General features: G+C 39.3%; 5 protein-coding genes and 2 long non-coding RNA genes across 17 annotated transcripts; 2 read left to right on the top strand and 5 right to left on the bottom strand.

The window, feature by feature from the left end:
- Positions 1-3,231: 3,231 nt before the first annotated feature.
- On the bottom strand, positions 3,232-32,836 carry LOC120717007 (sialic acid synthase-like). Of its 3 annotated transcripts, none has more exons than XM_040004792.1 (7): positions 32,401-32,836; positions 10,614-10,713; positions 10,322-10,537; positions 9,665-9,764; positions 9,092-9,246; positions 4,383-4,649; positions 3,232-3,465 (listed from the first exon to the last, which is right to left on the bottom strand). In XM_040004792.1, the coding sequence occupies exons 2-7, from the start codon at positions 10,710-10,712 to the stop codon at positions 3,280-3,282; spliced, it is 1,023 nt and encodes a 340-aa protein (XP_039860726.1). In that variant the 5' UTR covers position 10,713; positions 32,401-32,836; the 3' UTR covers positions 3,232-3,279. The 3 variants fall into 3 exon arrangements, with proteins under 3 accessions (XP_039860726.1, XP_039860724.1, XP_039860725.1); XM_040004790.1 differs by lacking the exon at positions 32,401-32,836 and adding an exon at positions 15,319-15,426 and having other exon boundaries at positions 10,614-10,746; XM_040004791.1 differs by lacking the exon at positions 32,401-32,836 and adding an exon at positions 15,319-15,426.
- Positions 10,740-14,226, top strand: LOC120717008. The gene is made up of 2 exons (XR_005692073.1): positions 10,740-10,863; positions 13,870-14,226. It is a non-coding gene; the product is annotated as an uncharacterized LOC120717008 (long non-coding RNA).
- A 10,879-nt stretch (positions 32,837-43,715) lies between the features above and the next one.
- LOC120716944 (sialic acid synthase-like) lies at positions 43,716-50,992 on the bottom strand. Its single transcript, XM_040004677.1, has 6 exons — positions 50,748-50,992; positions 50,419-50,634; positions 49,878-49,977; positions 45,967-46,121; positions 44,656-44,922; positions 43,716-44,462 (listed from the first exon to the last, which is right to left on the bottom strand). The coding sequence occupies exons 1-6, from the start codon at positions 50,877-50,879 to the stop codon at positions 44,277-44,279; spliced, it is 1,056 nt and encodes a 351-aa protein (XP_039860611.1). The 5' UTR covers positions 50,880-50,992; the 3' UTR covers positions 43,716-44,276.
- A 28,578-nt stretch (positions 50,993-79,570) lies between these two features.
- On the bottom strand, positions 79,571-84,012 carry LOC120716943 (sialic acid synthase-like). The gene is made up of 6 exons (XM_040004676.1): positions 83,762-84,012; positions 83,439-83,654; positions 83,025-83,124; positions 81,903-82,057; positions 80,597-80,863; positions 79,571-80,403 (listed from the first exon to the last, which is right to left on the bottom strand). Exons 1-6 carry the CDS (start codon positions 83,891-83,893, stop codon positions 80,218-80,220), a joined length of 1,056 nt encoding a protein of 351 aa, XP_039860610.1. The 5' UTR covers positions 83,894-84,012; the 3' UTR covers positions 79,571-80,217.
- A 12,029-nt stretch (positions 84,013-96,041) lies between these two features.
- On the bottom strand, positions 96,042-108,567 carry clta (clathrin, light chain A). Of its 3 annotated transcripts, XM_040004448.1 has the most exons (7): positions 108,268-108,567; positions 107,583-107,611; positions 106,414-106,531; positions 105,743-105,854; positions 101,307-101,360; positions 98,658-98,693; positions 96,042-97,229 (listed from the first exon to the last, which is right to left on the bottom strand). In XM_040004448.1, exons 1-7 carry the CDS (start codon positions 108,443-108,445, stop codon positions 97,058-97,060), a joined length of 699 nt encoding a protein of 232 aa, XP_039860382.1. In that variant the 5' UTR covers positions 108,446-108,567; the 3' UTR covers positions 96,042-97,057. The 3 variants fall into 3 exon arrangements, with proteins under 3 accessions (XP_039860382.1, XP_039860383.1, XP_039860384.1); XM_040004449.1 differs by lacking the exon at positions 98,658-98,693 and having other exon boundaries at positions 108,268-108,566; XM_040004450.1 differs by lacking the exons at positions 98,658-98,693; positions 101,307-101,360 and having other exon boundaries at positions 108,268-108,562.
- Positions 108,568-112,394: 3,827 nt separating this feature from the next.
- gne (glucosamine (UDP-N-acetyl)-2-epimerase/N-acetylmannosamine kinase) lies at positions 112,395-138,366 on the bottom strand. 7 transcript variants are annotated; one of them, XM_040004440.1, is made up of 15 exons: positions 131,097-131,219; positions 127,127-127,150; positions 126,949-127,020; positions 126,577-126,725; positions 125,652-125,898; positions 124,944-125,151; positions 124,705-124,857; positions 124,386-124,598; positions 123,755-123,842; positions 122,817-123,027; positions 122,579-122,708; positions 122,271-122,492; positions 121,041-121,223; positions 117,394-117,510; positions 112,395-114,368 (listed from the first exon to the last, which is right to left on the bottom strand). In XM_040004440.1, the coding sequence occupies exons 1-15, from the start codon at positions 131,133-131,135 to the stop codon at positions 114,133-114,135; spliced, it is 2,292 nt and encodes a 763-aa protein (XP_039860374.1). In that variant the 5' UTR covers positions 131,136-131,219; the 3' UTR covers positions 112,395-114,132. The 7 variants fall into 7 exon arrangements, with proteins under 7 accessions (XP_039860374.1, XP_039860381.1, XP_039860380.1 ...); XM_040004447.1 differs by lacking the exons at positions 127,127-127,150; positions 131,097-131,219 and adding exons at positions 132,062-132,130; positions 138,184-138,366 and having other exon boundaries at positions 114,133-114,368; XM_040004446.1 differs by lacking the exons at positions 127,127-127,150; positions 131,097-131,219 and adding exons at positions 132,062-132,130; positions 138,194-138,366 and having other exon boundaries at positions 114,133-114,368.
- On the top strand, positions 125,814-139,746 carry LOC120716816. The gene is made up of 5 exons (XR_005692046.1): positions 125,814-125,919; positions 126,462-127,046; positions 129,391-129,444; positions 131,206-131,347; positions 139,068-139,746. It is a non-coding gene; the product is annotated as an uncharacterized LOC120716816 (long non-coding RNA).
- Positions 139,747-141,383: the final 1,637 nt, after the last annotated feature.

Here is a 141,383-nt window from a genome sequence, read left to right as displayed (position 1 = left end):
ACAGTTTATATTTTAAATTTACTATTATTATCACTTAAACACAATTTTAATAGTCTCCATTGTCTTACTTTACATGGGCTGCCTCACTGTCTGACATGTTAGGGGATTTAGATATCAAAATCTGAAAGAATTTTATGAATGCACTGAAAAATTATTCAAACTAAAAATGTTTTATAGGTTAAACCCCTAGAATGTTTTGCTTGAAGTAAATTAAAAATATTTATACAATTATGCATTTAATGTCAGTGACCACCATGCCTAGCACTATGTATTCACCCTGTATTTCTGGAAAACAATAGGGTGGACATTTTAAGTAAGGCACCTATTAGTAAGCTGAGAGAATGTATCTCCCAGATCATGTACTAGCACACAATATAGCTGAATTGTTTCTCTGTAAGAGTGTCACACACATATCTGTTCCCAGGATAACGTTAGAAAAGACGTTTATAAAAAGGCTCAGGAAGATTGCCCTGATACGCACTTACATAGACGTTCACTGTGTATGCTATTGCTCCCTTGCAAGTAAAGGAAGTTTATAATGCATATAACTTTAAGTCAGCAATTACTGTTCGTCATGCTCAACTAGCACAGAAAGACTACAAAAATGATTTTTAACATGTTTAAAAGGCATATATTTAAAATTACATGAAATATCAGGTTATGCTGTAAATAACGGTGACAAGGTTGAAATGTTATGCTTTAACACCAGTCTAAAACCTGCCACAATTAAAACCATGCCACATGCAATAGTAGCAAACTGGTGTGGCTTTATATTTGCCATTAAACCAAACAATAAGATAAGCTTATCTTGTCAAGATTTTTTATGTGGACCTATAACTCTTGAAATTAGTTTCAGGAAAGAAAGACTATTCGTGTAAAGGACTAATGCAACATATACGAATCTGTGGCGGGGCTTGGTCTGCGGTGCTGCTGGGGGAAAGATCGGAACAGCGCCACCATCACTAACATCAACGCTAACATCAATGTTAGATCTCAATTAGAATTTTAGGTTACCCTAACGTTGCATTAATGACTCCTGAAAAGAATTTGGAAGTGTTGCTGAAGGATGAAAAGAAAGAAAATTGGAGAAACAAATGACACAGGATAAAGGTACTATTTATTGATTCTGTGTGAATTAATTTGACAGTTGGATTTTTTACATCAAAGTTGTATTTGAAAATACTTAATAGTCAATAGCCACAGTTAATGCTAACCTGACCTGCTATTTAGAGGATAATGACTGCGAAACATTGTTTTTTTTTCTTAGAAGCACCTTGAAACATTTGGTATTATGATTTGGCACTACATAAATAAAATTGAATTGAGAAAATGCAGTTTTTTGTCAGTTTGTTAGTCAACCCCATAGGAATTGTAAACAGAAACAATAACCAAATATCCTCTTTGATTCTATGACTAGCTAGCTTTTTTGTTTGTTTTTGTCTTGTAGTTGGGTTTAAATTGAAACAAATTGAAGCTGCAGTAATTTTTACCTGGCAAGCAGCAGTTAGAAAGTAAGAATTTTATTATTCATTTTAGCTCATGTCTTTTTCATTAGAGTAAACTTCACGTGCTATTTGCTTGCCTACTTAATTAGAAATGTAACACTATTTATTATTTATAATAGTTAGCTTTTTTTGTTACCTACAACCCGATGTTTTACAACATTAAAGTGGTGTTTGAGTTTACTATTTAAAGCAAAACCTATGAAATGTCCAAATTGCCCCAAATTCCTCCATGCTAACAATGAACTTTAAGCTATGCTGTGGGACGAGCTGCCCCTCAGCTTCTGTGCTGCTGTGGAAAATGAGTCCACAGAAGCATAACCTAATTAACGCTGAATTTTAACTGCAGGAGGTTCAGTATATTCAAGCTGAGAGTAGCCTGTGCCTTAAGTTGCTCAATGCTTCTCTCCTAAACCCCTCCCAATCCTTCACACTCTCATCCTACATACATTGCAGTATTCTGTAAAGCTGAAGCGGGTTAAGGTTGACTCTTGCAATAAAGATTTGTATGCTGTTTATCACTTTGTCCTTTGCCTGTTTCCATTTTTTTCTTTTCTCTTTTGTCATGTCAAAAATAGCCGAGACTTTTGTGGTACTGCTGGCCTTCCACTAACAAATGCTTAAGCGATAGATGATCTTCACTTTTGATGAGGTCACCCATTGTATTTCACTAACAACTATTAGCTCCCTGAATTAGCCATGGATTGCAATAAATGTTTATAAAACCTGACAAAATTTGTTTTAGTTATAAATGTACATTTAACTATTTTGCATATAAATACTTTGACCATTTTTGTGATGGCATGAACAATTAATAGAGACAAGTGTTTAAATGTTGATTCCACTGTTTCCAAGGTTAAAAAATGTCATTATTATATTTAAACTTATAAACTGCTTTTGTAAACTGTGTTTGTAAATTACACACTAATGTGTACCTAACACCTAATTATACTCAGTACTGCATACTTATATCTAATGTTACCAGCTTGGGTTTATTAATCTGTGTCTAATTGGTGTGAAGCCTCTGTATTGACACATTTTGCTATATTTAAATGTTTGGATGGGAAGGGATGAATCACTCCAGAATAAAGATGATGCAAACTAGATGTTTTCAGAACTTTTTTATTTAAAGGATAATTATTAAAAAATCCAGGACCATAATCATTTCTCCAAATGTAAAGCCTGCAAAAATGGCAGAGGTGGTAAAGGTGTGTTTGATTGGTGTGGAACCTATATAACCATATATCACCATAATCACTCAATAATGTGTGCTGGGAAAACAGAAGCAGGAAAAAAATCACTCACAAAATAGTGAAGGTGTTTGTATATTCTTATAAAGTGCATGTGTCAGTTTTGACAAATCTCATACACAGTTGTTTCCTTATTTTGGGGGAAATGTTTGCATATCAGATATATTTGCATCTGATGCTATAAATGTAAACATTCATTCCTAACATGAGAATATGCAGATATTTTTGCCTTTACATGCAAACAGTGCATGGAAGCATACAGATAGAGCACCTTAAGCTGCATTCTAATTCTGAAGTACAGACATGTTCACATTTAATTTGCTTTATTTGTGCAAATTATGCAGAGGAATGACAATTCCGCTCTTCCCATTAATTTGACCAGATACACACCTTATCTTCATTTAAGCCCATATTTTCTTCCCTTATTTGTTGTTTCTCGATCTGTTCACATCACCTGTCCAATTTCTTTCTACATTTTCTAACCCTCTCTTTCTGCCTGCCTCTATTCCAACAGTTTTGAAGGTTATTCATTCTATCATGTCTGCCAAGATGCTGTCATCTTCCTTCACATCCACTTTGATCTTCTTGCCCACTAGGTTCTGCATGTTCTCTGGAGGGATGCCCTTTGGCTCACCAACCTTCACGGCAAACATGTCGGGGCTGAGCACTGTACCTTTGGAAATGGCCACCTTAGCTATCACTGACTTGCCCAGCTGTGCAGAAAACAAAGAATACAGAAATCACAGATAGATTAACAACATATAAATACTAAACATTTATCATTTTTATGGGAACAACTTGATCTATCTCACATATAAGGTATTGCCACATTGCCAAATGTTGCCAAGGTTTAGTCTTTGTTTCTCTAAATAAAATTTATACCATAAGTATGTATTTTATGGTAATTATAAGCTGCTATTACACAACGTGGCACTGAAATTGTTAGCACTATTAATGTATGAATCTATTTGTGTTTGCAAGTTCCCACAGTGAGTTTTCTTCCAAAGTGCAAGGACTTCTTAGGTTAATGATTGATTTTAAATTGATCATGGATGTGACATTGTATTGTTGTCTCTCTGTTTGTCCAGGCTGTAACTTGTCTCATGCCCAGTGATGGTAGGGAGAGGCCCAAGCCCCCTTTGGCAGAAAATTCAAAAGGTACTTTAAAATAAACGTGATGGATAGACCCTACATGAAATGAGACTTACTATAAACCTTATATTATGTAACAGCAACCAAGTGTCTAATTTCTGGCACATATGCACTTAAAGTAAAAAGATAGACATATTTGGAACAGAATAACAGAAATATCTTGCACAAAGACATGTGAAATGTGTGTGGTTGTACAAAAGGGACCCCAGTAATTTTTTTGTGCACCTTAATTCAGCTATGGAGGATTATGTGATTATTGGAGTTTTCTCTGTATTATTGTAGCGTAATTTATCTTATAATATAATGTGCCTTGATGCAACTGTTGTTGTGATTTGGTGATATATAAATAAAACTGAATTGAATTAAATTAATGAAGTGGCACTTGTGAGAAATAATAAAAAATCAAGCTTGAAATGCAGACTTCCAGTCTCAACATTTAGCTTTTTGCTAAAGTTCATCCTAAATGAATCAAACTAACCTTATCATGGCAGGTCTTCTCACATGGCAACATTTGTTTGACTGGTGATCCCATTGCCGTCTCCACCAGTCGGATTGCTCGGACCAGCTCTGCCAGCTCGGAGGGCTCCAGGGATGCCTCATGGTCATTTCCCTTCCAGGTCTTATCTAGGGTCACATGGCGCTCCACAACTTTTGCTCCCATTGCAACAGCAGCCACAGTGATGTAGATGCCTTGTTCATGTCCAGAATATCCAACTGGAACATCTGGAAATTCTTCCTGGAATGTCTTCCAGAAAAAATGGAAAAATCAGTGTAAAAAACTTTTGCATTTTGTTTGCTGCCTGTTTGTGTACCCACCACTTTCATACAATACAGTGGTCACACATACACAATTTAATTTAACATCTAAGCAAAGTGTGTAAACAAACACTGGTTTCTCAAGTCTTTCATTGGCAGGTTCCTTCTCTCTAGAAAACAGTACCTACAAAACTTTGTGATAGTGTAAGACGACACTGTAATATCATATAACATTTAAAGAATGGATTTGAAGTTAAGTAACTGTTGAGCTAAATGTTGTGTTAGCTTGTACGTCTTGTTCTCTTGTTGACAACAAGATGTTTACAGTTGACAAGAAGGACTTTCGAAATTATTACTACAATGACCTGCTCTACTAATGTGGTTAATGAGTCTTCATCTCTGGCAATGTGCCATGTATGAAGAGATGGAAAGTTGCGAATTAAAGCTGTCCTCAAGCAGAAGAGGAGGGCCTTCAAATCCAAAGACAAAGAGGAGTTGAAAAGGGTGCAGAGAGAGTTGATTGGACTGATAAGGAATAGGAAGGACAGCTACAGGCAAAAGATGGAGAACCAGCTTCAGCAAAACAACGTTTGTGAAGTCTGGAGAGGCCTCAGAACCATCTCAGGCCACAAACATCAGAACTCTCTGCCTGGAAGGGATGTGAGGTGGGCAAATGAACTGAATCATTTCTTCAACAGATTTCATTCAGCCATGAGACAGTCTCCAACATCGGCTGCAGACTCACCCACCCCCACTGCTGCTGTTCCACCTCTGACACCTCAGACACTTCACACCTCCTCTATTCACCCTGCTCACTCCTCCCCACCCCCAACAACAGCATCCAATACGCACTCAACACAAGGCTCCAGCCTGTCTCTCTCAACCACCCAGGTTAGGAGGGAACTGAGGAGGATTAATGGCAAGAAGGCAGCCGGCCCAGATGGCATCAGCTCGAGGGTCGTCAGGTCCTGCACGGACCAACTGTGTGGGGTGATGGAGCACCTCTTCAACCTGAGCCTGAGGCTGGGAAGAGTCCCACAGCTCTGGAAAACCTCCTGTGTTGTACCGGTGCCAAAGACTACACACCCCAAGGACCTCAACAGCTACAGGCCGGTGGCTCTGACATCCCACCTGATGAAGACCCTGGAGCGGTTGGTCCTGGCTCAGCTTCGGCGCTTAACAAGCTCATCACTGGACCCACTTCAGTTTGCCTACCAGCCTGGCATTGGAGTGGATGATGCCGCCATTCACCTCCTACATCGTTCCCTCGCTCACCTGGAGACCGCTGGAAGCACTGTGAGAATCATGTTCTTTGATTTCTCCAGTGCCTTCAACACTATTCTTCCCTCGGTTCTGAAGGACAAGCTGGAGAACTCTGGAGTGGACCATCACCTCACTACCTGGATTTTGGACTACCTCACCGACCGACCACAGTATGTGAGGACTCAGGGCTGTGTGTCGGACAGGGTCGTCTGCAGTACGGGGGCCCCACAGGGAACGGTTCTGGCTCCGTTCCTCTTCACCATCTACACTGCAGACTTCTCCCACAACTCCACCCAGTGCTTCCTGCAGAAGTTCTCTGATGACTCTGCAGTAGTCAGCCTCATCACTGATGGGGACAACAAGGAGTACAGAGGACTGACTCAAGACTTTGTGGACTGGTGCCAGCTGAACTACCTCCAGATCAACGCCAGTAAAACCAAGGAGCTGGTGGTAGACTTCCGCAGGCACAAGCATTCTCCACTGCAACCACTGAACATCCAAGGTATGGACATTGAGGCTGTGGACAGCTACAGGTACCTTGGTGTTCATCTGAACAACAGACTGGACTGGACTCATAACTCAGACGCCCTCTACAGGAAAGGGCAGAGCAGGCTGTACCTGCTGCGGAGACTCAGGTCGTTTGGAGTGGAGGGCCCACTCCTGAAGACCTTCTATGACTCTGTGGTAGCTTCTGCTATCTTTTATGGTGTGGTCTGCTGGGGTGGCAGCATCTCTGCCAGGGACAGGAAGAGACTGAACAGGCTGATCCGAAGGGCCAGCTCTGTTCTAGGATGCCCTCTGGACCCAGTGGAGGTGGTGAGTGACAGGAGTATGGTGGCTAAGCTGTCATCACTGTTGGACAACATCTCCCACCCCATGCAGCAGACTGTGACAGCACTGAGCAGCTCCTTCAGTGGGAGACTGCGGCACCCACGGTGTGGGACAGAGAGATTTCGCAGGTCTTTCCTCCCCACTGCTGTCAGACTCCACAACAAAGACTTCAACTGATTAAACCCACACATCCACACATGTGCAATAACATTAAGTGCAATAATCTTTTCTGGCATCGTTGTATTTTTACTCAGTTGTATGCAGCATTTGTATTCTATTATTATCTTATTGTATATTTTATTCTATTTTATTCTACTGTATATAGTATTTTATTTTATTCTATTCTGTACAGTTGTGTACTGTATTTATTCTTATTGTATTCTAATTTTTGCTTCATAACTTTTGCACTGTCCACTTCCTGCTGTGACAAAACAAATTTCCCACGTGTGGGACTAATAAAGGTTAGCTTATCTTATCTTATCTTATCTTATCTTATCTTAAAAACAATCCCACACCCTGCCTCTCCAGTGCACTCCATTTCATATGACTTTTAGTTTCCTTTGGGACTGTTCACCATATTCCAGAGAGAATTTTCTTTATTGTTTAGACAGTTTAAAACCTTCTCAGCAACCACAGTGATGTGATTACTTGAATGGACACAACACCGGTCACTAACTGGTCCAGCTGGAAACTGCCAAGGCTCCATAGACCCTTGATCTGCTATTTTCAATGATTTCCTCTTTCAGCAAACCAAGGTACATTTACTTTTTGTAAGAGCATTTAATGATCTGAATGACCATTTAAAGCATGGTATAGACAGTGGGATATATAATGTGGGATCTGTTTGGTATTAGTAACTTTAAGAAGGCATGTTTCAGAAGGCATGCTAATACAGCCGATCCTTATAACAGGCTAAGCTAGCATACATTTGGGCAGTCTTTTCCTTAATTGCACAAAGCTGCAAAATCTGTATCGTTAATGATAGGAGCAATTAATTGTATAATTGCAGAAAATAATAAATCTTTAAAAAGGCACTAGAGATTAAACTTTTTGCAAAGAGTCAAGTGCAAAAGGCTAAACGGCTCAGTACCAACCAGAGTAGAACAACATCGAAGTTTATGAAAATGTATAAAATAGGGCAGAGTAAAGAAAATACTGTATTTATTTTATAAACTGTTGATAAGAATTTAACAATTCCAATTCCATTATTGACGTCACTTATTGATTCTCACTGCGTTCTCAGTGGCTCTGATTTGAGAGTGACCACCAGTACTAAGCAACATATCTAAGACATTACATTCACGCAAATTAATTGTGTGCTGTGGGTCACATGTTCGTGGATGTTGGAGACATTCCCATCTTTGTTGTGATCAGTGTTGAGGTCGTTACTAAAAAAAATAAAAAATAATTAAACATATTGTACAGAAAACTTTTCCATGCCCATATCCACACTGTAGACCGTGCTGCTATTTTCCTCCTCCAGCACTCAAACTGAAATCAGCTGATTCCAGTGCAACTGAACCCATAAGCACAAACTACAAATAATTACTTTTACTAAATGTCTTTATTATTAATCTCACATTTATTTTGTTTGATCTGTTAAAAGCATTTCCAGTATTGTGATTGCTGATAGATGTTAAATATAATTAGTGGTGCGAAGAGTGATTCAAGAAGATTCCTGAGGAAGTGATAACACAAGAGTTAGAACTGTGAGTCCTCCTTGCACTGTGGGAGCAGATCACCAGAGAGTAGCTATGAGTGAGGTCAAATGGCTTCTTAGAAGTGTCAGTTGCTGCCACATTTAAAAAAAAAAAAAAAAAAGAAAAGAAAAGAAAAGAAAAAAAAGAATAAATAAGATAAGTGAAAAATTGAAAATATATTATAAAATAGAATTGTCTGACAGAATTTTTTAAATTAACATAATTGGCAATGGGAAATCTTCCTATGCTTAAGAAACTAACTAAAACCAAACTTCATGTGTGCAGCAACAGCTAGAGCAAAAAGAAAAGGAGAGAAAAAACAAAACAAAACAAAAAAAACCCGCCATGAGTAGCTGCCACTGAGGACAAGATTAATCCGAATGGGGAAACTGAAGGTTCAGGTAGTGTCCTAAGAATTGTCATTTTTACTAAAAGGGTTGGGGAATGTTGCTTGAAGGGATTACCTTTTTTGGAACATGAACTTTCCCTTGTTTGCTGCTATGGATTGCAATAAAAGCACATAATCAGAGAACATGATGACTGAGTATGGCAAGGCAAGGCAAGTTTATTGGTATAGCACAATTCAACAACAAGGTGATTCAAAGTGCTTTATGAGGAAATTATTCACCAATATTACCTTGATCACACTGAGGTTGACCTCTTTAGGATCCAAAGGGTAGGCGCTGGTGCATTGCAGGAGGGTGAAGTTCTGCTTGTGCTCCTTTACGGTCTTGTAGACACGCCGTATGGTTTCCATAGACTGCATCCCAGTGGATATCACCATGGGTCGCCCTGACAATGACATATGTATTATGTAATCCAATATACTGTTTAGATGGGCATAAATGCAAGATCGGTAGTTAAATTTAATAATGAAAATTAGCTAATCATGACAGAGCAGACAAACAAAACTGACAGATTCAGAATAAAAGAGAAAATTCAGGTGATATTTATAAATAAAATATCAGTGTAGCAGTATTTTGTAATTTTTTGTTGTCATGTTGTTGTACGTTTTAATGGTGCCCACTATTTCAGCGCTCAAATGAGGTCTCTATCAGGGAGCTGGGGTTTTTTTTTTTTGTTTTTTTTTACTAAGGCCTACACCCACAAGGTGGGATCAGCTATAAAATGCACTGTACATTGCAGATTTGCTGTTTCCCACGACAGTTTAGGTAAGAGTGATTTGAAGTACTCGCAAAATGCCTTGTACCTTTTTTGGCAGTTTTCTCAAGATATGGAAAGTTGTTCGCATCACACGAGGCAACTTTGAAGAAGGGCACATCCAGCTCATGAAGGAACTCCACAGCCATCTATGGATGTCAGATACATATATGCACTGAAAAATTCAAACATATAACCAAAGAAAGCTAAGATGGAGTACATCAGGCCTAATGGCTTTATTGTGTCTCGGCACTGAGTGTGTAAATCTCCCGAGATCTACAGGAAGGACGGAACATTATCCTGCAAAAGATTTTGCCTTTGGCCATTATCTCTCATAGGTGTTCAGACAGGTTACGGTGTCTCAATAGGTCATAGCATACTATTCACATCATTTTCTCAAATTATTGAGGGATTCCTTGTGCTGTGTGGAGTGGAGTATTTTTTTTTATCTTGGAAGAGACCACAATGACAAGGACAGAGGATAAAGGTAATTATTGACATCAACTTAATATTGATTTGCAATAAACCTTGATTTTGTGTCCACTTAACCCTTGATGGGGTTTTACAAAATTTAAATTTCCCCCCACAACACAACAGAACATGTTCTTGCATCAATACTCAGCACATTGTTGAGTACCACACTGTCCCTGTTGATTGAAGTGAAATTCACTGCACACTCTTATTAATCATAATTTTTATCCTATACCTCATCCATGCCAGAGGCGGTGAGAAAGATGCCGATGTCTTCTGCATACTTTTTTAGTTCCCTGTATTGATCATGACTGAACTCCAAGTGACGCTTGTGGTCACCGTACGTTTTCCCCCAGGAGTGCTTTGAATTGTAGGGGCGCTCCAAGGCTCGCTTGCTGAATTTGTACTCTAATTCACTTTTCTGGAATTTTGCACAATCGGCACCACAGTCCTGAGAAGAGAAGAGAAGTATTTTTTAAATAATATTCTTGAAAAGCTCTTTAAGGACAAAATTTCATTTAATTTACCTTTGCCATCTTGATCATTTTTTTAGCAATCTGAATGTCTCCCTGGTGGTTTTGTCCAATTTCAGCAATGATGAAACACGGATGGGAGCCACCGATCATTCTGCCGGGACATAGTGCAAACTGAAGAGGCATGCTGCTAACAGAGAAATTGAACAGATGATTCAAATTCAGATTGCAAACGACCAAAGCATCCAAGTTGCGAGAGGACAGGAAGTGGTTACTGCTGCATGTTGTACTTTATACACCCGAGGTACCGCCTCCACAAACTTTTTTTTTTGGACACATAGGCAAGAATTCATATTTACTTATCCCTACCTTTACCTAAACCAGATTTTTAACATTTTTCATAACACCAAGTTTGAACACTTAATTATATTTTGGTTCAAATCTCAAACAACCCTTTAAAGTCCAATTGAATCCAAATGTTTTCATTTTATTTGAACAAAATATTAAAAAAGAAATTCAAAAATGAATTTTGCACAACTGATTTTCCATCATTATCAGAGTTTTTTGAGCCACAATATCTACTGTGTTAATTGCTGTCTGCAATATGCACTTTAAATGGGAAAACAAAAATGAATTTTGTTGATGTTTTCATAAGCCGTGAATGTTATTATAAAACGTCCTCTATAAGTCCTCTTCAGTTAAACATTTTCATCAGACACACTTTTCACCACCTTAGGTGTACTATAACATAAAATTCAAGAATTACAAATAAGAAAAGAAATTTAGTAATTCAACAAAATACTGATAATGTTTGACAGATACATTTCATGGTTTATTAGAAAATATGAAACTGAATAAGGTTACCAATAAATGTTGCAGTACTGCATTACTAAATGCTTTTGATTATGCCATATCTAGGGGGGGTTTGCATCATGAATGTTCAACAATTTTGCGATGCTAGTATTTAGTGATAACAAAAATGTGCAATGTTTCCAACACTTTTGGAACCTACAGATCACTAGAAGCAATTACATCAGAGTACCGACTGCTTTAATAGTCTTTTAGATATTCATCCTCAAACATTTATGAGTGTTTAATGTGTGAAAGAAAGGCCAGTGGGTCAACTGACCATTTTTCATAAAAGTATATCTTAAAGTATTAGCTATATGAAGCTAAAATTTCACAGCACTCATACATGTTAAAAATTGATACCATTATTTTTTATGCAAATTTGAGACCGTTGAGCAGATGGCATGTGCTGCGATGGAACGCCTTTTTTGAAAAGAAAACAAAACTTTTTTTTTACAGCGTATTCACCTCAAACAGACTGTTAAGTGGACAGCTGTATTAGCTTTTGGGTGTAGTAAACATATACCTTAGATGAAGAAAAGAGTTTATGATATGCAAATATTTTCCCAGTTTTATAATGGTTGTACCACTTGACATGCAATGCAACTGTCTATAATCTGAATTAAGCTATTTAGATCTATATTTAAGAGAGAGGTCCAAAATTCAACCAGTAATAAAGACCCCCCTGGATAGTAAAATATACTTTGCATTATTGTTATCTTTTTACTTCGAATTAAAAGTCTCATATGGCAACATCAATTTCATGACAAAATGCTTGCTTATTTTAATTATATCAACAGCGTTAAAACTGTTTTTTTACATTAATATAAATTATATACATTTATTTAAAAATGAAATATTATATATAAAGCATAATATAATAAGAAAAATAAAGTAAACAGTTTATATTTTAAATTTACTATTATTATCACTTAAACACAATTTTAATAGTCTCCATTGTCTTACTTTACATGGGCTGCCTCACTGTCTGACATGTTAGGGGATTTAGATATCAAAATCTGAAAGAATTTTATGAATGCACTGAAAGATTATTCAAACTAAAAATGTTTTATAGGTTAAACCCCTAGAATGTTTTGCTTGAAGTAAATTAAAAATATTTATACAATTATGCATTTAATGTCAGTGACCACCATGCCTAGCACCGTGTAATCACCCTGCATTTCTGGAAAACAATAGGGTGGACATTTTAAGTAAGGCACCTATTAGTAAGCTGAGAGAATGTATCTCCCAGATCATGTACTAACACACAATATAGCTGAATTGTTTCTCTGTAAGAGTGTCACACACATATCTGTTCCCAGGATAACGTTAGAAAAGACGTTTACAAAAAGGCTCAGGAAGATTGCCCTGATACGCACTTACATAGACGTTCACTGTGTATGCTATTGCTCCCTTGCAAGTAAAGGGAGTTTATAATGCATATAACTTTAAGTCAGCCATTACTGTTCGTCATGCTCAACTAGCACAGAAAGACTACAAAAAATGATTTTTAACATGTTTAAAAGGCATATATTTAAAATTACATGAAATATCAGGTTATGCTGTAAATAACAGTGACAAGGTTTATTCTGTCCCTCCTGTTATTTCTAAGGTATGTTTTTTATAAGTTTGTTATATGGCGGGTCATAATCATTCGTTCTGTAATTAACTGTTGCAACATGTCAGAAAATATGTTTATTCCTGATCTTGTCTGGGCAAAGCCATTCCATCTAGTGGGTTGACAGGGTAGCACCATGTTAGAGCGCAAGCAGTGGTTTTCTCCCAGCGCTCGACAGGGAAGGTCCATTTGGCTGTGTCTCTGTAAATTCCTGCATCTGACGCCCTTGAAAAGGCATAATCTGTAAGTGTGGCAAAACGGTTTATTGTTCCCACTTATTAGTACCTTGTTCAGCAAAGTAATGAGCTTCTTGTGTGTTTAGCGAGTTTGTTACATTACTAGCACAAGCTAGCTGTTAGCCCTTTGTTTAGCCTGCTAACATGAAGCATACCAGCATGTGGTGTTAGCTGTATCTCTTACCATCTCTGTATCTCTTGATTGTGTAGTGACTGTTTACATAAGTCAACAATAGTTAATGTAATCTTTGTGTATTTGTATGGAGAGTGAATACACTGTATTCTGTTTCTGTTATTACAGTTTTACAAAAAAAAAGGAAAATAAGGATCAGTAAAGCTCTGAAGAATGCCACGCGGTCTCCTGAGTGTTTACTGAAGCCATTTAATGTTTAGCTCACTGCATAAGCTGGATAGAGACGTTCAGCTGAGGGCAGAAGAAGGTTGAAATGTTATGCTTTAACACCAGTCTAAAACCTGCCACAATTGAAACCATGCCACATGCAATAGTAGCAAACTGGTGTGGCTTTATATTTGCCATTAAACCAAACAATAAGATAAGCTTATCTTGTCAAGATTTTTTATGTGGACCTATAACTCTTGAAATTAGTTTCAGGAAAGAAAGACTATTCGTGTAAAGGACCCCAGAAGCGGGGCACGGCAGACCCAGGACCGGGGCAGCCTGGGAAGGAGCTAGCCCGAATGGTGACCGAGCTGGCGGCTGCACAGAGGGAGCAGGAGGCAGTGTCGTGCTGCCAGCATGAAGAACTCCAGGAGTGTATTGAGCGCCAGATGCAGAGGATTGAGAATCTGGCGGCTCGGCTCGCGGCCACGATTGCTTCGCCACCGGCGCAGCATACATCACCAACATATTTCAAATTCGTGCCACTTCTGTTATTATAGTACATGTGCAGTATGTCAATGTCCAAACTGAAAGGCAGGATGGGAAAGAAAAAGGAACAGGGGAGAAAAAAGGAAGAATGCATAATAAAAGCATAAAGCAAAAATAGAAAAGTGTGGGCTTTTTTTTTTTTTTTTTGTCTTTTTACAGGGATTTAAATGCACATGTTGCATTCAGCCCTTTCCAGGAATAACCTTCCCTTCCTCGAACTAATTTCAAAAGTTGCAGGCACACACAAAAATGTTGCAGAGATAAGCTTATCTCAAGGTTCAAGAAGTTCATTGTCATGTACACAGCCCAACACAAATGGTTACACAGAGCAATGAAAGTCTAACTAAAAGCAAAGTAATAAATAGGGTAAAACAAGTGCTTTGTAGCACTTGTAGATAATGTGTGGGTGTAATAAGAATTTAAAGTGCAAGTAGTTGCAACACTGTCACAGTGATAATATATACAGAGTATGCAATATTAAGATGTTTATGTAAAGATATATACAGAATTGCAAATTTACAGTTATGGATAATTAGTGAGGTTGCTATTCACCTCACTGATGCTGTTAGGAATCTTGGAGTTTTTATGGATAGTTCCTTCAAACTGGATAAACAGGTGTCTATTGTGGTAAAAAGTAGCTTCCATCAACTATGCCAAAAATCTAAGGCTTAACCCTATATACCATGGTATATAGGGTTAAGCCTTGGATTTTTTGGCAGGGTCAGCAACCTTTAACACCCAAAGAGCCATTTGGACCCGGTTTCCACGCAAAAGAAAACACCGGGAGCCGCAAATACTTTTTGACATCTAAAATGAAGATAACACTGTAAATGTTTTTTTTGGGGTTTTTTTTTACTTTTATGCTTTGTGTGAACAACTAAGGTGTGTTGCTTATGAAATCCTTGAAGTGCTATAGAGAAAATTACATTTTATTTATGTAATTAAACACATTTTGAACTATTAAAGAAATATAACAAAAGGAAAGACACCCAGCTGAACTAAAATGATCGATGTAGAACAAAACCTGTTGTGAGCCGCCACCCTTATATCGCTTTTGGGCTTTTGGAGCCTTGGCCTGGCTTTTAAAAAAATAATTGGAAAAAAGCACTATGCTGCTAAAAACGAAAAATAGATATTTGCAGAATTCTGCCTAAATGTGTATTTTACCTTGTTAATGTGTGCGGCGGGGCGTCGTCTGCAGCGCTGCTGCAGGGGAGGAGGACGCACCTGAGCGGCACCCGCAGTCACGCCTCGCCACCTTAACGTCTGTGCTATCTATTCTGTTGTGTTGGTATGTGTCGGGCTGTGACACTTAATTTACTTAAGTAGATTTTAATTTCAAGCTATTTATGTAAAATATATATAAAATGTTTATTAAATTTCAGCAAAAAACAAAAGTAGATAAAATTCTTTTGTAAATATGTGTTGAATTTAGGGATAAAATCCCAAATTGAAGGTTAAAATTGCCTAATTGTAACAAAAAATTTACTCATTTGAAATTAATCTCTGAGAAAAATTATTTTGAATTTACTAACAATCTGGCAGAGGTTTAGTTAAAAATGACTAAAATATCCATTACAAAGAAATGAAATGTTTTTGTTTTCATGTAAAACTCAAATTGGATTCAATAATGTTCTAATTAAACTTTATAAATAATGACTGACTGATAAGAGAAAATCAAATTAATTTAACTTCTTTTCTGAGTAAAATGAATCAATTTCACAAAGAGAACATTCAAGCAGTAATTGTTTTTATTGTGGAATATAAAATGTATAAAAAATTTATAATACAACATTTTTCTGCTTAATTTACATTGTATGCACTGAAATCTTTCACTAGTGCTTGCCCCAAAATAATAGGAAGAATGGGCCATAATTGAAAATACAGTTTCAGCCAACTTCTTGACAATGTCAGTCTTTATTTTGGAGGTGGGCAGAAAATTTCCATTCTTTTTATATACTTAGTGGCTCTTTCCAGTTACATTTCAGTTTCGTATGCAGACTGTGGAATGGGGAACAGCTTTGTGTGAGCCCTGGCCTGGTTGACGGTTGATCAGAGCGGCTGCTGAAACTGGCAGGATGACCAGGGTGATGCCAACAACCTTCACAGCGTCTTTGTCTTTTATCTGGTCACTTCTGCGAATAGTGAAGTAGTCCTGAAATTCTGGGTCAAAATACTGAAGACTGAAGTCGTTTGAAATCCCAAAGGTATCATTCACAACACTTTGCAGCTCCTCTACTTTTGGTGCGATCCCTGCTGGAAGAACCAATTTCTCGATTTGGTGATCAGTAATTACATGGAGCTTTATCTTGCTCAACCTAGAATAAAATGTAAATGGGCAGAGTTAAGTTAGATTAAGAATGGTCAACTTGGTCATTTTCTGCTGCTTCAATTTCAAAACTAGTAGTTTAATACAATCATCCATCACCACCTATTTAAAATTTATAGTCTACATCAGTGTTGGTCAAGTTACTTGAAAAAAGTAATCAGTAACTAATTACTGATTACTTCCCCAAAAAAGTAATCCCGTTACTTTACTGATTACTTATTTTCAGAAGTAATTAATTACTTAGTTACTTAGTTACTTTTTAAAAACACGATTTACAACCTGAATAGATGATAAAGCAATAGATCTCTCAGCCCAATTCTACTTTTTCTACATAATCCATCATACAAAATGTAATCAAATGGAAAAGTCCCTTTTTAAAACTTGTTTTATTAGTTTTAATCTTTTAACTTTATGCATCAAGCAAAAATGTAATTATATGCAACATTCACTGACTGGAAGAAATTTGTTTAATATTTAAACCTATTTTCTGCACATTCCAGCACATAATTTTTTTGTGTGTGTGTGTTTACACTCAGTCTTTCAAATAGATGCAAGTAAAACACAGCAGAAAACAAATAAAGTCAAAGACTAGCGGTCCTTTTGCTCTATTTTCACCTGTAAAGCAGGAGCAGGGTAGGCGGAGGTTTACCCAGGTGCAGGTGTGCCGCAGCGGTCAGTGGAAGGATATGGCAGTTTCTCTGTGAATTTCCCATTACGTGGTAGCGCACTCGGTGCTTGCTTGGAAATTTAGGGGTTTTTTTCGCTGTAAAAAGAAGTTTTCTTCCCACACACAACGGACGCTAATGTTTTTGTCACTTTTTATGGAATCAAACTTAAAGTAAGGTCAGTACTTCCACGCTTTAAACGCTGCACGCTCATACTCTCTCCCACACTCGATATATGATCCACTGTTGATCTACACACAGCTGTTGTCACAAACGTCGTACTTGCTTACGTCACTGTCATGAGACATTCTCGCAAAAAAAAATCACGGTTTTAGTAACGCAGTAACGCAGCGTTCCTACGGGAAAGTAACAGTAATCTAATTACCGTTTTTGCAATAGTAATCCCTTACTTTACTCGTTACTCGAAAAAAGTAATCGGAAGTAACGCGTTACTGCCCATCTCTGGTCTACATACTGATCAGCTGAATTTAAGTTGAGGGATCTTCCAACAACTGAAAAGAACACAACATTAATAACAATCGCACTCTCCGAAGTAAAAATTTTACACACACAAATTGTTAAAGACAACTTTGAATTAATACTAAAATGTTTAACGGTGAGGTTCACATATAAAACAATTAAACTCTTTATTAGATTAAAAAGGGGATAGACCCTATTTTCTGTACCAATTTGGTGACAGATCATGACATGAAATAACACTATTTTTGTATTTATATACTGTATATATCTTCCCATATTTGAAAAGAGGCAAGTTGCGGAGGTAAGTGACAGAAGTGACGGACAAGGTAAGCGACTCATGTTGTAACTGACGTCAGACGCCGGAGATTTTGGCGGAAAATTAAAGCAAAAAATGGGAGCTTAGATTTGAACAAATTCCTTTAAGCTTCAGTATTACCAAATACACTTATCAATTGTCTTATAACTAACAACATTTGTCTAAATCATCTCCAACACCCTGGAGAACAACGGGGAGAGTTTAGAGGCTCTCCAAGCAGAGGTGGAGGCAGACATTTGATACACCCGGGGCTTAGCCCTAAAGTTAGAAATGACTGAAAGATTAATAGGCTCTGTTTTGAGTTTTGTTCAAAAAAGAATGACTTCATATAGGGAAAATATATATCACATATGCAGGACACCTTAAACTAGCTTTTTAATTAGGCAGCAAGGCAGAACAAAACCAGACCCAGAACTGATCCGGAATTAAAACAGGACTACAACAGTTCAAAATCAGGACTACTTAGGACTTAACAAGACAGAATCAGAACTAGATGATAGTAGCACTAAAAATCATCATAGACCTGCACTACACTTATTTTTTAATTCTACCAAAGTCCACTATTTAGATTGAGAAAAGTTTATATAATTATTTAGCCTTGTTGTGCAAACAAGCCTGCATAACTTAATAAATGTAGAATTTGAAAAATAACAAACCTAAAAAGAAACACTAGGTACGAGATACATGAGTCCCTATGATACTTTTGGTAAACAACCATTTGACTAACACGTCTGTCTCACCTGCTCTTGTTCCCTCTCTGTTCCTCTCTCTCCCTCTCTGTGCTGACAATCAAGCCAAACACCAACATCATCAAATATACAGTTGAAACCAGATATTTACATACTCTTCAGATAAAAACAGATATACCTTTCTAATTGTAACATCAAATCAGGATAAATGTTTATTTTTTTTTAGATTGATAAATATAAAAAACATATTTGTTAACTTTAAGAGTAAAGAGAGAAACTATCTGTATTTCTTAATTGTAAATGGCACCAAATTGTTGTTTTGGTTGACATCTCTTGATTTTCCCATGTCAAAGAAACAGGCTCTGTGTTTTGCCTTATATGCATCCACAGGTGTGCCACCAATTTACTCACATGGACTCTACTAACCTATCAGAAGCTTCTTCAGATCAGAATGGAATTGTCTGGAGTGTTCTTATTAATTAACAATAAACTTAGTGTATATGTACTCCTAAATTTGATGAAAGTGATAAAAATAGACAGCTCTGTCTCTCTTTATTCTGACATTTAACTAATTCAAAAGATATTTCAATGTTTATTTATCCAAAACAAAACAAGTTTACTCTAAATTGAGTCGCTGAGCTCGGATTATACCAATATTAGGGGGGATTTACGCACAGTCGTAAATTCCCACAGTGTGCACTATGTGCTTCAAATATTGTGTGTAGTTTTTCTTTTATACAGTTGTCAGCCAGGCATCTAACTACGAAAAAATTACACTCCAAAAGAGGGCTTCTGAAAAAAACAACCCGGGCTTAAGCCCAATAAGCCGCCGCCCCCCCCGCTCCGCCACTGTCTCCAAGATTACATTGATCAGTGCTTCCAGGATCTCCTGATGAAGGCCCAGAGTGCAGCTTCCCCAGCCAAATCTGAGACGCTGTCGTTGAAAAGACTTCGCCCGGCAGATTCCCCCGGCACAACATCGCCAGCCGGCAAAGATATTGTCGACATACCAACGATTCTCCAGTTTTGATGCAAGGCTGTCCTTGGTGGAGATTCTTCACTGAGAATTTAAATCCTTGCGAGAATCCCTGGAGTTCAGCCAGCAGCAGGTAGAAACGCTCTCTGCTGAAAATGCCACGCTAAGGGAGTCAGTGAAATGTCTCACAGACAATGTTACTCAGCTAAATAGAGAAAATCAAAAAATAAAAGAAACAGTTATTAATCTACAAGCTCATAGCATGCCTGATAATCTGGTATTTTTTGGTATTCCAGAAGCCGCTGGAGAGGACGCGGAGACTACAGTAAAAAGCTTCATCAAAACCCACCTGAAGCTGTCGGAGGACAGAACTTTGTCTTCGATAGGGTACATCGCCTCGGGCCCATGCGGGCTGCGGCCGGGAGACCAGTCCTATTGTGGCCAAATTCGGCCACTTCAAATAAAAGGAACATGTGAAAAGCCGCGGCAGGGAATTAAAAGGAACGGACTTCAGCGTGAACGACCAGTTCCCCAAAGAGATCCTGGAACGACGCAGGGTCCTTTTCCCAATCCGACGCGGCTTCATCCAGAAGGGCTCCCGCGCTGTCATCGCTGTGGACCGGGACAGCTCCACCGCGACCCCGACATCACTCCGTGGCTGTATTAACTTCACACCAGATAAGAATCCGCTACACCCTATACACTCACACTAACTTGCATTAACATCTGTTTAACTTACCGGTATCAAATCGCATCTTAAGTGTGATATGATAGGAGAATTAACACCGTCACTCTCCGTCAATGGTTTGATTGGAATGTTTCCGGTTTGTTTTTTTTTCCTTCTCCTTTTTTTTCTCTCTCTTTTTCCCCCTCTTGTTTTTATGCTGCTCACCCCTGTCCTTGGTTTCTTTCTTTATTTCTTTCACTGCTTCGATCACCTGCTTCCACACTCATCCACAAACAACATCCTTTATTTCGACACATACGCACTGCACGATCACACACAGTCATGCGCTCAACGGCAGCACATTTACATCAGTCAGACAGCGCACACAGTCGTATAGGATATGAGTAGCCAAGCCTACTCATATTAGTAAATATGCACACACATAGTCAGACTCAGGGAGCATCTCGCCACACATTTTTTCTCTCTTTCCTCTTTATTTATGAACAAGTGATGTATTCTCTCTACCTGTCTAAGCGACACACACAGCATACACCCCTAGTTATACACAGACATCTATGGGTGCACTAAGGTTCGTTACATGGAATATAAATGGAGCTGGCTCCAGAGAAAAGAGGTTAAAAATATTTAACCAACTCAAAAAACTACAGGCAGATGTTGTCCTTTTACAAGAGACCCACAGACCTCTTAGAGGTTCGAATGACCTTAAAACACCTGAGTTTCCTAATGTGTTCTCAGCTTGTTATAATTCTAGACAAAGGGGAGTAGCAATTCTAATACATAAAAATATTATTTTCACAGTACTCGATACAGTTATAGATCCAGAGGGCAGATTCTCTATACTTGATAAAAAGCTTTGTATTTTAAGTGTATATGGTCCAAATGTTGATGATCCCTCATTCTTTCACGTTTTTTTCAGTGCACTCTCTGAACACTAGTGATGGGATTTCCGGCTCTTTTTAGAGAACCGGCTCTTCAGGTTGTTTTGTTGCTTTAATTAATTTATTATTAACAATAATATAAAATTATGCACAAAAGGAATTACTAATGTGTAAAAAAAAAAAAAAAAAAAGTGGTTTTAGTTATATGTTTATATATAAATATATGCGATGGCCCCTAGAGACAAAGCACGTACAAACCCCAAAGCACGTACAAATTCCAAAACACATTCCTAGAGTTAACTGAATTTCCTTAACAGAGCTTCCTAAATCACTTAAATTACACAATTGAAAGCATATGTGTATGGTTTGTGTATTTATACACAAGCACTCATATATATTCAAATAATTTAAAAAAAAAAAAAAAAGTTCATTTACCTGCTACTACCACACACCAAATCCAGTCGTTGGTACTTGCTGGCTTGTGTAGCCACTAGGTAACAAAAGCTCAACACTGCTCCTAGCATCCTGGAGCACTCCTGTTGTGTTTTGTACGTGTTTTGGAGTTTTTACGTCCTTTGTCTGTAGGGGCCACTGTAAATATACTTTTATTTATTCACTCCACATAAAATGTAATAAATAAATCATATAATACAAAAAACAACTAGTCACAGTTCAACTTTTAACTATTTAAATTTTCAGCTTTTTCCTTTTAAACAAATTTAACATGAAACACAAAAAGTCCCTGGCTCTCTTTCTCTCTCTTTCCCTCCGGCTCTGTTCCTGTGCTACTGCGAGTGTAACTACCGCCTTTCCCCCCTCTGCTCAGCGAAAACACAATGCGTCGTGAAGCACTAAAAAGTGAGAGAGAGAGGGTGAGAGAAAAAAAAAAAAAAAAAAAACACGGCTCCCAATAAGGAGCTGGCGCCCTTTGTTCACTTCAAAGACCTGAGCAGTTTTGTTCGCGACCGACACTAATCACTAATTGTGACGCACTGGGAACATGTCCAGGCTGTACCCTGTCTCTTGCCCAGTGATGGCTGGAAGAGACACAAGAAAATTGGGACAGAAAATTCAAAAGGTACTTTAAAAATTGATGGATGGACCTGACAAAAATCTATCACTATTGTTTTTTGCATGGAATGCCTGTATGACCGTTGTATGATTGTAACGGTCACACATTGTCACACAATTTAACATCTAAACATAAAATCTGAGTGTAGATACTGCTCAACAAAAACACTGGTTTTGTTTAGTCTTTCATTGTCAGGTTCCTTCTGTCCAAACAATAGTACCTTACAAAGCTTTGTGATAGTGTAATGTCATATAAAATTTAAGGAATGGATTTAACTAACTGTTGAGCTAACTGTTCTGTCTGATTTACTGAGAGCAAGACCTAGACTCTTAATGTTTAAAAAAAAAAAAAAAAAAAAAGGACATTTAAAATGGTATCTTGATATTTTTCATTTTAACTGCAATGACCTGCCCGACTAATGTGGTTAATGTGTCTTCATCTCTGGCACTGTGCCATGTAAGAATAAGAAATGGGGGGGGGGGGGGGGGGAAAAACAACAAAAAACAACCAGCTGTCTGCCTCTGCAGCACATTCTATTTTGTGGATCAAATGATAGTACAGAACAGTCATTGGTACAGACAGTAGGATATATAATGTGGCAACAATTTGGTATTAGTAACTTTAAAAGGAACCCCAGCTATTAAGACATGTTTGCACTAAAATATGTACTGTGCTTTCAATAATATATATGTACGGAGCCCCACAGGGGACATGGGAGAAAAAAAAATTAAGACGGACTTTTCCAAAATTTTTACGAGATCCCGAGTTTGTTTTGCGAGATCTCGCAAAAGTCCGTCTTAATTTATTTTTCTCCCATGTCCCCTGCGGGGCTCTGTATAAAATACGCTAAATGTTTTCCTTTTACGCACATTTTATATGAAACTGATTTACCAGTAGGCCGCCATTGTTATTTACTTCTAGTGATGGGTCGGTTGCGAACGAAATGGCTCTTAGAGCCGGATCTTTGAAGTGAACAATGCGAGCCGTGGGTTTTGTTTTTTTTTTTCCCCTCTTTCTCCTGCCCTCTCTTTCACTTTTTTTTCGCTTCATGCTGCAAGTCACCCTTGTGTTTGCACTGAGGAGAGATGGCAAACAGAGCCTTGCGTTTGCACCCCTCTGCTCAACGCTGAGCTGAGGGGGTGGGGCGGTAGTTACACTCGCAACAGCGGTAGCACACAACAAGAGCAGGAGGGAGAGGGAAAGAAAGAGAGCCGGGAGCAACAACAAGAGACAACACCGTCACATTGGAAAGGTACAGTAAAGAAAAAGAGTGACACCAAGAAAAGAAGCAAAGTCTGGAACCATTTCAATCTTATTGACAAAACAAAGGCAGAGTGTAGAGTCTACAAGAAAAGGATATCATATAGAGCCGGCTCCACAAACAACACGCACAGGCATCTAAGAACTGTCCACCCATCAGTGCAATGGGAAGATAAAACGCAGTCAGTTGAGTGTGATATTAATATTTCTAAATGCCAACCTTTGCCTTAATTAAAGATCTGGGCGTTCTTTTTTTCCCCTGTTTTTCAATATTTTAATTTAGATTTTATTGTGTTGTGGTTTGCAGTGTTTTGTGTTGTTTCACTTTAAATTTGTTTAAAAGGAAAAAGCTGAAAATTTAAGTAGTTAAAAGTTGAAATGTATGAAACGTGAATAGTTGGCTTGTGTATTTTATAATTTATTTATTACATTTTATGTGGAGTGAATAAATCAAAGTATATTTACAGTGGCCCCTAGAGACAAAGCACGTACAAACTCCGGAGCATGTACAAACTCAAAAAGACAACAGGAGTGCTCCAGGATGCTAGGGGCCATGTTGAGCTTTTGTTACCTAGTGGCTACACAAGCCAGGAAGTACCAACAATCGGATTGGGTGTGTGGTAGTAACAGGTAAATGAAGTTTTCTTTTTTGAAATTATGTGAATATATACACATATACATATATACACACACATACATATACATATATATATATATATATATATATTTTAGGGGTGCAACGATATTCGTATCGATATTGAACCGTTCGATACAATGCTTTCGGTTCGGTGCGCATATGTATCGAACAATACAAAATTTTTAATTTATTTTATCAACTTTCCTTCTGACGATGCTGTCTGTGTTGAGCGCTCAGTGGATCTGCACTCGACAGTGCAGCCTAGGCGGAGCAGTCGAGTGCAGATTCACTGAGCGCAGGGCAAGCTGCACTCGACAGTGCAGCCTAGGCGGAGTAGTCGAGTGCAGATTCACTGAGTGCAGGGCAAGCTAGCGAGACAGAAGTTAAGCTCTCCTTGCAACATGGCAAATTGAACCTCCCCCATCCTCATTCAGATCTGGCGTTTGGAACTATTTTGGTTTTCATGTGACGTATGACCCTGAAGGTAAGCGCGTCATGGACTAAAGTAAAACAGTATTTTGGATGTGCCACGCAATGCTCAATTACATGGGTGGGAGCTACTGTGTTAGCGCAGTTAGCTCGTTAACGTGTTGGCCGTCCAGCCCCACGCTCAGGGCGATCCGCGGTAGCTCGTTAACGGAGATTTGCCGTGTTGTGGCGTTAACATCATTTCAACGAGATTTACGCTGACAGCACTAGTGGGAACACAACGAATATGACTGCACATTTACTCCGACATCATCCTAGTGCAAAGACAAGTGGAAGCCGACAAAAACAACAAGCACGCATGCTACAAACTTTACCCGAGTCATTTAGACAGCCGTTAGCACATGATTCTCCTTATGGGGACCTGATATGTTTAATATGCTGCTGAGAATATAGCTCAGAAGAAGCGTATAATATAGCTTTTATTTTGGAAAGAGCCATTTCTCTGTAATAAACTCTCTTTTCCAAAGATGAGTGATTCCTCAATCAGATACAGGGCTCGCAAATTTTTTCCAGTCAGGGCTACCAAAATCTAACTCAGCCCTGCCCGTCGGGCTATCGCAGGAAGGAAAAATATATGTCAATGCTTTTGCATTCTTTCGGAAATATAGCTGGGTAATTATGTCATTGGCATCGGTGAGCCACTGTCAATATGTGACATATTTAAATCGCGTTTGAATTTGCGCTTGTTTTTTGCTTTCACTTTGCAATCGCGCGAACTGTGTATAGAGAGCGACAGCACTGATTGGTGAGTGACGATCATTTGCGCACCAATTCCTCTGACATCGTCTTATCAATCGTTAGCTTACTATGCAAACATGACAAGTGAAATCTCCCGCAGCAAGCTTAAACATGTGAGAGGTTGATCACGCAGAGGATCGCTGAGCATTATGTGAGTGCGTGTGTAAAAGCAGCAGGATATATATTTTAGTTCTGCTGAGCCAAATAAGACAGGTCAGGGTGAAGAAGTGACAGCCAAAGAAAAGCTTACCACAAAACGGAGAAGTTATGACAAATCAGACTATAAGGCAAAAAAGAAAGTGCAGCTTTATGGTTTCATGGACAAAAGAATTTCTGTGGCTGCAATATGACGAGCTAAATAACCAGGGCTGCACATAAGTGGTCCACAGGTGCGCATTCGCTGTCAAAATAAAAAATGAGAAAAAGATAAGAAGTTGCAACGCGTGTTTACGTACATAAGATTTTCAGGAGGACAGACATTTGTTTAGAACTCTTAAAGATGTCGAAGAAGCTCCTTGAAGCAATTACTTTGGTGTTCCTCCACCTCCAAAGAAATGTCAGAAGGAGTCCGAACCACAAAAGAAGCGCGTATTCTCGGAAAAGTAGTTGCAGGAGGTGAGCTGGCTTCAAACAAATGATGAACGCACAGAGATGTGGTGCGGAATGTGCCGTGAAAATTTAATAAATGACAAATTAAAAAGGCATGAACATTTTTTTTTGTATCGAAAAAATATCGAACCGTGACACCAAAGTATCAAACCGTGAATTTTGTGTATCGTTGCACCCCATATACATACATATATATATATATATATACATACATACACACACGAGTGTTTATGTATTAATACAAAAACAATAGACAATTGTGTAATTTCAGTTATCTAGGTAGCTCTGTTTTGGAAGTTCAGTTAACGCTAGAAATGTGTTTTGGAGTTTGTACATGTTTCGTCTCTAGGGGCCCCCATAAATATTTATATATAAACATACATAAAGAAAACCACGTTTGTTTACATTACTAATTCCTTTTGTGCATAATTTTATATTGTTGTTGATAATTAATTAATTAAAGCAACAAAACAACCTGAAGAGCCGGTTGGGAGCCGAAAGAGCCGGCTCTTTTTAGTGAGCCGAGCCGAAAGAGCCGGTTCTCTAAAAAGAGCCAGAAATCCCATCACTAATTACTTCTCAATGCACTCTGGGTAGTGACGTCATACGGCTGCACCGCATCGAGTTCACAGTTAGCAGCGCACTGGAAATGGCTTCTGTTCAATCTTTCCAGTTTGAACCAGAGCAAACCGAGAGAGAGGATGAAAATAGTCAACCAGTACTTCGATTAGATCAGTGGTTCCCAAACTTTTTTTGCTAGGCCCCCCTTTGTTTTACAAGAAAAATGTTGGCGCCCCCCATTACATGAGATGAATTGCAGAATGGCAGATAGCGACAAAATACTGTCAATCTGACAGGTTTTACACGCTTACATACACACGCGCAATTACTGTCCCTCTATTTTGAAAGGCAGAGGCGTCACGGTGTAATTATTTTACATGTAGTTGTTTTTTTCCTGTGTAATAATATTCAACATTGCTATCAATACATTTTCAAAAAAAATGCCTCTCTGTGCAAAATGGGTTTAAAAACATAAACAACAATAGGATTCTGTTTGTCCGTAATTTAGACAGGAGGAACAAATCGTGGCAGGATCAGTCTGATATTATTTGTATCCCACTGTAATATAAAGAGCTAACATCTCCAAAATGTCAGGAGTATTTAGTCATTACAACAAGTGTTTGTGAACTAAAAATCAAGAATGTGGGATACTGTTTGTCCGTGATTTGAAGAGCCCAACGCGTGCTCCCGACGAACTGAAACCCAATTATGCAGGGGAGACCTACCTTGGCACTTGTGCAGCCCTTGTTAACCTCCCGGTATAGTGCTGGTCTACCAAGTTGTAACCAGGTCACTAATAGGCAAGTTAATTAATACCGCTACACTATAAAAAAAAAAAAAAACAGGTTAGCTGAACGAAAGCGCTTATACTGCCGACAACCAATACATGTCATCATCCCAGAATCCATTGTGTGCGAAAAAACATGGCCGCTCCCACGGCTCCAAAATAGTTTTAAACAACAAAGATTTAATGAATAACAAAACAATTGTAGTTATTCTCAAGTATGTTTTTATGTAGTGGAGATAATTTGTAACATATTTAGAGTAACTTGTCATAATTGTCACGGACCCGGCTCTGGAGGACTCGGGGGTCCGTGACCAGTTTTGACTGTTGTTATTGTTGTTAGTATTATTATTATTTGGTGATGTGTGTTTTCTCCACAATGCTGTGTTAGTCTGTGTCCCACTCGTATGTATAGGCAGGGTGTGGGTGTATACGTGTGTATGTCTGCGGGTGTGGCTGGAGGATGGAGCACAGCCACCTGCAGGCCTGATGGGTGTGGCCCTGCGAAGGACTGGCCACACCTGAAGTTCCTGCCACACCTGTTGGTGATCAGGGCTCGTCGGGGGAGCTACTTAGGAGAGTGTTGGAGCTCCCACCGGCGCGGGATCATTGAGTTATCGTACCAAGTTAGTGTGTCAGCATATGTCTGTGTTGTTCGTATATGCCCGCCGAGGGTTGGTGTTGACGGCTGCCTCTATGGTTTCCCTGCAGGAGGAAGAGTGGTCCAGAAAGGCAGCACGCACGGGGTGTGCGGAAACACAACAGCGGGGAGCACGAGCACAGACGTCGGAGGGAAGCACGCACACGGGGTTCAAGGGAGCAACGGGGAGTTATTGTGTTTACAGCTTTTCACTGTGAATAAAGAGCACTGTTGCATCGCAGAGTCTGCGTTTTGGGTCCTCCTTTCCCCACATCCCCACGGTCTGCCAGCCAGACCGTGACAATAATAGTCGGGGTTTCTTTTAAGAAGGCATGCTAAGCCAATTGACCTTTATAACAGGCAAGGGTAGCACTCGTTTTGGCTCTCTTTTTTTCCCCATGCAGAAAACTGAAACATTTTTATTTTTAATAATACAACCTATTAATGGTATAACCGTAGAGGAAAATAAATCTTTAAAAAAAAAAAAAAGCACCAGAGACTAAACTATTTGTGAAGAGTCAAGTACAAAGAGCCCAAACTGCACAGTACTAGAGCAGAACAATGTCAAAATTTATAGAAATGTATAAATTAGGGCACAGTAAAGAAAACATGAGATTTGTTTTATACATTGTGGATCTGTAGCTGACAGTTGATACCTAATGACCTTAGGCTAAGGTCTTGCAATGTTCACATTGTGACAGTTTGTGAACAGTTTGCTTTGTCTTTCATTATCTAAGAAAGCACCATGAGTAGATGTCACCAAGGACAGTGTTAATCTGGGTGGTGAAACTAAAGGCCATGAAATATTTGAGGAAATTCCTAACACCTGCCCTAACCCAACATCAATAAAACTTTCATATGCAACTGTCGGTTTTCTGCCTCAACAGGGAGAGTGAACCTTCATGTAACCGCAACATTCCCTTTTTTACTACTACTACTATTACATACTACAATAAAAGCACATAATCTGTCATTGTGATGACTAAGCGCACACCTTGATCACACTGAGATTGACCACTTTAGGGTCCAAAGGGTAGGCACTGGTGTACCGCAGGAAGGTGGTGTTCTGCTTGTGCTCCTTGGAGACAGTGTTTGGTTTCCATGGACTGCATCCCAGTGGATATCACCATAGGTCAAAGATAAGCAACCTTTAACACCCAAAGAGCCATTTGGACCATGTTTCTATGGAAAAGAAAACACCGGGAGCCGCAAATACTTGTTGACATCTAAAATAAAAATAACTGTATATATTGGGGGGGGGGGGGCGCCTGCCATAGGTCGTCCTGATATTATAAGATGTATTATGTGATCCAGATGAACATGGGTGTGTACTTAAAATAATAAAAATTAGCCCATCATAACAGAGCAGACAAGAGAAGATTTGGGTGGTATTTTAAAAGAAATAAAAAATTCAGTTTTGCAGTATTTGTAATTTAGCTGTACATCTTACTGTTGTACTTTTTAATGCTGCCCACTTTTTCAGCTTTCACATGCAGTCTACATCAAAGATAAGAGGTTTTTGTTTTTTTAAACCAAGAACTACTCTCACAAGGTGGGATCAGCTATAAAATGCGCTTCAAACTGCAGATTTGTTGTTTCCCCACGTCAGTTCAGATAAGATTTGAGGTTTTCAATGAAAAGCCTTGTACCTTTTTTGGCTGTTTTCTCCAGATCTCTCTCACATACAGCTCATGAATGAACTCCACAGCTATCTATAGATATCAGATACATGTATACACACACACTGAAAAACTCACACATAACAAAAAAAAAAAAAAAAAAAGCTATGATGGAGTATATCTGGTATAATGGCTTTGTGTCTCGGCACTGAGTGTTTAAATCTCTGCTAGTTGTACTTCTAGTTCTACTGGAAGGCCTGAACAGTATTCTGCAAAAGATATTGCCAATATCTTTCATAGTTGTTTAGATAGATTATGATTTGTTGACTGCATAGATCATTGCATATGATTTACATCATTCTCAATAAATTGTGTGATTCATTGTGCTGTATGGATTGGGATTGTTATCTTGGAAGTCACCACAACGACCAGTACAGAGGTGCCTCAACGTAGGATAAAAGTAATTATTATCTTACTCAGTTGAATATAGCATTTCTATTCTATTGTACATAGTATTTTATTCTACTCCATTCCAGTGTTTTCTAATTTCTGCTACATAACTTTGCACTTTTGCTAACGAAACAAATTTCCCACCTGTGGGACTAAAAGGTCATCTTATTCATTCATTGAATTGCATTAAACCTTCTTGTCCAGGAGGATAATCAACACAAACCATATATTTAAAATTCCACCCACAACACAGCAGAACCTCTTGACTGCAATGGCTTAAGTCTAAAGGTTTTTCCTGTAGTTTGGATCTCTGTATTTAAAACATCTTTTCTTTCATTGCAGCTTTAAGGAATATGGCAGTGCATCAATACTCAGTACCATACTGTCCTCTGTGGGTTGAAGTGAAATTTGCTGCACACAGGATTCATTTTTTCTTGTACCTCATCCATGCCAGAGGCTGTGAGAAAGATGCCTGTGCTGGTTTGTACACATACATGAGATACACAAGAGTTCTTCTTTACAGATGTTTACTGTACTCCTTTTAATATACACAGGTATAACGTAGAACTGGTGAACATAAATGTACAATAAAATTATATTTCAACACTAAAACATCTTACAATATACATTTCACAAAAATAAAACAAACACGACACTTTGGCCTGCAAGTGGACAAACCGGCGTATTTGGAAACTAAGTACTTATTTCTTTCTTGGCTTGATATTCAAAGGCTAGACCATCACTATAGCTGTGTCTCAATTCAGGGGCTGCATCCTTCAGAGGACCTGGCCTTCGCGGTCTACGTGGGCCAGGACCTCTGAAGACCGAGAAGGCTGGAAGTGTGAGGCTGTGAAATGGGACGGTCTAGCCTTCAGATTTGCGTCACTGCTGTAATAAACTCAGCCGTCGGCTCCTTGCTATATAAAATATAACAGGACATTGGAGTAAATTCTCTACCATCGCACACTTCTGTTTAATCTGTTTTCTGTTTGACATTTATTCAGCTGTGTGAAAACTAACTTTAATCTCAGCCAAACCGATTTACTCAAGAATAAATAAAACACTGAAAAAAGCCAAACAATAACATTTTTAAGTTATTTAAGTGATTTATATATCATGTTTAACTTTAGTAGCAAAAGACGCCGTGGGGTCTGAAAACATTACTGATGAGGCACTCATCAGTAATGTTTGTATAGTGTGCCTAAAATGTTGCATAATTTTACTGAAAGATCTTTTACTTTGTGGTAATCTTAGATGAGTAGTTTTATGGACAAAACCCACCAGGTCATTCAGTGTTCCCTTAGTGCTAATCAGTGTTGGTCAAGTTACTTGAAAAACGTAATCAGTAACTAATTACTTTCCCCCAAAAAAGTAATCCCGTTACTTTACTGATTACGTATTTTCAAAAGTAATTAATTACTTAGTTACTTTAAAAAAAAAAAAAAAAAACACATGATTTACAACCTGAACAGGTGATAAAGCGATAGATCTCTCAGCCCAATTCTACTTTTTCTGCATAATCCATCATACAAAATGTAATCAAATGGAAAAGTCTTTTTAAAACTCGTTTTATTAGTTTTAATCTTTTAACTTTATGCATCAAGCAAACATTAAATTATATGCAACATTCACTCACTGGAAGAAATTTGTTTAACATTTGAACCTATTTTCTGCACATTCCAGCACATAAAATAAAATATTTTTTGTGTTTACACTCAGTCTTTCAAATAAATGCAAGTGAAACAGCAGAAAATAAATAACATCAAAGACTCAGGGGTCCTGTTGCTCTATTTTCACCTGTAAAGCAGGAGTAGGGTAGGCAGAGGTTTGCACCATCTCTGATAAGGGATGTTGGTGTACTCTAACTGAAGTAATGATGTTAAGTCCTTAAAGTCATATTCTTTTGTTGTCATGACTGTATTTGAAGCTATTTTTATTTTTGTATGATACCTGATTTATCTGGAATATGGCTGATGTAAACTAAAGTCTAAAATACTTAGTCATTTCTTTAATAGTAATTTAACATTATATAATTCACATATAAAACTATGAATTGTCATTTTAAAAAAAGCATGTAGAATAGCATATGTAGGCAAGTATATTTCTCCTGTTTTTAAAAAAAAAAAATAAAAAAAAAATCAAGAAGCAAAGACAAAAAGGAAAATAAATAAATAAAAGAAACAGGGCAGGGTTCGGTGGTTGAATCATCCGTCCCCACCAATGCCAAAACCAAATCTACGCCCTTGGTTTAGATACCTTCGACAAAACAATAGGGCAATACACAGCTGTTTTTACAACTTTGGTCTCCCCAAAAGAAAGGGTCCACACTAACTTGTCACCTCTTACAGTGGTTGATTTCCTTTACTTACATTGTGAAGCCGGTGGCGTCCTCCCAACACCCGCTCTACATCACTCCTCTCCAGCACCCACCCACAAAGGGCAGCGCTCCAAACTCTGCCCACCTCTGCCTTAGGCTCAAGCGTGTACCAGGGCTCTCGTTTCCTTGTCCTCGGGTCTAGCCGCTGGCAAAATATCCTCTGGTTCTGCTCGTCTCTGTCTCAGCCCAGGACGCCGGGCCTTCCACAACCTGCCACCGCCACCAGTCGCACTCCACTCTCTCAGAATGTCCTCTGTCCTCTCACCTCCCAGGCTGCCTCTTCTGGCTTCTGTGCTGCTCCCCACGACAACTACCTGCCACCAGCTACCACTCCATTTCTCGCCTTCTCTCTGCTCTGCCAGGCCCTTTTATTCACCTCTGTGCCTTCCCAGGTATGTCCAATTAGTGATTAGAAGTGGGCGGAGTCTCAACAGTGCACATCAACAAATATACGCAGTTAGAACATGCAATCACTGCAAGGATAACAACACTGAAAAAGAAAGAAAAAACGCAGAGCACTGCAACACATGCATAACAACATATGCAAAGTTAATACGGGTCAATTGCGCCCCGGGGCGCAACTTCCTTTTTTTTAAAATCCAAAACAATTTGGATACTTTTCATTGGTCCCCTCCCCAGTCTTACAAGGCGTAACATGTTGCTGGCTGAGTGGCATCCAAAAATAAATGTGGGTTTTATAGATAATTGGATAACTTTCTGGGGAAAACCTTCTCTTGTTAAGTGAGACGGAATCCATCCCACTTTGGATAGAGCAGCTCGTTTTCTAAAAACCTGTTGAAATTTATTCTGTGGCACCAAAGAGTAAAACAGTTAAATGTGGACTATTAAACATGGGGTCTCTCTCTTTTAAGTCCCTGTTGGTATATGATTTAATAATTGATCAACATATTGATGTACTCTGCTTTACAGAAACCCAGTTACGGCACCATAATTATATTTGCTTAAATGATTCCAGACAAAGTTTCAATTAATTTGAAAGCCGAATTCTTAACCTTGTCCACCCTAACAAGATGTATTATGTAGCATAGCATAGCATAGCATAGCATAGCATCTTTATTTATAACGCACTTTACATCCAACAATGTTGACCAAAGTGCTACAAATATAAAACAGAGAGGAAACAGTTTAAATTACATATAAAATATCTTAAAATTAAAAATAATATAATTAATAAGAAACGTATTAAGAGACATCAACAAGTCCTGCTGTGCTAAAAGCCAAGGTAAATAAATATGTTTTAAGACGTGATTTAAAAACAGATAAGGAAGGTGCCTGTCTAACATGTAAAGGCAACTCATTCCACAATTTTGGTGCTGCCACAGCAAACGCCCGATCCCCTCTGAGCTTACGATTAGTCCTGGGCATGCTCAGGAGGAGCTGGTCTGCCGACCTGAGGGACCAGGAAGGTATGTATGGATGAAGAAGCTCAGAGAGGTACACAGGGGCAGCATTGGACAAACATTTAAAAACAAATAAAAGCAGCTTAAAATGGATCCTAAAATGCACGGGCAGCCAATGAAGTGAATATAAAACTGGGGTGATATGCTCGTATCTACGAGTGCCAGTTAAAAGGCGTGCAGCAGCATTCTGGACTAACTGCAGTCGAAAAACAGAAGATCGACTCACCCCAAAATAAAGAGAATTACAGTAATCCAGCCGAACGGTTACAAAAGCGTGGATTACTGTTTCAAATTGCTGTCTCGTAAGAAAGTGCTTAATTTTGGCCAGTTGTCTCAGATGAAAGAAACTAGACCTTACAACCAACCCGATCTGGCTTTCAAGCTTAAGCTCAGGATCCATTTTAAAACCCAGATTAACAATCTCTGGTTTACAGAATGATTTCAGGGATTGCAAATCAACACACGGAACAGCAGTGGAGGCAGGTCTGAACACCATTACTTCAGTTTTAGAATCATTAAAACAAAGAAAGTTTAGCGCCAACCACGACTTGACGTCCTCCAGACATGTTTGTAAACGATTTACAGACGACCCATCTTTCTTTTTAAGAGGAACATAAATCTGGCAGTCATCTGCATAACAGTGAAACGAGAGTCTGTGTTTTCTAAAAATTGAGCCCAATGGAAGTAAATAAAGTGAAAACAGGATAGGGCCCAGAATGGAACCCTGTGGTACTCCATGAGACAACGGAGCACGGGAGGACTCAGTTTCCTAAGCGAACTGAAAAGGTTTGGTTTGTTAAGTAAGACCTGAACCATTTCAGAGCCACACCTGTTATACCGACACACTGCTCCAAACGTGAGATTAAAATTTCATGGTCTACAGTGTCAAATGCAGCAGTTAAATCGAGTAAAATAAGAATGACACTTTCACCAGAATCACATGATAAAAATATATCATTAAAAATTCTTAAAAGTGCTGATTCAGTGCTATGCATTGCTTTAAAACCAGATTGAAAAATCTCCTGAACATTTTGTGCATTCAAGTATGAGATCAATTGGTCATATACAATTTTTTCCAAGACTTTAGATAAAAAGGGCAGCTTAGATATTGGTCTAAAGTTCTCAACAGCGTTTGTATCTAGCCCAGGTTTCTTAAGTGGTTGCACAATTGCATCTTTGAAATTCTTTGGAACCACACCTGAAGTAAGGCTGCTATTTAAAATGGTTAAAATAGTTGGATCTATGGTAGAAAAAACTTCTTTCAGAAAAAGGGGAGGGATAAGATCATAAGGTGAGCCTACAGGCTTTAAATGATCCACCACCTCCTGTAGCTGAGCAAGAGTAACCGACTCAAACTGTTGAAAGACAGCTGAGCAAATTGGAAGATCAGAGGGGTCAGATGTGGGCAAAATAATCTGCGCCCTAGCCGAGGCTACCTTGTTTATAAAGAAGTGCAGAAACCTTTCACACATTTACAGCGCTAATGCTTTAACGTGCTAACACGTTGACATTGTGCAGCCCCACGCACAGGGTGATCCGCACTAACTCGCTAACGGAGATTTGCAGCGTTATGCAGTTATGGCATTAACGTCATTTTAACGAGAGTAACGCTGACAGCACTAATATTAAGTAATTCATAGTATTCAGAATACGTTACTCTCATTAAGTAACTTAACGGAATACGTTGCAAAATACATTTTGGGCCAAGTATTCTGTAATCTGTAGTGAAATACATTTTAAAAGTAACCTTCCCAACACTGGTTGTAAGGTAAGTGAGGTTCTTGTGATCTGTCACTATAGTAGGCTACTCGGCTCCCTACAGCTAGTGATGCCATTTCTCCAGCGCCAACTTCACTGTGAGCAGCTTCCGATGAGTCATGTCATAATTATGTTCTGTATGGGCATCTTATGTTTTGTGTTAATTCATATTTTGTATTAGTTCTTAGGGTTTGGTTTTTGTGTTTAGTGTTTTATCAGCCCTACCTGTGTCTGTCCTCTGTGCTCTGTTCGTATCCCTGAGTTTGTGTTGTAAAACGGTCTGTGTGTTTCCTGTTTTACTTTGAAGGTTTGTGTCTTGTCTTGTGAATTAGGTTCAGCTGTGCTCCCCTCCTGTGTGTCATTCCCTTATTACCATGTGTGTATTTATAGTGTGTATTTGGCTGTGTTCCTTGTCGCATCGTCTGCATTACTCTGTGTTACTCAGTGTTTCTCTGCCCCTCTCTGCCCCTCTCTGCCCTGCTTTCTCCGCGCTGCTTTCTCCATGTCTTTTCTGTGTACCTTCATGAGTTATGGTTTTGTTATTATTAGCTTTTCCCAGTTTAGGTTTATGTTCAGTTCTGCCCTTGCCATGGTTATTTTTCACTGTAAATAAACTCACTTGCACCTCTGCCGCTGTCTCCTATTTGGATCCTCCTTCTCACCTCCACACGACTGCTGCCCCAGCTGTGCCACCACCTGGGCATGACACAGAGTGTCTCTCTGATTTCTCAGACTTTTTATCTGATAGTGCTCAGCTCAGATAAAATAATTATTGTTGGCGATTATAACATCCATGCAGATGCTAAAAATGATAGCCTCAACACAGCATTTAATCTGTTATTAGACTAAATTGGCTTTTATCAAAATGTAAAAGAACCCACACACCACCTGATAACATTTACATTTACAATAATTGATTACAAACCAGTGGAGAGTAGATTTCTTCACAGACGATGTCTTTCTGAAAGTGTTGTAACTGAGTTTAAGAAAATAATTTGCATGCTGTTATCATTGTCAATACCCTGTACCAACACAGAGCAGAGCAGCTACCTGAACACTAAAACAGAGGTTGATTATGTTGTTAATGATTTTGCCTCCTCACTACGTATGATACTGGATACTGTAGCTGCTGTCAAGAATGAGCCTCAAATCAGAAGTACCGTATTTTCACGACCATAAGGCGCACTGTGCTAAAAGGCGCAGTCTCAGTTATGTGTGCCCTTACTGTATTTAACACACACATAAGGCGCACTGGACCATAGGGCGCATACAAGTACCGTATGCGTATTTAAAAATAAAGCGGGAGCAAACCTGAATTCGGTACCTTACTCACATTTCTATTGCCGGTAATCGTCATCATCAACAACACACAAGCATACAAGTGTGCATATTTAAAAATAAAGCAGGAGCAAAACTGAGTTTGGTACTCACATTTTTATTACCAATAATCGTCATCATCAACAACACACAAGCATACAAGTGTGCGTATTTAAAAATAAAGCAGGAGCAAAACAAAGTTTGGTACTCACATTTTTATCATCAATCAAACCCATCGAAGTCCTCATCCTCTGTGTCTGAATTGAACAGCTGCGCTAGATCTCCATCAAACATGCCAGGTTCACTGTCTTCACCGTCAGAGTCACTTTCCGTGCCGTGCGGCTCCTCGGAAACGATGCCGGCTTTTGCGAAAGCTCGAACAACAGTGCCAGCAGACATGTTAGCCCAAGCATCTACAATCCATTGGCAAATTGTGGCGTAACTCGCCCGGCGCTGCCTTCCACTCTTAGTGAGACTGTGGTCTCCACCGGTCATCCATCGCTCCCAGGCCGCTCGCAGCCTTACTTTGAACGGGCGGTTCACACCGATGTCCAGCGGTTGGAGTTCCTTTGTCAGGCCTCCCGGAATGACAGCAAGCTCACAGTTCATTTGCTTCACAAGTTTTTTCACATCGGCTGTGAGATGGGCACGCATAGAGTCACAGATCAACAGCGATGGTGATGCGTGGAAAAAACCACCTGGTCTCCTTACATACACCTCCCTCAGCCAGTCTTTCATCATTTCCTCATCCATCCAGCCCTTTTCATTTGCCTTAATGATGATTTCTGCTGGAAACTTCTCTTTAGGCAAAGTCTTTCGCTTAAAAATCACCATAGGCGGCAGTTTCTGTCCATTAGCATGGCAGCCAAGCACAACAGTAAAAGAAGACTTTTCATACCCCGTTGTGCGTATCGCTACCATGCTGGTCCCCTTCTTCTCCACAGTGTGACTCACCGGGATGTCAAAAGTGAGCGGGACCTCGTCCATGTTTGTGATGTGGCTGGGCTGGATGTTTTTGTCGCCGATGTGTTTGCTGCAGTAGGAGCGGAAGATGGCCAGCTTCTCCTTATAATCCGCTGGAAGTTGCTGCGCTACCGTAGTCCGGATGGAAAAATGGCACCGTTTCATAAAACGAAAGCACCAAGACGGACCTCCTTGGAAATGTTCAATGTTCATCTCTTCAGCTAGTGAAACTGCTTTTAGCCGAATGGTGACCGTCGAAACGCTTCTCCCGCTCGCTCTTTGCTCCATGATCCACCGCTCGAGTCTTTCCTCCAACTCGAGCCACCTCGCCTTATGTCCGCGGAAACTCAGCTGCGTTTTCTTGACCTGCCGGAGCTTGTTTTCCAGCTTCCTCCATTTGCGAACCATCGATTCGTTAATCTTAAATTCTCTCGCCGCTGATCGATTTCCATGTTCCTCCGCGTAGCTGATGGCCTTCAGTTTAAACTGTGCTTCGTAAGCGTGTCTCTTTGCCATTTTCAGGGTTGTTAAAACAACGATGTCCTGCATAATGCACATACCTGTTCTTTTATACAGGGTATGTGCGATTGTCCCGGTATATACGATCAACGCCCACACTTCACCCTTTAACGTTCTCATGGTGTTCTCTACTACGTCCTCCTTACAACACATAGGGCGCACCGCGCTATAGGGCGCGCCGCACTTTTTGAAGAAAATCTAAGACTTTTAAGTGCGCCTTATGGTCGTGAAAATACGGTACTTGACTCCCTGGTATAATTTTCAAAAATGTAGCCTAAAGCAGATAACTAGTAAGCTGGAGAGTAAATGGCGCGTCACAAATTTAGAAGATCATCATTTAGCCTGCTTGTTGTTTTATAAGAAAGTCCTAGAACATCTTACTATTCGTCACTGATTGAAGAAAATAAGGTTTATCTTATCAACCCTAGGTTTATCTTTAGCACTGCAGCCAGGCTGAATAAAAGTCATAGCACTGTTGAGCCAACCATCCCTTTAAATTTAACTAATAATGACTTGTCTGTCAAGGTTCTCAGTCATCCAGGTCATGAAGTTGCTTGAAGACGTTTCACCTCTCATCCGAGAAGGTGATAGGGTGGGGTGGGGCCTCACATATGATAGGGTGGGGCTAGGTTTCACAATGAGCTCACCCAAAACCTTGGCTGATTGTGATCTACACCCATTTTCACACCTTGGCTCAGAAATGACTCCTATCCATCTCACAGATGTAACATTATCTACAGCTACTCTTTCTCCAATTGATCTTCCTGAGTTAACTTCAGTAATTACTTCCTCCAAACCATTAACGTGTCTTTTAGCCGCCATTCCTACAAAACTGCTCAAAGAAGTTCTGCCATTAATTAATGCTTCAATCTTAAATAGGATCAACCAATCTCTAATAATCAGCTACAGTGGGGCAAAAAAGTATTTAGTCAGCCACCATTTGTGCAAGTTCCCCCACCTAATGATGACAGGGTCAATGCACAGAGGTACACTCAACTTGAAGACAGAATAAAAAAAATCCATGATCACAGTAGGATTGTAAAGAATTATTGTAAATCAGGGTGGAAAATAAGTATTTGGTCAATAACAAAAATACAACTCAATACTTTGTAACATAACCTTTGTTGGCAATAACAGAGGTCAAACGTTTACTATAGGTCTTTACCAGCTTTGCACACACAGTAGCTGGTATTTTGGCCCATTCCTCCATGCAGATCTTCTCGAGAGCAGTGATGTTTTGGGGCTGTCGCCGAGCAACACGGACTTTCAACTCCCGCCACAGATTTTCTATGGGGTTGAGGTCTGGAGACTGGCTAGGCCACTCCAGGACTTTCAAATGCTTCTTACGGAGCCACTCCTTTGTTGCCCGGGCGGTGTGTTTTGGATCATTGTCATGTTGGAAGACCCAGCCTCGTTTCATCTTCAAAGTTCTCACTGATGGAAGGAGGTTTTGGCTCAAAATCTCACGATACATGGCCCCATTCATTCTTCCTTAACACGGATCAGTCGTCCTGTCCCCTTGGCAGAAAAACAGCCCCATAGCATGATGTTTCCACCCCCATGCTTCACAGTAGGTATGGTGTTCTTGGGATGCAACTCAGTATTCTTCTTCCTCCAAACACGACGAGTTGAGTTTATACCAAAAAGTTCTACTTTGGTTTCATCTGACCACATGACATTCTCCCAATCCTCTGCTGTATCATCCATGTGCTCTCTGGCAAACTTCAGACGGGCCTGGACATGCACTGGCTTCAGCAGCGGAACACGTCTGGCACTGCGGGATTTGATTCCCTGCCATTGTAGTGTGTTACTGATGGTGACCTTTGTTACTTTGGTCCCAGCTCTCTGCAGGTCATTCACCAGGTCCCCCCGTGTGGTTCTGGGATCTTTGCTCACCGTTCTCATGATCATTTTGACCCCACGGGATGAGATCTTGCGTGGAGCCCCAGATCGAGGGAGATTATCAGTGGTCTTGTATGTCTTCCATTTTCTGATGATTGCTCCCACAGTTGATTTTTTCACACCAAGCTGCTTGCCTATTGTAGATTCACTCTTCCCAGTCTGGTGCAGGTCTACAATACTTTTCCTGGTGTCCTTCGAAAGCTCTTTGGTCTTGGCCATGGCGGAGTTTGGAGTCTGACTGTTTGAGGCTGTGGACAGGTGTCTTTTATACAGATGATGAGTTCAAACAGGTGCCATTCATACAGGTAACGAGTGGGGGACAGAAAAGCTTCTTACAGAAGACGTTACAGGTCTGTGAGAGCCAGAGATTTTCCTTGTTTGAGGTGACCAAATACTTATTTTCCACCCTAATTTACGAATAAATTCTTTACAAATCCTACCATGTGAATTCATGGATTTTTTTTTCACATTCTGTCTCTCACAGTTGAAGTGTACCTCTGGTGCAAATTACTGACCTCTGTCATCATTTTAAGTGGGGGAACTTGCACAATCGGTGGCTGACTAAATACTTTTTTGCCCCACTGTATGTACCACAGCCTTCAAGGTGGCAGCAGTAAAACCACTGCCTAAAAAGCCATGTTTTGACCCAGTGGTCATAGCTAATTATAGGCCAATCTCCAACTTTCCTTTCATGTCAAAAATTCGGAATCTGATTATTTTTTCAAGTAACGAGTAAAGTAAGGGATTACTATTGAAAAAAAGTAATTAGATACTGTTAATTTCCCATAAGCACGCTGCAATGATGCGTTACTAAACTGTGATTTTGTTTCTGAGAATGTCTCATGATAATGAAGTACGAGCGTGCGACATCCGTGGTAGCAACAGACATGTGTGTAGATCAACAATGCATAATAGGGAGTGTGGGGGAGAGTACGACCATGCAGCGTTTAAAGCTTTAGAGTACCAAAAAGTGATAAAAAAAACATTGGTGTCCGCTGTACACTCTGCGTGGGAAGAAAACTTCTTTCTACAGCAAAAAATTTCCAACACATCATAGAAAAAATACAGACTAAAAGTGGTGTCAAGCTGCCCCAGAGAAAGTGATTTGTAAGATACCTTGAGAGAGAATACGATATAATAAACTCTAATTTGAAGGCTACACTCTGAGAGGTAGACTTTGTTTCCACCACTGCTAACATCTTGACAGTAAATAATAAAAGTTTTATGGGTGTAACATTTTACTGGATTCATTCCACTTAACACTGCAACAAGGTCACCCTAGCATGCAAGAGAATCAGAGGCAGCCATACCTATGATGTAAATGGAGCAGAGATTCCCATCATATGGACTTCAAGGTTGCCACTGTAACTGTCAATGCATCCAATTTTGCCAAAGCATTTAGAGTATGTCAGCCCTGGATTTGGAGTCTGAATCTGAAAATGAAGAAGGTGATGACGATGAACCAACTTTTACTGATGTCATAGAAGCTCTTTCAACCTCATCTGGTTATTCACAGTTTAGCCGCCCTCCACAGTACAGATGTTCATCGCACACAATAAATCTGATTTCAACAAGTTGACAAACATCTAAATTCCCGTGCAGACAAAAAGGCTGTATATAGGAGTAGCATTGCAAAATGCTCTGCTCTGTGGCCTAAAGCATGTCAATCAACATTAGCCTCTGAACAGGTGGAGGAAGTCAGCTGCAGGAAGCTAATGGTACCCACATCCAAAAGGTGGAATTCCCTTTTGGGGCCATTGCCAGAATCATCACAATTCCCTTGAATTAACTTAATCCCCTGTGTCTAAAAATGAGAATTAAGTGCCTTAACGAAAGGAAGTACAAATTCTTGAAAGAGTACTGCACTGTGATGAAGTCCCTGACAGTAGCTCTGGACATCTTACAAGTGGATGAGTGACCTATGGAGCTTTACTACCAATACTCACAAGCATGATGTCAAAGACACTTGCCCTGAAAGATGACCTCTCTAGAATAACCAGATGTCATTGTAAAGGTAAGATTGCTTTGAGTGGATTTGTTGAATTTATTAGACCATTCATGGTGGGCGGATGTTACACTTTGTTTTAAGCTGTGTGTGCAATTATAAGACAGAATAAACTAAATATCCACCCCTTGTTAAATATCAGGGATATTGATCATCATTAATCATGAATATTAATCATAATATCAACAGAAGCCTCAACAAAATTGAAATCTCATACAGTATTGAGAGCACAAAAGATGGTTTAGGGCAGTAAAACCTACAAAATAATTACAACAGCTAATTATATAGTAAATTATTGTTATTCTTAGTTGCATCATATTGTATGTTAAAGGGAATCGAGACTTGTTTTGATGCTGTTCTGGATAGCTAAGAAGGACTTCTCGCAGCCGCCACTTGTCCCAAGTTTAAACTTCCTTGACTGAGAGATGAGTGTTGGAGAGAGCATGTGAAGGAAGAAGGAAAGATGAAGGAACTTCTCACAGCAGAGTGTCATAAAGTTGCTCCTGCAACTGACAATGTTTATGTGTCCCAACGGCCAGCCAGCCCAGCCGAAATTGACTTGTTTGAATTTGAGAACCAGCCCTCAGTGTATGAGCTTGAGATTCTGAATCTGTTCCCAAATCTCATAAAGATGTACATGCAATACAACACTCCAACTCCATCCAGTGCACCAGTGAAATGGCTGTTGAGTTTAGGTGGATTGGTGCTTTTCTTTGAGAGGTACAGACTATCTGATAGAAGGTTTGAGAAGCTTCTGCAGATGCGATATAATCACTGTGATATAATCACCATAAGAAAACAATAAAGCATAGGTAATTTTCTGGGTAGCCACAAAATGAGACTGTATCAACAGCCTGAATGTAGCATGCAATAGCATTTTCTGTTTTGTTAATTTGGTAAAGTTTGGGGGCAGCACGGTGGTTAGCACTGTTGCTGCCCAGCAAGAAGGTCCTGAGTTCAATTCTTTCTGTGTGGAGTTTGCATGTTCTCCCCGTGTTTGCATGGGTTCTCCTCAGGTACTCAGGCTTCCTCCCACCGTCCAAAGACATGCAGTTTGTGGGGATAGGTTAATTGATTAATCTAAATTGCCCATAGGTGTGAATGGTTGTCTGTCTCTGTATGTTAGCCCTGCAACGGACTGGAGACTTGTCCAAGGTGTACCCCGCCTCTCGCCCTATGACGGCTGGGATAGGCTCCAGCGCCCCCCGCGACCCTGAAAAGGATAAGCGGAAGCGGATGGATGGCTAATTATTACTCCTCCACACTGTACCAACTGTTAAAAGGTATTATTGTTGTATTTTATTGCTGTATTTTACTTGCATCTATTTGAAAGAGTGAGTGTAAACAAAAAAAGTTCATTTAGTTAAAGGAAATATTTCAGTGTTATTTGTAAACTGTTAATGAACAATCAAGAATACAGAGCTCTTTAAAGCCTTGTTTATTTGAAGTATTAAAATTACAGAAACATTTGATTACAGTTATAGCCCCACATGTGACACCTGGATGATTAAGAGAAATTGTATATGAAGTCCCCCAGATAATTTCACAATATTTTTCCTGACACATGCACTCCATGCATATAGGTGTTTTGTATAATTGGGAGAAATTGTGTCAAATTGGATTAGTATGACAAATGTGTGAATCTTATCACTGGTTGAGAAACTCTGATGTCTCAATTTGGACAAGGCTGGTAGTGTGAGTATTTCCTCATGAAAGGCCTGTGGCCTTCAGAAAATAGTGTTTACATTTATTCAAATTACATAAAGGTCATATAACTGCCATGTAACTTCACCCAGACATATGTTTCAAGTTCAATAATATTCACATTTGTCTTATCCCTCATTAAATGCACCATATCCCTTTCTGTTCACAAATGACATCATTATCTGTCCATTTTCGAGCTACCTGCCTATGTAACTCTATTTTATTTTCTATCCTTCTCTATTTGCCTGCCTCTCTGTCCCAATAGTTTGGGAAGATCCTTTATTCTATCATGTCTGCCAAGATGCTGTCATCTTCTGCAACGTCCACTTTGATCTTCTTGCCCACGAGCTGCTGCATATGTTCTGGAGGGATACCCTTTGGCTCACCAACCTTCACTGCAAACATGTTCAGGCTCAGCACTGTTCCTTTAGGGATTTTCACCTTAGCAATGACTGACTTGCCCAACTGGAGTAGAAAAAGAATAGAAATACATAAAAGATGTATTTTAATCCAGCTCATGTACGTTTTGCAAATTTGTACAGTTATGGATGTTCAGTGAACTGAAGAGGGTGGAAGTAAACACAGTTAACAATGACTGGTTTGATAGTGTTATGACATGATAGAATTTCAAAACTCAAGTCAAATGACTCAAACTGACCTTATCATGGCAGGTCTTCTCGCATGGTAACATTTGCTTGATTGGTGACCCCATTGCTGTTTCCACCAGTCGTATTGCTCGGACAAGCTCCACCAGCTCGGAGGGCTCCAGGGATGCCTCATGGTCATTTCCCTTCCAGGTCTTATCCAGGGTCACATGGCGTTCCACAACTTTTGCTCCCATCGCCACGGCAGCCACAGTGATGTAGATCCCTTTCTCGTGACCAGAATATCCAATTGGAACATCTGGAAATTCCTCCTGGTATTTCTTTAAAAAAAAAGAAAAAAAGGAAAAAGAAAAATAAACCTATAGTATTACACAGACTAAGTCTGAGCATATTAAAGTCAAATGTCTTGTATTGCCCAACACAATCGCTGGTTTTCATTGACAGGTGTCTTTGCTCCAGAATCAGCACCTACTTTGTGATTGTGTTATATGATACTGTAAAATCATATATCATTTAGGGGCTGGATTTGAAAGTAATTGTTCAGCTAGCTGTTGTGTACTATAAAACTGCTATGGTTTATAATAATGTGCCATGAAATGCCCGGTGCACTGGCCATTTGTATCCTCGGTATACTACGGCAATGAAGCTTTCATTCATTATATATGTTAATAATTATGTTCTAAGCATCTGTGAAAAACAATGTAGTTTGTCAACATCGTCTGTCAACAGTGTTGGGGAGTAATGGAATATATGTACCGGTGTTACGTATTTAAAATACAAAATACGAGTAACTGTATTCAGTTACAGTTGCTATTTAAAAAGGTGATATTCAGAATACAGTTACTTTGTTGAAATAAATTGATTACACAGTGGTCTTATACAATCATATGGGAGAAACAATATGATTGTATGTGAGAAACAATGCAAAAATATTTTCAATTACATTTCATATTGTTTCTGCCTCTTTTGGGAACGTCCATCATGATCCTGAAAGGATGTTTTTCACTGTCTACCAGTCTAACTAAAAAATAAAGTTGAACAATTATGTACCTGTAAGTGTTAACACTGGTTACTAATTGGATCTGTGTGATGTTCTACAAGGGAGTCATGTCTGATACATCCCAGTAATTATAAAATCTGAAGTGGAAAATCAATCCTAAAATGGCAGTGGAAACTAAAGAGTCAAGTTCATAGGGTGGGTATCTTTTTAACATGTAAACTAAATTAGACAAAACAAAGGCAGAACACACAGTCAGAATGAATTACTGTATTAAAAAAATGTAAAAAAGTGGGGAATAGGGGCATATTGATTATTTCACCACAGTTGACCCAGAGGAGATGATTATGATGTTCATTCGTCTTACCCTGATCACACTGAGGTTGACATCTTTAGGATCCAGAGGGTAGGCGCTGGTGCACTGCAGGAGAGTAAATTTCTGGTTGTGCTCCTTTACTGTCTTGTAGACACGGCGTATGGTTTCCATGGACTGCATCCCAGTGGATACCACCATTGGTCGCCCTGAAATTGATAGATTTGATATATACGTAACCCAACAGACTGAAAAAATGGGATAATAATAATAATAATAATAATGGATTGCATTTATATAGTGCTTTTCGGGACCCTCAAAGCACTTTACAATTCCACTACTTATTCACTCTCACATTCACACAATGGTGAAGGCAAGCTACAGTTGTAGCCACAGCTGCCCTGGGGCAGACTGACAGAAGCAAGGCTGCCACATCGTGCCATCGGCCCCTCTGGCCAACACCAGTAGGCGGTAGGTGAAGTGTCTTGCCCAAGGATACAACGACCGAGACTATCCAAGTCGGGGCTCGAACCGGCAACCTTCCGATTACAAGACGAACTGCCAACTCTTGAGCCACGGGATGTCAGGGATCACAAGCCATCAAAGTAAAGCTGGGCTTACACTGTGCGATTTTTGGCCCATTTGGGCCGATTTTTGAGTCGTGCGACCGTTTTGGTGATCGGCCCGATTTTGGCCTTCATCATGCGTTGTGCATCGTGTAGTATACGTGGGGTAATGAGAAGCAATTAACACCTCAAGACCAGCTACCGATCATCAATCACTTCCTCACGACCGCCGTGAGGGTGTTACTAGTGATGTGTCGGTCGCGAACGAAACGGCTCTTAGAGCCGGATCTTTGAAGTGAACAACGCGAGCCGACTCCTTATCGCGAGCCGTGGGGTTTTTTTTGTCTCACCCTCTCTCTCGCACTTTTTTCTGCTTCACTCCGAAGCACATTAGACACATTAGAAAGGTATAGTAATCATCCACAACTAGTTTCAGTTGCAGATGATAAAGGATTCAGAAAGTTTATTAATGCAGGCCCATGTGACAGAGAATATGCATCCTCTTTCTGTTTTCATATTTTAATTTACATTTAATTGTGTTGTGGTTTGCAGTGTTTTGTGTTGTTTCATTATAAATTTGTTTAAAAGGAAAAAGCTGAAAATTTAAATAGTTAAAAGTTGAAATGTGAATAGTTGGTTTTTGTATTATATGATTTATTTGTTACATTTTATGTGAAGTGAATAAATAAAGGTATATTTACGGTGGCCCCCAGAGACAAAGCACGTACAAACTTCAAAACACTTAAAAACTCCAAAACAAGTACAAAAGAAAACAGAAGTGTTCCCGAATACTAGGCGCAGTTTTGAGCTTTTGTTACCTATGGCTACACAAGCTAGGAAATACCAATGACCGGATTTGGTGTGTGGTAATATCAGGTAAATGAACGTTTTTTTTTTTTAATTATTTGAATATATATGAGTGTTTGAGTATAAATACACAAACAATACACATATGCTTTCAATTGTGTAATTTAAGTGATCTAGGTAGCTCTGTTAAGGAAGTTCAGTTAACGCTAGAAATGTGTTTTGGAGTTTGTACATGCTTTGTCTCTAGGGGCCACCGCATATATTTATATCTAAACATATATAAATAAAACCACTTTTTTTTACATTAGTAATTCCTTTTGTGCATAATTTTATATTATTGTTAAAAAAAACACACACAACATATTAAGGATTGTACATTGACATAAAACTGTTGTCGGAACCATACTGAATTTCACCAGAGAAACACACACATACATGAAGACAGAGAGTATGCATAGTATGCAAACAGCTACCAAACAGCCATCATAATTCGTCATACAATGAGAACAGGACAAATCAACAATTGACAATGACTAATTAATATTAAAATCTGTAACATAATGTATTGTTTGGAGTTTAGTCTGTTACTGTTACTATTTTTACAATTTCTTCTTAGACCAACTGTAACCCACATAATTTCCTTGGGGATTAATAAAGGATTCTGATTCTGATTGTTTCAGGATACATGACCTGCCATTATCCAATGACACATCTGCTTATCTGTATCTTTTGCTCGTTTCTCCTCCTCTTCTTTTCTCTTTTTTCTAAACTGAGCGCCTGATGGCTTTGAACTTTTCTTGTCCATCTTGGTTTTAATTTTGCACTCCAGTATAAACACAAATCCCCCAACCCGAGGATCACCACAACATAACCTAATAGACCTACACCTTAGTTCACAGATTCACTTTGTCTAGGGTTTATTTCTGGGATTTCACACAACCCAGGATTTAAATCAAGAATCCATAATAGGCTTGGATTTACAACATTATGAATAAAATGTGTTCTATTTGGAAGCAGCCGGCCCCTCCCCTTTCGACGGGTTGTGTGTGTTTAGAAAAAAGAGAAAAGAAGAGGAGGAGAAACGCGCAAAAGATACAGATAAGCAGATGTGTCATTGGATAATGGCAGGTCATGTATCCTGAAACAATCAGAATCAGAATACTTTATTAATCCCCAAGGAAATTATGTAGATTACAGTTGCTCCAAGTAGAAATTGTAAAAATAGTAACAGTAACAGACTAAACTCCAAACAATACATTATGTTACAGATTTTAATATTAATTAGTCATTGTCAATTGTTGATTTGTCCTGTTCTCATTGTATGACGAATTATGATGGCTGTTTGGTAGCTGTTTGCATACTATGCATACTCTCTCTCTTTTCATATGTGTGTGTGTTTCTCTGGTGAAATTCAGTATGGTTCCGACAACAGTTTTAGGTTAATGTACAATCCTCTGTCTGTGTGTGTGTGTGTGTGTGTGTGTGTGTGTGTGTGTGTGTGTGTGTGTGTGTGTGTGTGTGTGTGTGTGCCCAGGGCGCCACGCCCCGGGCAACCGCCCGTGTCGCACGTATCAAAAACCGGTATTGGTGGTGTGCGTGTCTGTGTGAGTGAAAGACAGACAGGGAGAGAGGGGGAGAGCGAGCGACAGATTTTCTGTTATAACCTTCATTTTATGGACGCAGAGTGTGAGCACTCAGGTCGCATCAGAGCATCGGGCCGTATATTGTGAGACCCTGCATCGTGACCTACGAACTTATAACCCCTGCGAGTCAATCGTGCAGTTTGAGCAGAAGCTGAATAACGCGACTGAAAAAAATCGGACAGTGTATGCCCAGCTTTAGAGTCAGTTTCTGCTTTGATTGTTGTTTGTGTTGTAGAGTGTTTCGTGATGCAATGTCAATAATCTGAGGAGGGTTAAACTAATGATATAATTTATATTCTACATTTAATTTATTATTAAATGTTGTCAATATTTTAAGCAATAAATAAATTATAGCAAACAAACTTCTGGTAAGAACAGAGACTGTGTGTGTGTGTGTGTGTGTGTGTGTGTGTGTGTGTGTGTGTGTGTGTGTGTGTGTGCGGGTGTGTGTGTGTGTGTGCGTGCGTGCGCGCGTTTGTGTTTGTGTTTGTGCGCATGCATATGGATGTATGTGGGGCGCCGTGGGCCGGGGTACACACACACAAACACTCAAATTAGCATCTATGGCCAGGCCTTTTTTTTCCCTTCAGCTTGTAGAGACACATTCTCATGCATGACATCAGCTCACTGATTTAACACTGATGAACTGAATTAATAATTGAATAAAAAATAGCCACAAATAGCTTAAAAACTAGAGAACCGGTGAAGGAGACCATTGCTATTGTTTGAAATTTATCGCCGTCGTTACACTTTTAATCCTGCCCACTTTTATACCTGTCCAATGCAGTTTCTCATTTTTCGTTTCGTTCTTTTTTTTTTTTTTTTTTTTTTTTTTTTACTAAGGACCACACCCACTCTGTTACACAGTGTTTAATTCGCTGCACACCGTCAGTTTCATGTTTCCTTAACATTGAGTGCTGTTGAGGTGTAATACAACAAAGGCCTGTACCTTTTCTGGCTGTCTTTTCCAGATATGGGAAGTTGTTTGCATCGCAGGACGCAACTTTGAAGAACGGCACATCCAGCTCATGAAGAAACTCCACAGCCATCTATGAATATCAAGGTAATTGAGGCACAGAGTATTATCAGTGATCTGTGATATATGTACTGTTCTATGTGTTAGTTATTCAGCTACATTCATGTAAAAAAAAAAAAAAGTAAACATTCTATTAATTCTGAATTTTCAGGAAAGAATGAAAAAAAATCACTTGGTACTTGGCAGGTCTTAAAATTAGGTAAATACAACCTGATATTTAAGGAACAAAATATGATGTGGTAACTGCGAAGGTCATCTAATTCACTTCAATTTGATCAAAACTCTCATTAATCGCTGATAGTCTATGCATGGTGACATTATCATCATATAAGACAACACTACACTACACTGTACATTTTGTTCTAAGTTTTGTTTATCAGGTTAAGAAAAACAGAAATGTATCAGAAGTAATAAAACTTTCCTGAAAATCATGGTTATTTGCAGCAGCTCATACCTCATCCATACCAGAGGCGGTGAGAAAGATGCCGATGTCCTCTGCATACTTTTTTAGTTCCCTGTATTGATCATGACTGAACTCTAAGTGACGCTTGTGGTCACCGTAAGTTTTCCCCCAGGAATGCTTTGAATTGTAGGGGCGCTCCAAGGCTCGCCTGCTGAATTTGTACTCTAATTCACTTTTCTGGAATTTGGCACAATCAGCACCACAGTCCTGTTGAGAGAAGAGATGAGAAGAGATAGCAAGGCAAGATTAGGCAAGACGTTTTACAGCCTAAATATTTTTTCATCATCATTCATACTCAGACTACCACTGCCTGAATTTACCTTTGCCATCTTGATCATTTTCTTGGCAATCCCAATGTCTCCCTGGTGGTTTTGTCCAATTTCAGCAATAATGAAACATGGATGGGAGCCCCCGATCATTCTGCCAGGACACAGTTCAAACTGCAGAGACATAGTGGCGACAGAAAGTTAACAGGCTAAAATTCTGAGTGGAGTCAAATTCACAGTTGAATCTCAAATGACGAACGCTTCCAGGTTGAAAGTAAGAGGAAGATGCTCTTGGATGCACTGTCTTTTATAGCCCTATGATGACCCGCCTCTGCAACATCTGCAACATGCTTTTCAGGTTTGACTTCATGTTTTTTGTTTGATTAATCCATGAGAACTAGCATTGAATTTAATTCCTTGCTTCAACCACTTGTCATGTTTATCTAAGTCAGATTTTGATCCTGAAGTCAGATCAAAATGCAAATCTCTTCATTCCATGTCTCAACACCTAAAAGTATCGACTAAAATAATAAACTGAAAATGTTACGTCCAGATCAAAATGATCACCTTAGGTTTGCAGAGCTGATTTTCTTTTTGCAGTAGTGTTTTTTTTTTTAAAGATGGATACTCTAATTTCTTTCTAATTCTTTTCATCTTTACATCACCTGATGTGCAAGTTGCTTGAACTGTAAAGGCACATCACCAAAAGTGCAGCCAACACATGTATAAATACTAACAGTGGAGACTTGTCTAGGTTTTTGTGTAACTTCTACATAAAATCCCATAAGAAGTATAAAATATATGTTAATCCCAGATATTATTATATATCACTGACATACAATTTTCTAGTTTCTTGGAGTACTTTGAAAATGATCGCTACTACTTTCTAATTTTGCTACTTTTACTTTCAGTATTTTTTATAACATTTTAAAGTATGCTAGGTTTATACTTAATTACAAATATTTACAGATAGTGTGCTCTGTGGTTTTGGTTTGGCTCTTGACTTGAATTCCAGAGTAGGGTGTAGAAGTGTCACAAAAAGAAAATACCTCCTGGAGTTGTTTACAGGTTTAGCAAGACACAAATTGTAGGTCTCTTTGTGATTCTTGCAAAGGAGAAACACTTGGTAATGACAGAATCTCAGCTAGGATCTGAAGCGCATTGTGTTGAGTTCCAAAACTCTGACAGTAACATCAACACAAAAGCTGTGTGCCAGGACATTCATGGCATGGGTTTCCAGGGTCAAGCAGCTATTATAGGTGTAATGTGTAGCTGGCAAAGTACTTTTGTAGTGTAGTTACTGGCAATTGACTAACAAGCAGCCTCATGCCCAATAGAAACCTGTTCTCTTGCTTTTCCATAACAACATATATAAGTAGCACTGAATTTGTGTTTGGCTGCGATTCACTGGAACTCTTGATTTGCATTTTACAAATGTCAATTTAAATCAGGGGTAGGGAACATTAGTCCTCGAGAGTAGTGATGGGATTTCCGGCTCTTTTTAGAGAACCGCCTCTTTCGGCTCGGCTCACTAAAAAGAGCCGGCTCTTTAAATTTTCAGCTTTTTCCTTATAAACAAATTTAAAGTGAAACAACACAAAACACTGCAAACCACAACACAATTAAATATAAATTGAAATATGAAAACAAAAAGAAGATGCACATTCTCTGTCATATGGGCCTGCATCAATAAACTTTCTGAATCCTTTATCATTCTCAACTGAAAATAGTTGTGGACGATTACTATAGGGCTTTGGAGCGTGATGTCACGGGGGTGGGCGTGGAAAGGATTTTGGCCCGATCTGCCATTTGGGGGGTCTAGCGCAAGTGAAAAGGGAGCGAAGGCACACACAACAGCCATGGTTCGTATTTGGTGTGTGGTCGGCTGCAATGTTCGATCACACGACCGGCAAGAGAATAAGCTTGAAAATGGTTTATCTTTTCATTCTTTCCCAACCTGGAAGCAACATGAGGCAGCTCGTGTATCGATGTTACCAAACGAAGGCGTCTAGCCTGGAGAGCAGCTGTGAGGCGAGCTGACATGCAGTTCTCTTCCATCTCCAAATATCTGTTGGTGCTCCAGACATTTTCATTCCGGTAAGTTCTAAATATGTTCATATCACTCTTTATAACCTATTAGTTTTATTTTCTATGCGCTCTGAGGTCATAGCAAATTAGAACAAACATCCTACTGAGTGATTTTGCAGAACTACCTTCTATTTATAGAGTTGCTAATTATTTGGCATTATTGCAGCAAACCAGCCTATGAAATGTATGAAACATCATGACTGGGTTCCAGCGCTACACAAGGGACCTGCTTCAAACATACCACCATGCCAATCAGATTACTTCTTCCATGTGAGGATGAAGAGGTGACCCTCCTGGATAAGATGGTGAAGGTTTGCTGCGTTTGGTGAACAGTGTGATAATAAAACCAGGGGAGAATGAAACTTGCTCCTGTTAAATATTCTTAAGTCTTGTGTTGTTAAAATTGCTGTATTTTTTCAAAAGATACAGTAAATAAAGTAATGTTAGTAGTGGGTGATATCATGTAAACACACATGATTTTGTGTAAACATTTTGTCATTTGTAAACTATAAATGACATGGATTCTACATTGTAACTGATGTGATGTTCTATAAGGTGGTTTTAATAAAAAAAAAAAAAAGAGGCAAAAATTAGTTTGTTTCTTTATTCAACTTTTGAACAGTGGGACTCAGTCAGTACATATTCAGTAAATGCAAATTATTTACACGGCAGTGCACTACAGGCATAAATCTAGACCCCTAGATAAAACATTATGGGTCATTCCCACAACCCACAGCTTTACTGTGTTCCAGCAAAGTATCCAATAGCGGTGACAACTCCTCCGCAGTAGCAGGTGGAATTTTCCTTTTTTGAGGACAGCTCCTTTTACCTTTCAATACGGATGGTCTGTTTACATTTTGATCAAGAGCCTTTTTTTGGGCAGCTGAAGAGGAGAAGTTCATCTTATGGCCAACCTCTGGCTGTATCTTGGTCATATTACCCAGCAAAACCCAGTATGTAGGTGCATCTGTAACAGTCCTTGTGCCACGGATCAACACTGTTGCTTCGAAATTAAACAGAAGAGCAGCAACATGGCTGCAGGTCTCTGCGACTCCGGCCATACAGGTGCAGTGGGCGGCTTCAACCTTCCCTGTGATGCTCACAGTGACCCATGGCTGCAATGCTGGTTCATTCAGTCTTTGAGAGTGCAGTACCTGAAACACACACAGACAAAGTTCATTTAAAGACCAGAACTAATGAGCCAAGGCCGACACAAATGTGTTTTATCTACTTTATCATAAATGTAACAAAGTGTTTAGAAAGTTAGCACATACATGCAATTTTTCATTTCTTTATGTGTCCATCTGTAGAACGCTGCATGTTATAGTGTAAATCTGCCTGTTCTCTGTCAGAAACCTGCCTGCAGAAAATGAACCTAAAGTATGTAATGCAAGGATGTCATCACTTTAGAGATGGAGAAAGCATAAAGTGACAATTATGAATCACTTAATATGATAAGGAGATTCTGCAGGTCATTAATCAATGTATAAAACTAAAATAAAATGTATTTTTAGTGACACAGGATACAAACATGGAAGCAAGATGTATAATTAGGATTATTTATAATAAATATGAATAAATTAGTGCAATTTCTTTAACCATAAAGAATAACTAAATCCTTCAGGACAATGTCACATCAATGCACTGAACTCACTATGTTATCCCTCTAACAGCCTCCACATGTTCTCACTGTAATTTCCCCTCATGAATGAATTTATGCTGCACTAATCTGAATGTTTGCAGGGAAATCAAACGCATTTCACACGCAGTACTCGAGCTGACTTACCTTTGTTTGAATGACGACTTGTACGCGCTGACTCCACAGACAAGGTACGAAAATATGTCAGGCTACGGTCTTCAGGGTTTCTACTCCACAGCCGTATTTCATACGGGTCCACATTTCCAATGCACGCTATTTTCTGCAAGTACCACTGCTTCACCTCTGGACGCAATCGGACTCTATACAGTTCACTCTCTTTTGAGCTGCTTTTAAGCATCTTTCTTGTAGTCGTTCCAACACAGTGTGTTTGTTTTGATTCGTAGACCCCGAAAATGGCGCTGCGCTCCCACAATGCATTGCGGCGTGACGTCAACTCCAAAGCCCTATACCTTTCTAATGTGACGTTGTTGTCCCTGGCTTTCTTTTTCTCTCTCTCTCCCGCTCTGTTCCTGTGCTACTGCGAGTGTAACTACCGCCCCTCCCCCGTCATCCCAGGGCAAAGCACAAGGCTCGTGTGCGGAGTGAAGCGGAAAAAAAGTGCGAGAGAGAGGGTGAGAGAAAGGAAAAGAAAACCCAACGGCTCGCGATAAGGCTCGCATCGTTAACGTCAAAGATCCGGCTCAAAGAGCCATTTCGTTCACGACCGACACATCACTACTCGAGAGCCATGGTCCTGCAGGGTTTAGATCTCATCCTGGGTCACCACACCTGAATCAAATAAATTCAAATTCAAATTCAAATTCAAATTTTATTTGTCACGTACACAGTCATACACAGTACGATATGTAGTGAAATGCTTGGACAACTGCTCGTGACCTAAAGAAAACAAAAAAGGAAAAGGCTATGAATAAGATAGGAAATAAATATGAAAAATTAAAAAGGGTAAATTTAACTAGGAAGGAATAAAATATAAATTAAGGTTAAAAATGAAATAATTTCTACCAGGCCTCTATTCTTACTCTGGATGACATTATCTTGGCCTCCAGTATCACTGTGAGAGCATTTCACTTACAGACTACAGGCTTACTTGTGGTTCCTAGAGTGTTTTAAAGTGAAATGGGAGGGAAAGCCTTCAGCTTACAGGCCCCTCTTCTGTGGAACCAGCTCCCAATTTGGAAGAGAGATACCCTCTCTACTATTAAGATTAGGGTTAAAACTTTCCTTTTGACAAAGCCTATAGTTGGGACTGGAGCAATTGACCCAGAATTCTCACTTAGTTACAATGCAATAGGTGTAGGCTTTTGGGGGCTTCCCATGATGAATTGAGAGCTTCTTCTTCAGTTGTTGTTGTGATTTGGAATTGTACACATAAAATGTAATAATAATAGTAATAATAATAACAATATAGAACAGACTGTCTGGCTAGTCACCTTGAAAAGTACTGGAAAGAAGAAAAAACATTTTCTTTGTGTGACAAGAATGACAAGAATCACATTGGGTGGTGACTACAAATACTTTTTGTATTTCTAACCTATGACATTTTACTAACTATGTCATTAAACTGTCATGCCTTGGCTTCTTGTCACAATCATTTGAGCCAGTGTCAGAGAAAGAAAACATTTAAAGCCTAAGTGTAGTTTGCAAACTATACTTTTAATCCTCTAAAATGTTTTAGTCTTGTTAAAGAAAAAAGTTTGTTCTGTTTTGTTCTCTGAAACCAGTGCTGAGTATGTTGTGATGAGTGATTGGAGGTGATCATACCACACATAATCTATTAAAGCTTGTTTCTGTTTGCCAGTGTCAGTTGGATATTTCCATGTCTTGATCAGAATTTTCTGTCCTGAAGCAAACTTGTTAGTCTAGTTAGGCTGCATATCCATTCTTTAAGTGATCACGCGATGAACCGTGCTTCTGGGCCCAAACTACCCTGCGTTTATTAAGGTCTTTGTGTTTTTAAAATGTTTTAATGCTTTGTATCTTTTCCTATTTAATCTCAACAAGCCCTAAAACCAGTAAGCAATCACTGTTGGCCTCTGTCAGTTTTTATTACCTCTATTCTTTTTACAGCTCAGTTTTTAAAACCTTACGATGTAACTACAGCCCAGCCCATGCAGCAGTGAATTAATGACTAACCTGGTAATGTAGATGGATTATCTCAGTTGTTCTCCTGACTGAAGTTTCGTCCATTTACAGCGTCCTGTCATGCGATTGCATTTGTCCCTAACCATCAGGAACCCCACGTTAACGTTTATCGAGTGGAAAAATGTTACCATCCTCCAGCTTCACACAAGGGAGTCTAAGACAAAATATACTGACGGCATCGATGGTTTGACTCATCCACTGGAGCACAAATTGGGTGTCATCAGGAGTAGAAATGGAAATTGATAAGAATTTAGTAATTCTCATTTCATTATCAATATCACTTATCAATTCTCATTATTACTGGTTTTGCTTTGAGTCACCACCCTCTCTAAGCAGCTTATCAAAGATATCAAAGATATAGCAAGAAAGATATTCTTGCAAATGAACTTCTTTCACACGTTTGTGAATGTTGGAAGTATTACCATTCTTTTTTGTGCTCAGTGTTAGGGTCATTACTCAACAAAAGTTATTATTACACATATTACACAGAATACCTTTCCAAAAGCAATGGCGTACATCTTTCTCTAAAAATGACCTTAAATTAATTATCTCATAATTACCAGTTAACAGTATAAATGTAAATACAGTGCCGTATGCCAACAGAAATCCATATCCTGATGAGTAGATACAAATGATTTTTCTCTTAGTATTATTAAATCTGTTCTTTTATTCTTTTACTGGACAGAGAGAAGACGACTCAGTTAGTCAAAGTATTTATAATTATTTTATTCAGTCATCTTCCGGAAGAGAGACGTGCACAGCCCAAAGCCATTTACAGATCTCTGGCCTTAGAAGCCAAAATGTGTATATATAATTAGTCATATGCAGTGTTGGGTAAGTTACTTTAAAAAAGTAATTAATTACGAATTACTTAGTCAATATTGTATTTAAAATACTTATCTAATTACTGTGTCAGAAAAGTAAGTTAATTGCTAAATAAGTAATTTAACTAAATACTTCTTAAATTCCCTATAAACCTTTAGTGGACAAACTTTTTTAATTAAAATTAAACTTTTTAAATAATAAATATTTTTTTTAAAAGACGGAGACTCTACAGTACGCAGCGGTAGCATGTCTTCCACAATGTAGCCTGCAATCATTTTTTAAGCTCACCTACAGACGCTTTCTGTGCTGCTGAAGTAAAATCAAGTTTTGCCTGCTTAGCAGGAGTTGCTGCGGTGTTACCCATGGATGATGAACAAGGATCACTCAGAAGTGTTCGTCTATGCTTTCGTGTCAGGCGCTTCAGTAGATTACTCGTGCTATTAACAACAGCCGATAGTCTTTTCTCCCCAGGACATAGCTTACATATTACTGTAATGTTATTGTCTGCTTGTTTTAGAAAAGTGAAGAGATGTCCATTTCATAAAACAGCCACTAGCTTCAGCCGAGTCCGACATCTTCCGCTTTAGAATACGACTATGCAGCAAACTGGCGCGAAATGACGTGCATGATGTTAAAGCAGCAGAGTTTACTTCTACGTTTAGAAGATAAATTATTGAAATTAAATAATGATATTCAGCGAGTTTAATTATTTTACAGTGTAACGCAAGTACATTGTAAGTAACTGTAATTAAAATACCTAAAAATGAACAGTAATATTAGTTACTCTACTTTTTCAGTGGAAAAGTAATTTAATTACAGTAACGCATTACACCCAACACTGGTCATATGTCACACAGTTTCAAACAAAACAACTTCTTCTGGCCTAACTTGGTGTGTGTGTGTGTGGGGGGGGGGCTGGGGGCTTAGTTCCACTTTTTTTCTGTCTGCATGTTCCTGTTCTTATTAATATTCCTTATTAATATGCCTCTGCAGCTCTGCACAAGACTTCCTGTTTTTCAGTCTGGCTGAGCACTTGGTTTGTGAGTCAAAGCTGGCCTTGCTTTATACAGGCCTTTATTATTAAAATACATAAAACAATATAATCAGAAAATAAGTACTAAGAATATATATTTATTCTTTAACAGTATTTAGATATGAAGATAAAGTCAACAGCACAAAGCAAAACCAACAAGCACAGAGACTTTAAAGCGATCGGCACAGTGATTCTACTTTAGAAACATGAGCAGGTAGAGATGGAGGCTGCAGCCTGAATGCTCATCAGTTTGTTACCAGTTCAGGGTCTGGCCCATGGGCTGTGGTCGGCCTTCACTCAGCTTTAACACCACTCTGGCTTTTTGACTAGCTTAGTGTTAGCATTCTTTATGTGCAAATGCTTGTGTTATGTCCCCTGGCTAGTTTAGGGGGTTTGGAGGGACGAACATGAAGGTGGATAGTGAAGGAGGAGCCAAGATTATATTTTTAAAAAGATTTAATTTAATGCTAGTGATGAAATTTGGGTTCCGACTGAGGTATAACTTCAGGGAGAGCCAAGGCCAACATAACAAACAAAACATCCCTGATGTGAAAATAAAATAAACTTACCTACAGTGGGGCAAAAAAGTATTTAGTCAGCCACCGATTATGCAAGTTCCCCCACCTAAAATGATGACAGAGGTCAGTAATTTGCACCAGAGGTACACTTCAACTGTGAGAGACAGAATGTGAAAAAAAAATCCATGAATCCACATGGTAGGATTTGTAAAGAATTTATTCAAAATATACAACCTATAACCATAACCTACCTAACAACGCATAAACAGGATTAAACAGGGTGTCAAAACAAAAGGCAGCTCTCCCCTACAAGCAGTCTGAACATGAAAACGAAAATGCACATACAAGTCACAAAGGCATGCAAGCCCGTACAGGTATGGCAACCAAAATGGCCAGAGGGCCCAGAAACATAGCTCCACAGGCCTTAAGTAGTGCTCTCTGATTATCTGAAATTTGTTTTGTCACAGCAGGTAGTGGACAGTGCAAAAGTTATATAGCAAAAATTAGAATACAATAAGAATAAAATGCTGTAGACAACTGTACAGAATAGAATAAAATAAAATACTATATACAGTACAATAAAATAGAATAAAATATACAATAGGCTAAAAATAGAATACAAATTCTATATACAACTTAGTAAAAATACAACTTTGTAAGAAAAGAGTATTGCACTTGGTCTTATTGCACATGTGTGGGTTTGTGTGGGTTTAATCAGTTGAAGTCTTTTGTTAAAGTTTTGGTTCGGTTTGGGTCAGAGAAGAAAGCAAGTCTCAGTCCGAGGTGGTGTCAAAAAATAGTGATCTTTATTACACACCTTTGCGCAGTCAGTGTGGGAAGACAATTTGCAATACAATCCTTCGTCGAATGGAGCGTCCCGTCTCCTTATATTACCATTATGACATCACAGTTAGATCTTTACTGGAAATGATAACAATGGCCCTCCTCTTTAAAACATTGTCCTAATATAGACATCAACTGCTACTCTTAAAGAAAAACAAGTGTGTATTACATTGTGCATTTTGTGAAAGTGTATCTATCAGAAAAACTGTCCTCAGACGACCCTCCTATTATTACTAAATGTGTATGTGAACGTGCGTGTCTTATACAAGTACGTGCATGTGGTTACAGGCCGGCGTACGTGCAGAACTGAACGCAGACAGGCCCGAATCCAACAGGACTGGTGTGATTGCAATGTGGTGCAACAACTTAAACAGATACCAAGAATAATACAGAACCTCAATAGACTAATTAAAGTGCTGATAATCTGTGTGCATTAATATTTGCTCAGAGTAACATAGATGTGATTCAAAGATTATTCTGTCAACTGATTCAACAATGGTAAATGATTAATCAAGGATAACTGATTATAAGAATACAAAATAAAATATCTCCTGGTCACACTTTGTTGTGGAGTCTGACAGCAGTGGGGAGGAAAGACCTGCGAAATCTCTCCGTCCCACACCGTGGGTGCCGCAGCCACTGAAGGAGCTGCTCAGTGTTGTTAGAGTTTCCTGCATGGGGTGGGAGATGTTGTCCAACAGGAATGACAGCTTAGCCATCATACTCCTGTCACTCACCACCTCCACTGGGTCCAGAGGGTATCCTAGAACAGAGCTGGCCCTGCAGATCAGCCTTCAGTCTCGTCCTATCCCCGGAAGAGACTGAGCCACCCCAGCAGACCACACCATAAAAGATGGCTGAGGCCACCACAGAGTCATAGAAGGTCTTCAGGAGTGGGCCCTCCACTTCAAAAGACCTGAGTCTCCACAGCAGGTACAGCCTGCTCTGACCCTTCCTGTAGTGTCAAACTGGACTGAATTATGAGTCCAGTCCAGTTTGTTGTTCAGATGAACACCAAGGTACCTGTAGCTGTCCACAGCCTCGATGTCCATACCTTGGATGTTCAGTGGTTGCAGTGGAGGATGTTTGTGCCTGCTGAAGTCTACCACCAGCTTTTTGGTTTTACTGGTGTTGATCTGGAGGTAGTTCAGCTGGCACCAGTCCACAAAATCTTGGGTCAGTCCTCTGTACTTCTTGTCGTCCCCATCAGTGATGAGGCCAACTATTGCAGAGTCATCAGAGAACTGGAGGAGTTGTGGGAGAAGGGGCGGGACCAAGCGATTCAGCAATATACCTAGAAAAACTAAAAGAGAAAACATGGCAGACATAAACACTCCTTTCCATTGCCCAAAAACAGATGTGATCCAATCTCCCAGCCTCGAGTTCACACCTGAGTGCTCATGCATGGTTCTAGATAACGATTTCAAATTCTCCAGCGCCCGCGTGACCGTTCCGTCCGGAGCAGTATTGTTGGGAATAAAGGTGCAACATAAGTCTCCAAACATCGCGCATACACCTCCCTTCTCAGCCAATAACATGTCCAGAGCCATGCGATTTTGAATTCCCATTAACGACGTCGGACCTAATTGTTCTGCAAGACCTTCCACCGCGTCCCTAGTGAGATTAGAGAGTCTCAACACATTATAATGAACATAGTTAATGCGATCAACATTTTTATTTGGAGTTATCCATAAAAACACACTTTCAAAGCCGGCCGCTATCTGATCAACTAACTTATACTCATCTGGAACTCCTCTGGGAACTCCTATTGAGTCAATCCAGGTTGGCGAGTCCCGTCTTGGATCATACCTGTGGATACCCCCTGTGGCTCTCCTTCGTCTGGCTGTTGACACATCCGCGCCTCGCTGTGGAGCTGTCTCTAGCCTACTTCCTATGAGCATCAAAGGTGCACCTAAGCGCACCAGAGCACATGTTCCCACACTCCCCAAGGGAACCTGCACCAAAAGGGTGTACTCCCCACAATAATAATATAGCCCACCTCTCGCCCAGGTGCCTATAATTGTACTTGGGTCAGTTACATCATTGGTAGTCCTACCTGTGATCGTCCTCTGACACCAGCTTGGATCAATCCTCCCTAACCTAAATCTCACTCTGTCTGTAGAGAACTCAAAACATGTATAATTATCTCGTTTTGGTGTGAATGTACCTGGTTGTGTATGTTTATCAATTGGCGGATATAAACCTGACAAAGTAGTGCAGTTACCTGTGTCCACCGCCTCTCTAGTTAATCTCAGCATGCAATTATAACCCCACTCATCCTCTGGATACAGAGGAGCGGGTTCAGTAAACAAATGAGGTCGAGCGGTAGCACAAGCAACACAATCAACCACTTGCTGCTCTTTAGCATTTTGAGCCACCCAATCTAACCAAAGATTCCTATCTCCGAAACCTGTGGCACGCTCTATTAACTCTTGAGGTTTTAATCTAGTGTAATCTGCGGCAACAAGCCATTTCTCTGGTGAGTCCTTGTAGGTGACTATCTCTAGAGGATCTGTTTGCTCTGTGAGATTCACTGTAGCGTCATTCCCTATCAGTTTAGATCTAGGATTGAATAAATTCACCCGAATTACCCCACTTGGATCTGTCCCTGCTTTATCTACCCCTATAACGAGATAAAACGCGCCCCCGTCATACCCTGCTTCCGGGAGTTTGCTCCATGGACCTAGGGAAAGAGTGACAGGGTTATTTGTTACAGAGTAATCTCTTTGAATGGCTATCCCTTCAAGGGCCGGTGGCACTGTTGGCTGCCATCCTACTCCTGTCCACGCAACCACATCCTGCCAAGAACACCACTGATCCGTTATATAAGTATAAATTTCTCCGTTCATTGATGGACCCCATACCGACTTGGGATAACAAACCATAGGGTGATAACAAACCCACACATTATATGTTCTCCAGCTACTACCGTCACCCGAGCATTTAATTACCTCACACAAGTCGAATGTGAACGCCGTCGTGGACCCATTTACATACCCAAACTCGACTCCGCCACTGGCTTTGAGACACTCATCACTCCCACCTGAACCAACCGCGCGCTTGACTTTTTTCGACGACTTGATCGGTTCGGGCTCTGGAGCGGATAGACCTCTGCGTCTGGGCAATTCACCTGTCTGCCAAAAAACAAACAAACACGTTATAACACTTATTAACCCCAACATCCCCGTTATTTTCCAATTTTCCCACAGTTTCATGATGCTCCCAGGCTCGTTTTACTTTTACTTTAAACTACGTAATAAGAATATAAAGTTATGAGTATAAAAGTATGTGATTAACATACAAAACTATTAAGATTCCTTTAAACTATCAATTACTTCAGACTAGAGCCCTAGCCTATTTAGGAGCCTCAAATGAATTGATACTTGGCGTGTGACGCTCCTCTTCTTTTCTTCGCCTCAACTCAGGTTAGACTACTGAGGAGGACCGTGGCCAGGGGGAGAGGATTATTCTGCCTCTATGTTCCCCCCTGGGTTAGTGGTGGAGCTTAGCTCCAGCAAGCTCTCGTCCGCGACTGCACACTGAGACCAATGGAACCAGGTCTCCCCTTTCCCCTTCAGACGGACAGCACTGGTGGTTCGGGCAGTTACTTCGAAGGGTCCGGTCCACCTCGGGTCTCTCCACTTTCGCTTAATGACCTTCAGCCACACCGCCTTGGCATCGGGGATGGACCTGTCCTCCGCTTTCACCCCTTCTCCAACCTGTTGTGTGAAACTAGACACAAGAGCTTTTAATTCTTTCCAACATTCAATATGTTTTCTGTTACTTTTTATACTTTCTTCCGCCGGAACTGTTGTCCAAGGACCTGGAAACTGTCGTCCTGTCAACAGCTCATATGGTGTGAAACCTGTGGATTGATTAACACAACATCTTATTATCATCAATGCAATTGGCAGGGCTGCTACCCAATTTAGCCCCGTGTGAGCAGAAATTTTAGCAATTTTATTCTTCAGGTTTAGATTCATTCTTTCTACCTTTCCCTGCGACTGGGGGTGATATACAGTGCCAAATCTATGTTGCAACCCCAGCTTCTGTTCTACCTCTGCCAAATCTTTGTTTTTGAAATGAGTCCCATTGTCGGACCTAATCCGCTTAGGGAAACCATGGCGGGGGATGTAATGATTGATTAAACATTTAATCACACTTTTTGCATCCTCCCTCTTGGTTGGCCATGCCTCAGGCCAGCCCGTCAAAGCATCTACACTTACCAGTAGATATCGAACTCCTCCTGGGCCTGGATCAATCATGTCAGTGAAGTCAATTACAATCTCTTCACCTGGTCTTTCTGGAATGGGGAACTTACCTGCCTCTGGTTTAATCACTGGCTTCGGATTGTGCCTCCCACAGATCAGACACGTCCTGGCCTTCTCCTTGATCATATCCTTCAAAAAGGGATGCCACCAATGGCACAGATGTCTCCCCATATGGGCGACACCTACATGTCCAAGGCCGTGCGCTTCGGCAATCTTCTGTTTTGCCAAGTTGGCTGTCAACACTGGTCGACCGTCAGGTCCCCGCCAGAGACCTCCTTCTTCCCAGGCTCCTCGATTCTTCCAGACCCCCTTTTCCTCTGGGGCCGCCTCCTCTTGGGCCTTCCTGGCTTCCTCTAGCATGTTGACCCCTAGTTCTTCCTCCACCGTTATTTGTACCATCTGTCGTGATGCTTTATAACCCGCTGCCTCTTTTGCAGCTCGATCGGCTTCCTGATTTCCTCTGGCCATCAGGCCGGTCCCTGAGGAGTGGCCTTTGCATTTTATGATGCTCACCTCCTCTGGATCTCCCAAGGCCTGCTCAAGTTCCTCCATTTCCTTTTTGTGGCAGATTGGTGCATTATCTGCTGTCCTGAATCCTGCTCTTCTCCATTGGGCCAGCTCCACATGAGCTGCTCCAAAGGCATAAGCTGAGTCCATGTAAATGTTGACTCTTTTTCCTTTTGCAAGTCTCAAAGCTCGACTTAGAGCAATTACTTCTGCTCTTTGGGCTGACTGCTGCCCTTCAAGTCTTCCAGCCTCCTTTACTTCAAATTCAGCTCCGCTTCTGCAAACTACCTATACTTTAGACTGATTTAAAAGCATCTATAGCCCAGGGCCGCGCCTTGCTGATCAATTACACGCGTCGGGAACGCCCTCGCCGGCCGCGGTCTAATTTCTAAATACTAATTAATTTATAACCGTTTCCCGCAGCTGGGAAGGAGCTCCACCTCTGGCGCTAGTATCAAACCCACGCCTTCAGCTTTACTTAAAGCTCACAGGCCAACGACGTTGAGTGGTCCCGGCCGGGTCCGCGACCCTGTCGATCAATTTAGCGCAGTAAGAAAGTGATCTCCGTCGATCACTTTGGTCTGTTTGGGATGCTCGAACTTCCCCGGCAACCAACCGAGCAAATAGCCTAACCACGCGTCCGCGATCAGGAGTCGCCGCCACGGCGCTGAGCAGCTGCGCTCTTAGGGGACCGCCTCCCCTGTCCTAAAAACCTTTAATTGTTTTAAAAGCCTCACTGTGGGCACTCTGCCCCCCCAGTTTAGTTATCTGAGGCCCAAAACCGCGTTTTTGCTACTCAATTAAAACCAAATTCCCTACACTACCGAGCGACTGGCTGGCATCCAGTCAACCCACCTCTTCTTTAAACACTTTAAACCGTAATGTCTTAAACACATATAACCTCTTAGCTCAAAATTCACCCCCAAAATAAACAACAATGAATTTAGTGAGACCAATATGCCCTATTTTAAAACTAATTACTCAAGATCACTATGGACCAACGCCAGAAGCCTATACTGAGTGAATATTATTTAATTAAATTTAGTTTTAACTTCCAATATAGCGCCTTTGGATAAACATCAACAGGTGGCACTACTCACCTTTCTTATTCCGCCTGGCGTCACTCAGATAAGCTGCTGGCCTTCGCCCCTTTGTCACCTCCACGACGAGCTGCTGACGCCACTCCTCCCCAACCGGGTTTCCGGCACCAAGATTGTTAAAGTTTTGGTTCGTTTTGGGTCAGAGAAGAAAGCAAGTCTCAGTCCGAGGTAGGTGTCAAAAAATAGTGATCTTTATTACACACCTTTGCGCAGTCAGTGTGGGAAGACAATTTGCAATACAATCCTTCGTCGAATGGAGCGTCCCGTCTCCTTATATTACCATTATGACATCACAGTTAGATCTTTACTGGAAATGATAACAATGGCCCTCCTCTTCAAAACATTGTCCTAATATAGACATCAACTGCTACTCTTAAAGAAAAACAAGTGTGTATTACATTGTGCATTTTGTGAAAGTGTATCTATCAGAAAAACTGTCCTCAGACGACCCTCCTATTATTACTAAATGTGTATGTGAACGTGCGTGTCTTATACAAGTACGTGCATGTGGTTACAGGCCGGCGTACGTGCAGAACTGAACGCAGACAGGCCCGAATCCAACAGGACTGGTGTGATTGCAATGTGGTGCAACAACTTAAACAGATACCAAGAATAATACAGAACCTCAATAGACTAATTAAAGTGCTGATAATCTGTGTGCATTAATATTTGCTCAGAGTAACATAGATGTGATTCAAAGATTATTCTGTCAACTGATTCAACAATGGTAAATGATTAATCAAGGATAACTGATTATAAGAATACAAAATAAAATATCTCCTGGTCACACTTTGTTGTGGAGTCTGACAGCAGTGGGGAGGAAAGACCTGCGAAATCTCTCCGTCCCACACCGTGGGTGCCGCAGCCACTGAAGGAGCTGCTCAGTGTTGTTAGAGTTTCCTGCATGGGGTGGGAGATGTTGTCCAACAGGAATGACAGCTTAGCCATCATACTCCTGTCACTCACCACCTCCACTGGGTCCAGAGGGTATCCTAGAACAGAGCTGGCCCTGCAGATCAGCCTTCAGTCTCGTCCTATCCCCGGAAGAGACTGAGCCACCCCAGCAGACCACACCATAAAAGATGGCTGAGGCCACCACAGAGTCATAGAAGGTCTTCAGGAGTGGGCCCTCCACTTCAAAAGACCTGAGTCTCCACAGCAGGTACAGCCTGCTCTGACCCTTCCTGTAGTGTCAAACTGGACTGAATTATGAGTCCAGTCCAGTTTGTTGTTCAGATGAACACCAAGGTACCTGTAGCTGTCCACAGCCTCGATGTCCATACCTTGGATGTTCAGTGGTTGCAGTGGAGGATGTTTGTGCCTGCTGAAGTCTACCACCAGCTTTTTGGTTTTACTGGTGTTGATCTGGAGGTAGTTCAGCTGGCACCAGTCCACAAAATCTTGGGTCAGTCCTCTGTACTTCTTGTCGTCCCCATCAGTGATGAGGCCAACTATTGCAGAGTCATCAGAGAACTGGAGGAGTTGTGGGAGAAGGGGCGGGACCAAGCGATTCTGATGCTGACACTGCATGTGTGGATGAGGACGCTGACGCTGAAGCTGCTGCTGCAGGCAAGGATGAAGCAGCAGACGACGGCGTGGGAGCCACAGGTGGTGGCGCTGTAGGCAACGGTGATGGTGGGACGGGCTCTTCGGACCCCTCAGCAAAAACAGTCACAGAACCAGCAGGCACAGGGGCCTTTGGCACACACAGAGCAGAACCAGCAGGTTTGGAGACCCCTGGCAGACACAGAACGGAACCAGCAGGTGCACAGGCCTCTGGCGGGGACAAAACAGAACCAGCAGGTTTGGAGACCCCTGGCAGACACAGAATGGAACCAGCAGGTGCACAGGCCTCTGGCGGGGACAAAACAGAACCAGCAGGTTTGGAGACCCCTGGCAGACACAGAATGGAACCAGCAGGTGCACAGGCCTCTGGCGGGGACAAAACAGAACCAGCAGGTTTGGAGACCCCTGGCAGACACAGAACGGAACCAGCAGATGCACAGGCCTCTGGCAGGGGCAAAACAGAACAAGAAGGTGCGCTTGCCTCTGGCAGGCACAAAACAGAACCAGCAGGTGCAGGGACCTCTGGCAAGGTTGACGCTGGACTGGAGCCGAGCAGCACATAGGTTTGATTCAGGCACCGACAGCAGGGTGCAGTCCTCTGCTGGCTGAAAGAGTTCGCAGAAACTCCCAACAGAGGGCGGAGGTGGCTGAGTTAACTCTCCCAGGCTCTCAGCAGAGAATTATTGCTGAGAGGGTTTTGAGTTCTCAGGTAACACGGGTTGTGCTAGCTTCTTGGTCTCCAGGGGTCCAGAGTCAGCTGAGGGTTGAAGCTCAGCCTCTGGGAAGGCCCTGGGGAGAGTTACAGTCTCTAGAGAAACCAGCTTTTGAGGGAACAAGACAGTCTTAATGAGTGCATCTCTTTGTTTAGCATGAGTGAGTGAAGAGGGCGGCTCAGCAGGAGACTGGGCTGTTGAAGGCTAAAGTGCTGGTTGAGGTGAGAATGAAACTGGTGGAGGAGCAGATGATTGAGCTAAGGGGTAGCGGGTACACTGGAGACTGAGCTACAGGTCGGGCGGCTAAGTGGGCTAACGGCTTTGCTGAAAGCAGTAATGATGGCTGTAAAGCAGGTGGTGGAGTGGAAAACTGAGCTGGCGGCTGCTGGGCAGCTAACTGAGGTAAAGACAGCTGAGCCTGAACCTGAGCTGATGATCAGAGTGACGGTTGTGTAATAGTAATATTCCCCGGCTCAGGAGGAGCAGAATACACACCGTCTCTTAACTCCAACGCAGCCTCAGGAAAAACAGTTTTTGACTTCCCCGGCGAAAAAAAAAGTTTCTGGAATGATAGTTTTTATATTCCCAGCCCCCAAAAGAGCACAAACAGAAGAGTCTTTAACGTCCAAAGAATGGGAATAAACAGCATCTGAACTATCAGTGTCATGTCAGCTGAGACAGTCTTAAAACCTCTAAGTTCAGTTTTGCGACAGCCTGAAAAGTCAGATATGGGGTTGTCAGCCAGAGGAGAAACTAACTCAGGGTAAACAAAGTCCGTTGAAGAAAGCTCCGTGTTCTGCCGCTGCTGTGTCGCAGGAAGCTCATGCAGCTTCACAGCGAGCTCCTTCCACTGCTGCTGTGGTTGCTGCGACTTCGGCATGGAGTACTGGGAGCGAGCAAAGGTTGCTAGCTCCCGAGCTTGAAAAACCTCGTGGGCTTCGTGCAGCTCATCCAACATGCTCTCGAGGATTGCTTCGATAGCATTTATCCCTATTGCAATTGCCTTAGTACCCTCGATGTAGGAAATCAGCTTCACCAAGCTCATGATGCAGGCGAGATCGCTCTCCCAGGAGGAGCCCGCTGGGTCCAGGTTCTGGTTGCATCTTTCTGTCATGGCTGTGTGCTACGCAGGCAGGCAGGATTGGACCCAAACGCAGGACTCACGGAGGCAGAGGTGACCTTAAGAAACTTGGTTTATTACAGTAAAATACTACAGAAAACTAACTGAACTGGGAAAACAAATAAACTAACAGGTAGGCAAGCGAGCAAACGGAACACACAGAGAGAATGAGGGTGAGCAGACGTTAACGACGCGACAGAGAACAAAGGAAACACAGGGGAGTAATCAGGGAATGGAAAACAGGAGGGAGACACAGCTGGGAGGGATTGGGCTAACAAGACAGGAGGCAGGTAAAACTGAACACCCTGACACCAGACACGAACTTTCAAAGTAAAACAGGAAACAAGAAACAAGAAACAAGGATGCAGACTGACAGTTTCTACAGTTTCCAAGAATGGTTTTTACAAAGGCATATATGAAATCCATAATTTTTTTGCAATTTCACATTGAAAAATATTATTCTTTAAAACAATTTACCGAAATAAAATAATAAGGCCATCACAGGTACAGCCTATTCTTATCAACTGTTTAAATAACTTACACATTTGAGAATAGGGTTGTCAAACATCTAGGAACAGGCAGGACTCAAATGCAATTTTAGCCTTCAGTTTGCTTATTTACAGTAAAGTTTCAACAACAATATGGCAAATGGACCGGTTCTTATATGGCTCCTTTCAGCTCTTCCTGACGACTCAACGTGCTTTATACAGCTTGAGCTTATTCACCCATTCACACACACAGGACATCACAGATCCTAGAGCTTATCCTTTTCAATTGTTGAAATGACTTGCACATTTGGGAACAGGGTTGTCATTTGAATGTATCTACTGTAGAGAAAATGTTATGCGAAATATGAAATATTTCAAATGTGAATCTCACACACCCACAAACACACAAATGTTGGAGAGATACATTTATTTTAGTATTGGATTACTGGCAAATATGAACCTGAACAATTCTGGGAGTTTTGATTTGCTAGGTTTAGTAAACACAAGAAAACCACTCCTCTTTTTACAATACTTTTTAAGTTGTTCTCTGTGACCTTTTAGATTTTGCTCTTGAATTTTGATTTTTTAAAACCATGAGGTTTCGGAGTAGCTCGGGTGACCAAGTTTAATTATGTGAATTTTTTTGTGCTAATGTTTTCTTGAGCAAGCTGTAGAGTTTTTCCCACAATAATATCAATGTGGATATTTAACATTTAGTAGCAACTCAAAAGTAACTAAACTGCCAAACAGTTCTGTTTACAGAGCTGTGTTCTAGTCCCTGCACCACCTGATTCAAGCACACCGCTGAAGGGTCATGGTTTTCTAGCAAAAAGTGAAAATAAGTCACTGTTTTCTAATGTTGTAGCACCATGACATGGGATCTTTTCCTTTTTGCAAAAAAAATCAGAAGCTCTTGGGGGACAATGAACTAGAGTTTGTTATCTGGGTGCACGAGGACTGGTGCTTAAATGAAGAGTTCCTTTAATTTGGAGAAGGCTGCTGTGGCTTCTGGGCACCAAACAAAGGGCACCTCTCCAAAAGTTGTTGGAGTTGTATATCATTTATATCGCCCACCCCTACGGTATGCTATGTTGATAAATGTAAAATTCACAATAAAGAATCATACACCTGTTCATGGTAACTCATGTAAAAACAACAAACATTCCATTAACCTGATTACAGTTTTGCATTGTTAAATACAGTGAAACTGTGAAAAATAAATATTAAAAAGGTCAATATTATGGTAAAATACTGGCAGCTGTGGTTGCCAGAATTTCACCGTGGAAAATATAGTGATAATGCAGAATACATAACGGTATAATTTGTTGAGAAATGTAAAATTCACAGTGAACTTTGGTTTTTGCACAATAATTATATTGAAATAAAAAACGAATATAATGTAAACCTGTTAAAATCCAATTTTAATAAGCTTGATTACCGTCTCCTATTGACAAAGCACAGAAGAGCTGTATAATACAAAACATGTTTTTTTATTCAAAAGTTCATATTTACAGTAAATTATTGGCAGCTGTTTTAGCCAGAATGTCGTCTGAAAAATTTAGCTCCAACAAATGAGGCAATAAATATAATAGGGCTGATTGGCATAAAATTTACATTCTATGACTTTTTGTTATAATTTGTTAGAAACATTAATGAAAAACCAGTAGAGACAATGATTAAATTAAACAGTTAATATTAAATAATCAAATTAATGACTAAAAAGGCACTGATCTAATTAATATCAAACTTAATACAACCAAAAACAAATAAGTACATAATAAACAGTCAAATAAAATTTAAAAAGCTTGATACTTGCAGTGGTTGACAAAGTTTCTTTTTATCCAGACTTGATAGTAGAGGGCTTTCAAAACAGTCTCTGATGGTGTCTGAGGGATTGGAACAGGTTTTGGATCCAATGTGTTTGAGGAGTTGCATGTTGTTCTTCTGATGCTCGGTGTAGATTAGCATTCTTTCCTTGCAGTCTGAAAGCAAATACAAAACACAATAAAGCAAACTGCCCATTTCAAAAACATATAGACATGTATCAAGCATAAATACAATCTTACATTTAATAGAGCTGACCAATCGTATAATGATTTACAATTGTGATGCATTGCAATGCGGACAAAAAGCATTTTTAATCCATTCAGAAGAAACTAATCCATTATTAAATACGGTCCTGATCAAAAAATTTAAGACCACTTGAAAAATGGCAAAAAATCATCTTTTGCATGGTTGGATCTTAACAGGGTTCCAACAACATGCAACAAGCAGAAATGGGAGGTAGACAACATTTAACTTACATTTAACAAACTTAAACTGAGACAGGCTGTTTTACAGCTGATCAAATGTTTAGGACCACATGCCTTTAAAAGGCCTAATCTGTGCAAATATGTGGATTCATTGTCATTTTCTGTCAGGTAGTCACACTGTCATGATGTTCTGATGGCAAAAGCAAAAAAACGTTCCTTTTTGAACATGGTCGAACTGCATAAGCACAGTCTCTCACAGCGTGCCATCGCTGCTGAGGTGGGACGCAGTAAGACAGTCATTTGGAATTTCTTAAATGATCCTGGGGGTCATTGGAACAAAAACGTCAAGTGGAAGACCCAAAAAAATCCTCAACCCAAATTAAGGCCATTAGTGGTGCCAACTGCAGCAAACGGCATCTGAGACTGAAGGGCTTCAAAAACAAATTCTCTGATGAGAAAAAAATGTAAACTTGATGGTCCTGATGGTTTCCAACATTTCTGGCGTGACAAGCAGATCCCACCTGAGATGTTGTCTACGCGCCACAGTGGAGGGGGCGCCATAATGGTCTGGGGTGCTTTTTCCTTCAGTGGAACAATGGAGCTTCAGGAGTTGCAGGGGCGTCAAACGGTTGCTGGTTATGTCCAGATGATGCAGAGAGCATCCCTCATGACTGAGGGCCCTCGTCTGTGTGGTAACGACTGGGTTTTTCAACAGGACAATGCTACAGTGCACAATGCCCGTAGGACAAGGGACTTCTTCCAGGAGAATAACATCACTCTTATGGACCATCCTGCGTCTTTCCCTGATCTAAATCCAACTGAGAATGGACAACAGTTCCAGACAGTAGACGCCCTTCGTGTGGCCATCTTCACCACTTGGAGAAGATGCATTGGGATATTGAATTGTATCGTTGACATGAAAATTGCAATTGAATTGAAATGCGAGTAGGGCTGGGTACCGAAACATGATAGCTTTTTAGTACTGACTAAAAACATTGAGTAGGTATTGATACAGAAAAAAATTATATTTTTGGCGCAAAATTTCTTTACTTTTCTAATTAAATCTCTGTTATTGAGCCTCACAGGTCCTTTACTTCTGCTGCTGCACATCACATGCCAGCAGTGGCTTCGCACATGTGCGATTCATTTGCAGTCTGGATGCAGTGGAGCAAAAATCATCTGTTCCATCTTCCACTTTGTCACCAATTATGAGAGACAAAAGCCTTAAAAATTTCCAGTTTTGTATTAACTGTCCTGAGAGTTTGTTTGAGGACTGACCTCACACGGCTTTAAAGAGGTATCAGAGTCAGAGTATTTAAACTGTTTAATGTTCCGATTCAGAATGGAATGGGTGAACCACTCTTTTTTTTTTCACAAAAAAATGAAGAAACAGCGCAGCTTCATATGACAAAATGCCCTAAAAATGTTGTGTCCTAAATAGGGCTGCCACAAACGATTATTTTGATAGTCGACTAGTCACCGATTATTTATGCGATTAGTCGACTAATCAGATCATCATCCACTGGACGTAAAACTACAGCTTATTGCACCAGCAGCATCTGCTCTTATATAACTATCATTAGCTTACAGCTTTAAGCTTTTAAGGTGCTAACTAAAAATAAAGACAAGATGATAGTTTATTCAATTTTAATGAAATTTGCAGATTGTTTCGGTAAAGTTTAATAAACTCCTTGCTATCTAAAATATAACAGGACACCGGAGTATATTCTCCAGCATCTCACACTTCTGATAATCAGCTGTCTGCTTTACGTTTATTCAGCTGTGTAAAAACTATAACTTTAATCTCAGCCAAACCGATTTACTCAGGAACAAATAAAATACTAAAAAAAAAAAAAAAAAAAAAAGCCAAACAACAACATTTTTAATTTATCTAAGTGACTCATATATATTTAACCTGAGTCGCGAAAGACGGCGGTGGGTTTGAAAACAATTTGCCGGGAGTCCGGTGTTCTCACGGCGCTAGTGACCTAGCCCCCGGCTAGCTATCGAGCTAGTGGGTAACAGACGTCTCCGAAAACGTCGGAGCGCTTTTGAAAATATGTGGTGTCCTGATAAACTGAGCCGATATTTGAGGTTTACACAGCTACATTCTCGCCTGAAAATATGTTAAACGTTTATTTTGTGACCCAGAAAGAATAATAAGAGTAATATTAAAACTAACTAGCTACCGCCATTGTTGGAAACTAAGCTGGGCCGCGCTATGAATTCTGGGACACAGCTGCTTCTTCTTCTTCGGGGTTTAACGGCAGCTGCCATCCTTGTACGTGCAGTGCTGCCATCTTCTGTTTCAGTCCGTTATTACACTCTTAAATCCTGCTACTTCTGCGTCTTTTGCGATCTTACAATGCTTCAAACGACACGTCGACTATTAAATCAGTCGTCGACGATTTTGATAGTCGACGTAATCGTGACTAGTCGACAAATCGTGGCAGCCCTAGTCCTAAACAAAATGGCAAACCTGGCTGACAGATAAAAATATTTTAAACAGTTGAAAACTAACTCAAACTTTACTCCTTCTTTATCTGGTGTACCTTCAGTCTTGAGGTGTTCAACAGGAGAGTTGTACATCTCTATTGTGCATTCTGCTCCACACTGATTTGGATCACCACCCTGAAAAACAGATTGTGTCATTAAACAGTATCTACAGAAATGATGTGTACGACTAAAGCAGAGGCCACCAGTGCAATGTGAGCCCAAATTATCTCCAGCATGCAAAACAAGGTTCCTTTAACTACAGTTTTATCTATTTATTTCCATAACCTAAAGGATTAAAAACTTCAAAGGCATCTTGGTATAACAGTAGTTTGAAACATAATGGATTTTGTTTAAAAAAAAAGTACTACTTTTGAACATCTTACCATCACTAATGTCACACAGTACATCGATGAAGACTGAGCTGAATGCTCACCTGTTACACATCTCTGCCACAAATCAGAGTCTAACAAATATTTCAAAGTCTCTCTAAGAGGTACATAGTATACAAACTGATCTTTTCCATTCTCACTTTGTCCAAAAATTTTTTTTCTTGAGCTCCACATAGTTCAACATGTGTATGAAGGACTGTGTTCTGGAGTATGTTGTAATCAATGGCCCTTTATGACATGCAGAAAACAGCCTGGATATCTTGACCGCCTTACAAAGCTTGGTAATACCTTCATCAGATAATGTTGTTTCAGTTTTTAGGAGTGTAGTGAGCTTATTCAGTGAATATGACTGACCCAACTCATGTCATTTTTTAAAATTTCCTCTACAATAGTCAGGATTGCAGAAGCAGGTCACAATGAAATACATAACCCTAAATAAATCAAAAAGGTACATTGTCTTACCTGCTCCTGGTAAATTAAACAGGTGTTTGTTTTACAGTAGAGCTAGCTAAAATCTTAAACCTGCTGCATTAGCATGAACTTTCCAGAAAACTAACAGGACTGAAGGCAAAGCCTGTGACAGAGGAACACTTTCAACGCAACAAGAAAACTGACCAAGCGAACTATAGTTACAGTTTATATTTCATGTCTAATGTTATACTTGCATTGAAATAGAAGGTTGTTGGCAGTGGCGGTCCTAGCCTGTTTGGCGCCCTAGGCGAACACTCCCTCTGCCCCCCCCCCCGTTACTATGCAAATGCAAACGGAGGGCGCCCTTACTCCCAGCAAATGGGCGATAGAAACCCAATCGGTGCCTACGACATTCCCGATATGCACTGGCATGATATCGGGGCAGCATGAGTACGAGTAATTTATTTTTTTGGCCGATGCCCATGATGCCGCCCCGGGTAACCACCCGTGTCGCCCGTATCAAAAACCGCTACTGGTTGTTGGTTCAGTGCAGGGTGCTGCTGGTACTCCCTTGCTGAGCTGAGTCAGTCTGGACCGTTAGAAGTGGCACTGTCTTGGTTTGGCGGACTACACGCCACCAAGGAGTATTGGTGCCCTCTGCTGTTGCAGTACCTCACAGTCAGACAGCTATCTCTCTGTGACAATAATAGTACCCTCCTCGTCTAAGCTTCTTTTTTTTTTTTATGTAAAGGTAATGGTTTAGACATGTGATGCAATTTCTCCAAAACGTGCATATAAATGAGACTTTTTAAAGAAACTGATTGTTACAGCTTTAATAATATACTCTTTGACTGCTCTTGACCTTGCAAGCTACACCAGTTATTTTATTAACATTATTTCATTATTTTTTTGGACATTTCATTTTTATCAATTAATTTTAATTTCAGCAGGTGGTACCACACTCAAACAGATTGAACAGTGGTAAATTCATGATTTAAATCTCCTGTTCCACCACATCCCAAAGGTGCCCTTGGTTTGGGATCTGGTGAATGTGGAGGTTGATGGAGTTCAGTGAAGTCATTGTGATGTTTAAGAACCCAGTTTAACATGATCACAGTTTCGTGATATGGTGCATCATCCTTTTGGGAGTAGTCATCAGAAGATGGGTACACAGTGGTCATAAACGGATAGACATGAATGGTGGAAGTTCGAGGAGAGGAGTAAGCAATTAACTAATAAGAAAAATTATGTTTAATGATCAAATCAAGTTAACTGATGAATCCCCGAGATTCTAAATTTGAATGTATTTTTTTTTTTGGAAGGATAAGGAAGATTAAAAAACAATCACTTGTGACTCATGATGTGCATTAAAGGGTTAAAAAACACTGTAGGCGAAGAAAGATACCCAACGGATTTACTTTACCAAATGGACCATCCCAGCCTTGCTGTATTGGTCTATTTGATTCACCTTTTATTGTTTTGTTTTGTTTTGTTTTGTTTTTATTTTCACTTGCTAAATACGGGACAGACTTGACTGGGGAAAAGAAAGGGGAGAAAGAAAGAGGGAAAGAAAAACAGCGGGGTAGAGGAACAGAGATAAAGGGCACAAAAAAACAAAAAACTAAATAAGCAGACAAAAAATACATCTATCAATCACCTGGATCACCTGTTGAGAAGGAAAACAGAGAAAACAAGCGGAGAAAAAAAAGAGCAACATAATAAACAATATCATTGCGATGATCTATGTGAATATAACAGTAAATACTAAATATTAAACATCATTGTGCAGCACGTAAGATCGACAGCGCACAGTGTGCTTTTGAGGTAGGAGCCAAAAAGGGTGTAGTTTGTGTGTGTGAGCACCCGTGTGTACACCTCTGAGCATGTGCGCGCTTGTATTTAAAACGTTCCTTCATGTAATGATCTGCTAGAGGGTGTGGGGGGGGCCATAGCCCTGTCCTCCAGGGCATGAAGCAGGTATGGAGGAGATCAAAACTCCAGACATCCAGAGGCCCTCAGAACACAAGAGACCAAGGAAGACCAACAGAGGGGCAACCGCACCACTAAAAATTAATATATTTTCAACATAATAGCAGTGTAAAACTAAAAACAAATCACAGTTTGTCAATATACAGAAATTTAATATAGATATTACAATCATTTAATCATTTTTGATTTAATGGTAATTTACCGTTGCCATTTTACAGTTATTTGGGGTAATTGTTACGTACATTTCTTACAGTTTACATTTGCATAATGACTGAAACCAGCCCACTGAAGCAACAATGGGCTGGGAGGTCAAACAAAGGGCACTTTGGCTGAAAGGAGAAGTGCAGCTACCTGACTGAAATTGATGATGAAGGAACTATAAAAATTCCATGTTCCATGTTCTTAGTCTTAGTTTTGCCCACTTTAGTTTTCCTAAAGACACATGTTCACTAAACCAAACTGAGATCTTTGGAATTTTGTGTCTTGGTACATGTAATATGGTATGTTATCCATCCCATCAGAAAATGAGCACACTGTGGTCATAAAGGGATGGACTTAATCAGCTACAATACCCAGGCTGTGGTGGATAAATAATGCTCACAAAGATCTCAAGGTGTGCAAAGAAGTACCACCTACACTATTTTATCATCAGTAGCTAGTGATGTGCGGATCGATCCTGAAATATCGATTCCTCCGATACCAGTCATTTATGTTCTAGAATCGATTCTCACATTAAAATATCGATATTTTTAGTAATTTAGGGTTAATTTGTAGTTTATCATTAACAGCAACACAGTGGAAAGAAACTATAACATTCGGATTGTCTACATTCAAAGGAACTACTTCCTCTTCCGCCTTTCATAGTCATGTGCGAAATACGGCTGTATAAATGGCTCGCAGCCCCTTGGCGGCGCACTCACAACAATGGCTGAGCCTAATTGTGCGGACGTATTTTACCTCCACAAACAGCTGAGACATGGTTTGCGATACATGTGGCAAAAAAGTGCTCCAAGAGTGAGGTGTTGTGGCTATACTTTCCCAACCTTGAGATCTCAGAATTAGGGAGAGAATCAAAAGGGCACATTTTACAGGGTTTATTTATCGGATAAAATACGTTAAATGTCACCGAAACAGCGGGGATGTCCAAATTCAGAGGCTGCTTCCACCTGAGGACCCGCCCTTCGCGGTCTAAAGAAAGCCGGGTAGTACGTCATGAGTTCCCTCGGTGGAGTGAAACTCAGCCGTCTGCTCCTTGCTATCTAAAATATAACCGGGCGCTGGCGTAAACTCTCGACCGTCTCACACTTTCTTTAATTAGTTTTCTGTTTGATGTTTATTCAGCTGTGTGAAAACCCCGGAGGAACCCTCCCGAGGGATTAATAAAGTTAAATTTAATTTAATCTAATCTAATAACTTTAATCTCAGCCAAACCGATTTACTCACGAACAAACAAAACACTGAAAAAGCCAAACAATAACATTTTTAAGTTATCAAAGTGACTTATATATCATGTTTAACCCGAGTAGTGAAAGCCTGCGGGGGTTTGAAGACGATGTGTCGATCGGCTCAGATAATTGAAGTTTACACAGCTACAATCTCACCTGAAAACATGTTAAAAGTTGGGGGTTTTTTGCGACCCAGAAAGAGAAATAAGAGTAATATTAAAACTAAGTAGCTGCCGCCATTGTTGGAAACTGGAATTGGCTCGGCCACGCTATGAATTCTGCAATATGGTTTTTCAATTTTGTTGTCCAGGTGGAAATTCGGGAGAATGGTGGCTCCGGGATTCTCCCGGAAAAATCGGGAGGGTTGGCATGTTTGGTTGTGGCAACATCACTAACCTTGTCAAACACCTCAGAGTAAATCATATCACAGAATATGAGGCGCGTATGTTGAGACGAACTGAAGAGGAGGAGAGGGACAGGTGCTGCTAGGGCGAGACACACGTCTCTCACAGAGTCCTTTAGTGCTGCAGGCAGGCAACTTGTTCAAATAGCGCACAACTTCAGTTTTTTTTTATTTCCATATGATGAACTTTGCATTATTAAGTGATAAGAACAAGTAATCTGATGTCCTGTAATCATTATGACGCTATAATTTGAGATACAATAAATAAAATACGTTTTTTTGTGTAAAGTATTGGTATCGGATCAGTATCGTCGATACCACCCTGAAAAGTACTTGGTATCGGACCGGAAAGGAAATCAGTGGTATCGCACATCACTATCAGTAGCAGTCTGATCCATTGAGGAGGGATGGCTCTATGCTTTCGTGTCATTTACTCCCAAATCTGATCCTTCCATCCAAATTTTGTTGCAGAAATCAAGACTCAATAGACCAAGAAATGTTTTTTCTGTCTTTTGGTATATAATTTTGATGACACCTAGTTTGTTAAGAATGCAGACAAATCGGAAACATGAGGACAGAAAAAGATATGTCTTGCTAACTAATTTATTACACTACAACAACAGTTATTTTAATTTTGTCTTTTTCTATATTTTTAATGTTTATTTTACATTTGATCATTTTACAATTTATAGGCTCCTTTAGTTAAAGGAATGTCTCAATGTTGTTTGTAAACTGTTGATGAAAAGTCAAGAAAACAGCTTGATTACAGTTAAAGCCCCACATGTGTATATGCAGTCCCCCAGATAATTTCACAATAATATTCCTGACACATGCAATACATGCATATGACCATCCTGTGTAACTAATCATAGCTTTTTTGTTATGATTCCATCCTGGAAAAAATAGGCAGGGAGAGAAGACATCAAAATAGCGAAGAATGAAAAATGTGGCCTGTGGCATTCAGAAAATAGCCTATGACTGCATATAGAGTTGGCATCATGATCTAATTTCAATATACATCTACGTTCTAAAGTGTTTACATTTATATTATTACATTTACTCAAATTACATAAAGACGTAGATTTCAAGTTCAATAATATTTATATTTGTCTTATCCCACATTTAATTTACCATATGCATTTCACTGTTCACACATGATATCATTTTCTGTCCATTTTCTAGCTACCTGCCTATCTTACTTCATATTTATTTTCTATCCTTCCCTATTTGCCTGCCTCTCTGTCCCAATAGTTTGGGAAGATCCTTTATTCTATCATGTCTGCCAAGATGCTGTCATCTTCTTCAACGTCCACTTTGATCTTCTTGCCCACGAGCTGCTGCATATGTTCTGGAGGGATACCCTTTGGCTCACCAACCTTCACTGCAAACATGTCCAGGCTCAGCACTGTTCCTTTAGGGATTTTCACCCTAGCAATGACTGACTTGCCCAACTGGAGTAGAAAAAGAATAGAAATACATAAAAGATGTATTTTAATCCAGCTCATGTACGTTTTGCAAATTTGTACAGTTATGGATGTTCAGTGAACTGAAGAGGGTGGAAGTAAACACAGTTAACAATGACTGGTTTGATAGTGTTATGACATGATAGAATTTCAAAACTCAAGTCAAATGACTCAAACTGACCTTATCATGGCAGGTCTTCTCGCATGGTAACATTTGCTTGACTGGTGACCCCATTGCTGTTTCCACCAGTCGTATTGCTCGGACAAGCTCCACCAGCTCGGAGGGCTCCAGGGATGCCTCATGGTCGTTTCCCTTCCAGGTCTTATCCAGGGTCACATGGCGTTCCACAACTTTTGCTCCCATCGCCACGGCAGCCACAGTGATGTAGATCCCTTTCTCATGACCAGAATATCCAATTGGAACATCTGGAAATTCCTCCTGGTATTTCTTTAAAAAAAAGAAGTAGAAAAGAAAAAAGCCTATAGTATTATTGTCTGCTGCACGCACTGCCTCTTTGTGTACCTGTAACTGTCATACAATACAATGATAAGACATACCCAAACAATTTAATTTAAAATCTAAACACAAGTCTGAGTATATTACAGTCAAATGTGTTGTACTGCCCAACACAATCACGGGTTTTCATTGACAGGTGTCTTCTCTCCAGAATCAGCACCTACTTTGTGATTGTGTAATATGACACTGTAAAATCATGTAATATTTAGGGGCTGGATTTGAAAGTAATTGTTTAGCTAGCTTTTGTGTACTATAAAACCGCTAATGTTTATAGTAATGTGCCATTTGCAGTGCACTGGCAGTTTGTATCCTCTGTATACTACTGCAATGAAGCTTTCATTCATGATATATGTTAATAATTAGATTCTAAGTATATATGAACACAAAGGACAGATAGGAATTGAATTTAGACTAGTTTATGTTGATCTGATTAGAGCAAATCCTTGACTCTTGGAGTAAACAAAATAGTATCTGCTGAACCTATTTCCCACTTCAAATCTATAACTAATAAAATGGCCTGTATTTATATAGCGCTTTACTAGTCCCTAAGGACCCCAAAGTGCTTTACATATCCAGTCATCCACCCATTCACGCACACATTCACACACTGGTGATGGCAAGCTACATTGTAGCCACAGCCACCCTGGGGCGCACTGACAGAGGCGAGGCTGCCGAACACTGGCGCCACCGGGCCCTCTGACCACCACCAGTAGGCAACGGGTGAAGTGTCTTGCCCAAGGACACAACGACCGAGACTGTCCGAGCCGGGGCTCGAACCGGCAACCTTCCAATTACCAGGCGAACTCCCAACTCTTGAGCCACAATCGCCCCAAAAAGCTAATATAGCTGATACAATCATATGTAAAAAACAATATAAAAATATTTTCTCGTACATTTCATGTAGTTTTTGGCATATTGATTATTTCACCACATTTTACCCAGAGGAGATGATGATGTTCATTCATCTTACCCTGATCACACTGAGGTTGACATCTTTAGGATCCAGAGGGTAGGCGCTGGTGCACTGCAGGAGAGTAAATTTCTGGTTGTGCTCCTTTACTGTCTTGTAGACACGGCGTATGGTTTCCATGGACTGCATCCCAGTGGATACCACCATTGGTCGCCCTGACAATGATAGATTTGTATATATGTAACCCAACAGACTTATTAATAAATGTAGTTAATATTTTAAGCAATAAATAAATCATATTAATAATTGTTTTATTATAGGTAAATAATTCACAATTAATTATTTATTAAACTTAATTACACATAATTAATTCATATTTAAAATGTATTATGTCATTATTTTTATACTCCCACTGGATTTATACAGCTGCATGTTGAAATAGTCTGCAATACAAACAGCAAACAAACTTCCATTCACAGCGCGTGTGATTCCTGACAGTTGAGAATGTGTGTGTGTGCGTGTGTGCGTGTGTGAAATGTTTGGTGAAAAAATGTTGGATGACGTGAAATGGGTTTTGAAGTTAGCAGGTAGCCGAGCTTATTTAAAATATACATTAGAAAAAGCTGACTAATTACAAAAGAAAATTTTGAATCAAAAACCATCTAAATGAATATTGAAAGTTCATATTCTTTTATTCACTGAATGACTGAAATGTGGGAGAATCCAGGCCTGGCCATAAATTAGCATCTATGGTCAGGCCTTTTTTTTCTCTTCAACTTAGAGACACATTCTCATGCATGACATCATCAGTTCCACAGAAATATGCCCTTTCTACATTTGTGTTATTGTACAGTTTAAATTCATACTATATTTTTACATTGATGAACTGAATCAATACTTGAATAAAAAATAGCCACAAATAGCTTAAAAACTAGAGAACCTGTGAAAGAGACTATTGTTTGAAATTTATCGCCGTTGTTACACTTTTAATCCTGCCCACTTTTATACCTGTCCAATGCAGCTTCACATTTTTCTTTTTGTTCTTTTTGTTTTTGTTTTTTTTACAAAGGACCACACCCACTCTGTTACACAGTGTTTAATTCACTGCACACCCTCAGTTTCGTGTTTCCTTAACATTGAGGTAAGAGTGCTGTTGAGGTGTAATACAACAAAGGCCTTTACCTTTTCTGGCTGTCTTTTCCAGATATGGGAAGTTGTTTGCATCGCAGGACGCAACTTTGAAGAACGGCACATCCAGCTCATGGAGAAACTCCACAGCCATCTATGAATATCAAGGTAATTAAGGCACAGAGTATCATCAGTGATCTGTGATATATGTACTGTTCTACGTGTTAGTTATTTAGCTACAGTATGAAAAAGAATGTAAACACTATTAATTCTACATTTTCAGGACAGAATTTGAAACTTTCATTAATTTCTGATGCTCTGTGCATGGTGAAATCATTATCATCATTTTTTGTACATTTTCTTCCAAGTTTTGGTTTTTTCAGGGCTACACATACATTACCGCATCAAAAGTAATAAAACATTTAAAGTGAATGTTCCTGACAATACATAGTTATTTGCAGCTCATACCTCATCCATACCAGAGGCGGTGAGAAAGATGCCGATGTCCTCTGCATACTTTTTTAGTTCCCTGTATTGATCATGACTGAACTCTAAGTGACGCTTGTGGTCACCGTAAGTTTTCCCCCAGGAATGCTTTGAATTGTAGGGGCGCTCCAAGGCTCGCTTGCTGAATTTGTACTCTAATTCACTTTTCTGGAATTTGGCACAGTCAGCACCACAGTCCTGATGAGAGAAGAGATGAGAAGAGATAGCAAGGCAAGATAGTGATTTTACAGTTCAAATATTTTTTCATCATCATTCACAGGCAGACTATCACATCCTAAATTTACCTTTGCCATCTTGATCATTTTCTTGGCAATCTCAATGTCTCCCTGGTGGTTTTGTCCAATTTCAGCAATAATGAAACATGGATGGGAGCCCCCGATCATTCTGCCAGGACACAGTTCAAACTGCAGAGACATAGTGGCGACAGAAAGTTAACAGGCTAAAATTCTGAGTGGAGTCAAATTCACAGTTGAATCTCAAATGACGAACGCTTCCAGGTTGAAAGAAAGAGGAAGATGCTCTTGGACACATTGCTATTTATAATCCTGGGAAGGCCCGCCTCTGCAACACCTAAATTTGCATGTTATTCAGGTTTGACTTATACACCTACTGTTTGTTTTTTGTTTTATTTTTTTCTATCCATGAGAACTAGCAGTGGTCCGTTTCTTCTGCCCAGATAGATTGTTGAGGATGACTGGATGATCCTGTATCTAAATAGGTCATTTAACAATTTCTGCCAAATTTCAATCAGGCACCATGTTTCCTCCACAAATGGTGCTGGTCTCGATAGTGTGGAGTGGTCCTTGTTTGTCATCATTTCTACGGTTGAGCCTTTGTGGTTGTGTATATGTTGCTGCAGTTTGGGATAATCTGTGTAATCACTTGCTGTGTGGTGTATGAATGGCAGAACAGATAGAAACAGAGGCTACAAGCCTGATTGCACGACTGAAGCATTTTGACGCAGTTTGTTACCAGTTTGTTAGCTAAGCTCTGGCTGGTGGGTTGAGATTGACATGCACTAAGCTCTATCATTACTCCGGGTTTCTGGTTCGCTTTGTGTTGTGTTAGAATGCCATCTGTGCAGATGTGTACAAAAAGCTAAAGTTGTATTAGCAGTATGCTACAGGGATTTATGTCCTGCATGCATTTTCCATTCTACTATTTCACTCTTGTGCTTTGTGCAATAAAAACAAAAGACATGCATAAGGCATGCATTTTGCTGAAACAAAAAAGAAGTTTATTTGGCAAAGAATATATTGACAATGAAGTCATTAAGTGCCAAGTGTTTAAGTTCCAAACAGATAATTCGTTTCAGAAGCTTTCTAGGAAGAGGTGTTGCTTTTTTAAGTCATTCAACAAACCAATAAGCCACGTGTACACAAAGAACTTAAAATCTAACTGACATGATAAGACAAACAAATAAATGGAAAATAAAATGGATCAGAACCACTATATAAAAAGTTGTGACACCACACCTACAATTGTCATGCTTGTCATGTTTTATTGAGAAGGATCATTTGTAGTCTCTGTTTCAAAGACATAAGCTGACATAAACTGAGATGCTAAATGAAACACAGTACACAAAGTCAAATAGGGGGTGAGAAGCTAATGTGCATGGAAGACAACAAAAATGAACACAAATGCAGATGTTTAAAGCAGGAATTCAATACTGACATTTGTCTTTTACTTTTTTTAAGGAAGAACATTTTCTATTCATACTCCAACTGAGTCAACAATTTTGTTAACAAATATTGTTAAAAGGAGTGCCGGCAGAGACTTGGCGTCCCACTACTTCAATGCTGCAATCCATGCCAACCCTAAAAATATAAAACTGCACAGACATGGATCAGTATTCTAGTTATAGTTTGCAATTTTGTGCAAGATTAATGAATTATGTGCAAGCTACTTTTTACATTTTAATAATATTTTTAATGAGAACTTTACACATTGATTGGTACCTTACACCAAGTGCAAGTAAAATATACAATTATTTGTTGGATGAAAATAAAATCTCATCTATAAAATGATGTAAAAGATATTTTTTATAACTTAAGATATTGGCAAATATAACTGAAATAATCCTTTGGATATCAGTTTCCAAAGTATAGTCAAGTAAAATATATCTCTGCATCTCAAATACTTTTAAATCTGTTTAAACTTCTCCAAAAATGCCTTGTTTATGTGGGATATAATGAAAATGCATAATTACAAAATAGTGTGTAGAATAAATATTGATTTGCCCAGAGGCCTTCTTCAATAACATATCTCACCTAATTCTTCACCTACTACATTAGGGATTATTAAAGCATTCTGATTAGGATTTTTCAGATATCAGTGCAACTGGCAGTCAGAGACTGACTGGATAACCCTGTTCTAGCCCTGTGGTATGCTTTGGATCATGAGCTGTTTCTCTCTTTTTCCAAACCTTCTTCTTCCCATTATTCTGATCCAAGTTAACTTTGGTTTCATCTCTCAGAAATGTAAAAGTCAGAAATACCCAGGCTGTTTTAGATGTTGGTGGCAAAGTCCAACCTGGCCTTCTTGTTCTTGGTTTCGACCTTGTTCTAGACCCTCTGTATAAGGTGTGCCTTGATTATAAAAATTGAAAAAAATGACAGCCCTACCCCCAGAAAAATTGTCTAGATGTTGTAAAGTTGTTTTCTTAACCAAGGAAAGAATTCTCTCTTCCCACAGTTCAGTTATATTCTTTTGGTGTTGCAGAGCTGGCCAGTTCATTCTTTCTTTTCAAGAATCACGTCTGCCAGAATGTTGATTTGGCCAGCCTTAAAGTTTTTTGTCATCATACTAATAGGTTTTGACTTGGACAGAATGTGAAAACAAAATGTTTCTTCTTCTGTGCTTGTAGAAATTGTCGATTTGCATAACCGAGATTAAGATGCAACTTTTGCAGAAACATCTAAATTATAGTGTTTCCTTCCAATCAGGTTGTTCAATGAATTCTTAATTTATTCATTAATATGTGAACATTTTCTTCTGCTTATCCAATTTGGAAAGCATGTTATTTTCTTAATACTTCTGCAATATTTTTCTTACTTGTTTTAAGTCATCATCGTTTTGCAACGCCGAAACACCATCACACCACACACAAAACCTGAACCCTATATCTAGGCCTGTAACCCTGATACATACTAACCCCTAACAGCCTTTAGTTTTTTCCCTGAGTGGAAATTGGTAAACCTATAACATCATTACAAGTGTGACTGACTTGCAATGTTGAACCTGGACAAACCTTATGCTGATTCAGGAACAACGCTAATTATTTCAAACCAGTTATATTAGATACACCCTGTGCAAACAGTTTCATCTCCAGTGACTTTTTATCTTCAGTTACTCTGTTACTTTAATTCATCTCTATGACTCCCATATAACTTCAAACTTTGAAGCTTCCATTATCATTGTCTTAGAGGACAAAGAAAGAATGCCCCTAGGAAACCAAAAATGCTTACTTAGTTCGTGAAGGTTCACTTGTATTATTGACCTTATGAAAGGGTCTAATTCAATCTATGTTGATACCACAACGACTTTTATGGTATTACATTATTATATTCCACTATAACAAAGCCTTGTAGGTTCTGTTGTCCAGAGAGTAGGCACCTGCCGTTGCAAACAGCACACCATTTCAAGCATTAGTGACTGTAATAGATTTTTGCTCAGCCATCAGATTTAACAGACCTAGTCTAATCAATTCAACTGATGGAAATGCATTGGTATTACTTGTCAAGCATGGGGGAATACATATAAAAATGTGTATAATTCTCAAACAATACCTGAAAGCTGAGTTTTCACTTCAGGCACAACTTACTGTCTGTGTTTTTTACTCTGTACACCACATACCAACAAAAGTCAGCACAACGAAAATAAACTCCACCTAAACTTGGTTTATATCTGACCCAGATAGACTGCAGGTCATAACTTCTTATCTGAAGTTCAGTTCACCTGACACTCGGACCGGCGGCTGCCTCGGGTCTCTCCTCCTGCCTCCCCTTACCTCATCCACCTGCTGGCCTCTGTGGAAGCCCCGCCATAGCCACCACCAAACAACTGAGTTATTTTTACACATCGACCTGCATCTGGCCAATCCACCACCTCTCATTGTTCATGCCATTACAAAAAAAAAAAAAAAATAAGTCACCGGGCATATGCCCGGTATGCCCGATGGCCAGTCCAGCTATGTTAACCTGCAACCAAATCTGCAGCTCCATACAGCAATGTTACGACTTAATTATATCTTATAACTCATAACTCTTATGTTAGCTGCCCTCAGTAGCATACTGTCTGATATATTCCACGGCTGCAATAATTCTTTAAGTGTTATTCTTTCCTTGGTATTCTAATTTCACCGAAGTTTACTAAACTCAACAAACTTAATATTACTTACCGGGACATTTATTCTGTCCTCATTTTCTTTCACCGAAAAATTGTTTCCTGCAGTGCCGTCTTTCGTGCTTGGCTCTCCTACCTTTGCTAACGTGATAGCGCAGAAGCCGATGCTGCATTCAATTACACTCGGATATCTGAGCTTCACTGTGAAAACATAATCGTACATTTGATATTTGATTGAATTTTATTGTTTTGCCTTTGGGGTGGCACCTGGGGTGGCCAGTCTGGTTGGCGAAACCAAAAATGCTTACTTAGTTCAGTTGCTCTGTTACTTTAATGCATCTCTATGACTCCCATATAACTTCAAACTTTGAAGCTTCCATTATCATTGTCTTAGAGGACAAAGAAAGAATGCCCCTAGGAAACCAAAAATGTTTATTTAGTTCGTGAAGTTTCACTTGTATTATTGACCAAGGGCGTAGATTTGGTTTTGGCATTGGTGGGGACGGATGATTCAACCACCAAACCCTGCCCTGTTTCTTTTTTTCCTTTTCGTCTTTGCTTCTTGATAATAAAAAAAAGGAGAAATATACTTGCCTACATATGCTATTCTACATGCTTTTAAACCATTTAAAATTACAATTCATAGTTTTATATGTGAATTATATAATGTTAAGTTACTATTAAACAAATGACTGACTAAGTATTTTATACTTTAGTTTACTTCAGCCTAGAGCTGGGCGATAGAACGATAACGATATGTATCGCGATATAACTTTTTCTCGATAGAAAAATTAAACTATTGCGATAGACCTCGCCGCTCTTGTCCTCTTAAAAAAAAAAAAAGAACAGCCAATCCAAATTACGTAGCGCAGAGCCGAACCAATCACAGCCGCAGCGTCACGTCACGTGACTTGTTACGTACAGCACAAGTGCCAAGCCGCACGTGTGTATTTGTTTGGGAAGCAGCCAGCCACCGTACCGCCCGGATAATGGAGGAAATGAGTGTGCCGACTAGAAAAATCAACCGAGCGTGACCGAAGAGAAAACAGATGATGGTTCCAATGCCGGCGAGATTGTCGAACGGAAGAGCCATAGAAGTTTCGTAGTGTGAAGGTATTTCGGCTATTTCAAGTCTGACTAAAAACAGAGTAGCGCGCACTGTAAATTGTGCCGAAAGCAAGTCTGGAAATACAATAAACTGGTGCATGCGCTACGTCCACACGTACCCGGGTATTTTTGAAAACGCAGATTTTTCTATGCGTTTGCACCTTTCGTCCACACGTAAACGGCGTTTTTGGTCACTGAAAACGAAGATTTTTGAAAACTCCGTTTTTGCATTTACGTGTGGACTAGAAAAACGGAGAAAACGCAGCGTCAAAGGTGTGCGCATTTTTTGACGTCACACTGTGCGCCACGTTATTGTTTCGGTGAAATGAATTTCTACAATACTGTTACTGTTAATTCTACTCTCTGCATTGTTTAAATGCGTACATACACACACAGTTACTGTCCCTCCACACATACGACTGGGTTCTGCTTCTATGCCCCAGCTTCGTTTACTTTTTCCCACCGAGGCTTCTAGACTTCTGATTGGCCAACATTTCTGCACGGTTAGGAATCTAGCTCCACCTGCTGCTTTGGCATGTTCATAACAGCGTTTTCCTTCATTTCTCCCTTTATGTGTGGACGGGATTATTTTTTATAACGAAAACGGAAAATCTCCGTTTTCAAAAATACCCGTGTACGTGTGGACGTAGCCTCGGTCTCTGACTGGAAGCGCTAATTCGTCATTCAGCTTTTGTCAGACTAAAGTAACTGTTAAAACTGTTTGAAAAGCTAAGCTATACAACAAGGAGAGATTGAGAATTTCCTTTTAGTTCTCAGTTTATTTGATATTGACAAAAGTTAGTCAATTTTGTCTGTTCTTCTGTAAAACAAACTAAGATTTATTTTTAGAATTAATATTTTGTTTCTAAGTGGAATTGACAATTTAGTAGTCTGTTTCGTTTGTTCTATTTTGAAACTTAAACGCTTTAGCGGCTGCCTTTTGTGTAGTTTGCAATATTTGCCTTTATTTATCTGAAAAAGTCTCATGTTCCTTAAGTACATCTACCCTGTTGAACTTATTATGGGAAATAAATATTTAAATAAAAACAAGCTGCTGATTATTTCACAGTTTACTTGTGAGCAACGGCACATTTAAATCTTACAAATATAGTTATTTGGCTTATATCGTGATAGATATCGTTATCGCCTGAAATGAAAAAAACATATCGTGATATGAAAAAATCTTATATCGCCCAGCTCTACTTCAGCCATATTCCATATAAATGAGATATCATACAAAAATAAAAATAGCTTAAAATACATTCATGAGAATAAAAGAATATGACTTTAAGGACTTAACAACACTACTTCAGTTATACTACACCAACATCTCTTATACATTAGCACTAAGGGAACACTGAATGACCTGGTGGGTTTTGTCCATAAAACTACTCATCTAAGATTACCACAAAGTAACAGATCTCTTAGCAAAATTATGCAACATTTTAGGCACTATTGCCCCTATCAAGTCAGTGAGCTGGGATGTTTTACTCTAAACATGAACTACTGTTACAGCAACAGACATGGACTGCTGGTGTCCCACACAACAACTCAATGTCCACTATGTGAAGGAGCCAAACACATGCCTGCTCCTCTCATTAACTGAGATAAACTGCTGGCATATTTGTTTTACATCTATACTGTCCAGTCTCTCCTGGTGGACATGGCAACACGTTATTCATGGTTACATACAATTTTAGACTGATGTGGGCCAAAGCCTAAAACGATGTGCTGGGAGTTTGCTGTTCTCCCCGGTTCAGATATTTGAAGTTTGCACAGCTACATTCTCGCCTGAAAAAATTTTCAACGTTTATTTTGCAACCCAGAAAGAGTAATAAGAGGGGCACTGAAATTCGGGATTGTCCGAGAAAAAACGGGAGGGTTGGCATGTATTGCCTTGCATAGCCTGTAACGTTATTATGATGGACAGATTTTATGAGTGAACTTGACTTTAAGTGACTTACAGGTTTCTTTGAAAATTACTTTCTTATATCCAGGTTCTTTTTACTGCCATCCTCCTCTCCTCCTTGCAGGTCCTTGCAGCGCAGCATTGCCGCTGCTAAAACTAAACAGAGCTCCCTGAAAGGCACAGCCAATCACATTGGCCATATTTGTCACATGATATAGGACTCCAGTAGAGAACGTAATTTAACTCTTTCTGCACCGCTGGGTGAATGAGACGTTGACAGATCGCTTTTTTTTCTATCGGTTTTGTTTTTCTTTACTCGAAGAGATCAAATTATTGGTGGGGACAATTCAATAATCGCTGGATATTGGTGGGGACATGTCCCTTCCGTCCATGCCAAATCTACGCCCTTGTTATTGACCTTATGAAAGGGTCTAATTCAGTCTATGTTGATACCACAACGGCTTTTATGGTATTACATTATTATATTCCACTATAACAAAGCCTTGTAAGTTCTGTTGTCCAGAGAGTAGGCACCTGCCGTTGCAAACAGCACACCATTTCAAGCATTAGTGATTGTAATAGATTTTTGCTCAGCCATCAGATTTAACAGACCTAGTCTGATCAATTCAACTGATGGAAATCGTATTACTTGTCAAGCATGGGGAATACATATAAAAATGTCTGTAATTCTCAAACAATACCTGAAAGCTGAGTTTTCACTTCAGGCACAACTTACTGTCTGTGTTTTTTACTCTGTACACCACATACCAACAAAACTACAGAAATTATGTCTTTGTGTAAACTGTAAACAAAAAGCAAAACAAAAATACCCTACACATCTTGTATTTACAATATAGGACACATAAAACATATCAAATTTTTCAACTTTAAACATTTTATTGGGAAGCCAATGTAAGAGAAATATGCTTTCTAGTCCCAGTCAGGACTCTTGCTGCAGCATTTTGAATTAACTGAAGGCTTTTCAGGGAGTTTTTGATAATAATGAATTACAGTAGTCCAGCCTGGAAGTAATAAATGCATGAACTAGTTTTTCAGCGTCACTCTGAGACAGGATATTTCTAACTTTAGAGATGTTGTGCAAATGGAAGAAAGCAGTCCTACATATTTGTTTAATATGTGCGTTGAAGGACATATCCTGGTCAAAAATGACTCCAAGGTTCCTGACAGTGTTACTGGGGGTCAAGGTAATGCCATCCAGAGTAAGAATCTGGTTAGATACCATATTTCTTAGATTTTCAGGGCCGAGTACAATAACCTTAGTTTTATCTGAACTTAGAAGCAGAACATTATAGGCCATCTAGGTCTTTATGTCATTCTTGCAGTTTAACTAATTGGTGTGTGTTATCTGACTTCATGGATAGATAGAGCTGAGTGTCATCTGCATAGCAGTGAAAATGTATGTTATGCCTTCTAATGATACTGCCCAAGGGAAGAATGTATAATGTAAACAGAATTGGTCCCAGCACCGAACCCTGTGGAACTCCATAATTGACCTGTGAAGAGGATTCTCTATTTACATGAACAAATTGGAGTCTATTAGATAGATATGATACAAACCCACTGCAACGCAGTACCTGTAATACCTACAACGTGCTCTAATCGCTCTAATAGAAAATTATGGTCAACCGTATCGAATGCTGCACTAAGGTCTAGCAGGACAAGCACAGAGATGAGTCCACTGTCAGAGGCCATAAGAAGATCATTTGTAACCTTCACTAAAGCTGTTTCTGTGCTGTGATGAGCTCTGAAACCTGACTGAAACTCTTCAAATAAACTATTCCTCTGCAGATGAGCAGTTAGCTGTTTGACAACTACTCTTTCAAGAATTTTGAGATCAAGGGAAGGTTGGAGATTGGCCTATAATTAGCTATTACAGCTGGGTCTAGAGATGGCTTTTTAAATAAAGGTTTAACTACTGCCAGCTTGAAGGCCTGTGGTACATAGCTGATTATTAGAGATAGGTTGATCATATTTAAGATTGAAGGATTATTTAATGGCAGGACTTCTTTGAGTGGTTTTGTAGGAATGGGGTCTAAAAGACATGTTGATGGTTTGGAGGAAGTAATTATTGAAATTAACTCAGAAAGATCAATTGGAGAAAAAGACTCAATGAATATCAATGGTACTAAAAGTAGCCACACATCTTTGAGATTATTATGAGTATTTTTTTTCTCTAATGGTTAAATTATATTTGTGAAGAAGTTCATGAAGTCATTACTAGTTAACACTAAAGGAATAGTTGGCTCAGCAGTACTCTGACCTTTTTTTTTAGCCTGGCTTCAGTGCTAAAAAGAAACCTAGGGTTGTTCTTATTTCCTTGAATCAGTGATGAATAGTAAGATGTTCTAGCTTTACAGAGGGCTTACTTATAAAGCTTATAAACTATTTCTCCAGGCTAAAGGATGATCTTCTAAATTTGTGACACGCCATTTCCTCTCCAGCTTACGAGTTCTCTGCTTTAGGCTACGTGTTTGAGAATTATACCACGGAGTCAGGTACTTCTGATTTGAGGCCTTAGTTTTCAGCGGAGCTACAGTATTCAGAGTCATACGTACAGGGAGTGCAGAATTATTAGGAAAGTTGTATTTTTGAGGAATAATTTTATTATTGAACAACAACCATGTTCTCAATGAACCCAAAAAACTCATTAATATCAAAGCTGAATGTTTTTGGAAGTAGTTTTTAGCTATTTTAGGGGGATATCTGTGTGTGCAGGTGACTATCACTGTGCATAATTATTAGGCAACTTAACAAAAAACAAATATATACCCATTTCAATTATTTATTTTTACCAGTGAAACCAATATAACATCTCCACATTCACAAATATACATTTCTGACATTCAAAAACAAATCAGCGACCAATATAGCCACCTTTCTTTGCAAGGACACTCAAAAGCCTGCCATCCATGGATTCTGTCAGTGTTTTGATCTGTTCACCATCAACATTGCGTGCAGCAGCAACCACAGCCTCCCAGACACTGTTCAGAGAGGTGTACTGTTTTCCCTCCTTGTAAATCTCACATTTGATGATGGACCACAGGTTCTCAATGGGGTTCAGATCAGGTGAACAAGGTGGCCATGTCATTAGGTTTTCTTCTTTTATACCCTTTCTTGCCAGCCACGCTGTGGAGTACTTGGACGCGTGTGATGGAGCATTGTCCTGCATGAAAATCATGTTTTTCTTGAAGGATGCAGACTTCTTCCTGTACCACTGCTTGAAGAAGGTGTCTTCCAGAAACTGGCAGTAGGACTGGGAGTTGAGCTTGACTCCATCCTCAACCCGAAAAGGCCCCACAAGCTCATCTTTGATGATACCAGCCCAAACCAGTACTCCACCTCCACCTTGCTGGCGTCTGAGTCGGACTGGAGCTCTCTGCCCATTACCAATCCAGCCACGGGCCCATCCATCTGGCCCATCAAGACGCACTCTCATTTCATCAGTCCATAAAACCTTAGAAAAACCAGTCTTGAGATATTTCTTGGCCCAGTCTTGACGTTTCAGCTTGTGTGTCTTGTTCAGTGGTGGTCGTCTTTCAGCCTTTCTTACCTTGGCCATGTCTCTGAGTATTGCACACCTTGTGCTTTTGGGCACTCCAGTGATGTTGCAGCTCTGAAATATGGCCAAACTGGTGGCAAGTGGCATCTTGGCAGCTGCACGCTTGACTTTTCTCAGTTCACGGGCAGTTATTTTGCGCCTTGGTTTTTCCACACGCTTCTTGCGACCCTGTTGACTATTTTGAATGAAACGCTTGATTGTTCGATGATCACGCTTCAGAAGCTTTGCAATTTTGAGACTGCTGCATCCCTCTGCAAGATATCTCACTATTTTTGACTTTTCTGAGCCTGTCAAGTCCTTCTTTTGACCCATTTTGCCAAAGGAAAGGACGTTGCCTAATAATTATGCACACCTGATATAGGGTGTTGATGTCATTAGACCACACCCCTTCTCATTACAGAGATGCACATCACCTAATATGCTTAATTGGTAGTAGGCTTTCGAGCCTATACAGCTTGGAGTAAGACAACATGCATGAAGAGGATGATGTGGACAAAATACTCATTTGCCTAATAATTCTGCACTCCCTGTAGTGAGGAGGTAAAATTATTAACAAGATAATCAACCTTATTTGGAGTAACGTTCAGGTAGCTGCTCTGCTCTATGTTGGTACAGGGCATTGAAGATGACAACAGTAGGTGGATTATATTCTTAAAATCAGTTACAGCACTTTCAGAAAGACATCTACTGTGGTGAAAACTACTCCCCACTGCTGTGTAATCAATTATTGTAAATTTAAATGTTAGCTGGAAATGACCACACAGGAGAGGGTTTCCAGGAAACACTATTAAAGGTTCAGTTTCTATGCCATATGTTAAAACAACATCTAGAGAGTGATTAAAGTGGTGGGTGGGTTCTTTTACATTTTACTAAATCTACACAGCATTTAATCTGTTAGTCTACTAACAGATTAAATGCTGTGTCGAGGCTGTCATTTTTAGTATCTACATGGATGCTAAAATTGCCCAAAATAAAGATTTTTATTTGAGCTGAGCACTAAATCAGATGAAGTCTGAGAAATCAAACAAACTCTGTAAGGCTCAGGTGGACAATAGATGATTACAAATAAGACTGGTTTTTGAGTCTTACATCTGACTGAGGAGCAATTACAATCTGCAACTTCCACATATGAACACCCAAACCATTTTGAACAGAGTTCTAAGTAAAATAGTAAAATCTGTCTGTTGAAACTTATTCATCTTGTGAGTATGAGAATATGAGTTTGAGACTTTTACATCATTGCGTTCTGTTAACGGTGTCCCAATAATGGGGGGGTTGTGTACTTTTGATAGTGTAATAGTACATAGGTGTTCATATCATTTAATAGCAGGTAGACAGTGTTGTGACCTTATAAGGTTTTATGACATCGGCATGATGTTGCAATGTCACCATTGTTGCAAAAAATAAATAAAATGTTGATCAATACATTTACATTAGATGACAGTAAAAAGGAGTCTTCAATGTGGTAAAGTTCATATAAAAACATTTATGCAAATCTGAGATAGTTTTCCCTTAGTTTGAAGCAATATCGAGTTATACTCTGACCTCGAGATAAAAAAAAAAAAATAAAAATAAAAAAGGTAAACAAAGACTAGATATTCAATATGAAGTTGAAGGACAGCAGAAAATCTTTAATTTACTTTTTATTGATATTGAAATCAAATGGACATCGAACAAACATGGTCAACCAACATCTGGCTAGGATCTAGTTCTCTTTAAACCCACAAATGTCTAATTTTAGTGACAAATGTTTTATATAATGTATATATATATTGCCTTCTGTATATGTACATAGGTACACACATCAAGTACATACACTGCTGAGGTTTAAACACACATACAAATAGGTCACATTTATTGTAATGACTGGACTTCAGTTCAGTTCCTGACTAGGAGGGGGAGAGGCTTTCAAAAGAAATGCATAGTTTAACACAATATGCCACAAGCAGGCTCTACACACAGTTCAAAGTACACACACTGAATTTGGAGTTCTGTCTGAAGAGTTTGGTCCTTCAAATCATAATCAGAAAGAAATACTTTGTACTGGACATTCTGCGGAAAGAAATGTGAATGAAACCATGTAATATCAACCCTCAAAAGTAAAAATATTAATGAGGCTGACAGATTAACAGTGACAACACAGCATTATAGGAATGATATCGGTGGGGGGGTGTTGGGGGGCATTGTAAAGCACTGTAGTGTAGCTGTTGGCCCAAACAAATGTCAGCCCTTCCCTTTTAGTGTCCCAACTCACCGCCCTTGCACAACTGTCACACACACAATGAGACCTTGTGTAGATCTGTCCTTGATTTCATTTTTACTAAACAACAAGGGAAACAAAGTCTTGACTGATTTATTAAAGAGGTGTATAGGTAAAATCTTTAAGGGGCAGAAAATAGTGAGCAGGTACATCAAGGCTAATCTTTACAGCCCTGCCAGGAGGAAATACATCAGGGTAAGGCAAGTGACTATACCCTGTGAGGTGGGGAAACAAGGCTGTGCATGACTGACAGATATGGACACAGGGGTGTAAGTGCCCCTTGATATCAGCATACAAATTGAGGGGCATGAGTAGTTGGTTTCGTTGACGTGTCATGGAAAAAGATGATATGGAATGATTTCCCGAGCAGCCTTGGGTGTCTAGCGGACTAGTGGGGACTGCTTCAGGGAGATGAGGACCGAACGCATGCGGGACACATCCTTAGCCTGCTTGCTGGACTTGGGATTAAAGTCACAGAGCCGTGCCACCCGCTCCCACTCTGTGCCTGGGTTGTTCTCATCCAGATCTGAAATCATGGCTTCCTCAGCCGCCCTGTAAGCATTAAAGGAGGAAAAGACATAGAAGAGCGAGCCCATCAGTGTGTGAAGTCGTAAGATACACAGCTGTGCAGCCCTGAAAAAGATCTCTGCTGACTAACACCACATACAAGTTCTTTAGACAAAGTCAGAGGTGCCAACAGTGAAATTTTGACTCAAGTTCTCAGTTTTGGTTACACTGAAATTGAACTTTAAGCCTGGCATTAAAAACTCAGTTTTTCCATCTGATTTTGTCTGGGTTGGACTTTTTTAGTTCAGCAGCGTCTACCTCAGGGCTGGACAGTCCAATCACTACACACAAACATCCATCTATCTTTACTCCCAAAACTGAGTAATCAACAAGGAACAAGCTTTCCCGGCTACATTACCTGTGGCATGCCCCCCACTTTACAGAATACAGCAAGTCACCTGTATATTCTACTCTCAACAACATCAGGGGGAGATATATACACAACAATGAGAAATCAAGCTCAAGCCAAAAACAACCAACCCACCCCCCAAATAATAATAATAATCATAATAATAATAATAATAATAACAATAACAACAATAAATTAAGAAAAATGTATTTCTGGCTGGATAAAATTGCTGTTCATTAAGGAACTCAACAAGAACCAAGTATAGTGATATGTAGTTATCTGTATACTTGTCCTTGATTAATAGGAACAGTAATACATGTTCAGATTTTTTAATCAAGCCTAGCAGAAAAACAACAAAACGAGAAAAAAAAAAAAAAAAAAAAAAAAATGCATTAGGCATGCATTGGCAAGCAGAAAAGCGGGGTGTTTCAGCTGTGGCAAGGAATGCGTTGACGTTGAAATTATGTGTCTCAAATGCCAAACAGATAATTAACTTTAAAATATTTAGGCACGGGTGTGGCTTCATTAAATCCATCAAAGACCAAAAAAAGGCCTTTACAAAGATTACTTATGTAGTTAAACAAATGCAAACAAGAACAAAAATAAATAAATAAAAATAACTTAAATTTTTTTTAAATGGATCAGTTCCACTATTACAAGGCAATTTGAGATGCAAGCCACAGATATGGCTAAACTCTTGTGACACCCCACCCACAAACATGAAACTCAATGCTATTCTTTGGTTCTACTTAAAAGGATCTTTTGTAGTCTCCACCCCACCTGAGCTAATAACTTAAACACAGTACACAAAGAAAAATAGGGCAGGTGAGAAGCTAATGAGCATTCACTTTCACAACCATCTACAATACACAAGGGACTAGAAGGACCACAACATCACAGGAGGAACATTATACCAAACTCTAGGCTCTGGATCTAACTCTTGTGCTATTCAACTGGGTACCTCTGCAATGCACTATAAACACATACACAGACAGAACTGCATCTGACCCCTGTGAAAATGATAAAGTACTTTGAAATTCTGGGGTTTTATATTTTTACTTAACTGGTCTAGGCGGTAGCAAGGATGGTTAATATGTGTGCTTTAAGGTGCATAGGAAAAGAAAACAGGGAGAAACAGTTTCACAAGTCAGAATTTAGGAGAGAGAGAAAGAAAGAGAGAGGGGGGGGGGTGAAATAAAAGACAACAAAAATGAGCTCAAATGCAGATGTTTAAAGTCAGCATGCAAAAGCAACATTTTTCTTTTGGCTTTATTTTCCTAAAAATGAAAATGATTAGTGTGCAGCCTTTGGTTTGCTAAACTGAACTGATCTTCTATGTTTTCTATAAATAAAATATCAGCTTCTCAATCTGTAATAAAGTTAATAAATTTAACCATCTGCATCATCTCAGTAATCTGATCTACAGAGTCCAACAGCTCACTTATTTTTCATGAATTATAAACACACAATTTTTACATTTACATTTGCAAATAACACTCCAATTCTCACTTCCTCCAAATAGTAGGTATAGAGTGACACCAATCAGATGGAGGAAGACGGAAGTAGAGCGATTAAGATTCAGTGTTATTATGCAATACTAAGACTAAAATTTCATTCTGTGTTTAGGTGAGTACAAGCTAACAATAAGTTGGAAAGCTTCACGGGTGTGCACATTTTGAGAAAAGACTATTCAAATAACACAAAGACAGCGGAAACATGATGCTAGTTTTCAGATGAGCAGCTCAACAAGAAAGAAACTAAACACTTTAAAATGCTGGAGGCAATGTAGGAATAACAAGAGGCCTGGAATTTCTTTACATGAAACCAGGTTTTGCACCAATCTAAATTCTTACATTTGGCAACTAAGCTGACAGCAACAAAACGTGCACACCACAATGAAGGCTAATGGATACACCCAAGTAATTTGATAGCAGAACCAAAGGCTGTACAGCTCAAGCTATTCGATAGCTAGCTGGGCGTATCAGCAGGTCATCTTAACATTCTAATAAAGCATGAACACAGCTCAGTTTGAAGCAGTTGTGTATCCACGATTTGATATCTTCACATTTCTTATAGATATATAAAAAAAGAAAAAAAAAATCAATAAATGCAATAATTACTACTGTCTGGAAACGAACTCCAGGCTCATTCAGCATTTAAGAAAAAACCTGGCATGTGTTTCTAAATGATTAAGGTTTTCTTAATTATTTATATGCTATCTGATGTTTATATAATACTAAGAAACCTCAAAAGTACCATTGTGAAGTGAAATTATTTACCGTCTACACAAAGTTTGCTGCTTCAGTTTAGCAATTTCCTTCTTTGCCGTGAAAACGAACGAATACGAGAGAAAAAAAGGCGCTTCAATTCCAGAGTTTGAAATCTGAGAGGAGGACAGATTTCCTATCCTGAAACAAACAATTCATGGGGGAAACGGTCAACGATATCAAAAAAAAATTCTTTAACCGTGAGTGTCAGGATTGTCTGAAGATATATCCGGCTCTCGAGGCCAGGAGTTCAACACTCCTGGCCTATGGCATTCACCCAATAAAGAATGCTACCAAAACATCCTGCAACAGCAACTTCTTCCAACCACCCAAGAACAGTTTGGTGAATAACAATGCCTTTGCCAGAATGATGGAATACCATGAGGCCAAAGTGATAACTAAGTGGCTCAGGGAACAAAACATTGAAATTTAAGGTCCATGACCAGGAAACTATCCAGGCCTTAATCCAATTGAGAACGTTGGTCAATCCTCAAGATGTGGGTGAACAAGCAAAAACCTGCTAACTGTGACAAACTCCAAGCAGTGATTATGAAAAAAAAAAAAAAAAAAAAAATATGTGTCGCCATCACTCAGGATTTGGCTCAGAAGTCGACTGACAGCATGCCCGGGCGACTGCAGAGGCCTTGAAAAAGAAGAGCCAGCAAATATTGACTCTTTGCATAAAGTTGATGTAATTACCAATAAAAGCCTGTGAAACTTATGAAGTGCTTGTAATTATACTGGTTTACATCACAGAAACAACTGAGAGAAAAAAAAAATATCTAAAAACAATGAAGCAGCAAACTTTGAAAACCAGTAAGTGTGTCATTCTCAAAACTTTTGGCCATCATTATAATATATGAGATTAAGGAAAAGAAAAACCACACAATTGCTTCAAACCATCTCTACATATCTTACTTGTAAGTAAAACAAGAAAACCAACATTAATAAAGTTGTTAAGTGGAAAAAAACCCAAAACATTTTCATTAATTTTTTACGCAGTTGGTTTAAGCAGGTGTTAATTGTTAGAAATTTATGAAATGCATTTGGATAATGAGTTGCTGAAGAGAATCAAAGAGAAATGAATGAGAAATTAACATGGGCACAATTGTGAAAGTATTCATTTGATTTCCATGGATGTGATGGCATGCGTTACTGAAATATACCGACAGGCATCAACTCACAAATGCCATGCAGATGATATGGATATGGAGTTCAAATTATAAATGCAGTTTATATTTGAAAAAAAGTTCAAGCTGGATAGGTAAAGTAACGATTATGAATCCAGGCATTTCAAATGTATGACTGAAGGAGAAAGTAACACATGGCAGCAGAAAGAAGGTAAACTGATGCTCTAAGAGATGTGTGATGTCAATGGCTGTTGACAATGGGGAAAAAACAAAACAAATAAACAATAAGAGGAGGATGTTAGTTGGAGCAACATACACATAACCAATGAGCTCAGAGAAGGGTTGCTTGTAGAAGTCTTCATCCAACACCCTGGACAAATATCCACCCAAACGACAAAGCAGCAAGAAGGCAGGAGAAAAGAGAGAAAGTGGTAAAAGGGAGAAGAGGAATGGAAACACAAGCACTGCAAGTTACCGTACAATAATATGCTTAGGGATATAACCAATCGGGTGTTTGATCAGTGTCAGAGGGATTTAAAGACTGTTTAAAGAAAGTTTTACATCTTTAATGCCATGGCACCAGTCATGCACAACACACTTTTAGCTCTTCATACCTCTCACATTTTGAATACTTGACACATTTTTAACTAATTAGCCTAACAGTGGAATCTCTTAACCCAGTATGTTATAGCTATAACAATAAGCATAACCCCACATCAGTGCATGCAACGCTGTAAGAAAAATCATGTGACAGGTGAAACAGCTGCTGTGCTGAACAGCAGTGCAGTGTCTGACACATAAGCGCAACTTTTGAATCATTCGCATTTGTGCTGAGGAGTAAACGAGACCATTTTAAGTGCCATTTGTGTTTTTAAATTTTTGGCTTGTCATCACCCACTACACAAAGGGACCATGGAGGAAAAAGAACATTTTTCCCCCCAATCTGGGATCGTTTAACTCCCGCCCACATACACAAGAAAAAAAAAAAAAAAAAAAAAAAAGATTTGTGAATTCTGCATTTGACATACTAATAATAATAATAATAATAATAATAATAATAATAATGGATTGGATTTATATAGCGCTTTTCAAGGCACCGAAAGCGCTTTACAATACCACTATTCATTCACTCTCACATTCACACACTGGTGGAGGCAAGCTACAGTTGTAGCCACAGCTGCCCTGGGGCAGACTGACAGAAGCGAGGCTGCCATATCGCGCCATCGGCCCCTCTGGCCAACACCAGTAGGCGGTAGGGTAAAGTGTCTTGCCCAAGGACACAACGACCAGGACAGAGAGCCCAGGCATCGAACCGGCGACCTTCCGGTTACAGATGCGCTTCCCAACCCCCTGAGCCACGGTCGCCCTATATTATTCAAATACATTATTTTGTTATAATCAAATTAATTGGACTATATCACCAGCTGGTTACATAAAGGACCCTTCTCTCATTTAGTGTTCAGAACCAAGTTCAGTCTCTCTCCACACTGCCTGCAATGTACTGTTAAATCCAGTAGATGTCGCTATTAATGAACACCTCAACACCCCCATCGACACAATAGGGGTAATGTGCTTACACACTCCATGAGGCACCATCTACCTGTCACTATTGTATAGGTATACCTCTGGAGTATATCGGGTTATAAGACATGCAATCTCAATTTATTCTTTTTTTTTTTCTTCTTTCATTTTTTTAAACCCATTACCCTGTTCTACACCTTATACGTTTCTGAAGCCAGAATACGGTAAAAGGAGCTCTGCAGATTACCTCGAAAACTGTTAGTCACCCACAGGATGTGCCGTGAGATGTCATGACCTTTTTAGTAAATTACCTGCATCAAGTCATGAATGCAAAAGTAGAGATGCACCGATTGACCGTTCATAAATTGGAATCAGCTTATTTTCAGTGTTTTACACCTTGTCTGGTGATCAGTCAGACTCCCATATGACCAATTATAAGCCAGTCCTTTGAATGCACGTATGACTCGCATACAGCAGCACAGGCTATTAGTTGCACACCCACCCACATGCTACACTGTTAGCACGGAAGTGAGATAAGAAACAAGGGTGGCTTAATCAAACAAACAAAAAACAAAAACGTTCAGAACAACAAATCTAAAGAGATATTTAAACTAGAGATGGACCGATCCGATATTACGTATCGGTATCGGTCCGATACTGACCTAAATTACTGGATCGGATATCGGAGAAAAATAAAAAAAATGTAATCCGATCCATTAAATATCACGAAAGCACCTCACAAAACTTGCAACACGCCGTAACTCGCCTCAGAACGTTAGCACGTCGGAGCAGTATGCATCACGTGATAGAGCGGCTGTGGCATGCGGGACCTGTCCGTGGTCTGGATAGCATTTGGAGCTTCGCTAGCAACCCGGCATTTCATCTCGGACAAAGTTATCCCCGAGAGAAGTAAATATATATATATATATATATATATATATTCTATTATATATATATATATATATATATATATATATCACATACATATACATACATATATACATACACCCTAGTAAGCTATAGTACTTTTTCCTTTGGGAAGGTACCATCTGTGCAGTCTGCAATTTTGTTGAAGAAAGATGTTGAATCTATTTAATATTTTAATATATTGAAAAATAATTGATTTCTGTGCATTTTTGTTTTTTCCCCCCACACTGCATCAAATTAAGGTTGATTACGTCGATTAAGCATCATGAGGTGGAGCGTGAGGGGTGGTTCCCTATTTTTTATTTATTTATTTTTGTTGTTGCTGGGAGTTGGAACCCTATTAGTTAGGTTGCTTAATATTTACGCTAAGTACTCTTTAAAATACCAGAATAGGGAGGATGGTGTAGGTTTAAGTTTATTAGATTGATCAGTATTGCTGAACTATGAAATTTTTTTTTTTTTTTTTTTTTGCATACAGGTATAACAGAATAGCTGTAGTGTAGTTGTTTTAAACTTGAGTATGAACTTATACAAAATGCAGCAAGATATTTAAAAAAAAAAAAAAAAAACAATTTTGTTGATTAAAAAACACTATCGGATTCATATCGGTATCGGTCATAAAAAAGTGGTATCGTGCCATCTCTAATTTAAACATGGACATTTTAAAGAAACTAACAGAGGAAAAGTAGCTAAAGCTATCCAGAGCTCAGAGGCAGCCTGAGGATGAGCAAAGGATCAAAGCGGTTATGAGGAAAATTACAGAGAAAAAGAAGACAATGTCTTGTTATCTGGTGAAGTCATTTCAGGTAAATGTGGGTGTACAACAGCTTATTTTCAGTTAATTATTTATACTGCACTGAAGTAGTTTAAATTTTAAAAAAGATCCTGTAATTGTCAAGTTTATTGACAATTACAGTTTATTTTACACGGAAGAAAGGTGGAGTTTTGTTTGTAACTGTTGTCAGTTAAAAGCCTGCAAAAATCAGTAACGGCAGATCAGAAAAACATCTAAACGGACCAAGAAAATTGCAATCGGTGCATCTCTATACAGAACCTTCCTTTGATAATAAAAGACACAGTAAAAAGTGTTTTTACCTCACAGGAAATATTTGACTCCATTTGTTTTCCTTAAAATATCACACATTAGTTATTAAATTTCCAGAAACACCAGCAAATTGCATAGACTTGTCTTAGGTATAGGTAATTTTAATGACTGAAGACATGCAGTGAACAATAACTCCAGTGTCTGGGAAACTTAATAAAGTGGAACCCCGACTTACGAAATAAATTCATTCCAGAGGGTCTTTCGTAAGTCAAAATTTTCGTAAGTCGAAGCACCTTTTTCCATCGCCTTTTGAGTGAGACGATGCTGGCTGAAGACGAAGTTCTTGGTGGAGGAGGACCTCGCTCATATTTATCAATAATTTCTTTGTTTCCATCGAGAGCACTTTACGCTTCTTCTTTTCACTTGCAGAAAGTTTTTTCGGCCACATTATGAATGAACGACAGGCTAATTGCAAACGAAAAGCACACGAAATAGCGCACTGCAACAACAATACGTCTTTCACGTGGAACAGCGAAACGCAAGTACGAAAGCCAAGGAGTTTCACATGATTTGGAAGGCATTGTGAGCATTCTGGGCTCAGCCAGCGGATTTCGTTACGCGGGCATTTTGCTGTACCACGGGCAGAAATATTGCAGTTAAGTGCCTTCGTAACTTGAATTTTTCGTTAAATGGGGTCTTTGTAAGCCGGGGTTCCACCGTATTTTTTGGACCATAAGGTGCACTGTCGATGAATGGGTCCATTTTCATACATAAATCGCCCCAGATTATAAGGCGCACTGTCGATTTTTGAGAAAATTAAAGGATTTTAAGTGCGCCTTTTAGTGCGAAGAATAAGTGGAGGTCAAATAGCATTTTAACTAAAAAGGTGGTGAAAAGCCACATGAGATTTCCCCTTAGAGAGAATGGATTTTCTTTAAAATATGAACCTGTAGACAACTGAAACAAAAACTGATGCCACACACAAATGGGGAGACCAGCATACTGTGTTTCTTGAAATTCAAGGATAGGTTATTCCGATTCTTCCTGAAAAAACAACATATGGATACAAATTTTAGTAATTAGTTGTAAACTTACTCAAGGATACAGAAGTTGAGTGACCGGATGGCCATCATTTCTTCCCCTGCCACAACTGACAGATCTACATTCTTTTTAAGCCGGGATAACTCACATATCCCCACAGTCTTCTTTCATTTTTATTGATCTTCCATCCTGTTTCTATGCGTCCAGGACTACAGTACCTGTTATTGGTTTTGGTTTTCTCCAGCTGCTCATTCTGCCTGGCATGCCATTCCTCCAGCTCCACCTTGGCCTTCTCCTTCCATTCCGTCTCCTGCTGGCGAGAGTTAGCATCTGCAGAAGGAAACGCAAAAATACAGAAATCACGCACAAGAGCAGAGACTGATAAAAGAATAAACATCCCCAAAAAGATGATAAACATAATGATGTGAAAGGAAACAGGGACAGAAATAATTGGTTAACACTGTATGTGGAATATCCAGTAAAGGAAGGTCATTTAGACAGAAAAATTATACAACAATATTTCAATAAAAAAAATCTGTGATAATATTTCTGATGATACTTGCATACAGTGACACAACAAGACAAGTTGATGTTACAAAAGTGGCTAGATCAAAAACTATTAAAAAGGTACTAAATGTCATAAGGATCTAATGCTTAGCGATCAGAGATGCCTGGGGTTCACACACTGTCACTCACAAAGAAAGTAAACCCCTTGCATTGCTATAGCAACGGTATTGCAACATGATAATTTATATCATGTAAAAATTGTTACCAATATTATCGTTGACAATGTGATATAGCACAGCCCAAATCTCCACCTTTACTTATCACATCTCACAGATCAGTGTTCTGTCCTACCCTATAATAAAGCGTTCTTCTGGGTGCTTACCTAGCTCCTCCAGCCTCTCTCTTTGCTCCTCCCTCCACTTACGTAGACTTTCTGGTTCAGCCTGCAGTCGGTCTGCATTAGAAATTGCTGCATAGGCATCTGATGGACCATTGCTTTCCTGAGAAAGGAGCAAAATGGTAAGCACAGTTTACAGTTTTATCAATATTTCCAATGATTTGGCTATTTATCCATTCATGTTCAGTGTTTCATTTTTCTAACCCGTATGTGAACGTTGTCATTAAAGTGGAATTGGCTTCCCCACCCCCACACCCCAATACGCATACCGTACATGTACTCTTAGAAGATTCTCTCACTGACAGGAAAGGAAGAAATGTTGCAATGACAGCACAGGAAAAGGAAGCTGAAGTGACTAACAGACAAATATTCAAAAGCTCGGCTACTAAAAATTACTGTTACGGTGTTAAAAGGAAATTAGTATTTTCCACAATGACGCACACAGTGAAAATTCAGCAGAATTGATATATAAACATCTCTTGAGCAAATCTTAGTATTCAAGTAAATGAATTTCAAGGATAATTGCTGTTTGTTATATTTATATAACAAACAGCAATTATCCAGGAAATCAAGGAACATAACTAAAATGAAATGTGTCAAGAAGCAAAGAAGTTTAAATCCAAACATGAGAATCTTCAATGTCATGTTTTTAAACTGATGCTAGTAAGCTGTACAGAGTGAAATGTTTTGTTTTTTTTAAAATAAATCACCCCCTTTGATCTTTACTGAAGGCCAATTGCCTGCCATCAGGCACTACTTTGAGTCACTGAACTGGTTGCAGGTCATCCATGAGCAGCCATGGTGCTGAAAGTCTGCAGTCTGACCAATTTCAAATAGGTCTGTACCAGAAAAGGCCCCTCTCATTGTTGTATATCAATGCATCCGTGGGCCCTGTACTATGAAGCAACTTCAACACACTGAGGATATCTTTTTGTTTTGTAGATTCAAATCCTTCTTTATGGTGCAGGCATTTAGTACAGACCATCCTTTTCATCCCTCTATTTATTCTTCCTTTAACACTATACGTTAGTGCATACACAAACAATAATTTCTGTATTAAAAGATTTTAATCCTTTGTGCACTTATACACACAAAACACAGGAACAAATACAAGGTGATTTCCAACATGATAACTAAAGAGCAGATGACATTACCCCATGAAGCTCTCCATTGATGGCACCATCTAAAACAGGTAGAGGTGAGACTGCAGTTAGAAATCAAGCAGACAAATAAAGGCATAAACATGACAAAACATCTTGAAATATTAAATGTCCTAAAAGAGATTTTTACCATGCCTTGAACTTGTCTAACGGAGCACCAATTACTGTTGCTAAATGCACTCCTGTTTCGTAATAATGGATGTCAGCATTTCTGACCAACAATTCCTACAACTGAGGCTAGATTGGAGGAAATGAGTAAGTCATGAACAAAGGTTGTTAAGCTGTGCCCATTTCCTAAGTGGCTGACACAAACTGCTGTAAATGTAGCCGCAAGCAATCAAGTTAATTGGAAAGCAATGAGTGGCAGTGCCAGCAGCAGTAGCTTATTTCAGCATAAAATAGCATGTATTAATAAAGGACTTCAAGTTTCACCTGTACGTGTTCCTTGTGAGTTCAAAGTAATCTTACACAGGTTAATATCAACGCTAACCATGTCCACTTGGCTAATCTGCTAGCTCAGTTAGCCTTAGCTTTAGTGTCCATTCAGGGCCAAAATAGCGTCTAGATTAACCGCATGTTGAACGTTTAGCTACACGTACACAAAATCCTCTATCACTAATGACGCCAAACAGACAACATACAGCGACATTTTCTTCGCTTGAGGATAACAGCCACGCACCGTTAGTGTCTCCTAGCGAAGAGGGGACATCTCCACTGTCCAAGATGCTGAAGCCTTCGTCGTTTTCAATGCCCGCAATTTCGCTTTCCTGCTGGGCCAGGAAAGCGGCAGCGGGGTCCTCCTCCGAGCCGACACCGTTTCCAGCACTGGGCGCGTTCAGCATGTCAAAATCGTCCATGTTGTCTGTAGTGATAGAGGGATAAAAGTGTGAAACAACGAGCAGGTGTAGCACCACTGAAACCGATTAGACCAGCAGGAAGAAGGACGAAAGGGGAAAACGGTAAAAGCTGGCGTAGCGGAAACAGCAGAGTAACCAATCACAAGCAAGAATGGATTACTGGCAGTAGTCATGGCCAATCATGTAACAACTTTCTCATAACGGGACCAATCAAATATTTGAAAGCGTTTCATGCGGATCCCATGACCTGCTGGGTGCTGCTGTCAGAAATAGAGAAAAATCTGCAGTATTTTCTTTTTAATCTGCTGCACGTTTAACACACAACTGTTTGCATAGCCATGATTGGGAATTCGTCAGATAAGAAAAATAAAATTAAAATTTCAGCATTTTTTTCTGTTTTATTTCCTCAGGTTTTTCGTTTACCCTCTAACTTTACAAGGCCTGTTATTGATTTAACTCCCTGATATTGCTTAACCCTTATATTGGAAAATTGTCTTGAACTGTCTTATTCGATCACAGACCGTTATTCCAGTTATTTTAGTCTTAGGACTAAGACTTCTGTCGTCTTCTGTCAAAAAGTTTTCCAGCTTCCTCTTCATAACCCTGGCAGCAGTTGTGTCCCGCCCCAGTATAATTCTGCGCTGGTTAATTATTTACAGTTCTGACAGTATCAAAGGGCTCAGGTGGCAAGCGTTCACCTGGCTCAGGTTATATAGCTGGGTGCAACTGCTGTTTTAAAACAGGAATACTATCGGAGTTACTAAGGGAAGACTTAAACTATTAGTTTGTTTATTTTTATAGTAATTGAAAGATAACATTCAAAGAAGTTCAAAAACTCCACCACAACTGATTTGAATTACTAATACATATGCTGAGTGAACTGTACACTACTGAAATATGAATTACTTTACTGACAAAAGACTATATTATCATCGCCATGACTTCTCCATGAAAAATCGCCCTTTACAATGCTTTTACCTAAATTAATATTATGCTGCAATTTACTGTATCAGCTAGGCAACTCCAGGCCTCGAGTGCCGGTGTCCTGGAGGTTTTAGATGTGTCCATGATCCATCACAGCTGATTTAAAGGGCTAAATGACTCCTCAGCATTTCTTTAAGTTCTCCAGAGGCCTGGAAATGAACTAATCATTTGATTCAGGTGTGTTAACCCAGGGTGCGATCTAAAAGCTGCAGGACACTGGCACTCGAGGCCTGGAGTTGCCTACCCCTGAGCTAAACTCACAGTATTCACAGTTTCACAGGTGATAGCTTTGCACAATAGTCGCAGTCTCTTAAACAATACATTTAAGACAGTCAGTTATGTTTGTGACTACAAGCTGGTATGCCCCAAACACCCCTATTTAACTACTGTTGCAATCTACATTATGGAAGTATTTGCTAAACTAAGTAAAGATTTTTTTAAAAAGTCCATCATTATTTTAGACAGGAAGCCTCTTCAAGCACATTCACAAAAATTAACTGCTACAACTACAAAGCATGAATGCGATGATGGAATTGAATAGTAAAACAATGGGCAATGTATTTACTACAAGGCAATCTAATCCAGTTTGTGTTTAGTGGGAGAAACCGTGCTGCTTGGTTCCAGAAAGAAGGCAACAGAGTCGTGAACCACATGACCTGTAGTGCAGCAGATCATCTAGCTTCTCCATTTAGGGGTTGCCACAGCAGCTCATCTCTTTCATCTTCTTCTGTCACACCAACCCCTTGCATGTCTTTGTTCACTACATCCATGCACCTCCTCTGAGGTCTTCCTTTTTTCTCATGACTGGCAGCTCTATATTTAACATCTTTTGCTCAGCGTATCCACTATCCCGCCGTACATCCAACCCAGACTCAGCCTTGTCTTCCAACTCCTCAACCTGAGCTGCCCTTTTGATGTACTCTTTGTAAATCTTGTCCATCCTAGTCACTCGTGATGAAAATCTTAGCCACTGGAATTCTACAGGCTCCACCCCTGTCTTTTTGCTAATGCCACCTTCACCAAACAGTACATCAAAGCAGGTCTGACTACCATGTAGACTTTCTCTTTCACTACTGCTCCCCTGACACTTGTGCCCATCCACTTCACCCTGGCTGTACTCTCTTCTTCACCTCTCTTGCCCATTGTCCATTGCTTTGGATGGTTGACCCAAGGTATTTGAACTCATACACCTTTAGATCCCCCTTTTATTTGTGCAAATGTAATTGTTTTTCATTCCACTTCTTTCCAGGCTCTCTTCCACTTGCTCCCTTAAGATTATAATGTTGTCTAGAAACATAGTCCACTAAGACTCATGCCTCCTCTGTCCAATATGCTGAAGCCATCATTGTTTGACCTTATCTGTCAACCTGTATATCACAATTACAAACAAGAAGGGGCTCAGAAATGACCCCATCTGTCACCCCTACCACACACCCCTCCAGTGTCTCTCTGCCCACAAACATGTCCTGCACCAGCCTCACATACTTCTCTGTCACTCTTGACTTCCTTATGTAGTACCACAACTCCTCTTTTGGCACCCTATCATTTGTGTTCTAAAGAACACAGGGTGGCCATCCACTATTTGGTGGTTCCCAGCTGCTCCAGCCTGCATGCCAAAGTATCCTTGGGAAAGATACTGAACCCCAATTTGCTCTGCAATGCTTTGATTCAGTAGTGTTTGATTGTGTACAAATGTTAGGAAGCACTTGGGCATAGAAAAAAAGCACTTGTATGAATGGGTGAATGAAGCATGTTCTATACAGCACTTTGAGTGCATCACTGGAGCAGAAAAGGACTGTATGAGAGACAATCCATTTACCGTTAGATCCACAAAAATACATTGAACCTTCTGTATGTGCCTTCTTTAACACTTTCAAAACAAAAATTTAATTTGCAGTGTTCTTTCTTGGCATGATGCTTTACAGCTTCTCACTGATCATTGCCCCTTTTCTCAGAATGTGAGTCAAACCAGAAGAAACCAAAATGGCTTTTGGTCTATCCCCATCAAGGGCCAGGGAGGGGGGGGGAGCAATAATTAAGAACCAATTAGAAAAACAAGCCAAACAGGGTAGTTTGTATAAATTAAAGGGTTTATATATATATATATATAAAGACCCAACACAAAGAGAAGCCTACACTACTATAGCAGCAAAGAAAAATACCTCAGCAAACCCAAACTGACACCCAACTAACACTAGTCTCAAGGACAGATGCACAAAGGACACCTGAACACCTCTCCACTTTCAAGGCCAGTTCACACACTAATTAACCAAGTAGCTCCTAGCCAGCATTTATATTGTTGGGCAGCTGCTTGGGGACAGGTGGACACTGAAAAATGTGTGGCAGCTGAATTCAACAGAGAGTCAGAATACACCGAAAACACCCACACAACACAAAGCATGCTAAGAGCCTTTAAGAGCCTTTATGTCAGTGTGCTTGGATCACCAATGTCTGATAAGACACATTTCTTCTGTCCTTTGAAGTCGGCAGATCTTTCTTGGGGATTCCACCCCAACAACAAGTACTAGCAACAGTGGAAAGAAAAACACTCCCTTTTAACAGTTAGAAATCACCATCTAACAGTTAAAAATCTGGTGGCAGTAGCCTTTCACTGCGGCCAGTAGGGGGTCAGGGTAGGAAGACTTATTTTTGAGGTCTGGTGGCTTTGAAAGGGATCATAAATGAGATGAAAATTGATAGCTTGATTTTTTTTCATAGACTTACACTCTACTACAAGATGCACTTTCTTTCAACAACTGCCTGGCAGAATTTTGCATACATTTTTAGTGCAATTCATCTTTATATTTGTCATTGGACGTAGACCTAACTTGTTAGAAGTTATCACCATTGGCTTTTTTTGACTTATTAATTCTTGCTTTTGCAGTCATTGATTTCATCAATGAGCAAAAAGAACAAAGGTGTAAAAAAACAGCCTCATATTCTCGGCAGTGAAACTTGCAAACGGTGGTAATTAAAAGTTCTTTATTACACAAATATCAACAGCCTTTTAGATTCAAAACTGGCATAACCGTTGGTAGCACAGATTCAACAAGATAAAATAAACATCTTGGTCCATGTTGATAGCCACACGCAGTTGCTGCAGATTTGTCGGCTAGACATCCATGAAGCCATTCTTCCCCTTCCACCACATCCCAAAGGTGCTGCGTTGGATTGAGATCTGGTGACTTTGGAGGTTTTTTTTGACTACACTGGCGTGTTCATGAAACAAGTTTAAGAAGTTCTGAGCTTTGTGACGTGATTAGATATTTGCGTTAACAAGCAGATGAATCGGCGTAAAGTGTTCAGTGTTTGTTCGTTAATATTAAAACTGATCTGGTCAACAGATAGGAGAGGAGCCACTATCGAGTGCTCAACATTTGTAGGAATTCCTTCAGGTCCACTGGAAAAGCATTTCAGGTGAAAACCTCATAAAGACCTCAATGCATGTTTAATGCATAAATTAAACATTTATAAGTTTTAAAACAAAACTGAAGACATCAAAATTTGAAAATTAATTTTTAAAACAAAGAAAGAAAAAATTGATTAAATAGGTGTTTTGCCTTCTAAACAGTAAATGTTTTAATCTGGTCAAATGACACCTTGGATGTATACTCACTGTAACATTTCAAAGATGCAAAGAAAAAATGTTTGAACTGCTATGCAGTTTCAATTTTTCTTTGGACACTAACTAAAAAGTTGAATAATAAATACTTAATTAACTTCAGTCTATTTCTTACAATTGTCTAAAACTTATTTTCTCGATGAATATTAAACAAACATCCACAGAAATGTATTTAAAACTTACAAATAGCATGTATTGTGCAATACAGTATAAAGGTGTACATAAAAACCATGTTGTACATCTTCAGAAGAATAACATCTTCATAACAAGCCTGGGAAAAACTTAAACAAAACAAACAAACAAACAAACAACCCCCCCAACCTCTTATCATACTATAGCATCCATAGATCCAAAGCAGTTTTAATCATGTTTATTATACACCAAACACCGACAACATTAAAACCACCTGCCTAGTACTCTGCATGTCCCACTTGTCCTCTAAATGGGGCAAAGGTCTTGTGGGTTGAATCTTTATAGTAAGGCAAGGCTGGTGCTGCTGTTGGGGACTACTACCACATTGTTGGGTATTCTTCATGTAAGTGAGTTGTAGTTTTAATGTTGTGACAGATTGGTGTATATTTAAAGTTACTTAATACCATTTTAGATTATTTCATTCATAAAAAAAGAAGAACAAGAACAACAACAACACACACAAAAAAAACTAAAAATGTAAATTGTGTAATGTTGAAAACAGATACAATTGGAAATGCAACATCTGCACGAAATTGATAGAAAACTAAAGTTACAATAGAAAGAAAGCAACAGAAGCAAGATTCAGCTATAATTTGGTCACAAGGTTTCTATAAATAGACTATTCCATCCATCCACACCACAAGCACAGAAGGAAGGTTCTAGCTTGTACAGATGGGTTTTGGAGATTAATTCAACCTCGATACTATAGGCACTGTACAAAAGAGAATTAGGATTTCTGGCCCATGCACTAGACCCACTCCCACTTCACATGTGTTTCCGGATTTTAATCCGACTAACAGACTTCAACTTTGGAGAATAATAACTGTACTTGTATGTTTGTTAGACCACAGGGACAAAACTGCCTTGCAGGTTTTAATGATTTTGTTCTTTAATATATTCTTCTGGTTGCATAGTCTAACACCATGCTGGCTGCTCCAAGTAAAGCTGGTTCTTCCAAGTCTGATGTTACAACCTTGATGTTTTGGACAGAGAAGAGCGCTCTCTGCGAGATGACATGCTGCACTGGCGCCTGGTAGTAAGAGGCCAAGACTCCAGACAGAATCACCTGTGAAGGGTTGACTATGTGGAGGATGTTGATGATGCCCACACCCAGTGCAGTGGCGGCTAAAAAGGGTAAGAACACATAAGGAAGTTATATTTTATCTTTTTTTAAATATATCTTTTAAAACATTACCACATAATCTAAATAACAGGCTGCCTATTTCCATCTGTTTCCACGTGTATGCCAGGTTTTGAGATTTCTTTCATATAACAAAAGGGGTGTGTTATAAACGGTAACACACGGCTGTGTTAACCCCACAGAAGAACTCCTACTCAAATAATGCCTACTGTAAATGTAAGATGCCCAGTAATATGTCCACGAGTAATTTATTTATAGTATTGACTCTTAAGTTAAATTCAGGCTGTTGTGTACATGTGAAAATAAATCAGATTTAGACTAGAGATGGACCGATCCAATATTACGTATCGGTCCGATACTGACGTAAATTACTGGATCGGATATCGGAGAGAAATAAAAAATGTAATCCGATCCATTAAATATCAAAAAAACACCTCACAAAACTTGCGACATGGTGTAACTCGGCCCATAACCGTAGCACGTCGGAGCAGTGTGCTCACATGATAGAGCGGCTGTGTGTATTTGTAGCCTCAACCAGCATTTCATCTGTGATCCCAGAGAGAAGCAAAGCAAGTGTGTAAGTTCATCTCTGAATGTTTGTAAAGCATTCCCACATTAAGCTTAACAACTGATATATGGAGCGACTGCCTCTTCTCTCTCCCTCTCCTGTTGCTACTTCAATCATGAAACTGCTTAATGATCAGCTGATCGGCTTTTCTGTCGTGAGTCCGTCTCTCTTCTTTGTTTTTGGCCCACTTTGCACCAGAAAGAGGAAACCAGTGGCTGAACAACAGCAGCACGTTTAAGCTTGATAAGCTGTTGTTAGAATTTATTTAATATTACTTTCTAGACCAGGATCTTTTTCTACGTAGCTGACGGCTGGTAACTGTGCAGGGGCGGATCTAGCAAAGTTTAGCCAGGGGGGCCTATAGAGATTGAAAATGTGACGTCATTCAGGGGTAAAACCGCAAAGAATTCTGGGAACTCGTGGCAAGAGGTACTAGCGCACGCAGGCTTTCAATTGAAATCAGTCACACAGCGATAAAATGAAACACAAAAATGGCAAGAAGCTGTTGTATTATTAACTGCAATAGCCGGTCGCATGACAGCCACGGGAAGCCGACGGGTAAAGAGATCGGTTGTTATCGGATTACGTCGTTGAAGAGAAATTGTTCGAGCCATGTTTCCTGAAGTAACAAAGAGGCGACGGGTGGCCTGGATTGCAGCCATTCAAAGACCAAATATAAAGTCTCAGAACACTCCAGCTCACATGTTAGTCTGCTCCAAGCATTTCCACAAAGGTCAGTCTGCTGTTGTAGTTAATACGTCATTTTTCTTGATATAATTGGTGATATAGGTTACAAGCAAGTCTGGCGCTGAACAGAAATTATCGCGCTATGCTCCTTTGTTTATTGTGCATAAATAGTGAATTGTCCTGACACAATATTGCGTTTCGCTTCTGTTATTATGGTACATTGACAAAAACATATACTTTTATTCACAGGATAAAACAGGTTTTTTGAATCACTAATTGCCCAGTACGATTACAGCATACAGTATTATTGTCACTGCTACATTTCTGTAATGCGTACCAGAAATTATTTCCACTACTAATTAATTACCGTTGAGCTCAAAGGTCCTATTAATAAACGGTTAACGAATGTGAATTTATGAAGACGATTTGTGAGACTGGTAAACTTATGATACATACGATGGTCTTTCGTTCTACGCGGTGTATTTCAAGGTCCTCTACCCATCCGTTGGTAAACTGTACCTGGGCTTGTTGCAGTGACCTGAAGTTACTAAAAACTTCATGAGTGTATGCACTCACTCCAAGAAGCGTATAATTATAAATCTGAGCGTGGTGAAAGTTGGGCAGCATGCTAACGTCTTTTGTCCACTCTGTGTGCTCGTACGGGTCTGACCCTTTCACTCCTTTGATTTTTTCCTCGTATCTTTTCTTTGACTTTTCATCAAGTCCGTCTTTGTACGGACCGACATTGTTCTCCTTCGTTTTGTACATTCCTTTTTTGGGGGGGCAAAGAAAAAGCAAGAATTTATTGGAACCGGAAAATGAACGTTTTGCGGTGCTGCAAATGCTTGCATTTGATGCGGTACTTGGATTGTTTTGCCACGAGTTCCCGGCATGCAATGTGCGAAAGTCACGTGGTCTGTCAATCTCTATATGGCATTCACAGGGAAAAGGGGGCACAAAGACATACTTTTCTTTCTTATTCTCATTTAAAATGTCTAGCTTTTAATAAATAATTATCTGAATCTTACACCCAAAGTTTTAATCTGATGTAAAATGTCCATTACTGTATATAGTAACTGTTAAGTCTAATATACCCTAGTAAGCTATAGTGCTTTTTCCTTTGGGAAGATACCATCTGTGCAGTCTGCAATTCTGTTGAAGAAAGATGTTGAATCTATTTAATTATTCTTGAAAAATAATTTATTTCTGTGCATTTTTTTCCAACCTGCATCAAATTAAAGTTGATTACATCGATTAAGCATCATGAGGTGGAGGGTGGGGGGTGGTTCCCTATTTTTTTTTTTGCTGGGAGTTTGCAACCCTGTTAGTTAGGTTGCTTAATATTTCTGCTAAGTACTCTTTAAAATACCAGAATAAGGAGGATGGAGTAGGTTTAAGTTTATTAGATCAGTATTGCTGAACTATGAAATATTTTGGGTGCAGTGTATTTTTTACATACAGGTATAACAGAATAGCTTTAGTGTTGTTGTTTATTTAAACTTGAGTATGAACTTATACAAAATGCAGCAAGATATTTAAAAAAAAGAGTTTTATTGATTAAAAAACACTATATCGGATTCATATCGGTATCGGCAGATATCCAAATTTATGATATCGGTATCGGACATAAAAAAGTGGTATCGTGCAATCTCTAATTTAGACCACTGCTGAGGTAGAAATATTGTCAACCCCATTTTCAAGCTAGGTGAACCTATTATTCTCTACTATTTTCTCTGTGTTCTTTGTGAACTAACCCTTGGTCAGAACAGCGTCGGCTTTGGAGTTTCCCATTTTGGCTGCACTGATAAGATGTGCAGCAGTGATTGGCTCTGAGAGTTTCATATCCATCCCCTCCACCTTCAACAGATCCTCTGTAAAAAAACAAACACACAAACAAAAAAAAAAAAAACACATGGATAATGAACATGGATAATGATAAATGGAATAAAGCCACTTGAGACATACAACAAGAAGGGTTATGCTTAATTACTTCCTGACGTCGCTCATTCCTGTGCTGGATTTAAACTGACTTTACAGCTTAAGAAACAGGAACTAGCATTGCAGGATACAGTTTTATCTAAATAATACCAATCTCACTGTTTACGAGATTATCATGTGATGGATGACTGAGTTGCTAAACAAAAACTCAATAAATATATATTTGTTTAAAAAGATTATAGAATACAACATAAAACCATAAGAGTTGAGGTACAATTTTCTCTACCCCATCAAGAAAATACACGCCCCAATTTAAAAACAAACAAACAAACAAAAAAAACCCCACCCGGCCTTCTGTGTAAAATGTAAATAAAAACAGAATACAACACTTTCCCAAACCCATAAATCCACATTTTACTCAAAACAGAAAATATAAAATCGTATCAAACATTTTAACAGAGTCACTTTACTATTTAATGAAAAATATTTGCTCATTTTGAATTTGATGCCAGCAACGCATCTCAAAAGTTGGGAACTAATTATACTAATATTAACTGGCAACAGGTCAGAAACATGATTGGGGATAAAAGGTTGACCACTCCATCTATCAATGCAGGTTAAATCTCTATCACTCAAAGAAGGAGCCATGTGTTAGCATCTGCTTAAAATTTCCTGGGTAAACACTACTTAGGCTACTTCTGTGCTTACATTGAACTTATGCTGTTTCAGTACTATTGCACTATAATGCTGATTGCTGCTGCTACCACTTAGTGTCAATACATTCACACTCTTGGGTAGGGATGGGTACCGGTGTCCGGTGCCATGATGGCACCGGTTCTGACATAAACGGTAGTAACCAGACAGAAAAGCAGCGCACATTTCGGTGCTTTTTTTTCCTGAGCTGTGATACACTTCTAGCCAATCATTTTACCTTTGCGAGGATAGTAGGCGGGGCCAGGTACGTACGTTCTTTTAGAGCAGAGCTACAGATTAAAAATGCCCAAAGCGAAGCGGTCAAAAGTCTGGCTGTACTTCACAGCAAAATATGCAAACTCAGCAGCCTGCAACAAGTGCTTTAAGGTGATACTGTGATATGAATGAATGAATGAATGAATGTCTTTTTATTCGAGCAACCAAATAATAAAGTTATTGTAATGTACAATTACACAAAAAAAGAAAAAAACAAGTTTAGCTCGAAAAGGAGTGGGATGAAGACAAGCTTTTTAACTCCCACCCCTACAATCTTATCTGAGTTTTAAATTTTGTAGTTGCGCAGTACATTTAAATATTTGTGGCATACAATTACGGTTATAAAATGATCGCATTGTCATAATTACAACATACAGTAGTGTAAATATTTAGCATCAATAATACAGTCTTTGTTACCACCGTTGAATATCACAGTCATCACCATCATGGTCATTACATTACCATTACATCTTCTCCGTATATTATTTATATTTTAGCTATGAAAATATCAATGAAGTATGCTTCCGTTGTATAGTTGTAACTTCATCAATTTTACTTTTAAGAATTAATTCTGGTTTACTGTTTCCTAATAATGGAGATAACAGTAATAACAACAGCGTAAGACAATATCAACAGTGTCCAATTCAACTCTACAAAATAATTGTTTATATAAGTATTTGTTGTTATCATTCTATATATAAAAAAAGAAAAAAGAAAGAAATAATACAATGAATATATTATTATTTACTATCATGGATAAACAATCACACACTCGGTTCCTCTTTGTACCTTGACAATATACATTTTTTGTACCTCGATTTAAACAGATGAATATTTGGACATTGCTTGAGCTCTACATCCAGTCTGTTCCAAAGTTTCACTCCACACACAGACACACACAAACTTTTCCTGGTAGTTCTAACTATCTGCCTTTTAAAGTTACTACATCCCCTCAAATTGTAACCTCCTTCTTTATGTGTAAAGAGCTTTTGGATATTTTCTGGCAGTATACCCTCATTTGCCTTATATAGAAGTTGAGCAGTCGAGAATTCAACTAAATCAATCAATTTTAATAGTTTTGACTGCAAAAACAAAATATTAGTGTGACTATAATATCCTACCTTATACATTATTCTTATAGCACGTTTTTGTAGTATAGTCAGGTGATGCAGAGAACTTTTGTAATTATTGCCCCACACCTCTACACAATAAGTCAAGTATGGTAGGACTAGTACACAGTATAACAAAAACATTGCATGGCAGTTTAAGAAGAACTTGGCTCTATTTATGATTGAGATACTTTTGGACACTTTATTTTGTATATGTCTGATGTGTGATTTCCAGCATAATTTGCTATCAATCATTACTCCCAAAAATTTTATTTCTGATACTACATCAATGACTACACCATCTATTTTTATTACAGTATCTACATTTACATTGTAATTCCCAAAGAACATTACCTTGGTTTTGCTCAAATTTATAGATAATTTGTTAACATCCATCCATATTTTTAATTTCCTTAACTCATTGTTAATGTTAAGTACATTAACAATACTGTCAAAGGAGGTAACTCCTCAAATCCGATGAAACACCTGGCGACGCATAGCGTGTTTTTTTTTTTTTTTTTTAAAAAGCCGAGAAATGCGCCGTATTTGATAGCTTGCTGCGAGACCTCACACCGAGCACATCTACTGCGGGTGGGTTGCCTGTTATCGGACCCGGATTTAGCAACATCCCCCAAAAACCCGAAGAGGAGAGTCCTGGCCCCTAGCCCTGCCAGTGTAGCAGAAAAGATGACGGATGATGATGGCAGCAGCAGCCGTTCTTCTCTGCGTGAGTAGCTTAATGTTGTTCGTGTGTAATTTACGTTGAGTAGGCTAACCACGTTATTACATTAATGCATGTAAGTTGAACTAGCAAACATCATCATAGCTACATGCGGCTGTCTTCTTGTTTGATGGCAGGTACTCCCTTCACCCTGGCCAAAAAGGCTAAAATGACCAAAGAAAAAGAGGGAAACAGCTAAACATGAGAGGTTTTTGGATAAAGTTTGTGTTTTTTCCATTGTTTAAGCACTGCTTCCAGCCAAGAGTGATACCATATATGCCCCATAGCTGCAGAAAAGGCTAACATTGTTATCTTTTTACAAAAAACCGGCTAAACATGAGAGGTTTTTGGACCAATTTTCTGTTCTCCATTCTTTAAGCACCGGTTTCGTTAGAGGCGATCCTGCCAATGCTCTATTAAAAAAAAAAAAAGTTGATGGTGTAAAATTTAGTTGCACTTTCTGTTGCTCTGGTATCGTAAGAAAACTTGTAAAAGATTATCTGCTGGATAAAGATTTATTTTGTGTTTATGTTTTTGTGGAGAGATTTCAATTTTTACATTTTCAAAGGTTTCTAAAGCCAAGTGTTGGTAAGCGCATAGCCAATATCCACTATTCAAAAACAAAAAAAAAAAACCCAAAAAAAACAAAAAACAAATCGCTCACCATCATGCAGTTTTTTGGCCTCTCTCTGAAGGGCCATCCCGGATGCATAGGCCTCTATACAGCCACGGCTGCCACACATACACTCTGGGCCTTCCAGGGAAACCATGATGTGACCCAGCTCAGCAGCACAGAAGGTACTACCATGGACCAACTCATTGTGATGGATAATTCCTCCTCCAATACCTGCACACAGAGTCAAAATATTTTTTACTTCCTGAGACTTAAATAACCAGACGATGTAATTTACAAAAAGAATAAGGCAGTAAATATTATTTCAGCTGTAAAAATCATCATCGTAGTTTGTTTGAATTCATACAGGTCTCACAGTTATCATTAGTGGTGCAACGGATCAAAAATCTCACGGTTCGGATCGGATCAATTTTCGGATCAGCAAAAAAAGAAAAAAGACAAAAATTTAACATTTACTTATTGAAGTATTTTTTGCCTGTTAAAAACATTCACCTCAAGACTCATTCCGCGCAATTATTAAAAAAAAAATTATGGTACAATATAGGGCAGTATAGGGCTTTGTATCTACCACTCAATTCAATTCAATTTTATTTATAAAGCGCCAAATCACAGCAACAGTCGGCTCAAGGCGCATTATATTGCAAGGTAGACCCTACAATAATAGACCATACCACTCATTATATTGCACTCCGCTGTGATATAATGAGCTGTCACATTGCTTTCCGTTGCCCTGGAGGTCCACCCATTTGTAGTTAGGGCAACAGAAGATGCCTGGGACAGTTCAGCCACAACTTAAATCTTTTCCTGCTCATACATGCTTGGAACGATCTTGCCACTAAAGTGGACGCGAACGGGATATCATAGCCTGGCTCAAGCACGTTCATCATAGTTTAAACCCCTTGTTTTGCACAACGGAATACGGCCTCCCGTCTGCAGCTAAACACCCCAGTAGCATTTTGTAATAGCTTTAGCCTGATCGGACTGGGCAGCAAAGGGCTGCTTAAACACCGCAAACTCCTCTGCTCCTCCACTTGGACCGCTAGCGCTGGCCATAACTATTGCTTGACAGACCCACCACGCGCACCATACATATACTTTTTTTTTTCTTCTTTTTCGAATCTTCGGATCACGTGCGTACCGAACCGCGGAGTGGGATCGGTTCGGATTACGGATCAACCGTGATCTGCTGCACCACTAGTTATCATGCAAATAGATGAAGATCCTCATCTGAAAAACTTTAAAAAAACAAAAACTTCTCACCTGTTCCTGTGATGACTGTGACAAAGTTCTCCACTCCTTTGCCGTGACCAAACTTCCTCTCTGCCAGTGCAGCACAGTTGCCATCATTGTCAACCCAGACGGGTAGGTGTAAAGCATCTGATATGGGCGTTCTTAGGTCCACAGAAGACCACTCCTGAATCAGCTTTGTGGAGTGAAGGACCACACCATCTTGGGGGTTTACACGCCCACCAGTGGACACTCCTAAAGAGCAGAAATAAATCTGAAATTGTTTTGCTGGGTTTTTTTCCTATGTGTAAATGTGTTTTAGTATTAGTGTGTTTTCATACCGACACCAAGTATTCTACAGTTAAGGCCCACAGCATCCCGCATGGCATCATTGCACATCTTTAATATGAGTTCCATTCTGGCCTCGAAAGTCTTTGGATTGGGCTGGCTGTATTTCTTCACTATGGTGCCCTGGAAAAGTTTAAAAAAACAAAACAACAGAACAGACGAAAGCTTTTGAAAGTGAAAATGAAGAAACATTTAAAAAAACATTTAAAGTTTAGTGTTCATCCAGCCTACCCTCATGCAGACAATGGCCACTCTGAGGTTGGTCCCTCCCAGGTCGACGGCCAAAGCACTTTGTGTCTCTAGGATATGATCAATGTCCTGGGAAATCGGATCTTTCACAGGAGGGAAGCAGAAGGTCTTTTGGAGAGGCTCATCCAGGTCAATAGAACGGAGAAACTTGAGAATACGAGGCACTGCGTTGCCATCACCATAAATCTTAGAACTGATTTAAACAAACAAACAAACAAACAAACATATTTGCGTGTTTGCATATTTGCTAATATAAACATTTTTTAAAATTTTGTTTTGACTCCAAATACAGTTCAGTGTAACCCATTGTTACATTATTACCTTCTCCTGATTCTCAAACTTTTTTTTTTAATTATGTCACGGACAGTGACTCTGCCATAACCCCTTTTTTTTTAAATAATTTGGATAAAATCTGCCTTATAGACAAACAGTTTGGTAAAGTAACACAGTTTTCTTCTTTCTAAGACTGCACACAATAATCACAGACGTATATAACATTCACCTGCATGTCTATTGTTGGTTAATGAGCCTGACCTGATTCTGTACAAAACATGTTATGTTAAACATACCCTAGGATATACATCTTGCCATTTCCTGCTACTTCTAATATCTTAAAGGGCTTTAACAAAGACAATTCATCAACTGACTCATTTGATAGATATGCAAAAAAGTAAGTACTGGCTGGCAGAGGAAAAACAGGTCACACAACTTGAATGTGACAAACTGATAATGACAGACTGTAATTTCCAACATATTTTTGAAATCCTGTTCAACAGGACTTTCAACTGGCACTGTAAGTAAAGTTACTGAAAATATACAGCAGTTCCTTCATTGAAAGAAGGCTTGGCAAATGAAAATACACAGTTAAAAATTTTGGTCAAACACCCAGGGGACAAATGAAGATTGTACACTGGCCATACCAGGGGTATCTCTTTCCAAACTGCAGCTCCAGAGCATGGTAGATTTTATTGTGAGTGTCGGCATCTCTGACATGTAAAACATTTTCACCTGGGAGAAAAAAAAAATGTCCTCAAGTTAATAAGAAAAACAACCTGAGACAGATTTAGCAGAACAATACAGCTTGGTAGGTTGAGGAAAATAACCTTGATGTTTTTGTACCATTTTGTCTTCCAGCAGCCTCAATCCTTTAAATGTTCAGGACAATTAATTCATGTCCCAGTAAATGATTCTTTCCAGCTATACCACACATACTGACATTATATTACTCAATCATTAACATATACTAAAAAAATAAATAAAACATGAGTCTCAGTGGAGTCTTTTGGACTGTGATGACCTGACTGTCTACTAATAGCGCTGGGTGTTTGTCTCCTGGAGATGGGATTGATAGCGGATATTATGGGAATAGTATGAGAAAGTTCATGATGGGATAATCATTCCCGCTGTAACTTGTTTTCACCTTTTCCTCTTGATATTGCATGACTTAAAAAAAAAAAAAAGAAGAAGAAGAAAACGTTGCGCCTTTGTTTAGCTCCTGTGAAGCTTTGTATGAGATAAGCTCAGGGCAATTGACATTCTTGTTACACTTACCTGTTTCTCTGCCTGTTTGTCTTGTTCCCAGGTTAATGACAGGTGTGCCAAAGGCCCCAGCCTCTCGTACCCCGCAGCTGCTGTTTCCAATCATGCAGCCAGCATGTGACACAAGCTGGATGAACTGCTCAAAAGGAATGTGCTTCACTGCTCGGAAGTTTGGGTGTTGCTCAATCCCCTTTCTTCGCATAACACGTACCATCTCCTTACTTCCTGTTTATAGGAGAAATGCTTATGTTATTTTTCTCAACTTTTGTTTGAGTGTCCAAACCTTATTGAAAAGAGGACTTTAAAAACAGTAACCACAGGTGGAGCTAACCGGCATCAATGTTGGGAAAGAGGATGAGAGTCTTCTTGTTGAAGGAAATCAACGCATCCAGCATCAGCCCATAGATTTTAATAGAGTGCTGGATGTCCGTCGTGACCGGGTGCTGCAATGCTACAATATAGTCACCTTCCTGGACCTTGTCACCTGCAAGATGCAAATATCACATAAAATACAAACGTAGATTTATTTCTCATTAAATAATTTTGTCCTGTGAATATATTTCTGCATACCCAACCAGCTTTTGATGATATCCATGTAGTCCTCTCTGTGATGAGACAATAGCAGCTTGTCATATGAAGGGCAGCCAGCAAGGAGGATACGAGAGTGGTCCTCACACATAGCTATGAGGTGCTGCTCTGCCATCCGTGTGCAGCAGGCGTGGTAATGGGCCAGTTTACTGATAGCATGGCGGATTGAGTCATCAATTGTACCACTAACCTGGAACAAGCAGCACAGGATAGAGTTAAAAATAATAATAATACTGATGTAACCACCCCCATCCTCCAGTAACTAGTGTCCCCTATGTTTTAAATTCTAGGTGACTCCCTTCTTTTGTTATCACATTAACAAGATTTTCAGAAAACTTGACCTCTGAACTTGATCTCAAGGTCAAGGTCACCAAAATTCAAACTCCTCTGGCATGTTTTTGAAGATGCACCTATTGTATTAATTAGAAAACTCTAGGTGACAACTTTTGAGATACTGTTATGACATAGTTGGGTGTCCAAGCTGTCCACCTGCCCATCCCATCAGCCTTTTACAGCTGAGGGGTAAAACAAAAAGAAGAAAAGACTCTGCACTGGCAGAATGCATAAAAAATCTAAGTACTTATGATGTAATATTGCCCCCATATTTTAATTTTCTTTTCATTGTGTGCTGCTTTCAAGAAATGTAATTGCCTCTAATGAAGGAGAAACTGTTCAACTGGGTTTCCTCACCTCTCCTCCCTCCAGGTGAAGTATTCTAATATTCATTAATGCTGCAGCAGTAGCCAAAGCGAGAGCATCGAAACGATCACCGTGTACAACCAGGATGTCAGGTTTCAGTCTCTGTATAACATCAGGGAGTTTTACAAGTGCCAGCCCAACACTTTCCACCATGGCAGCCTCGTCCTCTCCTCTCACAATAGTGTGGAGCTTCGAGCCAATGTCAAAGTCGTCCTGCTCAATCATCCGAAAAGTGTTCCTGCAAAAACAAAACATTTCGGTAAGTTGCAAACAGCACAATGTATACTGAAAGTTCCAAATCATGGGATGGCAACAAAAGGTTTCATTTTTGCAATGTTTTTGAGATGCAAGAAAGAAAAAGAAAAAAGACTGGAAGCTTATTTTTGGAACTTGGCAATGTGAGATTCAAATTTTAAATGCTGACCAAGTTATCGGAGTTATCTTTTGCACACAAATATTGAGTGAGTATGGAAAATATGACACGTCTCTATGAATATTCTAGGCTTATATACTCTGTCTTGCTTAAAACATGCAGACCATTGTTATACTGTCTGTGCAGTTGTTTGACTCCTTTACAAATGTTCGAATCCCATCCGTTAGACACCAAAACTGGATTAATATCACAAATCTCTCAAATCTCAAACTCACTATTGATATCAATGTTTTTTTGCCGTCACTCCACAACTGTAATCTTTTCCTCAGCAACCAAACCCCATGAGTTGCTATGTAATTTTACTCCTAGTAAATCAGTTATGTGGTTTGGATGCACTGGTGTCCTTCAACTCTTCATTTATTTTACAGGTCACCGAGCAAACAAAATGTTGTTGGCTATTTTGTGAGCATCTTCTGAAGGTCCACAAGTGAAAAAGAAAAGAAAAAGTGGCTTTTGCAAAGGAAAAAAGTTGGGTCGTCTTACCCGTAGTCATCAATGAGATGTGAACCAAGCACCACAACTTCCAGTTCAAAGTCTTCTGGGTGGGATTTGATCCCAGACATGATGGGGGCCAGCTTGGAATAATCTGCTCTGTTGCATGTTGCCACACACACCCTCAGTTTCCTCTTACACTAAACCAGAAAACAGTGTAACCACCACACGCACACAGAGACACACACAGACACACACAGACAGTTTTTGTCATTTTAATTTAGTATGCAAAACAAAGAAATACGTCTCTCAGTTATTTCACTGAGGTCTGAAGGAATATTATCAACTATATACTACATTTGTATCTGCTTCACAACAACTGTATACATTTTTTTTTAATTGAGCCAAGACATAAAATCATACCTGATTTGACTCTCCCATCTTTTCCATTGATTTCTTCTCTTTGTTCCTTTGCATTCTCAGAAAATACTGCTCCTGGGGGAAAAATAAAAATGCTGTAGGTAAGACCAAAATAAGAATGTGTAAAAAATTATCTTATACATTATTTTCTTTATACACAACACCCACAGATCATACTCACTTGGGCCTTCCAAATATTCAGAGGCTGAAGCATGAAAATAAACAAAACTACACTAAAAATGATTCATATTTAACATGAAGAACACACGCTAACACATTATTTACCCGCCAGAAAACATGCTCTACAACAGTGCTTTACTTTACAAGGCCAAAGTGACACACCTAGTAATGTGACGTAAGAAAACCTGTAGCACCAGCTATGCAGCTAATAACACTTTCAGCTTAACAGAAACACAGAAAGACGTATGCGAGAACTTTGGATTGGCAAAGACATAATTTATAGTACTTTTTAAATGTAAACTGTCATACTGTCTTCTGTGAGAAAAAATTATTGCTCCTCTTCCATTCACCCCTTATTCTGAATAAATACCAGATCCTGCAATATGTCATTTTAAAGGATTTATAGCTCCTCCAACACAGCTGAAATATAATGTCCTGAATTCCTCATTGATGATAGCTTTGTTTATTCACTAGACAATATTGCTTCCATTTGCTGCAAGGAAGAAACCATATCAGTTGTGTTTTACCAGTCTGTCTATATATTTAGGCAAATGAGGTATATCACTAAACTAATGCTGGTAACATATAATATTCAAGGTTCAAGGTTCTTTATTTGTCACATGCATAGTTATACAAGTATAACACACAGTGAAATGTAGCCTGACACGCTCCTCGACATGTGGGGGGGGTAGAGGAAGAACATTATATATTTATATATATAGTATATACATTGGGTGAATGTGCAGTAGTAGCAGCAAGCAGGTGAATTCTGTACATTAATATGTACAGAATTCACCTAATATTCATCATAAGTCATAATAAAAGTGCTGTAGGAATGCGTGCTGTATAATTTAGTTGATTAAATCGAGCCTATTAAAGCAAAGAAAGAAGCATGTGAATGCAAGTTAACACAGTATCACAGCCCCATCAAGAAGACAGAGACTTTACAGAGCAAGTATTGAAAAAATAAATAAATAAAATTTAAAAAATCAAACATAGGCCTAGTTTAGCTGCTTTAGAGTCATGCTCTCTAATTTTGAACATACCAATCTATGGGGCAGTTCAGTTCTGCAGCATATTTTCAGGGGTGATATACTCTAGTAAGTGAAAGACCTTTAGTTTTAACTGCTTGTATTGTTTTATTTTACTACAAAGTTATCTGGATAAGCCAGAACTTTGTATTACATTTAGTTGGTCAAATTACAAAGTCTCAAAAAATGTCTCAAAAAATACTTTTTTTTTTTAAAAGTCCAGGATAAGGTGGAGGAGGAGCCGTGGCATGGATGAAGGTTTCAAAACCCTGTTTGTCCATAATGTGCTTGAGATGTTCTGTGAAAGAGCTTAACAAAGCTACAAGACAAACAATTTGGATGGCGTATAGAATTGAGTCCAAGTTTCTACATAGTAAAAACATATCTAAATCATAATTCTGCAACTCAGAATGACCAACCCTAAAATGTGTCCAGGTAGTTCAACTGCAACACAAATGCAGCCATAGACAATATAAGTATTAACAGGGGGCTAGTCCAGAGGCCATTATTATGAATCAGGATTTTGGCTTATCCAGGTAACCTTATGGTTAACCCGCGTTTTTTGTGCTATAAGATTAGAGATCAGCAGCAACAAATCACCACCTATTGACCAATTCATTCTTAAATGCAACTTTATTTTAAACTGCTGGAGTTACATTTACTAATCCACACTAAGAATGCCCGTTCAATCACTGAAATTGATTTCACTTTTATCGACAAACAAACTAATTTCCATGTCTCATTTATTAAACTGTGGGACAGTAAGCTTCAAGTTTTTAAATGGATCCAGTTTAAAATTTCAGAGCTCTAATGTGTAGCCATCACCTTAAAAATAAACAGCAGCACTGAAAATATGCTAGGCCATACATTAATTAACTGGAATTAAAATGTTTATCTTACTGCTCTGCATGATAAATAACTAGATTTATGCATTTATGCAGCAATTTCTTCTGCCAGTGTTGCATTTTACTGTTTTTTATTTGTTCTTTATAGATTTTTAATCACCATTTGATAACTTCTGTAGAACAGCTGTCACTCATAGGGATCGTTTTTTGTGGAGGAGGTCATATGACCTGTGAAATACTCCTTTTAGCTTGGGTTAAGTTACCCTGAGTTAAACACTTTTGTGCGCCTGTTTATCCTGACTGCTAATGTAAAATACCCTGGTTGTGATGATCTTGCCTTGTAGTACCATCTAAGAAACATCCTCTGTGTCTTTCTGTTGCTTAAACAGGTAGTTCCAGATCCTGCTAGTCTTAAGGAAACAACCTGAATGATGTCAATTAAGGTATGCAATAGGCACATAAACGACACACCTAAAAACACAATAGTAAAAGATGAGCCTGTTCAAATCTTGACATTCATCTTCCTTTGTCACTAAAGATAAATAAGACCAATTTACATAAGGACATAAAGGGTAAGAGTTCCAAGCTGTCAAATTTGTTCTTAATTTTATCGATTCTATGATCTCTGCCTTATAGAATAATGTTATGGTTACAGATTAGAGAAAAAAAACAAGTTTGAATTCAATTCAGTACTTTATTGTCCCACAAGGGGAAATTTGTTTAGCACCAAGGGCAATGTATAGTGTATACACACTATATCGTGTATACAATATAGTGTGTTAAATCTAAATAAAATCACAAATAGATGTTTTTCAAATTATTTAAACCCATGTTTACATATAAAAATGCAAATAAATCGTGAAATTGAGAAAGATTTGAATATGAAACGACAACCAAGTTAGTCTATCGTTATACAATAATGTAACTAATGCAGTGATGCTTAACATTTTCTTTTCCTTGGCATTTGAGTACAACGGTAAAGATTTAAACATTTCACTTGTTAGCATATAGCTCTAAATCAACAGTCTTGCTCTTGTCAGGTGCTAACACCATTTTAAAGCAGAAATCCTAAAACTTTAGCCAATATTTCTTCCACAGAACATACAGCTAGCAACTCACAGATAGTCAGTGTGTTGTTATCATTATGCTGCCTCTGTTGCAAACTTTTGAATTTAATGGAAATAACACAAGAGAAACTAGTAAGCTAAGCATGGCCTTGAAGAAATAACTGCAGCTAGTCTATTGAAACCACATCTGACAATCAAGGTTTGAGACTGAGAAGCTGAAGTATCATAAGATGGTCCTACCCTGAAGGACAGAGCCATGAATCTAGCCACTGAGCTCCACTGAAAGTGTTTACTGGGGTCACAAATCAAATGGGTAGTAGCGCTATTTTCCATGTATAGCGTTCTACACAATCCACTTCCTTCTGCTAAATTAGCAGGTATAAGGTGTATCCACATTGGCTTCGCTTTCAGGCCTGGACCTCTACATCTTTCAAATATAGTATGTTTTAAGTAGCATTTTGTAGCTTTCCATCATTGCCTCCAAAATCAAGTACCTTGAAAGAAATGTGGATGATGTCTGTTGTTAACCGTTAAGTAATAGAAAAGCTGGTTTTGTTTTGTTTAGAATGAGGGCTTTGCTGCAGGAAAAGGCACCCTCACTTTAATTATTAAGAATTCAATCAGCTATCACAGAAGTGTGGTGCACCATGTTCTTCAACCCAATTTTAACCAAGTATTCATGCCAAGTGTTATATCTGTGATTTAGTTAAAGCAACATTAATTCTGGTGTTACATACACGGGTAAATCCTGTAATTTACCCTAAATTGTATTCAGCATGCGGTTGGTTCCACTCAAGCATCACAAGACAGCATCAGCAGCCAGCATTAAGGTATGGGAGGGGGCAGGGATGCATGCAGAACGCAAAGGCAGGAATGACACAGCAATAGGAGGCAGACAGAGATGCTCAACGTACAGAAGGGAGAAAAGAAAATGAGCAGCAATAATCAGATGATGATTTAAAACAAACGAACAAAAAATATATATATATGGAATCATGCTAAATGAGAAAAAGGCCCATCTGACTTACGTGAGGACTTATCTGCACAGAACCCAGATGCATATCCATGCCACACCTCTACAGATTCTTGGCTAAAAAGCAATCTTTGATTGTTATTATTGTATTCTTATTATCCAAGGATTTGTTTTTGCCGTTATCATGGATGTATTGAGGAACGAAGGGAGAGCATGCGCAACCCAGCACACAGCAGGAGAGAAAGGAAGTGAGAGAGGTAGCCCGACACAGACATAGAGCTGGGGGAGGAGCTGCAGGAGATGAGGGTAAGGTTCAATTGAAATAATGCCAATGATTCACCGAGTATGTGACAGCAAACAATGAAGAACAAAGGCTTGGCACTTCATACTGTATATCATATGCCTCTAGTTATTATGACAAAATAAAGTAATTCCCTATTGCAGTAATAGACATGAAATTGTTAAGTGCTGTTTTTCATGACCCTGTTTAAAAAAAAAAGGAAAGAAAAAAATGTCTATGCAATGTTAAACTAAAATGAAAACGCATAGTAATGATTTACTAATAATTTCAAAAAATATTAAAGCAGCTTTAAATAGTGTTTAGCTGCCACTGTACATTTAAAAGGTGCAAGAATTTGACTCCAATTAATTCAGTGATTATCAAACCAAATCTGCTGTCAGCATGAAACTGAATTGAACTGCACAAACTAAATTGAACTACATTAATTAAGTCAATTTAAATGAATGATTAAAGGGGTCATAGTAGGGATAGTTACAGGAAAACATTTATGCACAATATATTGATACAATAACCACTACTGCAAATACTGACTTTGAATTTATACATATAAACATTAACTTTACAAATATATTTTTACCTATATTTTTTAAAAATACAAAGAATAAAAAAAAAAAAAAGACTACAACATTATGTTTAACAAATTATTTGACAACTAATCTTTTAGTCTGTGTCACAGCTTACCTATGTCAGTAGAAGAAGAAAAACAGATCGAAATTTACCGTTAGGCCCTAACGATCCTTTTTCTCTCTCTCTGAATAATTAACGGTCATCAGTGCTGGGCCAAGTGCCTGAAAACATGCAACATTCACATTTAAAGCAGCATGCTATTAATCCTATGAAGCTGAAAGTATTTATTAAAGTCAAATAGCTGGATACAAATACAACCTCGACTTGTAACTGACCAGTAGGGAAAGGTTACATTCAGTGGTGGGTCTAATTATTAACCTTTTGTAAGCAGACATGTGCAACTCAAGCAATTCTTATGTTCAGACAGGTTTTGACCATTCTCCCTATAGGGCATGAGACTTGAGAGAGAATCATAAGAGGAGGCAACCGTACTATATTTTTTAATTATGTGGGGATGTCTGAATAAAGTCATGCATGAGGGACATTTCACAACTGACAGAAACGTCACTATGCATTGCATCTCTTAAAACGGCTTTAAGGAAGCAATGAAAACAGATATGTTTATGTAGTGAAAAATCACAATATCAGGAAACAGCTCGTCCTTGCATCGACAGCTAACACTTTAGCATGCAAACACGTAAATATTATACCATTTGTAAAGGATCCAGTCTTTGTCAGCTTTGCCTGGGCCCAAGCTGACTGAAGATCAATAGGTGAAGCTGAAAGCTGCGTGGTCTTATACAAAAATTTGAACGCATCTTTAAAAAACACGCTAAAGAGGAGTTGGAGAATCTAGCTTGAAATCTGCGTACAGTTCAAAAGCCAGTCATATCAATCACTGAATGTGACAGTGAACTCATCTCCAAATGTTAGGTGTACAAAGAGATAACCGCTTATTTCTGAAATATATCGGTCTTTATGCTATTCAATAAATACAAATAATTCTGAATGTAATGTATTTTTCAATAAATATTGAAGCAGGACTTTCTTTTTATGCAAAATCAATAATATGCTAAGGCAGTGCTAAACAGCTAAGCGGGCGATACATGCCACCTATACAACAAGCTTCCCAAGTTCACAACACGTTAAAAGAAAAGGAAGTGTAACACATTGTTAAGTTGCTTTCTTAAAGAGGTTTTTCTTTTTTGAAACATCTCTCACTGCCATTATATTGACCAAAGAAAGCAAATATTCTGAAATAAAATTAAAAATAAAACAGTGGTGAACATTCCCAGGAGGGGCCAGCCAACCAAAATAAGAGTCTATTGTCAACTCATTCAAGAGCTGTTGACTGTTAACCTACTGATTCAAGAAATCACTTATATAACTACAAAAAGTAAGTAATTTGTGTTTGGTCGATTATTTTTTTTACTGTGACAATGCCTATTCACAGTATGTTTTACATTTGTAAGGAAAATAGATTTTTTTGGTTAAGTAACAGAGTTGTGTTGCACCGATGAAAATCACGCCAAATCTTCTGTGCTAAATAACGCCAAAAAACGTATTCTGCTACTGCTATGATCTAAAGAGACTCAAGAACAATGTTATTGACATTTATCAGTGTAAAAAGGGCTACAAAGTCATTTTTACACTTTGGGACGGCAACAAGCCATGGTGAGAGCCATTCTCCATAAATGGAGCAAACCTGAAACAGTGGTGAACATTCCCAGGAGTGGCCAGCCAATCAAAATAAGAGTCTATTGTCAACTCATCCAACAGCTCACAAAAGAATCCCAAACAACTAAACAACTGTAGGCCTCCCTTGTCTGAGTTACGGTCTGTGTTCATGACGTAAGAGAATATTTCAGTTTTCTTATCTAGTCATCTGACTTGTAATACAATGGCAGGAACCTTGCAAGTGTTGTGTTATTTCAACTCTTAAGACTTCTAAAGCATTTTTATTGTCTGATAAAGACTGGTTGCATGCCAGTGCACACACCCACTTACTGGCACAGATAAACCCTTGGAAAGTTGCAGTTGAACTTGGAATGTGTGTGCAAGCTGTTACATCATGTGTCAAAACCGTCCCAAGTGGCCGCCTACTCCCATAAGACTGAATTACTGTAGGAGTTCAAATTAAAACGGAGACAAATATGATGCACCGTACTCCATTCTGCCATACCGGATCGAGAGTCATAGTGCTCACTGGCTCCGTAGGACTTTGTTTATTTAAGTAGTTCAGGGACCTGCAGGATCCTGCTTCACTCAATTTGCATAGGAGTTCAAGGTAACTTAGAAAAATTATCTATTTACAGGGAAAAAGTGACAGAACACTGAAAAATAGGAACAACAGCAGCTAAAATGTTCATTCAGATATATAAAGTCTTCATTAAAAAGCACAGAGGGAAGTACTTCCTGCTTTGCCCTAAGTAAATATGTTGCAACACAAAGAAATCCACACGAAGAACACTCTTCATCCCATGACAGTAATCTTTGAATTTAAAAGTTGATCTAACTGCTTTCCTTTTCAAAGGTACCCAGTTTCTGTAGTTCTGTTGTGCAGTTAAAATGTTTGCAAAGACACAAATAGGCCAAAGTCCACACCAAATATTTATTAAATATGGCTGCCAAAATGCCAACAGCACCTTATTTGCAGTCTAGGCTTTTCTTGTATTACCAATCTATGTAACACAGTGGTATAATGCCAACCAGTATAGATCACTGTCTTCCAAAGAATAGGGAGCAGTCACAACTAAGCCCAGACGTAGTTACATGATTGCTTCTCTCCTGCACACTGCTCATAAAAACTGCAAATAAAGCCTGACAAAATAACAGTTGAGGACCTTAAAGACAACTACGATGTAACCTTAGTGACACTTCCATGTAAAGGAAATACTGAGAATACTATTACCAAACTTATGGTACTGTATAATGGTTATGACACATGTTAAATATTTGACATCAGGGTTTGCACTGCCTCAACAAGCTGTCAATTCTATTAAGAACTATGCAAATACATTACCATCCGCATACAGCTGGAATATCCTGGTATACAAATTATACAGATCAGGTGTGCTGACTGACAAATAACACAAAAATAGCAATACAGAGTCAAAAGCAGCTCCCAGGTAAGACCAAGAGAGTAAAAGGGCATCATGGATAATCTGCATTTATTCCCATTAAGCTGACCAAGAACTGAATGTAAGGGTCTTCCTGTGTGGACATTGTTTTACACTGTGCTGCAAAGACTTGAACGTGTTGTACAGAGATTTCCAGCCCACAGCCCACTCAGTAGCTCTCTATTTCTCTGTCCATGAAGCTTTCAGCCCAGAAATCCTCCAATCCCTGACAGATTATACCACATCCACTGTTTCAAGATTAGTTTCAATGTAGATGCACACTTATAAAATTAAATAATAAATTAATTAAACTGCTTTAATATTTAAACATTATAATTTATTCAGCTGTTTTCAGCAGGCCAGTAAAAATATACATGGGCCAGTAAAGCTCAGAGCCCGGACCCAGAGCTGTTATGTTGGATACTACATTTTTACTAACATTATTTTTAAACATCTAAATCATCAGTACATCTGTTTTCTACAGCAGTAAACGTGGCATCAAAGCACAGGCCAACTGTCAGCACTGATGATCTTGTTCTACTCGCTTTTCTTCATGCTCTTTAAAAACACACAGACCCACCTACACACACTTTTTTTTTAAGCTCCTCTTAACACAAAGGTTAAAAGCGCTTGAACACTGCTAGCATAATGGACAGACTTTTGACGGGGCTTGCACACCAAGGCAAAGCAGGAGATGAATATAAATATATGCAGGAGATAAATGTGTTTCCAAACCAACTTCCTTCCAAGCCAAAGACTAGAAAATATGGTGAAAATATGGTGAAGCATATTCCATTCGGCTTCACCTGCACAAGTGCCAAGGTAGGGCTCCCCTGCAGAATTGGTTTTCCCTGCGTCGGGAGCACGCGCTGGGCTCTCCAAATCACGGACAAACAGTATCCTACATTCTTGATTTTTAGTTCACAAACACTTCTTGTAATGACTAACTACTCCTGACATGTTGGAGATGTTAGCTCTTTATACAATAAAATTACAGCGGGATACAAATAATATCAGGCTGATCCTGCCACAATTTGTTTCCCCGGTTCAAATCACGGACAAACAGTATCCCACAGCTGTTTATGTTTTTGAACCTATTTTGCACAGAGAGGCATTTTTTGAAAAATGTATTGATAGCAATGTTGAATATTATTACACAGGAAAAAAAAAACACAACTACACGTAAAATAATTACACCGTGACGCCTCTGCCTTTCTAAATGGAGGGACAGTAACTGCGTGTGTATATGTAAACGTGTAAAACCTGCAGATAGTCAGATTAACAGCAACAGTATTTTGTCTCTATCTGCCATTCTGCAATTCAGCTCATGTAAACAATAACGTGGCGCACAGCGTGACGTGAAAAAAAGGCACATACCTTTGACCTTGCGTGACGAACTCTGTATTCCTCGTCCGCACGTAAACACAAAAAGGGAGTTTTTAAAAATCAAAGTTTTCAGTGATTCGAAACGCCGTTTACGTGTGGACGAAAGACCCAAACGCATAGAAACAGCTGCGTTTTCAGAAATACTCATGTAGGTGTGGACGTAGCACAAAAGAGTTAGTAGTTTATTTTAGCACTACCTGTAATTTATTGCTTAATTATCTGCTTAATTGTTGTTAAAGAAGGGTGTGTGTGTGGTTGGAGGATGTGCTAGGGAGGCCTAGCAAAAAATTTTGGCAACCACTGTCTTAACATATTGAAGCATTCAAACAAGACCGAGTAAATACTGCTTGTCTATAATTATCTACAAGGGTGGGACAGTGGTGGTGGAGCTTACATCATATAACACAATCATAAATGACTCTTAAATATGCAGCAACTATTCCCATACTTTTCTGAGCAAACAAAGCAATAAATCAGGAAGTGTGCACACATCCTGCTTCCATCCTTCTTTACTGGTTTGCTATGTAATCACACCTGTTTGAATATATGCAGGAATACCTTATAAACGTATTACAAGTTTCAATCCATTACACTCTGGTATTTTTATTTCACCTTTACATCACTCATTCATAACCCCGACCGGTTATCGCCAATGCACTTGCTCATAGAGGGTCATATGACTTGGGGTTGTTTTCTCCTGTCTTCTTTGTATTATTGTAGGATCTTTACTTTACAATTATGATATTCATTCACTTGTCCTGTAAAGGCTTACACACAACATTCAGACATCTAAAAAATGGACAGAGTATTCTATCCAACCAACCATAATCTTCAAGTCATCCAGTTCAGACAAGTTGAGACGTTACATTAATACCACACTGCCATCTAATGTCGTTTTTAAGAAAGCAAGCTTTTTAGGGCAGTTCTACCACTGGTGTCTTGCAGATGTGGTTACACTACTAACTGGAACTTTCATCCACACCCACCTGCTCAAATTACATCAATGCTCTTGTGTGGATGTTTTATAGGTGGCCGGCGCGATCGGTGCAACATAACACACTAAATGCCAACATTAACCATTATAATTTTTTTCAGTTGTTTTCAGGAGGTCAGTAAAAATATACACGGCCCAGTAAAGCTCAGAGGGTACAGGGACACCCAGTGACTGACCGTTAACTTAACAGCCCCTTACATAATGCCAGTTTGCAAGTGCATGCCCTGATTTCTATTTAAAAATTAATCACCACTACGTATCGCTGAACTCAGTTGCAGAAAGTCATCCTTCTGCAACCAGAAATATTTTTAGACTAGATAAAGATTAAAATGATTGCCTTCGGACTTTTCTAAACGTAAAATAATGTTTAAAGAATTCAAGACATGCTCGGGCGGGTACAATCGGACTAACTTGTTATTTTCGCCTTATGTTCAAACGAATAGCTGTCTCAAGGAAGTTTAACTGTTTTAAATGAGGGCGGCTGTCGCTTGGTTTAGCCAGAAACTTATGCTAGGGTTAGCTAGCACGTTAGGAATCAATATAGTAAATGAGCTAAGAGTGCTGCTAACACCAGCACACCCCTTACAGGGCGCTGTTTCCCAGTTTGAGTGAGTGACACTTTATCCGGACAATCCCCAAAAAGTGAACAAACGTTTCGGAGTGGCCTGACACTCAAAGCTAGCTATGGTTAGCTGGCGAAATTATACTAAAGTTCCGTGAAGTTTCCATCTGTGTAACCATCATTTTAATCAGATTGCTGTGGGAATCCACTTACAGAAACTCACCATGAATCCTCCAGAAACGCCGTCCTCATCTCACGCTAAAACCATCGATGGCCACACTTTTTTCTATTCCGCTTTTGGGTTTCTGTGATTACGTCCCCAGTACTGTACATTGGTGCTCTCACACGAGGGGGTTTCAAGCTAACACAAACATGAAGCAAATCGCGACGACACCAGATGCACATAGTTTGGACCTTCAAAATAAAAGCCAGAGCGCTCACGATCAACGCCTTTTACACGGCGGGACTCAACACAATCTGTAACAATACCGGTCGTGTGTGTGTGTGTGTGTGTTATTTTACCCTTGTAAAGTTACTGTCCTAAAAACACAATTGTGCACGCTTTTAAGCTTTTATTTTATTGAACCCTACCCGGAAGTGCTATTGGTTGAGTTTCCCCCCTAAGCTTTATCATTACTCCAGGGGAATGCTAAGATACGTCAAAAAACCCGGCAACAACGTAGAATTAAACGAAATTACGCATATGGATAACGCAGTTAGACTTTACACGTAGTCAAATATGGTGGGGGAAATCGGAATGCTGCACATCTCTTCTGGAAAGATTTGTACACACTGGTTATATTGTGTAAATGAAAACTGAACGCACGGTTTGGAATTGTTAAAACTGATTTAAAACTATGTTACAGTACATAGTGCAACACGCATGTTGAATCTAGAAACTGTAGCACTAGCAGGTTACAATGATTTAACCTTGAGGAAAACATTGCGACGACATTATTTCTTTGGGCATGAACCTAGTCAGCTAGAGAAACACATAAATGAATGTCTTTCTAAGCAGTACCTTTACACAGCAGTGTTTTCGTCTTGGATGCAGCCCCCACAATGACTGATGCTATTTTATAACTGCTGCATTGCAGAGTTCATTCCCTGAAAAGCAGGACTGAAGTAGAATGAACTGACTGCATCATGGTGGTTTGGATGGACCCAGAGGAAACTCAACTCATACATGCCCTCCCCCCTTTGCTCTTTCCTCCTCCCAATTAGCCTTAAGATTTCACAAAACACCCGGCAGTGTTGTATTGTGTATGTGTGAAATTATGTCGACCTGGTTCAAGGACTGTAATGCAACTGTCTATTACATAATGAACAATAAAATAAAAGATGATATTGCACTGTGTGAGAACATTACTTAAAAACTATACATGACTAAGGTGTGCTCAGCTTTTGTACTATATCCAATTATGATGTGTATTCTGAATTAAACAGCCTGATAGTGGTTGGGTAAAAGCTGTCCCATGTGCTGTCACAACCGACATGGTGCCATCATTTTTAATATATTAAAAAATACTGGTGGCCACCAGTGCTATCCCTTAGCCTCCTAGTAGATGCACCTGTTGTATAAATGTGAAAATCCTGGATGATTTTATGAAAACTTTGACTTTGACCAAGTCAAGATCGCAGTGATTCTAACTTGTCCAAGATTTTTAGATGATGCACCTATAGTATGAATTGAAAATTCCTATGAGGCCTCATTCTCAAGTTATCACATTCATAAACTTTGGTGTGTACGCTGCCTGCCAATCCACCCGCCCAGCATGGTGAAAACAATACCCCATTAGACTTTTATGGCTGAGGGGTAAAAAAAATACCTGTTTTCCCAGCTGCTGAAATGAGCCAAAACAGAAAACAGAAGCTGCATGAGAGTGCTTGCCTGTGTAAAAGAGCAGTCCACTGCATTCAGTGTCAGATTTACTTGTACCATTTGGCAGTTGAAGAGTTGCTGAGGAGCTTGAAAAACATGTAGAAAAATGTATCAAGAGAAAAAACTATATTCATTAAAATCATAAAATTTGCACAGATATATGTTAAATTAATCTCTGATGAAAAAATGTTACCCATTTAAACAAGTTTATATCAGTGTTTTTACCATATTAATAAATTGAACACTGGGAAAATGTGTACATTTGGGTATTTTAATCCTGCACAAATGACAGCTTTTGATATCTGACAATGATTTTAAAAAGCCACTGAACATCTGCTGTAAATGATGGGAGAGAGAGAATGAGGGAAAATAGGCTTGAGTGACACAGTCATGTGGGGAACTTGTGACTGCATCATGTGGATGTGCTTTTGTGCATAGGCATGATTAAAGCTACAGTTCTAGGCATAGTACCATTTCTACAGACCAACTCGCAAAGACAGTGCCTTTCTTTTTACCTGTAAAAGTAAAATCTTTATACAGTGAAATTGGTCTGACAAACAATTTGTTGGAGTTTAAACGATTTTAAAATTATGGTAACAAAGGACCAGCAAAGAAATGAGGGCCGTGAGCCCATTTACACATTACACCTCCTTCCTTATCCAGCTGTGAGCATGTGCTCCAGGATACCCACAAAGCATTTCTTTCTTCCTTAATCACACCACCTCTTCCTTTTATATCCATGCCATTGCAGGCTTGAGCATCTCTATGTTGTATTTCTCTTCGTGGCTAACCCAGTTGGGGTGCAGAAAGAAGCTTATCGCAGCGGCTCTGTGAGATAACAGAGAGTGTCAGATTTCCTGAAGACAAACACCTACACGAGATCAGCAAAACAAACAGCAGACAAACAAAACCCAGATACACATGTTATCAGTTGTTATGGCCCATTGTCACTATCTGCTTTCACTGGTCAATACATCCCTCCAGGTGCATTAGGAATAAATAAAGGAAAAGAATCCAGAATTAAGCGTCAGACTTCTTTTGTCTGGAAAAAAAAAGAATGATGCCTGTTTTTTTTATTTGAGAGCGCTCACCGAAGAACAGGGTAATTTCCTTTTGAGAGCTGCTGACAGATTTGGAGCAGTTTGATATCTGGGTGTGAGCAGCCAGCACAGTAACACACAATATGCTCTGTCAGTAGTGGCTCGTTTTTAATTAGGGTGTTTTTCCCCACAAATTCACAATAAGCCCACATCAATTTTTTTTTAAACTCACATTGAACCCAAAGTTTTCCCTAAGATGTTTAGTCAGAAATTTGTCATACTAAACCAGAGCTTGGGCTCAAGCATCAGAACCTAGAAGCCAACAGCAGTTTTACCAACTCTATTTGAATAGTGAGAGCAGAGTTTAATCAGCAGGTCAGTGGCACTGACGGGTAGTTAATCTGCAGAAGTGTTTGTATGCCAAAGAGGCTAGTGGTGACCAAGATGAGTTTGACAAACTCTTGCAGTTTTTCCCAATTTGATTTGGAGAC

This window comes from Simochromis diagramma, unplaced genomic scaffold (genome assembly GCF_900408965.1).
Source record: "Simochromis diagramma unplaced genomic scaffold, fSimDia1.1 OVJJ01000487.1, whole genome shotgun sequence".
Classification (NCBI taxonomy): domain Eukaryota; kingdom Metazoa; phylum Chordata; class Actinopteri; order Cichliformes; family Cichlidae; genus Simochromis; species Simochromis diagramma.
This window is presented reverse-complemented; position numbering and strand designations above follow the sequence as displayed.

Excerpts from the sequence above, each read along its gene's own strand:
- LOC120717007 (XM_040004790.1), bottom strand. The coding sequence starts at position 10,745 with ATGCCTCTTCAGTTTGCACTATGTCCCGGCAGAATGATCGGTGGCTCC. Across the intron at positions 4,650-9,091 it reads TCAACCTCAGTGTGATCAAG|ACATTCCAGGAAGAATTTCC; the intron begins GTAATATTGGTG and ends TTTTTCTGGAAG. Across the intron at positions 3,466-4,382 it reads AGAAGACCTGCCATGATAAG|CTGGGCAAGTCAGTGATAGC; the intron begins GTTAGTTTGATT and ends TTTTCTGCACAG.
- LOC120716944 (XM_040004677.1), bottom strand. The coding sequence starts at position 50,879 with ATGTCTCTGCAGTTTGAACTGTGTCCTGGCAGAATGATCGGGGGCTCC. Across the intron at positions 50,635-50,747 it reads AAATGATCAAGATGGCAAAG|GACTGTGGTGCTGATTGTGC; the intron begins GTAAATTCAGGC and ends TTCTCTCAACAG. Across the intron at positions 44,463-44,655 it reads AGAAGACCTGCCATGATAAG|TTGGGCAAGTCAGTCATTGC; the intron begins GTCAGTTTGAGT and ends TTTCTACTCCAG.
- LOC120716943 (XM_040004676.1), bottom strand. The coding sequence starts at position 83,893 with ATGTCTCTGCAGTTTGAACTGTGTCCTGGCAGAATGATCGGGGGCTCC. Across the intron at positions 83,655-83,761 it reads AAATGATCAAGATGGCAAAG|GACTGTGGTGCTGACTGTGC; the intron begins GTAAATTTAGGA and ends TTCTCTCATCAG. Across the intron at positions 82,058-83,024 it reads GGAAAAGACAGCCAGAAAAG|GGCGACCAATGGTGGTATCC; the intron begins GTAAAGGCCTTT and ends TATCATTGTCAG.
- clta (XM_040004448.1), bottom strand. The coding sequence starts at position 108,445 with ATGGACGATTTTGACATGCTGAACGCGCCCAGTGCTGGAAACGGTGTC. Across the intron at positions 98,694-101,306 it reads TCTGAGCTCATTGGTTATGT|CACACATATTAACCATCCTT; the intron begins GTATGTTGCTCC and ends TGCACCTTAAAG. Across the intron at positions 97,230-98,657 it reads CCTTGCTACCGCCTAGACCA|GGCGGCTGAGGAAGCCATGA; the intron begins GTTAAGTAAAAA and ends TAATGCTTACAG.
- gne (XM_040004440.1), bottom strand. The coding sequence starts at position 131,135 with ATGGATATGCATCTGGGTTCTGTGCAGATAAGTCCTCAC. Across the intron at positions 127,151-131,096 it reads CTGTGCAGATAAGTCCTCAC|CCTCTGAATATTTGGAAGGC; the intron begins GTAAGTCAGATG and ends TTCATGCTTCAG. Across the intron at positions 127,021-127,126 it reads TGAATATTTGGAAGGCCCAA|GAGCAGTATTTTCTGAGAAT; the intron begins GTGAGTATGATC and ends TTTTTCCCCCAG.